The sequence below is a fragment of the Polypterus senegalus genome, chromosome 2, assembly GCF_016835505.1.
Source record: "Polypterus senegalus isolate Bchr_013 chromosome 2, ASM1683550v1, whole genome shotgun sequence".
Lineage (NCBI taxonomy): Eukaryota > Metazoa > Chordata > Cladistia > Polypteriformes > Polypteridae > Polypterus > Polypterus senegalus.
In genome coordinates, this window is record NC_053155.1 from 261,159,028 (window position 1) to 261,303,206 (window position 144,179).

Below are 144,179 nucleotides of genomic sequence, written 5' to 3' on the forward strand. Positions count from 1 at the left end.
AGTGGAAGCACTGACATTGTTCACTTATATGGTTGTGCCAGTGTTACTGGGCTGCTACTATCATGGAATGTGATGCTCCATACAATACAATAAAATACAATGCAATGTATTTTTGTATAGCCCAAAATCAGACAAGAAGTGCCGCAATGGACTTTAACAAGCCCTGCCTTTTGACAGCCCCCCAGCTTTGACTCTGAAAGAAGACAAGGAAAAAACCCTTGCAGGGAAAACATGGAAGAATCCTTGGGAAAGGCAGTTCAAAAAGAGACCCCTTTTCAGGTAGGTTGGGAGTGTAGTGGGTGTCAAAAAAGGGGATCAATGCAATACAATACAAAGAAAAGAACACAAGCAATCCTCAATATAATAGTGATATAGGAAGCCAAGGAAGACCTGGAAGCTGGGGATCACAATATAAAGAAGGACAGCAGGAATGACAAATGGTCTGACAGCAGTCCAACAAATTGTTGCAGGAAAGCCTGGTACCCATTGTAGTCTGGGGGTTACATGACCCTTTAAATAGAAAGTGATGGTACTTAGGGCCACTATGGGCTAGGATTAAATTCCAGAATTTTTAAAAGTCATGTCTGACCCAGAAGATAATTTAGGGGTGTCCCCAAAAGTAAATAGATAGATAGATAGATAGATAGATAGATAGATAGATAGATAGATAGATAGATAGATAGATAGATAGATAGATAGATAGATACTTTATTAATCCCAAGGGGAAATTCACAATTCACATTGTCCTGGCTGTGCTTGAAATTCCCTTCTGGTTAGTTGAATGATGAGTATGAAACTAGAAAGAGAGAAAGAACAAGGTTGGGTGCCACAAAGCAGAAAGGAAGGTAAACAGGGGCATTGCAGTTGGCACCCCTCTTGTTAGATGAGGTGTCTAGACCTGTTTAAGAAGGCCCAGGCACTCCTCAGGGTTCTGCTTCTATTCTGCTTGTTTGTGTATGTTTTGTCCATGTGTTTACTTTTAAAATAAAATGCTACCTTACCCAAATTTCGGAATGAGTTCGGAGTGCCCCTATTGTCCAGAACTGATTATAGCAATAAAACCAGAGGAATAATGTCTTGAAGAAAATGCAAATGGTGTCTCACATCTTCTACAGTACCTGGAATAAATCAAATTAACCATAGAACTTGGAATAAATCCATGTGGGTATAGAGAAAAATACACAGAGCCAGAGATAGTGACCTGGTCAAGAAAAGAAGCCAGTTCTCTGTTTCTTTGAGGCAGTAGTGCTAACCTCAGCACCACTGTGCCAGCATTAGCCCATGGGGCATATAAGAATTACTTAACTCACTCGCCATAGCATTAGCCTAAATACAAAGCAATCTTGTAAGTAAATATTAAATGTTGACATAATGTTCTAGCACTGTAGGTCTTTTAAAATACCCAAGTTCCATAAATAAGCCTGAGCTGCAAATCAGTGTCCATCCATTTTCTGGTGTGTTTCAGGTCTTTTTAATGGTGTGCAAGCTGTCTATACATTAGTGGACTATATATATATATATATATATGTGTCAAACATTCGTGTCTGATGACCACCATAGCAGCTCTGATCAGGTGTGCGGCTCCTCCCTGAAGCAAAAGAGGGCACTGTAGCTAACTGTCTTGTCTCTTCCCTGCAAAGCTCAGAGAAGAATCTCCAGTAGGCCGACTGACCATGCCGCCAGGACTTCCAAAAGACCCACCCGTTCCAGTCCAAAGCACATAAAAATGGCTCTCCAAATGAAGGAGGTGTCTCACCTCTGACCTGAGCCCCCAGCTGGATGGAGCTCCCAGTTAGAAATGATAGGACAATGCTGATTATGTGATTAATTTATATTCTAGCACCCACTGTGTCTCTTTCTTCTTTGAAACTTCACTCTTATTTGAGTTGCCATGCAATTAAACAGGGTAGACAAGCTGGCACCCTAACTATTTTTGAGACTCTGCAAATCACTCTGTTCCACTATAAAAAAAAAAAAAATATATATATATATATATATATATATATATATATATATATATATATATATATATATATATATATATATATAGTGGCGGACGGCGGGACCCATGCCCATTTATTTAATGCTGGATCCGGGGAGCAGCCATGGGGTGCACACTACATCCCCCAGAACATTTGGTGGCAGCCACCCTGGGTTGCATCGGGGCCACAATGGTGGAACACTGGAGCTCATCCCTGTTGGGCACCATGGTCACTGCCAGGGGGAGCTGCATGGCTTAACGAGCCCATGTGGGCTGGACTGCAGCCACACCCGGAAGTGCAGCCTGAAGCAGGTCAACGAGCAGCTGGAGCACTTCCAGGGAGGAGCCTACAGTCACTAATCTAGGTGCCAGAGTCGGGAGGAGAAGGGTAAAGCTGCCTGGGAGGAGTAGTGGAGCAAGAAGAGTGTGGTTTGGGGTGATTTACTTTGTGTGTTGTTTTGGGACTGTGTTGGGCCTGTGGGACACAGGGAAGATGTGCCCCACGGCTGAAGAAAAATAATATATATATATATATATATATATATATATATATATATATATATATATATATATACTATTTATACACATGCAGGATTGTTGACTAAATGAGGGTGTCCTTAAAAAGCACTCCTGGCTGTAAGGAGAATGTTCAAACTACACACAGACGGTGACCAGGCCAGGAATTGAACCTGAAAAGCAGCAGGTCTACCCACCGCAGTACAGTATCTTAAAGGCAAAAAAAAATTAACATATTCTATTATGACTGGTTTTTGCTGTGCAGCTCTGCTGGTATTTCCCCTCTAGGATCCAAAGCCAAGATTTCACACTCTCTATTACACCACATGAAACATAAAAGCAAACAAACGGCCTGCTGTGCTATTGGAGCTTTGCCTTTAGCCCAGGAGAATTCTGTTTTCATTTTAGCTTTGGAAAGGTGGCATCATCACACTCCTTGTCCGTCTATCCTAGCTACTTTTGGCAGAAAGTGTGATTCACTCCCAGGGAGGGTGTTGATCCATTGTAGTGACTCATATGGTGTCAATTTAGTGTCCCCAATTATTAGGCTCTGTTTCACTATAAAGTAACCCATAGACTGTCATATGCAGGAGAATACTGTGAGCCTTACGGGGACTGATTTATAGGCAACTCCGAGTAAGGATTTGGTTTTCCATTTATTCAATCAGAGATTGCCCTGCAGGTCTCCATACTTCAAGCACTTAACAGTTCCAACCAGCATTTGAAGATGGATCACTGGTGTGGAACTGGAACAGTTGCTTTCTTGTTAATGACAGAGTTTGTATTTTTTCTTTTGCTGATTTTTCCATCTTTGCTACTCTGCAATTAACTGGAGATTTACATTGCAAACCCCATGTTTTGACAAGACTCACACTAATTCCCCTTTGCCACAGCTATACCAAACAACTTTTATTAATAAAGACTTGTAAATCACAATAAATACAATATCATGAAGCTTTCCAATGCTGTTTCACTCACTATCTTGCTTTAGTCCTCCAGTCCAAGCTGATTCTTACCTTTCTACACTCTGTAGTCTTTCAATAAGCACTTTAGGTAGCACAAAAGAGTGAGACAGAATTATATGCAAAGGGTTAATTGGGGTGAAGAGCACCAAGAACAATTACATTACACCAGCAAGCCATGGCTTTCCAAACCATGTAGTTTCAGGAAGCAGAATACACTTTATGAAACGTCTGCTTTCAGAGTAATCCGTCCCTGTGAAAGGAAGGTACTGGTTAAATAACTGATGCGTGTGAGGGAGAATTTTGGGAAACATTCTCACATTTTAATACCCGAAGAACATCTTGGTTGATGATTACAAATGACCAAAAAGTATGATCTAAAATAATGATCATATAGCACTGAGGTACACAATTACTCAAAACAATGGTGTAAATTATGAAATAAGAATTTCTGTGGGGTTTCTCTGCCTTCAAATTTTAATAAAAACATCCTAACTGTATTTACGAGAAGGGTCTAGCTGCAGCCTACAATACCTATGATATAGGTCAGGTAATGCCCTCAACGTCAGTCACAAAATGCCCTTTGAGTCAGATAACCCTCCCGCAACCCTAATGTTAACTATAGTGTAACGGGGCCCTAATGTTAACCATAGTCTAATGCGATGGTTGTTACATGACTGACGTTGAGGGCGTTTTGTGATGTTGGGGCATTGCATGACTGACCTCATAGGTACTGCGGTCTGCAATTACACTCTGTTGGTATTTTCTCTGGTTTTCCACTGATGAAACACAGAGAAGAAAATTCAAATCAATTCAATTCAGTTTATTTTTCTATAGCACTGTTCACTGGGTGCAGGCACAGAGTGCAGTGACAAGTCCTCGCATAAAATGCAAGTATACATTTCACAAAATATTAAATTCAGAAATATACAGATTTGTTCAGACATTCAGGAAAAGAAAGCACTTTAAAACTGATGACCAAACATAGAAAACAACGTCTGTCTATTATCAGAAGCAGAATCAGAATATTTTTATTGTCATTGTAACAAATACAACGAAATTAGGTGCAGTCCATGCGGTGTCAAAATATAAATAAATATAATTACAAAAGGGAAGGAAAGGATAAGAAGAAATGACGTAGAACACCAACATTCACCATAAGACCTTAATTGCTCATGAAACACTATTGCACAAGATGTCATCTATTGCACTGCTGCATTGGAGGTGATTAGGTTGCATTCAGTGCCCTAATAGTAACAGGGTAGAAACTGTTATTTAGTCTATTTAGCTTTGTTTTGATGTTCCTATATCTTTTGCCTGATGGCAACAGTTGGAATATGTCATTAGTGGAGTGTGAGGTGTTTAATAAGATGTTTTCCGCTTTCCTGAGGCAGCGAGAGCTGTGCAGTTCATTCAGAGAGGGTAAAAGACAGCCGATGATCTGCTGGGTAGTCTTTACGAACTATGGTCAGTTGACAATAGTGGAGAGGAAAGCAAACACTCCAGTCAGTAGCATCAAAACCCTCTGGGTGGGGTCCACATTAAATTGTACAACCCCAATTCAAAAATAGTTGTTACAGTATGGAAAATGATAATAAAAACAAAAAGAAGTGATTTGTTAATTTACTTTGACTTGTATCCAAACAAAAACAGGACAAAGATAAGCTATTTTATGTTGAACCTAATCAAGTGCATTGTGTTTAAAAGATATGAAAACTATTTAAGAAAAGCACAAACTTTGATTCGCTCTTTCCGGGGCTGGCATTTTTCTTTCTCAGAGTGCTGTCGGTATAAGTTGTAAACTGTATGACAATCAAATGGATGAATAGATTAGATTATGGATGGAAAGATGAAATTTTAGTGACAAGTCTTTACGTAAGCACAGACACAAACAGTTCAATATTTTGCTCATTTCTGGCTGATGAGGTGAACTGTCCACCATAAAAATTACTTTTAGTCACCTTTTTGCATACTTCCTAAATGCTCCCTTTGTCTGTAGATTGATCTGACCTTCACACCAGCGAGGAAGATCATCTTAGAATAGAGGCCTTTTCACTCCTTCTATGGCTACAGTGGTAACTCCCCGACCTGATCCAAATATCATTAACAGAAGATATGTGCCATCAGTGATAGCATCTCTAAAGCAGGACACTGCTAACATTTCATAGCATTTCTGCTTACTTTGGTTAAAGAAGACAATTGAAGCTGGAACGGCAAGAATTACTAAAAATGAAGAAAGTGTAAATAGAAAAGTACAGCAATAAAGAAAAAATGTCTCTTTTTCGTTGAGATATACCCCAGGTTGTGTTAAATCAGGAATTCCTGCAAATATCTTCCTCATTGTAAACCTCATGTGTTTAGTCCATGACATCGAGATTTCCATCTCCACATGTATTTTAAGCTTAAAAGTTCTAAAAGTGTTTTTTTGCATTTTTCTACAATTTGTTATTGTGCGTATGATCCATCCAACTACCTACAAAATCTTCTTAATCTAGTTAACCGTCACGGGGAGCCAGAGGCTTATAAAACCTGTTGAATATAAAATGAGGGACATTATATAAAGCACTGGTGAGACTGCATCTAGGCTACTGTGTGTAGTTCTGGTCACCACGCTACAACAAAGACAAAAGAAGCACTTAAAGCTGTGCAGTGGAGAACAAGCAAGTGCATCCCAGGATTTAAGGACATGTCTTACATTGACAGACTCGGAGAATTAAACCTCTTTAGTCTCGAGCAGAGGAGACTGCATGGTGACCTAATCCTGATCTTCAAAATTCTCAAAGGCATTGATAAAGTAGAATTCTTGACTAAATACTGTACCAAATCCCATACCCATGGACAGCAGTGGAAGTTAAAGGGAAGTGCATTTAAGTCTGAAGCTACGCAAAGAGTTGTGGGAGTGTGAAACACATTATCAAAACAAAAAACCTTCACAACCTTTAAGAAGTATCTGGATGAGAAATTGGAACAACTTAGTTATTAGTTAAACAAACAAGCTTGATGGACTGAATAGTCTTCTCTCTCGTGTCAGATTTCTTTTGTACTTATCACTACGGCATAGAGGACAAGGCAGGAACCAATCCTGGATGGGGCACCAGTCCAAAGAAAGACACAGCCAAAGACAGTAGGATATCTTCAATTTGCACATGTTTAGACTGTGAGAGAATATATAGAGTACATGGAGAAAAAGCCATGCAAATATACAGAGAACATTCATGCTCTACACAGGAAACGCCTAGGCTGGGATTTGAAAGTAGGTCCAAATAATGCTATTTCAAACTTACTTAAAATTGCTTTTTGTAAAGTTCTACAGAAATTAAACTTGGAAATACTTAGTTGTACAAGCGGCACGGTGGCGCAGTGGTAGCGCTGCTGCCTCGCAGTTAGGAGACCCGGGTTCGCTTCCCGGGTCCTCCCTGCGTGGAGTTTGCATGTTCTCCCCGTGTCTGCGTGGGTTTCCTCCGGGCGCTCCGGTTTCCTCCTGCAATCCAAAGACATGCAGGTTAGGTGGATTGGCGATTCTACATTGGCCCTAGTGTGTGCTTGGTGTGTGGATGTGTTTGTGTGTGTCCTGCGGTGGGTTGGCACCCTGCCCAGGATTGGTTCCTGCCTTGTGCCCTGTGTTGGCTGGGATTGGCTCCAGCAGACCCCTGTGACCCTATTCGGATTCAGCGGGTTAGGACATGGATGGATGGATGGATACTTAGTTGTACATTCACATGTCCTCAAGGTTAATTGGTTATGTTTGGAGAAGTATTATCTTAAATGAGCAACATTTTTGAGCAGATGTTTCTGAAAAAAAATGTAATTGTGACCTTTTACATAGCCACAAACTGCCTTTTATCTTTTAAGGGAAAAAAAAATTGTCGGTTCTTAAACGACCTTGGAGAAAAGGGACATGTCACTCTGAAACATGATAAATGGAGAAGCACCTCCTAGAACACACTATGTGGAATCACAAATGCATGGAGCCTACAGCTTTCCTCATTCTCAGGAAACAGACATGAGAAGTACAAGTCTAAATGGAGTGGACATCTAATTGCTTATTTTTGCCATCTCTGGGATTTTTCATCTATCTATACAGTTTGTGCCACATTACCAAACCCTCCCCAAAAATGCAAGCACAAAATCTAAAAGTACTCAGCACTCACGTTTTCATTATTTCATCTCAGTTTCTAAAATCAGTTTGCACTTCCTGATCCCCATGTACTGGCACTGTTTTTCCACCTCGGTTATTTCTGACAATCTGCTGAATCACTGTAGGATGCTTTAGCAGCCACATGAATTGCTGATCAGGCTTCATTTTAAGGAGCCATGCATTTTTAATGAGAAGTGTATAAATAAATTCAATATATTTGTGTTGGAATTTTAAGGTGGTCTGTGGAGCATATCCAGATTTAGGTCCTAACTGAAGTCAAAGACAAAGGTACACATTCCAGGTCATTTCTTTCATTCATTCACACAGACGTATGTAACAGAAGGCAGGCATGGCACAGATTTTGAATTTAAAAACCACAAGTGTTTTTATTTGCCTAGACTTGCCAGTGCAGCAAAAATGAGATTCCAGATACACAACCGAAAAAATTTCCATTTTAACAAAGGGAATCTTATAAACTAGCAAAAGAAAAAGAATTCTTGGCCAGCCTGGCACCCTTGTTTTATTAACTTCTTCCCACATTCCAAATGCCAAAACAATTTATTTTCTCTTTGAGATTATCAGTCTGTTACATCATACTGGAGGAATTTTGGCCCACTGCTTTTTGTAACACTATTTCATTTTATTGATATTTGACGGTATTTGTTTGTACACAGCCCTATTAAGATTCCACTAAAGCATTTCAATGATTTTTTTCTTTTTTAGGCTTTCAGGTGTGGATATGCTTAGAATCACTGTTCAGTTACATGATTAGTTTTGGATAAGGCTTAGCTGTCCCCACACATTCACCTCTAGAATATCCCAGTATACAGAACTGTTGATTAGTTATATGCTGTGCATTACATTTTCAGTATATTCCTTGTTGGTTGCAGGTGGATCACCCTGATGTCACTGCTGAAATACCATCTTCAGAAGTTTTATATGAGGCTGAGGAGTTGGTCCTTCAGTGGTTCATTGACGTCTGGAAAGTGTACGTTTGTGGTTTTGATTTATTACTTCTCTTTTTGTGATTACTGATTTCTGGATTACATATTGGACTTGATTTCTTTTCTACCTCTGTTTTTGCTCATTTTCTTATTTTTCCTTCTTTTTTGTTTATTTAATAAATTCTTCACTTATAAAGATTATTTGATTTGTGCTGCCTTATCAGACTAAAGGTTTGCCAGTTACTCTCCCTTAAAAGACATTTTGTTATATTTTGGGACATTAAAAGTATTTTTTTGAACTTTGACATCAAGGGCCCTATTTTAGACTGCATGTGATGGCTGGGGACTGGATGCATGGGGTGAGGCCATGAATGACTAAGCTAGTGAAAGTCCTAGACTGTATTTTTTGAAAACCTTATTCCCTTTTGCCATGTTTATGTATTTCTCCTGGCTACACTTCCATGAAAGTCAATCATGGTATATTAATTAACTTTTATGTTTAACCCATAAATAGAAGTCAGAAGATTCCTTTACATAGATTTTTTTTTTCTCTGTGATCTTTAGGTGAATGTGCTGGAATTTCTACTCCTGGAAGATTAACAACTTTCTTGAATGTTCTTGAATGTTCTGTGCACCTAAATAATCTTTCTCACGGTTTAATTAAAGAGTTTTAAGATGTTGAGATGGCCTTACAACCCAGCAACAATTGCTTCTCTGAGCTCATTGAGGACTCTGTGACATAACATTATAACAAACTTGATAGTTTCAAAGTTAACTATCAAAGATTTCCTTTTTATACTGACATGGTAGCACTTGTCTGTACAGATATCAGCAACTGAAAAGTCTCTGTGACAGAAAGATGAGCTTTCATCTCTCAAAAGGAGAAGGCAAATTATCAGCACAAAAATCTACACTCTCTGATTAAAGAACCTAAAGGCACTTGTTCCCCAAGGCTCACGCTGTAGAATCTAACATCTCAGAACAAGAGGTGATATTACTGCGACAGAAATTGTTAGGGAGCCTTTGTGACACAATTCATTGTGGATTGTACTTAGCAACATCGATGGGCACTATAGCAATGCATTAACAGAATCCTGAGAATGGAAACTGGAGTTGCGATGTACTTCAAATGTAGAGAATTTTTTGTTATCTGTACAGCCTCACAACTCTGTTGTTCTCAGTTCCCTATCAGTATTGAGTTGCATGTTATCCATTGTGTCTATATGGTTTCCTTGGACATCCCAAATTTGTGTACATTAGGTTATTTAGTGAATTTAAATTGCATTATTTTTTTTCAGCATGCCATGTGAAGAACTAGTCCCCACACTCAGTATTTGTTCCTACCTTGTTTCCAACTCCGCCAGGACAGACACCAACTCCCCATGACCTTGTAATAGAAAAGCTAGTTAGAATATTTAAAGTATAGGTGAGTATTATTATTTTAATATGATTACTCTTTGACTTTTTTATTTGAGTTTTGATGCAGAGTAGATTAACTTATCAATGAACAGACAAATGGAATTTTACAACATTCTGAGCTCGCACAGCACAGTAATGCAATATTGATGGGTTCTGAATGTAGTGAAATGTTGAGGAGATGGCGTAGGCAGAGACGGGAGAGGAAGCAGAAGCTGGGTAAGAGAGCCGACATCCATGCTAGACTAAAGAACTCCCCGAACAAACCTGCTCTATCCAGTCTGTTTGACGCAAACACCCAGTCTATGAGGTGAGACACAAAAATAACCGGACTGGTATGGTATCATAGAATTATATCCCCTCCTGCATGCTCTTTCAAACCGACGACCGGCTAGGTATATCCTATGAATAGCCCAGTCAGTATTTGCACAACAATCACTACATGAGTTTCTGCTATAATGTCGAACACAAGAAATGAATGAAATGATAAAAACAGTGTACAGTGATAACAGTTTGTCTTGCACACAAGTTATTAAGAGGCACCAACATTTCAAGGACGGAGAAGAAAATGTGGAAATCGTTCAATGTCCAGGTTGCCCACGCTTGTCTCGGATGGATGAAAACATCAAAACTGTGAATCAGATTGTTCGAAAAAATTGTACTGCTTTTTCTGTACAGCAATTTTTGACTGACAAAAACATTGCTGTCCTCAATGATCCTCCTGATTCTCCTGATTTAGCTCCCTGTGAATTTTACTTGTTCCTGAAAATCAAAAGTGACTTGAAGGGAACACATTTTTCTTCAATGGATGAAGTGAAGACAGCAATAGCAAGCCTGTTGAAGAGCCTCAATCAGGAAGACTTTCAGCACTGTTTCAATCAATGGAAGATACGTATGGAGCGGTGTAGAGATCAGGAGGGGGAGTATATAGAAGGTAACAATGTTTAGAATGCTGTAATTTATCAATACATTTTTTTTTTACCAATCTGGTTATTTTTGTGTCTCACTTCATATAGTCAATAAAATTGACAAACTGAGAGGATTTCGTCCCACAGGAAGAAACAGCTGCAATTCCGTTTTTTATCAGAACCTGACTGAACACTAACATCCCAATTGTGGCTTTTGAGCTTGCAGACAGACCAGACTGTCCACTACTCGGATTAGACTGCTTACTCCGGTAAGGACAAAGGCAGTGGGGTGTGCATACAGTATATGTAATTAATGCTTGGTGCACCTCCATGGTCATTGCTGAACAATATTGTTCTCTGGACTTCATACCACTGAAGTGCAGACCTTTCTATCTGCTGATGAATTTGCAGTTGTATTCCTCAGTTTATATCCCTCCCCAACCTAATGTTAAGCTGGCGTTGGCTAAACTGCACAATACTATGAACGGTCTGTAAAATATTCATCCAGATGGCGTGTTTATCGTAGCGAGTGATTTTTATCACGCCAACCTTTAAACTGTGCTATAAATTAATGGCCATTTCTTTTGTGCTAAATTTGTCTTCAGATGCCACTGATATTGCTAGTTTATGACCCACTACCTTCCTTACAATTTAAATATTTACATTATTGTTATGCCAGTCATGAAATACTGAAAATGTTCCACAATTTGTGACAAGGGTGCTTATTATTGCTCTTTCACCACCCACCGAACATCCCAAATAGTCCGCTGTCAAAATGGTGATAGTAAGCAACAGCTAAGGTGTTATTAACAACAGACCAGGAGAACTGCATATCTTTTGCAAGGGGGACTGAAAAGAAGCCTTTTTTCAAAAGTCTGTGATCTGTTATGCTAACATTAGTACCATACAGTAGATATCTAATAGCACTTGTTCACTACTCAGATCTATCCAAGAAAATGAAGGCAAACTGCAACAAAACTAAACCTTGTAAATGCACTGCAACTGGGAGCTGTCACCATAAAAAAGAAATTCTTCACATACAGTAAACATTAGAGATCTTTGATCAGCCATAACAAAAATCAAAACTTGGAAATTCTCTGTGACTTGAAGATGAGCTTTAATCACTCAAATAAAAACACTGTCACAAGAAGGCAAACTGTTACCACAAAAATCTAAACTCAAAAATGTATACCTCTCTGAATCAAGAACCTAAAGGCACTCGTCCCTCAGGGCTCACGCTGAAGAATCTGACTACTGTTGCTGCACTAGAATTTATTAGTGAGCCTTTGTGATACGAGTGACTGAGGAAGATTTGTGGAAGAAATCAACATATTATTTAAAGAAAAAAACTTATCCTCTGCTAGGACAAATTTCATAAAACGTCTTTTAGTCAGAAACTAGTGAGCCTTTGTGATACAAGTGATTGAGGAAGATTTGTGGAAGAAATTGACATTTTATTTAAAGAAAGAAACCTATCCCCTACTAGGACAAATTTGATAAAACATCTTTTAATCAGAAACCAGAGAGAAGGAAACCTGATCATTCTGTCTTTAATAATCTCTTCAGCAAATGCTGAATAGCGAGTATTCAACACAGTAGTCTGTTAAAGAATGATCAGAATGGCCAAAGAAATAAGGACAGAGGTCCATTTTATAAACAACTGAATTTACATAACAGTGCTAATTAATGCATACGTTTACTCTGATGGATTCCTTTGCTTATACCCAAGTAACTTATCTAAATAAAAGTCTATTCTATCACACTCTTGTTCTTCTCTTATCTTTTGTCCAGTCTTGTGGTACCTGCTTGTGAGAAACAATGGCAAAAGTTTGTTCTTTAATAAAACTGCCAACATTACATTAAAGTTGGCCTGTGTGGTACAGGTGACAGCAGGACATTCTTAATGACCAGAATGACACTTTAAAGATAGAGACATCATTACTATGTAAAAAGACTGAAAATACAGTGTAGAAACAAATACTGAACACATCTAATTGCCAGTAAAAAGGCTGAGAAAAAAATGCAAAAAAATGTCAAAGTAGTCAGCTTGACAACATGAAAGAAACTTATTAAAATACAAAAAAAATTAAATGATACAAAACTATAAAAGCAAAAGCTGAAAGTTTACAGACAAAAAAATAAAACTATACACATAGTGCTGAAAGAAAAAATGATGACACATAGAACATTTGAAGGAAAGCAAAAGAGAAAATTGCGTCAGACCAACGTGCAAATTATTAGAAAATGTACGCATGACATAACATTCAGGTGTGTTTGAGGGCCCTCAATGGACTGTGTTCATTAAGTACTGTAGGTTCTAGAACCTTCTCAATCCATTTCAGGCTTCATGGGTCAAAGACTACTTCACTAGGATTGGGCAAATGGCTGCAAATTGGCCTGGACAGGACTCTACTTCATCACTGGGACCACTCTCACTCATTACATATTGTGAACCTGGCCCGGACACAGACAGGCGGACATGTTGTTTAAAACACCACACGTTTATTTACACTAATTATTTACAATAAAGGTCACTAAGACCCCAGCCAATGGTCACTCAGACCTCAGTCACGTGCACAATACCCTAAACAATCACAGTCCTGGCCACAAATGCCTGTCTTCGGGCCGCCTCCACTCTCTTCTGCCTCGTCCTTCTTCCATCCGACTCTAGCCTCGAATGAATGGAGACGGCCCCTTTTATATGGTACCCAGATGAGCACCAGGTGTTCCCGGCATTCCTCCTCTGGCCACGCCCCAGCGTGGCAGAAGTTCCGGCTGTCCTCCTGGCTGCTCTCCGGGCGCCGTCATAAATCTTCCCCCCAGCACTTCCTGGTGTGCCGGAAGTACTGGGGTAACAGGTCCCCAAGGCATTGGGGCGCCTCCTGGCAGTGACCACGGGCCCCTACAGGGTAGGGCTTCCATGCCCTGTACCCGTGGCCCCCAAAGCAACCCCGAAGGCAACCCCCACGTGATCCAGGGTGGGTGCAGACCCACATCCGGTCCTTCCCGTCGTCCCGGCCGGGTCATGGCCCCTGGCATCCCTGACAATATAAACACAGACAATTTGCAAATGGCAATTAATGTAACATAAAAAAAAAATCTTTGTAATGAATTCCTTCTTTGTTTGAGCAAGTTTGGCTAAAGTAATTTTAATGAAATTAGACGTTCAAAGCCATTAAGTTATGACAAATGTTAAGGAATAAAAAGTTCAAATTTACAGTGGTGGCTATTAAGCATATCAGGTGACTGTGGAACCCTAATGGTAAATTATAGGATGACCAGTATGTATGCCCACGCATAAAGCACATCCTCAATTGCTGAATGCCTGCTTTATCTCATCATCAATGCCAACGGTTCAGGATACAGGAAAAACCACACACACAAAAAAAACACTTTTACCAATGAACACTTATGATTCCACACATTGCTTGAAATGGAAACAAATAAATGGCAGTGCTCACTTTTTTCTGTTTCTTGGTCACCTTGTGATGGAGTTCAAATTTAACACAAGCTCTTAATCAAGCTTTCCCTATGTGATTTTGGACCACACTATTATACATATGTTATAATAGTGACCTGAAGCTTGCACTGTTATGGGAGACCCTTTGCAACCAACAATGAGGTCTGGGCAACCACTGCTATCTTATTCAATAGGGATGTTCCATGGCAGATCACCACAAATTAAAAAAAAATCAAATCTACATGTAGAGGTTTTAAAATCCACTTATCATACTGTATAATAGTTTTAAAACAACGTGGACTAATATTGCTTCTGGGGCCCTTCCTCGACTAGGGACCCTAAAACTTAAGCATAACAGTCTGTCTGATGTTACCGTAAATACGTTCTAAGAACAGACCAGCTTGGAATCATCCCCAGGTCTGAGTATGCTGAAACAGACCCCGTGTTTAGCAGAACAACTGTCAGGAGAAAAGCAAGTGAGAAACAAAATGAGAAAAGAAGAACTGTAAAAGAAAAGTTGAGTTGTTAAAGGCAGAAGAACTAAGAAAGAACATAGCATTTATGTGTTTCCTATGGAAGAGAAAGAAGAACACATCTAGAGTTTGGTGGGGGAAACATTGAAGAATCAGGTGTTTAGTATGAGGAAGAGCAAAGTTGCAATGTACAGTTTGCTGGAACAAAGGGCAAGAATGTTATCTGTATTAAGAATTTCAAGAGGCTGTCTTTGTTTGAAGAGGGTGTCACATTCAGGGGGCATAGAGGTAAGAAATGTGAGAATTTGAGTGCTTAAACCACAAAAACTCTAGAAACTCAGCTGGAGTGCTGAGCACCTCAGTACATAAGCTTAAAGAGACTTGAGCATTTAAAGTTCAAAGAAAATCAGGTGTTTGAAGCATGGAAATGCATGATTGGACGAAGAACAGATTTGTTTTAAATGTTTAGGAGATAATGAAGCTCAAGTGATGAAAGGGCAAAAATTTGGATGTCTAGAACAGAAGGAAGCTTGAGAGTTTAGAGCACAAAGAAAATGTAATATGGAGCGCAAAAAGCATTGATCTTTAAAGAACGAAGAATGCTTACTGTTTAGGGAACGAAGACCGCAGCCTGCTTACAGAACATAGTAAATGTAGTGTGTGGAAGGGATAAGAAAGAAACATCTTGTGTTTAAAAATGAACAAGAATTTTTCTAACATACTGTATGCATGTTTAATCTCTTCTGCTATCAACTGGCCATATGTACATTAATTAATTAATAGACAGTGTCGCAAAAACCAGACATAAGAGTCATAAAAAGGTTTGGGGCAGCCACCCAAAATGAATAATAGCACTGATGTGCACAAAACTGAGTTCAAAACAGAACTGAGGGAATAGGGAAAAGGTGGAGGCTTTTAAAGGGGAAGACAGGAAGTGAAGTCAGATAGGTCGGACTCATAAGGGTCTTCCTTCATAGGCTCAGACCCAGAAGTGACATCAACAGGGCCAGGTGGGATCTCCTGTGGATGGTCTGCAGGAAAGCAAGAAAAAGAATCAATGCACTCTGCCACATCGTGGTCTGACTTGGAAGTGCTCTTACTCAAGCCCTTTAGCTGTGTCCCATGCGCACGTGTGTGACAACAGATATTGTTGGTTTCCATTTATGTTTAATCAGTTTCTACCTTGTTCTCTGCGTGTTTGAACAAATCCAGGTCTGTATTTAATAATTAGTAAAATCTGTACTTGCATTTTAAATGAGAATTGTTCACAGAGCTCTGCGCCTCCACTCAGTGAAGAACACTATACAAAAATAAGTTATAATAGTGTAATATGTAGGGAAAGCATTGTAATGAGGTCAGAATTTTCAAAGGATTTACAAATCGTAGGCATTCTGGAACAGCACTTGATGACTTTGGCAAGGATTGATGTGCATGTAAATTTGGGTATGCATCATCTTAAAAACTAAACAGCCAAGTCATTGAGTATTATATACATGCCAAAGTTATACATGCATAAAGTAGCAAAGTAAGTGGTGACTTTTTTCCTTCATTTTGCATGTTTGTAATTGATGTAATTTTGAATTACTTGCATACTCATTGCTCGATGGAGACAAAAGCTGCCGTGGTTTGAAGCACTCAGTGAACTCAGATCTAATACATTTAAAAAAGGCAACAATTGGTTAGTTGATGGTAGATGAATTTTATTTTGCAATTTTGTTACGAGGCCAATACCCCAAGCCGCCAGGTGGAGCCCTCCTTGCAGCATGGAGGTCCCCAGAAGACCAAACGATGAGCTGAGTTGGGAGGCAGGGTGGCTAAGCGTCTGGGAGTGGAGGATTGTTCATTGTTATTGGAGAATTGTGGAGAGGGCGTGCTTTGTGCACAATTATTATTATAATAAATAATTATTGGACTTTTATCTGGTGTCTGACGTGGTGTCTGAGGGTTGCGAGCAAGCATCTTATTCTGTTACATAGTCGGCAGGATTCTCTGGCCGTCAGTTTGGCAGAGGACCTGTATTTAAAAATTTTATTGTGGACAGAATACCCGGGAAGACAGCGTCACGACACACATAGGAAAAATCGCCAGAAACCTCACCTTTATCAAGTCCATCATGGGAAGAAGAAGACAAAGCAGGCGCCAGCAACAGCGGAGGTCTAGCGCTCGACATTGCTTACGCTCAAGGCGAGCCATGGAGCAGCTACGAGTTTGGGAGAGATTTCCGGAGGAAGGCGTCTATACAGGAAGGTGACGTTCCATGTTCAGCTGTTTGTGGCTTCACCCAAGAAAAGACGGACTTGGTTTTCCGAAGGGAAAAGGGAGATGAGCAAGCACCGCTCTCCCTACAAAAAGAACAAATTGATGCAGACTGATTGCAGTCAGCCAAAAGCGCACCGCGTCCTCCAAAAGAAGAAGCGTGCCTCCGGTTGCATTATAAATCCATAGCGGGTGCCAAATGGATGCGTGCCCTGGCTAATCGATCCGGGGCAGCTACACAGTGCTGACTCGGGCGAGACATGCAGGGGTGCAGACAGTAAAGGGTCTCTCTTCAATTCTTACAAGGCTCCATAAATCTTTATCCCAAATCTACAATATATGGTTAAGTCAAACTGGAATAATATTCCCCTAGGTTCTCCAAGGACCAAGACTTACACAGTCATTGCAATTTTGTTACGTAACATAAACAAGTCAGCTACAAAGGAGACTGGGGAAATTGCAATAGACTGGAATAAGGACTTGTGGACTGTTGGGAAGGAAATGTCTAAAAAAATTAAAAAGGTCACTGGACCATATGGAAGAAAAATGACTGAAAGCAAAAAATTAAAAAGGTCACTGGACCATATGGAAGAAAAAAAGACAGACAAAAACGGCCAACTGGGGCTTAGAGGGGTGAGATCATGTTTCATTATTATGTTAGAATTTAATGAGAAAGCAACAAATGCACTTGATCATAGCAGTGCATACAATATCATTTATCATGATTTTCAAAATGCTTCTAAAAAGGTATCGGATTACAAAGGTAAACACAAATGGACAATAAAGGCACAGTATATACATGGGTGCAAATTTAGCTTAAGCAAAAAATACAAAGAGTTATGGTGCAAGGACATTTTTTCAAAAGAGGTGATGGTAAATGTGGGGACCTAGATGGATCAGTGGTAGGTTCTCATTTTAAAATTGTTAAATTTATATCATTCATTCTTGCCTTTAGTATGAAGCTGTCAGCACACATTTTCTAGAACAGGGGTCCTGGAGGGTCATTGTGGCTGCAGGTTTTCATTCTTACCCTTTTCTTAATTAGTTAATCAACTTCTTTTGAATTAATTTTAATTGAATTGTTCTTTAAGATTTGTTCCCCTGAATTTCTTCATCATTCCTATGAATTGCTTTATTTCTTTCCTTAAATGGCACCCAAACAGAAGTGAAATGTGAAGTGAGTGAGCCAACAGAAGACCAACTAAGTCAGGGCCTCAAATGCCAAACAATTTCACTCCAACCAGCTGCTTAATTAGGCACCGAGTCTTGTGGTTAATTAAACCAGTTCTTCAATTCCATGGCTTGTTGCTGCTCTCATTGTGCAATAACATACATTTCTGAGATTTTCTCTTTTCTAAGAGCACCGTTTAAAGTGTTTTGGGGACCTGAGCAGATCAACATTCCTGAGACCATCACCTTTCTTTATTTTCAGATCTTGTATGATGGACACATTTTGCTGGTCGTGTTTTGGTTCATTTTGTATCTCATTATGGAAAAAGAAAAAATTAAGGGGTCTAAGTCTTCAAGAGCAAGTCAAATAAAATTAATTAAAAAGAAGTTAATTAGGAGCAAAAACAGGTCACTACTAAGAAAAAGGTTAGAATGAAAACCTGCAGCCACTGGTGTCCTCCATGACCAGAATTGGGGACCCCGGCTCTAGAAGAACACATGCTTTTACACAAAAACATTTCTGTAAAGAATAGGAAAAAAATTTGATGGTGTCTGTCACTCTGGAAAGGGTTATAAAGCCAATTCTGAAGCTGTGGTGCTGCTCTGACGCAAAATCAAAGCCGATGTTCCCAAGAGGAGAGAGTTTAGTATGATGGTCAACCTTTCCAAAGAGAGCTTATGGTACTGAATAAAATTCTGCATGAAGTCACTAAGTACCCTTCAGCTTTATCTGGTGATCTGCGGGCCTTTCTTTAGTAAGTTAAAGACAGTGTTTATGATTGACCAATCAAAAAGACACAGGGGAAATTGGGAAGGCTTATCATTAATAAGAAAACAAGAGCCAAAATGCACTTAGAAGATCCTCAAGAGTTCTAATAGATGAGTGGAACTTTCTGATCAACATGAACCAACATGAAACGTGGAATATGCCTGTTATGTTTGGAGAAAAGCTAATATTGAATTTCGTGTCAAAAGTGCTTTACACGGTATGTGAGATATTACATGTTTTTCCTGAATAAAATATAATATTAGAGCTTGGTTAAAGATATAAAAGAATTCTCAAGGACAAATACAGAATATAAGACAGGGGCCCACACTTTTTTCACAGCACTTTAAGTTAACAGTATCATATATAATTATCTGTCTTCAACCACTGAACAGCTCAGGTAGACTCCCGTTGGATACTGAAACACTCCAAAAAATCACAGCACCCACCAACATGAAAGCTTTGAATTAAGAAATGAAATCAATTACATAAACTGAAAATCTGAATGCAAAGTAGTTTATTCGATATTACAATGTCCAAGCATAGTGAAGAATTATACTTTGAAAAATGATAAAATTAAGAAATGGCAGTGTGGAAATTAATTTTATACACCCCTGAAATCTGTTTAAACTAACAACATCCCTGAGAACCAGCCGAAACACAAGCTGTTATTTATACCTTAGAGCACTGTTGCATTAATATACTGTACATATTTATTCTGGGATGAATCCTTTCATATTAGTATTAGCAGTTCAAAGGTTTTCTCTGGAATCCAATTCTAATAATACAAATCCTTCTTTAGCTTATTATCCATATGTCTGATAAATTCTAATACGGTAATGAAACTGAGATTGAACTGCTGGCAAAGTACTCTTCACATTCCTGTGATGTTCTTGTTCAGATTTACTCCTGTCTGGTGTTTTCTTGGCTTACAAATGATAGAGAAAAAAGACAAACAAGGTTTTTCAGCTTAGTTCCAGGATAAAGAAGCTGTCCAGACAAAGAGAAAAAAATGAATATAAAAAAACGTCCAATAAACATCTTTTAACTTTAAAAAAAAAAAACGGATTATACTGATACCAGCATTCAAGTGAATGGTGCCACCACCTCTTGTGTTCTTCCTTCAACTGATATTATAGTACAAGGAACTTACGTGGGATGCTATATATTACTTACAAAACTACAGAGCCATTTTAATTTCTTTTCCAAAACCTATGTGGACAGACAGACCATTGTAACGAGTCACTCTTCTTAGGGTTAAGTAAGTCTGTCTACAGCAGCTGTTCATGACACAATGACACTATATGAACAAAATTTTTAATGTTCAAAAGAGTTGACCTTGACATAAACATGACAAGTAAGACACATGTGGTTTTGAAATTTGTTGAAAGTTTTGAAGTTTTGTATCTCCTGTGTATCGTATTGCTATACGTCAGTTGTTACCGTATCCTTAATGAACAGTAAAACTCAGTTTCAACTTCGATACACAAATCCCTCAAACAAATTGCCCATGCAGTCCTTAGGCAATATGAATTATAACCTAACAGTCAAGGCCAGTCCCTGTGCTGGTCTGCTGTATAATTTTCCATGGCTTCTCCTCAAAACAGTGTAAACAGTCTTTTATCCTTCTGATGAGTGGTATTCAGACATTTTTCATCAACTTTTTATCTTTTTAGCGTAATCTGCTAAAAGGCTAAGACAGGATCTGAATTTACAGCAGTGGGGAGCAAACTCCGGTTTCCGGAGGAATTACCAAAGGCTCTAGGCCTTTAAAAAGACAAGTCAAGGACAGATTTGTTCTGCTGAATAAGTCTCCCAAAAGCAGCCATAATTGTTTTCCAGGCTACAGGTCTACTGTCATCTGGGGGAAGATTCTGTTTTACTTTTTTACAGATTTAACAGATGTTTTTGCAGTAAATGTGATAATCTGGCCTCTTAATTATACTTAAATTGAAAATCATTTGTCAATAGACTTTTGAAAGCCTTGGGACTAACAAATTGAATTTACTTTCAAAGTATTTTTACATTCTGATGAATATCAGACAATGCACGCACATTAACTGAGTATTTTAAAATCGACGTTTCAAAGCTTAAACTGTTTCATGAGTAAAAAAGTTAAACGTTGGGGAAAAACTAATAGAAATGTCTACATTTGAAATACGTAGTAATTGCATAATCACGTCTGAATACAAAGTCTTGGGTCATGAAATAAGCTCCTGTTTGATCAAACACTGAATTTACACTTAAAATGAACGTTTTTTTTTTCCTTTTTTATATTAGCTTACATAAACAGGATTCATTTTCACAGCACCTGCTATCAACAGTCTGCTTTGAAAACAGATGCTGTTGGCAGGTTGCTTTCTGGGTGATGGTCTATTCCTGATACACTTATGGCAGTGCTGTTTGCGAACACAAGCTGGGTTGCTGTTTCTTCTATGTACGCATGCCTAATGTCTGGCACTTAGTTTATTTACTGTGGCCCATTAACCCTCTGAACTGCACACACGTCATCTGTTGGTACAGTCTGAATATTATGCTGAATATGAATATGATTACTGTACATGGCAGAAGCAGGTTCGTGTAATAAAGATGCCATTCAGTAGTTCGCATAGTATAAGTGAAATTCAGACAGCAATGAAATAAAAACAAATGGCTGCATACAACGCTTCAATAAGCCAGTTTGGAATATGGAGAGTGGAATGGTTTGGTCAAGGAGTTGACAAGTGGCTAACAACATGATAAGGCAGCAAGTCAAGGTGGTCACTGTGTAGGAGAAATACTGATGTAAGAAGGACAACTGGGATCGCAGACCTTAGAGTTGATGATGGCAAGTTGAGAGAAAGTGGAGAAATAGTATTGGGATGTGTGTCAGTGTAGCCTTCAGCAACAGTCTAATAGGCATAATGGTAGGTAGATGAAGTTGAGTATTTTATATCCCAAAGGGTTTTGGTTCCTCTTTCATAGTCTGGCTGTTCTGGATTGGAAAGAAATAAAACAGATATGTGACCTACTATGTACTACTCAAACCCTTCATCTTGTGCTACCCCAGTAACTCGGTCCCTGTAGGTCTTCCAGAAAGATCACATTCAGGACAATGGATAAATCATCTTTCATATTGTGAGGAGTAACAGTGAATCTTCTTGACTATCGCAGTAACTGGATCCAGAGGAAGCAGTTGATAAAAAAGATTATATAATGGAATGGTTGACACTGGGTAAATACCTAAATGATCAAACTCAGTAAATAAACAATTTATTCACGACGTCTAATGGAACATTATAGGATATGACAGGTAGGTGGTGAAATGTGACTGGCCTCTGTATCTCTCTGTGGGTGAAATCCAAGCACAGTGTTTTTAAATTTTGTCTGAAGACCTGTTCCATAATTTATTCACTGAAAAATCATTACCTTCTCGGTCTGCACATGCATCACACCTTGTGTGGATGATTTTTTGAATTAAATATCCACTGGTGTTCTGCAGAATTTTGATAAAATGTAATCTTCTTGTTTATTAACTACATCTCACATATCAGGATGTCCAAATGTTTTTTTTTTAAATATATACCATTCTTCTTGCATAGTGACAAATAATAACTCAGTCTTTGGCAATATAGCTGCCTTAAAAACAAATTAACTATGGGTTCTGAATCAACCCACAAAGATATGCTCCTCCACATCAGCTATTCAGGAATACTTACTAGCTAACGGGACCTTCATCCACTATGATTATGCAGCCAATACATAACCCATGTGTTCTCCTATGCCTGTTGCACCCAGCCACTCAACACCCTTAAAGAAGGTTCACTTCCCGTACCAACCTATCATCCGTTATGGATCTATCATGTATCCCAAAAAGGAACTACTGGAGCAACTTCACTGAAAACAAACCGGTACAAAACACACACTGTTTACAATTAACCGACAGTAAACTCTCAGAAGATAAAGTAAATACTTTGAACCAAACCAAAACTGAAATCAACCAATAAAGAACTGAGTCTGTCTGCCTGGGTTTCTGTCTCTCTGCACTTGGGCATGGCCAGGGTGCAGCTTCTAAATTACAAGCAGGTCTCATATGCTCATATATGTGAGGTACATGCCTGACACTGACAATGGAAATGAAAACTCACAAAAAAATACTTTACGGTAAGTCCACTACATTTTATATACTTTTATCCCAATGTAAAACTGTGTCAAAGACTTTATAAACCGGCATGTACTTGTGCACTCATGGCATATTGTCTCTCTACTGCTCTGTCCATTCACACTAGCAACCCAGTGAGGCTGTCACATTACTAAGTACTGTCAATTATTTTACCCATTAAAGGCCACACTCCTACCCATTCTGAGGCAGGAAATATGTTAAAGGAATATTCCACCCAAAAATTATTTTTTTTATGTATTACTAGTGCCATTTTTGACAGGAAATTCTGGTTAGGTTACATGGACCTGTGCTGTGAAAGAGAAGCTGTTAGAAGCTGGTTATGGAAGGAGCCAGTGGAGAGGGCATGTTTATATGGAGAGAGACACAGAAAAAAAATGAGATGAATAAGCACTTAAAGAGCAGCACTTACAAAACCCCATCCTCTGCTTAAAACCTTTGTCCTGGATAAGTTGTCACCTGCGAGTCTTGAGGAAGGTCTGTGTTGTAGCTGGGCCACAGCTCAGATTGAAAAGGCCAGTTTTTTTAAATAGATAATCACCACACTTGCGGTTTAAAGAGGGGGTGTGGTAGTGTGGCCGGAGCAGCTCCCAGGCGCTTCGTGATTGCGGGAGGTCCTCGCTTAAGTGCACAGGTGAGGAGTCGTCCACATCCGTAATTGATGGTGGGAGCTACTAATCACCACACCTGATCCACATCCCCATCTACAGTATATATATAATTCACTAAGGCAAGACAACCATGAAAAGCACGCCGGAAGGGGTGTGGATTCACTAAGCCGCTGACAAGTGAGACACCTATGGCGCAAGCAGGAAGGAGCCACGCCTACCAACTCCAAAACCATTGGATACGACGACAACTCGCAGGGCCACGCCCACCAACTCGGACGCGACGACACAGAAAAAATGGCGTCATTTATGTTCGTCTGTCGTAGAGGCCACATGCAGTGCAGGTCAGGTTAATGTCATATACCTCCGAGCTACGTTGACTGTTCATAGAGGCATGTTTCTCGCGGAGGTGAATCGCCATATGCAGCGTGTGAAACGGTTTTGCGAGGGTATCCCATGGGATCCTTAAAACAATCCTTTAAAACTGAGGTTAAAGCACAATGAAGGAATCAGTCTTTAAAAACCAATAAGCCCCGTGCCTCTGTTTCATTACCGTCTCACCTGCTTCACCAATGCAGGCCCTGCAACAGTCGAGACGCTCTGTCAGCAGCTGGCCTTCTCTGTGCCTGACCGGTTCACACAGAGGCAGCGCAAGAGAAAGCTGCGCCAGAGACAGACAGAGGCACACACACAGGCAGCTGGTGGGCGGCTCTCCGTGAGTTTCTCTTGCGAGAACACATGACCAGGCGGTGTGTATGCGGTGTTTATGCTTCGTGAACAAGGCTGGACGCGGCTTGCGACCGGGCACATGAGCAGGCAGTGTGTATGCTTCGAGTGCGAGGGTGGACGCGACAGGACCATCTAGGAAAAATCATGTCGCGGATGTGACTCGCTGTATGCAGTGTGTAAAACAGTTTGTTTGTCGCAGATGTGAATCGCTGTATGCGGCGTGTAGAACAGTTTGAGAGGGGTGTCCCTGTGTCTTTCCAGAAGTGTTCAACCATCAATAAATAATTATGCGGCGTTTGTTATGCCGCGGGTTCACTATTGTGTTGTATTTTGCTCTCTCCAGAGTTCCATCTTTTCATTCACTTACTGTTGTATTCTCACACTAACCTGTTTTAGACAACCATGTCTTTCCAGAAGTGTTTACCAATCAATAAATAATTATGCATGAGATTGAGCGTGTGTCTAGGCGTGACCGCACAAATGCATAATTTTGGAGATGCATCAGAAAACGGGTACGGCACTGTTTCCTACCTCCTTTTGACTAACAACGAAAACGAGAGACATTGTTCATTTCTAATGGGGAAATCAAGAGTGGCACCACTAAAATCTGTCACTATACCAAGATTGGAACTTACAGCAGCAGTGATTGCAGTCAAAATGGACAAAATGTTAAAATGAGAACTGCAGATTCCCCTACAAGAGTCAATCTTTTGGACTGATAGCACCACAGTACTAAGGTACACAGCAAATGAAAGTGCACGCTACAAAACCTTTGTTGCCAACAGAATCGCAGTGATAAGAGAGCACACGCAACCTTCGAAATGGAGATACGTTGCATCTGCGCAAAATCCCGCAGATCAGGCATCAAGAGGTTTGACAATAGAAAGCTTCATCAAAAGTAAAACTTGGATACAAAGCCCGAATTTCCTATTACAGCCAGAGTACGAATGGCCTAAGAGACCGGATGAGGTGGACTTATCTACTAGCGACAATCCGGAAATCAAAAGTGTATTGAGGCTCAGCATTCGGGCTGCAAACCGTGGAATTGCCATTAAGTGCGACTAATACGCTCCCACTGTTTTCGTCCCTACCCTTTGTATACACCCCCGTCCTACACGTTGACTGTTAATAGAGGCATGTTTCTCGCGGAGGTGAATCGCCATATGCAGCGTGTAAAACTGTTTGCGAGGGGTATCCCATGGGATCATTAAAACATTCCTTTACAACTGAGGTTAAAACACAATGAAGTGAGCAGTCTTTAAAAAACGAGTTTTCGGTTACGATGCACGACCGCGTGCAGCATAGCAAAGTGTTGTACACGCTACATACAGCAATTCGCATCCGCGACAAACATGCGTCTTCTTAGATGCTCCCGCACTTTGTACACACCTCCCTCCCACCTCGCTACGCCGCACGTGCGATTGTGTGTTGGTTCGTTTCGTGCATTGTTACAATGTTGCTTTTCTTGCTGTTTATTACATTACCGATTTTGCAAATGTTAAATTTTCTCCCTGTGCTTAAAAATTATTAAAAAACCGGCCTGATTATGCGGCGTATGGTACACCGCGGGTTGGCTAGTTATATATAATAGGAGCATGAGTGTGGAGGAAAGGGGGAAAAGAAAAAAATGAATGGAGGTTAAGGGAGAAGAAGGCAGCTGGAAGCAAGGGAGCCAGTGTGTACAAGAGAGCGAGCGAGCACAGACTTGTTTATGTTTGCAGACAGCTGGGAGAGGCCAGCCCAAGCGGGGTGGTCGCTTCTGCTGAGCGCTGGTGGGGAGCAGGAGGGACAGGTAAGAAGGTTGGCTCGCCGAAGCGAAGGCAGAGGGAGTCGGAGATTTGGAGTGGAATCCCAGCGTGAGCATCCTGGCCTTTGGGGGAAGGCAAGTTTCGGTCTGGCAGAGGGCTGAACCAGCTAAGACCAGCTAAGCGGAGAAGGTCCGCTGTAGGTAGGGTGACTCTCCTGGTGCATACCCTGGATGGGAGAAGCAGGGGAGTCGCCAGCAGAAAGAAGGCACCGGGATTTGTTTTTAAAAGGACTGCTTCCAGCCATTGTTTTGACCTTGTTTTTTTAAAGGATTTATTTATTGTATTTTTAACCTACACATTTTTCACTGGTTATAATGGAATATTTATTTAATAACATTATGAACACTGCCCTATTTATTTGAACACTTTTGGTTTTGGTTTGTTTTTTCAATAAAAGCACTTTTGTACTTTTTTGCATCATACCCTTGCTTCATTGTTTCTTCACTGTCCAGCTCATCCGATGACATTACCAACGGTGTTGTGTTCAAGAGATCCAAAAATGGAGATGGGAGCCTCGAGCTGAACCCAAATCATGACAGGGTCCTGGTTTGGTTTGGCTCACAGAGTTGTGGAAAGTGAATCCAGATGCAGAATACCTCTTTCGGTCAGGGATGGTCATGGGTGCTACATCCTCATTCTTTCACATTAATTATTCATTTCATTATTATTGTTTGTCCTGGCTGTCTAACTCGGCTTGAGCAGTATCACTTGTGGCTGAAGAGGCCAATGCAAAAGTGACAGACCCTGTCACGAATTTTGCACCTGTGGGCAGACTCTGGTCTGTTGGAGTTCTTATGCTCCTTTCTACGGGCCCTCTTCTTGTTAAATAAATCACTTCCAAAAATCTTCTTGCTGACAAAAGTGGAGTGTGTTTAAACAAGAACAAGCTTTTCAATTCAACCCCCCTTTCCAATTCATTGGTCAAGAGTCCTGCCCAATAATGCCCAATTCATATTATGTTCCATTCAGTGTACCTTCCATTGCTGATGTTCAAATTCTTTCTTTATGTTCATATTTAATTAATTTGTTGATGTTAATATTGTTGGTCATTTATTATCTATGTGTCTATGTATCTTTTATTAAGTTTCATGTGTTTTTTGGGTGGCTCCTTAAGAGGTGGGGCCACCTGCCCATCATTATCAAGGGACTGCCTTAATCCTATAAAGGCAGAGAAAAACCCATAGTCACTTGAGGTACATTGCATGCTCTGACATTGGTGAGTTCTAGTGTTTATTATTATCCTTGTGGTTGTGGATTTTATGGATTATTTATCTGTTTTGCAACCTGACTGAATTTGTGCAATGGGACTGGTTTGCCACTGAATTAACTGTTTGTCTTGAAGGCAACTTCTGTGCTTTTTGTGATTATCCTTTCTTTATTTTATTGTACAGTAGAACTTCTATGATAAATATTTTATTTATAAAAATTCTTTGTTAACTTTTTGTTTTAAAAAGCCAAAATTGTACATATCCTTCCACTTTGGGGCTGTTTAACTACTGCTGTTCAGATCTTATGATAAGGTGCTCCCAAGGTCATGACAGTTCATTGGCTACATTGGCACTAGTATTAACATTGCAGGCTCTAGTCTGAGAGAGGTATAAAATTAAAGATTCAAAAATAAAGAAGTTGGAAGATGTGCCTCATATCTGAGCAGATTCCAAGTGCTTTCAACAAATAGAAGGTCAATTCACCTGTGCAGTTTCACATATCACCAATAAAAAATTGGGACGATTGCGAGGCGGCTCACAAATTGTTCATGAAAGGATTTTCTAGAAGGGGTCTATTTAACGTATAACTGGATACCTGACATGTGGATTATGTGACCTGAGTAACCTGAGCTTTTTTAATGCATATTTTGATATTGTCTGGGGTTGTTCCCTGTTGGAGTCCATTGTATCCGGAACATTATCATCTTTGTTTTACACCAAAACATGAGATTAAATATTTTTCTCTGCCATTACTACAAACGATATGGGGTAAGTAACATAAAAAAAATAATAATTTTACATGGAGTATTCTTTTCAGTTAAGGTAGCTAATCTTATATGAGATAAAACTGAAATTCTCATGGGTGCACTCATGCTTAAACCTGTTGTAAATTTGAACACACTTTAAAGTTCCCACATGTTTCCTTGCCATTCTGACTCAATTAAGAAAGTGGATCAGTTACTTTGCACAGAACATGCAGAACGGCAAATTGAGGAAAGCTGGCTAATTCTTGCCTACATGCCGAGGAATTCACCTGAGTAGTCAGTGAAGGGTAACCTTAATATTAACTGATAATTACATTTCTCTTTTTGTCAATGAAAACAAAATGCTTCATTTCCATCACAGAGAACATACGTGTATACATTCCCACTGTGCATACTGTAAATGTGCTGGCAAGTATCACATTCCTCTGGTGCAATTTGTGTTTTCTTAACAGTATTTAAAGAGAACAAAATCAACCTTTATGTGTAAGTAAAAACATATATTCATATAATCTCAACTGTGAAGTTGGAAATTCAAATATCCTTCTTGAAATGTCTAGATCTAAAGCACTTAGCCTTGGCAGGCTTTTTTATGTTCAACCAATAAATTGAACTTAAGGCACTTAGATTCCAAGAAAGAATGCTTTTTCTTATCCTAAGTGCTTATCATTCTCATATGTTTGTCTGAAATTTATACATTCCAGAGATGGTGCCCCTCGCAGAATAGAGAAAGACAAAGATTGTATACATGGTTACTGTGGGAACCATAGCTTAATGCGCTTTATATCAAACTTACAGGAGGAGTTCTTACATAATTCACTCTGGCAAAGTACAAACCAATACATCGTTAAAAACATTTTAATCTCTATTTATGCAGAGGCAAGTAGACCATCAGAAAACATTTGTCTGGACGCTGCATGTCTGACAGCACCCAAAGTATTACACTCCAAGCTTCATTTTCCTGTCTTTATTTTAACAAGAAGCATGAAATGCTGTTGTAATATTTATGATAAATTATTTTTTTCCAAGACATTGAATGCTTTTTTTCCCAAACATGTTTTTATTAAGGCTGCACGCATTTTCAATGACATCACCCTTTAATCTTCCACTTGATTAATTATCTGATTTGCAAGGGAGTTGTGCCACAGAATGTGTTGATTAAAGCATCCACAGTTTATTTTTTAAATCGCTGCTTAGCTTACAGATAACTGTGGGTTTCACCGTCATTCCATCTTATGGATATAATTACTATCATGCCCTCTGAAGTAAGTGCATTCCATTAATGCAGAGTCTGGCCTTCAGACAACAGGGCTTTGCTACCAGCACATTCTGGATTAGCAGGAGTGACACTCATACAGTTACTGCACAGAATAGAAATGTTTCTCAGGTAACCTTTTGGGATCTGTTTTAAGATTATAGTTTTTAGTTAATGAATATTCATCCATCAATTTTCAGAACCCACTTCACTGATTACAGAGTTGTTGGAGCTGTCAGGCCACATTGCTAACCAGTGGGCTCAGTGAAAACTAACTGGGCAGGGGTTCAACCCTGTGATGCCATGCTTATGTCCCACTATGGGTAGGGATCAAGTTCAGATTTGGTTACTGCCTTGCACCCAATGCTTCAAGATTAGGGTCAAGGCTTCTGTGAACTTATGAAGGAGTTAAGCAGGGATGAAAACTGATAGATGGATAAAAAAAACCCTTGTATGTTTTCGTTTGCAGACATAGAAATAGAAATTTAAGTCAATTCATCTTTTTATTTGGAACTCTATTGGAATTAAGTTTTCTATTATTTTCCACTTTATGGTGTCAAGTTAGTAATTCATATGATAGTATACATTATAGATAGATAGATAAATAAAACTGTAGCGTGGCTACATAATAGTATATTCTATGTTTGTGATGAGTATGTTTTGTTTTCATCGTCCAGTTTACTGTCCGTTATGTGTGCGTCAGTCAATGTTGTCCCCGTAAGTGCAGAGGGGAAGGATGATGGAGAGAGACTGCAGCCCCGAGATGGAAATCACCTGTTTACACACCAGATACATTCGGGATATTTTACATTTAAAAAAGAGGAGTGAAGGTGAAAGAGAGAGAAAGGAAATGAAGACAATTTAACCATCCATCTACAAAGTCATCACTGATATTTATTTCTTTATTCCATCGCCTGCTTTTTCAACCACCGATCCTACATCACGACAGCCAGAGCTGAGAAACCCCGGGTTTCGAATTCATTCCAACCATTGCCAGGACTTTTTACGGTGAGGTCATTTTGTTGTCGGGAGGAAGCACAATATCACTACACTACACTACGACACATTTTTCACCACATTTCCAACTGTGTTTATTCAATCCATGTTTGTATTTGTGTTGAGTACTTTTGTTTATTGTTTAGGGGCAAGGGAGGGTTTAATGTAAATATTTGCATTTTTATATGTAGTATTTAGTCACTGGTGTTTTTGGGATAAGTGGTGATTTGCGCGCACATATATATTTATTATTGAATATTTGTCAGTCTTTTCATTTTCCAATATATCAGTGTTTAATTTTACATATCTGTTTACTGTTTCTGGTTATTTAGTTATGTCGGGAATAATAAGACAACTTGTAAGGAGTACTCCTTGTTATTAGAGCAAGAAACCTTAGGTAGTTCAAGGAATAAGTCTTGGTAGTGTAGTGGCCGGTCTGGGTAAGGGGTCGGCCGTTACAAAACATTTTATTGTCCCTTGAAGAAGATTTGGCTTTTTGCAAAATATCAACAAATAAATAAATATTATGACAGACAACAGACTCCTCGCCCATATACAGTTCACCTGAATGACTAAAAAGAAACAAAAGTTCTGACTTGGCTGTCAAAATAACAGTGAGGCAAATAAGCAGGCCTGTTGCTGTTGCTGTTGATATAGAGGAGCCCAGTAGCGTTTCTTGATGCCCTTTGGCTAAATAATTCATTGGCTTAAAGTACTCCGTGTATGTTTTCCTGACTGGTGAGAACTATATTTTGCTTTTCCTTTATGGACAACTCAAAGAACTGAGAGATAAGTTAGCCTTTTAAGAGTTTAACGAGGGCAGACAAAATTTTCAGGACAAAACTAAATAGGTAGTTGAAGACCAGAGCAAGATCAAAATCTAACTTTTTTTTTTTCTTAAACTAAACTTTTGATGGAGTTGTACAATAATTTTTTTTTCTGATCTAATTCTTGATAAAGATAAAAGGATATCAGTATGCCATAATCAGGAATAATCAATCTAGAAAATAAACTGCCATACTTCTTTGATATACATGGGAGCATGGCTTACTTTCTGCCGCTGTGAGTATGGTTTATTTTTATTTCTTTTTGTCATTTACATATGCATTTTGTGTTAGAATTTTTATTATTTTCCTGTGAAGAATCCGATTTGTTGTTTATTTTATTCTCTGTTATTTTAAGAACAACGTTAATATTTTTTAACATTATGCTATTTTGCATTAATGCGACACTATTGAGAAGTCACATGACACGGTATGTAACAGCCATTATGTATAAATTTGCCACTACTGGCTCACAGAGTTATCCTTTGATGAATAAAGAAACACATTCTTGCAGTTCTCATTAGCTTAGCTGTTAAAAAAAAGTACAGAGATTCGTTTCGGTTTTTGGCTTAAACTTCAAGACAAGTTCTTTTTGATTTTCTCTTTAAATTTTCTCTTTAAATTTTCCATTTTGCCTATCTGACTTTGTTGAGTTTGCCATTCATCTCTTGGTCCCTTCAGCTCTTGTGATTACCGAAGAGTGCACATAACATCTGCTTTCTGAAGCCTATGAACAACTGCTTAGTCTTGCTGATAGAAATGGAAGATTGTTGTATTGTTGCCACTGAGTCAGAAGGCTAATTTCTCCTCCTTGTTATCATTGTCGATGATCAGGCCTGTGATGGTGGTGTTATCAACAATGATGGAGTTAGAACTGTGTCAACAAAGTTACATATAAGCAAGAGGGGTAACAGGAGGTTTGGCACACCACCATGTTGGGTGCCTTTGTTGAAGATTGGTTTAAAGAAAGTAATGCTGCCAAACCATACATGTTCAAAATCTAATATCCAGTTTTTGAGTGGAACTAATTCCAAAGTCTAGGAATTTACTGATCAGTGTTGATAGTATAACAGCATCAGATGCTGAACTCCAGATGCTCTTAAATAGACAATGTCATATTGGATATCTTTTCCAACTCAAGTGCAAACATACATTAGCCAGAAAAACCCTGCATGCTGAAAGTCATTGGCATGAGAAATTACTGCATGAACAGTGCCACTTTTTAAAATGCTCAAGCCCATGCATTAGCTGGAGCTGAGCACCGTCATTTAGCAAAGTGATTCACTTTATTGCAATTTCTGCAGTGTTTACCTCTCACAGGCCTATCAGTCAATTTTGACGCAAAGCTTGCTAACCCACAGCTTCTGTCATTTTCTGCCCACGGCCACTCCCATTACTCCCTATTACACATAGAGATATTTATTTGTCAGCCGTCATCTCAGGATTGTTTTAACTAATTTGCTTTATTACTTCAGGTGACTCTTAAATCTTCATCCACCATCAAGTCATTTTATTGTTTCTTCCTATAATATTTGTTTTCATTTTTATTAATTTTAGGCTTGCTTGTACTTAGACAGTGATATTTCTTAGCTTTTTTGCTATTGATAGTGTTGTGATTCTTGCCTGAAAAATCCCAAAAATGAGATGTTGCCTCAAAATCTATCTCCAGGCTACATGTAAAATGCTTATTTTTGCCTAAACTATAAATAGACTTTGGATAACACACTTACAAATAAAGGGGACACCAAATTTTAAAGCACTCCTTAACCTCCTTAGAGTTAGACCCAGGTATCACTCGGGCTGTGAAAACAGTGATAAAAGCATTAGACCCGAGCATCACTCGGGCAACTGTATAGACACTTCTTATGTAAGCATTAGATCTGAGCATTACTCAGGCTGTAAAAATGCCAACAACATTAGGACCAAGCATCACGGTACAGGCGTGTCTTTCTTAAGAGACAGTCCTGAGTGTTAACCAGGCAACAGTGCAGACACATCTTCTCTTTGACTCATAATGTTGTCTTGTAAGAAATGTTTTTCAGCAGCCCATGTGTTGCACACTCTTGACAGTGATACAAGCAGTGAAGATGAAGTGAATCTGTCTTCAGACAGTGAAATTGAAGGAGATTCTGATAAATCCGAAGCGACGTTTGTGTCAGTCGCACATGTGCTGTTCAAACGCTGATCAGTCTGGAAAGAAAATCTACAAGGAATCATGCTACTTTTTTCCCTGACTTTGATGTTGGATTGCGTATTTCACCGTACTTTAAAATATATCACACAAATTACACATTTTCACAGTATATACCATATTAGCATTATTTATTATTATTAATTATTGTTATTACTTGTATCATTATTATACTTTCTACACTTCTGACTATGTACTTCTAGAGGTTTGCATATTTTACAGTAGAAAAGTCAAATTTAATAAATATGTAATTTTTTAAGCCAAAAAATGCAATGCTTTTTACGTTTTTTTTTAGACAAAATGTTGTGTAAAGGAGGTTAATAATCTTCAGACAATAAAAATGAATAATTTTGAAAACCCTGGCTCTTTAAAAATATGAAGATTATTGACAAAATTATATATTTTAACATAAAATTAAAAACTAAGCAGAGCCATGAAAACACAAGGGTTTGCCTAAAAATCTTCCCAAAGAAAACAAATTCAATCCATAGTCCAAATTTAGAAAAAACACAAAAAAGGAGAAAGAATCAGAAAAAAACCAAAATCTCATTTATACAAGAATAAACTTGAGTGCACAATGATCACTTCTACCCAGAAGGACCTTGTCCCTCAGCAAGAATATATAGGGTGAGGGCAATCATTGAGTAATGACATAATGGTGGACCCGCCTCCTGAGGTTTCATCCATAGAACACAAAGCAAATATCAAAAGAACTTTACAGAAGACATAAATAGTAAATACATATTAAGAACCACAGCATAAACAAATTCATAAAATTACAAATGAAAAAGATAAACAATAAAAGGCAAAGCGTTTGCCGTGTGAGAGTAGTTCAATAGACAGCATGGCTGAGGTGGTGTGTGCTTGATGCTATATACCGATAATTCTCTTTCTGATCAGCTGCTGTAGAGCTGTGATTCCACACTCAGATACAGTGATAGAAATACTCTGAGTGGTGCAGTGAGAGTAATATGGAAAAAGATGATCCCCTGTGGCAACCCCTAATGGGAGCAGGTGAAAGAAGAAGAAGAAGGTGCAGTGAGAGTAACAACACTAAAGCAGCTATGGTATTTGGAATAGTTTGGCCATTCCATGGACCATTATATTGTTACAGGTTAATTACAATCAGATGCCTTAAACTAATGAGCAATATGCAGTTAATTTCAGTGTATTCGATAAAGCTGCATCAGGGATGTGTATCTAAAAAGACAGGGAAACCACACTGGAACAGTAGCACCGCTTTGACGCTGGGTGCCGTCAGTTTGCAAAACCGAGCACAGAACTTGCATATGCCAAGCATTTAGCTGGCATGAAAATGTGCGTGGCTTTATGCCAAGTTTAGGCTTTATACATCATGATGTGAGTGTGGAAACAAGAGTACACAACATTTTTGTGCGTACGCACCGTTTATACATGAAGCCCCAGAAGATGACAGCCAAAGGGACAAACAAGAAGTTGCAGTCAAAAGTGAAACATGGAGTCAAAGCAAAATTAACATGTACTAAAACTCTTTAAAAAATCATTTTTCACACCCAGCTTTACTATCTGGTTTCTTCAGTCCAACAGAAGGACAAATACCCTTGTGGTCCTTATATACCAAAAACCTCAAATAATGTCATTTTCCACAGAGGTGCAGCATATATTTTAGTTACCAGTACACTTTAAGATTGAGGTAAAGAACTTAGGGGTAACTGTTGACTGTAACCTGAATTTTAAAACGCATATTAATCAGACCACTAGGAGAGCACTTTTTCACTTAAGAAACATAGCAAAAGTTAGACCTCTTATATCATTGAAAGATACTGAGAAATTAGTTCATGCTTTTGTTTTCAGTCGACTAGATTACTGTAACGCACTCCTCTCAGGACTACCTAAAAAAGACATAAATCATTTGCAACAAGTGCAGAATGCAGCTGCTAGAATCCTAACTGGGAAAAGAAAATCTGAGCACATTTCTCCAGTTTTGATGTCACTACACTGGTTACCTGTGTCATTCAGAATTGACTTTAAAATACTGCTTATGGTTTACAAAGCCTTAAATAATCTCGCTCCATCTTATATATCAGAGTGTCTGACACCTTATATTCCAAATAGTAACCTTAAATCTTCAAATGAGTGTCTAGTTAGAATTCCAAGAGCAAAACTTAAAAGAAGTGGTGAGATGGCCTTCTGCTGTTATGCACCTAAAATCTGGAATTCGCCAGGCTAATACAGTGGAGCACTTTAAAACACTGCTGAAAACACATTACTTTAATATGGCCTTCTCATAACTTCACTTTAATTTAATCCTGATACTCTGTATATTCAATTCATTATAATAACTATTCATGGTGTCTCTAAAATCTGTACTAACCCCTACTCTCTCTTCTGTTTCTTTTCCCAGTTTCCTGTGGTGGCGACCTGCGCTACCACCACCTAATCAAAGCATCATAATGTTCCTGCATTGATGGATTAAAAGCCAGAAGTCTACGTGACCATCATCATCAAGTCCTTCCATGAGAACCCTAAATACAAAGAGGACTGTTTCTTTTATGTTAGGTAGAATGCCCAGAGGGGACTGGGCGGTCTCATGGTCTCAGTTCTTACTTTATCTTTTTTCTCTTTTCTTCATCATGTAAAGCACTTTGAGCTACATTATTTGTATGAAAATGTGCTATATAAATTGTGATCTTTGGCTGGTTTGTCATCCCGGCCAATACCCCCTGGTTGCCAGATGGAGCCTTCCCTGCAGTATGGAGGTGCCCCGAAGACCAGCAGGGCATCATGGACAATGTAGTTTTCACCCACAGCTCTGCTGGATACCATAGGGGCCGCAAGAGGGAGCTGCAGGGGGGAGTAAAGAGTCATATGTGCCCTATAACCCGGAAGTGACATACTTTCAGGGTGAAGAAAAGGACTTGTACCTCACCCGCAAGTGATAAAGAATCACATGGACTGGGGATTGGGAACACTTCCGAGTCAGGGTGTATAAAAGGACTGTGGGAGCTCCCAGACGTCGAGCTGAGCTGGGTGGAAGGGTGGCAACGCGTCTGGGAGTGTGGAGGATTGTTTATTAGTGATTATTGATTTGTATATGAGTATAGTGGAGGAGAGGGTGCTTTGTGCACTGTGGCATTTAAATAAAGTCAACATTTGGACTTTTTCCTGGTGTCTGGAGTCTTGGACAGGGGTTCAAGGGAGCGATAGTGCCCCCATCTGTCTAAAATAAATGTTGTTGTCGTTGTAAAAGAGTGACACCCATGACAGTAATAGAAAAATAATGTTAACTCTAAACAAAAAAAAACTACATTAATGTTCAAAATAAAAGTAATCCGTGAGTTCAAAAAAGCTTAAACAATTCCTCATTGGTTATGTCACAACTCAGAAAATTCAGGTAGTTTTGTTTTCTCCTTGTTATTCTAGTTGTAGCTGCAAGCGTAAAGTGAATTTACATGGTAATTCTGACTCGGAAATTCTTATTTACCGTTAATCTGATAACACATCAGAAAATTAAAATTAAAATAAAACAAAAAAGGAAAAAAAGTTAGAGTCAGGGATGAAACATTCTAGAGATGCATGACTAGAACATACATGATCTGTGTGTGTTGGAAGGAACCAAAGGAAGGGGAGCTGTCGTGTTCACTTTAAAAAAAAGAGCTCTAATCAACTTTAGTGATTTTGGGGGAAGGAACAAATTAAATGTTAGTATATGTGAAATTTTTGAGGAAAAAACAAAAATGGAATGTGGAAACTTGGATGCAGAGAGGGGCCTAAATGAGCGAAGCACACTGACACCTTTGGTGTGTATAGCATGTAGTTTTCAAAGTCGTGCTAAACAGCAAAGAGTTGTGACATGAAGAACAACACTGTTTGGTTTAGGGAACAGACGAGGAAACTGTGCTCCAGTTTGGCCTTGCAGCCTTTAAAAAATAGTATATATTTTTTCTGGCTAGGCAGATCTTGACTAGCTGCAACATGACAATGTTTAAGAAAGTTATAAATAAAAGGGAAAATTATTTGTGTTGCAAACTGGCAAGAAATATTTTGAACCAAATGCACAATGTTAAGTGTGCATTTCTAGGACAGGTTTCATTAATAATAACAGTGAACTTTTTCAGGTTTGAATTAAAGTTTTTCTAACTCTTCTAAATCACATATCATCTTAAATTATAAGTCTCGTCGTCTTTTTGTAGATAATCAAGTTGACATTAATTGCAAAACAAATCATCTCTGTTTTAGAAGCAATATCTAAATATGATATTCTCTATGTAAAAATGGCAAAAAACTGTATAGAAAAACAAACCTGCTGAGTGAGGAAGCAGGATATGCAATGATGTCTCATTGATATCTTCTAAATTAAAAGACAGTAGGAACATTTCAAATTAGACTTGGGAAAGCAGGCAAAGACTGAGATGAAAAACTCTTTGCTGCCATTTTTTGTAAAACATCCACATTAATCAAACTGTGAAATGCTCAGTTTTTCCTTTCCACATATCCTGGGTGTCATCTGACCTCCTACAAATCCCCAACTACAGCACATGCACTCAGAACACCACAAGTTCATTTCTTGCATTATGAGGCAGTCAGTTCACGCTAACCTCAAAGGTCTTGCACAATCAGACTGTGAAGTTTTCTTGTGATTGAAACTTTGTTTGGCTTTTTTCTGTTAGTACAAAGATGAATGTTTGTTGAATAATGCACCATTAACAACAAAGAGAAACCATAGATGCAAAAGTAGATGTTTCAGCACTTCTTCAGAAGACTTGTCATAATAAGCTACTCTAAAGCAGTTGTCAATATTTTCGTTTTCTTTGTAGTGGGTGAGGGTTTGCAGTGATTCAACAGCACAGTGTCCAATGTAGCAGTCTGAGCACCAAGGCTCAGTCCTGCAGTGGATGCTCTCTGTGCACCAATACACACGTCATGCATGTCCTCATGATTTATTTTCAGATATGGTGTTTTCCACTACAGTCCCATATATTTTTATTTTGGGAAAAATTCATAATTTTATTTTGTCTTTAAGCAATTGGGAATAGTAGAAGCAAATGTACCCTACTATTTGCAATCCTGTAATAGAAATGCAATTCAGAAAATGGATGGACAGATGCACAATACAGGACTGTCTCTCATAATAGCTATGTTAGACGCTCCACTGATCTCATTATTCAGGTAAGAATGCACACCTCTTCGATATTTATTAAAACTTGACAAAAACTGCTCACATGAATGAAACAGCCCCAAGAACATACAATACATATCCATAATATGTCTGGTGAGAAATAAGCTCAAGGGGATGCAGGTAGATGCTCCACAGTGTCCGAGATCATAGACTAGCTAACTAATAGGAAACAACTTGCAATTCTCTAGGACTATGTGTTGGAGATGATGGGCAGCAACACAGCTTCACCCCAGGAGAACTATCCTGGCTCCCTTTCACTTCTCCAACTATACCACACCAGTATTTTAGGTGTAATTTGCTGTATTTAATCTGCATAAGGGGTTATTCTGCCTGAAGATTGAAATGTGAAGGAATGAAGAAGAATAATGGACCAGGAGATTAAACATACAGTGCCAGAAACAGGTACAATGCCAATAAGACATGAATTTAAATACAAAAGCCAAAACAAAATAAAATGTAAATTATAGTCATAGTGGAAAGCTAGAGAGTTTAAAACCCAGAATTCCAAAAGAAACATGCAAAGTTATTTGTGTTTATGTTTGATTACAGATACTAAATGACCCATCGAGCTGGTGTTTAATACGTTGCGTCGATGTTGTTAGAAGCATCAACCTTGTCCCTGTCACCCAGGAGCTGCATCCTGACAATAGGACACATAACATGGTGGTGTCCATTAGCAAAACAAAATGGCATCAAGGTAATATGAAAATAATTAATACAAATTTCCAGAGGTAATAATTAATTCAAATGAGTTACCAGAATTGTTTCTAGGTATTAAAAAACATTTGAAAAACATTTGAATGAATTTATACATTTTGCAAGAAAAATGTATTATACTCATAATACATTTTTAAAATGTAAAGGTCCTAATAAGAGTCAGATGATTCCTCCACTGCTGAAAAATAGGCTGAATAGGATTTTGGAGACATGTTGTATTGAAAAGGCCAGGGAAACAATCTAATAATTTATTTTTAGTGTTATTGAAGGTATTTGTGCATAATAGATGTTGACAAAATTAATTTAAACGAGTCCAAAGCTTAAGAAGTTGTACTCATGCTATACATCGTGCAAAACTATGCTGAGGTAATTCTGGGAGCACACGGCATTGTAATACTTGCCGCTTCCTATTGAAAAGTAAAGAACTCTTACCTAATTACATTTTTATATAATATTCTGGATGGTTGCTGTATTTTATTTTTAATTATCTCAAAACCAGGGAAAATTTCTCCAAGCCTGTTTCTAAACAATTGCAATGTTTTGTCATTGCCAACTTTTTTTGGGTGTTATAGAATTTTTCCCATTGACTGTAGATTGGTTAGTGTTCTCGGTTGAGGACTGCCACTGTTCTAGTTGTTTTATCTTATTGCTGTTACTACAGTTAATCCCTGCATGCATATTGACTTTTTGTTGAAAGTTTTATGCTTTTAAGGTTACTGTTTCTTTGACTGGTAGCGGAAGAAGCTTTTCTAGTAAATCTGTAGCCAAGGAGGAGGAGAGGAGTTGTTGGGAGCATGCGCTGATTACAGCACCTTACCGCATCCACCACATGGTGAACCACCCAGATTGAGATCTGAGTGTAGCTGTGAAATGCGGCCAAGGTGAGACCTTTTTTTTTTTACCTGATGTTTTTGGAACTGAAACTCTTGTCTTTAAGGTGAAATCGTAATCACGATCATCGAAAAAACAAATTCCTACTTTTTAATGATTATATTTGTGATGTAAAACCTGGCATTGCAATGGTGAATATTCCACCAGGATACAATCATTTTGAATGTGCACGGACTTCTGGGTGAGATGGAGGGCTCACAATACTTTATAAAGCAGATTTAAACTTGACTGTACTGCCTTTGTCAATCCTTTTATCTTTTGAATGTGTGTCTTTAAAATGGCAACTTTCATAGCTATTAATTATTCTACTTAATTTTCACCCTCCTTAATATAACACTTTAATTTTGACGAAAGTTTTTAGTTTTCTGTGTCCAACTTTTACAAATGTAATTATTTTTGGTGATTTTATCATGCATGTTGATAATCCTGAATGCCCACTTGCATTTGGATTTGTAAGGATCTATGTGTGCCATCCACTAGCTCAGTTTATGAATTCCTCTTCTCATACTGTAGATATGTCATCACGAGTAATCCTTTTCTTGGTAATATCTATGTAGTGAATATTGGTGTTTCAGACCACAGCATGATGCTGCAGGGTGTCTCAATTACTTCTTCTCCCTTTATCAGTCAGCACACTGTGTCTTTTGGGAATCTGAAAGCTGTGGGTGCTGTATGTTTTACATTTGCTGTATCTAAGACTCGTTCTATGCATCCCACTGCATTATCATTAGAGGAATGTCTGGTTCTGTATAACTCTTTTACACAAAAGGTGACATGTGTTTGCTCCGGGAAAGACGTGTAAAGAGTCTTTCCAGTATTGTTCACCATGGTATACTGACAACCTTCATGCTCCTAAAAGAGTCGGTCGTAGGTTAGAGTGTAGGTGGAGAAAAGATATTTTCACGTTCTCAACAATCTTTTAGGGAGCATCAGCAGTGATAGTTACACTTTGAGAGACCAGATCTAGCTATTGTTCCACACTTATTACGACAACAGTGAGAATCCATAACATCTCATCTCTGTAACCTGACCACATAAGTCTATATATATTAAATGACCTTCACTTCTGTTAGCATGAACAGTAAAAAAATCTTTCTTAGCCATTTGGTATTGAAACCAATGTAGAATTCAAGAAAATCATGTAATAATTCATGGAAGCTATAGTAAGAGCATCATATTTAATTTTGCAAGCCTGGCGATATAATATTTAAAGTAGTATAGTGCAGCACTGTCTATCATGGTACACAATGAAAATCTATATTTTTTGCCACCTTCTGCATATCTGGCCACATTCCAAAAAGCACTAAACATTTAGCAGGCCATTAGTTAAGAAGTCGTTTATTATCTGCACTACAAAGGCGTGAATATTAATGAAGTTAGGACCACTTTAGACTAAAACTAATAATTTAAGAAAATATATCTTATCATGGCTCATATATTTCAATTCATTTTTTTACCTCAACTCTGAAAACAAGGAAGCTAATTTGGGGCACAATACAGCAACCACTACTAATGCTAATATTTATAATTATATTTTGCAACATTCAAAACACTAAAGTTGTTTTAAAACAGTAATCACCATTCAGTTGTTAACTTTAGAAATTGATATTTTGAAATCCATTCCCTGATATATACTTAGAAAAGAGAGAATATTTCCTTTTTATTTCTCTTTCTGTAATATAACTGCTCCATTTGGAAAGAATACAACAATGTATGGAGCTCAGGGTTTGCTTATCAACTTACTCTGGCTGGGAACAACCCAAAATAACAGCCTTCGTCCCCGAGATGTGCAGGTGTTATTTCTTGAAGCTATCAATCATTGGCACTGCTGGCTCTGTTTGTAACCTTTTTAACAGCTGAAGGTGTATGGAGGTAAAACTAAATTGCCACTTTATTGCTCAAGGGGTATTCATTTACTCAAGTTTTGTTTTTATTTTCAAACCTTGCCTGTTCCCTTGAGCTGATCATTATGATGCAGCTCAATACTTCATTTTGTTTCCACTGGAATCCCAGTTCTGCTTTTTAACCCAAAAAGCTTATGACTTGCATGAGACAAATTGTTGTTAGTTTTCAGATTACATCACTATCAAACAGTTGGGGAAAAAAAAAAATTCTGTAGTTATGTATTTTCTACAACAGTTATCTTTAAGACCAGGGCTGATTCAACAACCCCATTGAGGGCATTAGCTGGACTTCATGGAGATGCATCACCAATTGATACCAGATGTTTCACACTCTTTCTTAACTGATATTGCTTCATGTCTTTTAGGTTTTGAATCATTTTAGTCTAAATTGTAATAATTTAATTTTCACTTTTACGCTTTTTAAAAAAGTTTTTGGCCCTGACAAAGTGCCTAAGGACGTACCATCATGGTTTAATCAAGTCCTTCCCAAGAATCTAGCAATCTGACACGGACCTTCCCACATAAAATACTGAATATTTGTTTATACAACAGTGCGGCATTACCTCATCATTGTTATCAACATCTTAAATCCTTAAGCCCATCAACCAAGCCCTAGGCACATTTTTAGAGATCAAAGTACATTTGTTTTGTTGAAATCAAGTCAAATGTTGAAAGATTCTGTGACAGTGAGAAAACTTGACTTTTGCATACGTTTAAACACAATCAGCAGTGCAAGTGTTAAACTGTATTATGGCTCAACTGTTTCCAGGAAAAAAAATCTCTGAGCTCTATATTTTTTATATCAGGAGATCATATTTAAAATATGTTATCCACTGATTGGAAAAGATTTTCCAAGCATGTATATGAGCTTATATAGAATTAAAGTTTTTCTAAACCTGCTTAATTCAGTTCAGGGTTGTGACTACTCAGAGCCTGTAATGGCAGTATGGTGTATAAGGATGAAACCTAATATGGACAGAATGGCAGTTTCTCACAGGACACTCTGTTGGTGACATTTTAGAGTTGCCAGTCAACCTAACCTGCACTCCTTATGTGATATGAGTAGAATGACTTAGACAAGAGGAGGGTGGGCTGGCGGCAATCACATGAAACAAAACCTCTTTGTGCTATGACACAGCAATGGTAATGTCAGATTGACACACATACATTATTTTATCTTTAGCATTAAACAGTATTTTCTGCGGGATTTCGTCTGATAGAATAATTGAGGTATCCCCACATAGGAATTAATATCAGTAATGTGAACACCTCAAAAGGAGATGTATTTATGTTCTTTCCTGTTTTCCAGCATAAACTACTAATTGCATGAATCAGTACAGAGAATTTCACTGAAGGTATTGACCTGAATAATTGTAAGGTTTGCTTTCTTAAAAGTTAGGATTCACTGTGATATGTGTGTACACTAAATTTGCTTTGGCCTATTAATCGATATTTCTGACATAACAGGTGTCTATGGTGATCAACTCCGAACAACAGCAAGCAATATCAAATATATCTGTGAAAAAAGTTTACTTCAGTTATGTTTCATAATTTACATGTCAGGTCATCGAGTTGCATGCTCACAATGACCCAAGCAAATATATTTTTACTAAAATCTTTTATAATGGACCATCTGTTATGAATGGAAAGAGGATTGTGCCTAGATACAACAAAACATCTGAATAGTTAGATAATACCAAAAAAATATAAAAAAATGCACTGTATGTTTATAGTGGTAAGCCTCAACCGGAATACCTTGGGATTATTTAGCAGCAGTCCATGAATCTGCACGGGTAATTGACCTTCTGCTTGTGAAAGCATCTCAGATATGCACACGTCCAAGGCGTATTCTCTTCCTGATAATGTGTTCACTTGCTTTACTTTAACTTTTAATGTTCAGTTGCCCTCATCACTCAGCACATGCGTTTTGTTGATTTCATATGAAGTGCAATAATTAGCTAATGAATAAGTTGTTACTGGGATGGACCTCTGACATGACCAGTGAATGAAGCAGGGAAATGTTGTGGTGGGTCTTAATACGTTCCATTTTCACATTAGCTTTTTATGGGAGTGGTTTGTTCAACAATATACTAGCAAAAATGCATGTGTTTGGGATGTGTTGAGCATACAACTGGATGATTTGATATGTGGATCATTTAACATGAGTATTGAGAGATTTTCTTCACGGACATTTTGATATTAATTGCTGTTGTCCAGCGCAGGTCTAATAAACCCTTAGTAAATTGGAAAATCTGTTATCTAAATCAATAGATTACATTTTTTTCCCAGTCATTGGACCAAAAGCAACATGGGGAATACTTCCTATTTACATCATTGTACATTTTGTTTTCATAATTGTTGTTCCTACTTTGTCTTCTTTCTCTTATAATAATGAAAATACTCTCACTGTTGACTTTGCATGTTGGCATTGCTGTTTGTTGTTTCTAGCTTTCAGTTTAACTGTTATAACTGTTCATTTAATGTAGGTGAGTGTGTGTGAAGGCTGAGAATATAAATATCTTAGAATGCTCTCTCCACTAGTTTAAACAATGTACTGTCTGTCACTGTGTTTATATCAAAGCAGAAGAGCCATTACTATAACAGAGCATATATTTGAAAGGGCTTCCAAATGATCTATTTATACTGGAAATATGATTATCCCACAGTGCTACACTTTAGTACAGGCCTCATGATATTGTAGGATACCCAATATGGGGTAGATGGCAGGTTGGCCTAGGTCATCAGTTTTTAAGTTTGCCAATTTTAAGAGAAACCAAAAAGGTTTATTTACTCCTGGACTGAGTGCTGTCATCTTGAGTTTTTTACTTTGTTTTTAACTAATGCCATCTTGTCTTATCTTCTTTATACTTGATTTCTATTATACTTATGTACTGTATGCAGATCCATTTAGTATGCTGGTAATGTGAATTCAGATAGATATATGTAATTATTAATTTTTAAGTTGTCTACCACTTGATGGAAAAGACTACTAATTGATTACTAATATATCTATACTGGGGACAAGCAGCAGCTATAAGAATCAACAGTGTATTTGGAGAATGGGAGTTGTTAAGAAGAAGAATATGACAAGGTATGTTCTTTTGCCAAATATTGGCTTGTTGTACAGCCAAATAATTCTTAGAGGTGTTGAAGAAATGAAAGGAATAAGTTCAGGAGTTATCAATGTGTGATTTTCAGATGATACTGTATTTATTGAAGAAAGTGTTGATAAATTACAGAAAATCTTTAAAATGTGGGTGTTGAAGACAGTGAAGAGAAGTAATTAACACTGAATTGCAAGAAAACAGTTAGTATGTTTTGTTACCAAATACAAAATAGTACCTGAATGTCAGTTAAAAGTAATTTCTTTCTAAAAATAAAGTAAGTGAATCACTTTTGTTGCCTAGGTGGCATGTTAACACAAGGTGGAAAAAGTGATCAGGAAATCAAGAGGAAGACTTCTATGGCTTCTCTGCAATTAAAACACATACTTATTAGTCCAAATATAGCAATAAAAACAATGATCAACATTCTAAGGTGTTAGATTTTACATTCTAAGGTGTTACATTTTATATTATGACGTCTGTCATAATGTACACTTGTGAAACATGGACAGTGAGCAAAACAATGGGAGGTAGAGTAAAGAGCTCTGAAAGTTCATGGACAGATAAAGTAACTAATGAAGGAATATTAAGTAGAGTGAAGACAACTACTAAGTGAGATAAAGAACAGACAACTAAAATATTTGGGACACACCACAGAGCTGAAGGCATTGAAATTGTATATCATTGCTGGCAAAAATCAATGGGAGCCAAGCAAGAAGAAGGCAGAGAACACTGTCAGTGGAAATGCTGTGAGATTGTTTGGGAACAGCAATGTGATTTTTTAGTATGGCAAGGGAAAGAGGCAGGTGGAGGAAGACCACGATCACCAACATCTGTATCAGACATGGCACTTACAGAGGGAGAAATGTGTGATTATGTCTGAAAATTATGGCATAGTCTTGTGTTTTTTGTTACTGTAGGGAGTTGTGTAAGTCACCTTAGCTCTTTACAGGAAAGAAATTTAGGGGAAAATAAGGGAAGGATTTGCAAGATTGTGCTTCAATTCTTTGTTTCCAGATAAGAAGAACCCAACCTTTAAGGAGAGTCTGAATTCTCCCTGTTTGGTCCCACATGTTTTACACTGTTTTATGTCTGTGGATCTATGAAAGTACTGACTCAATATTCAGAGATGAGCTAAATGTAAGAATAAATTAACCTGAATTAAAAGGACATTTTTGACGTGTCAGCTGATTGGACATACAGAACTCCCAAAATCAATAACTAGTGATGTGAAACTGCTTTCCTTTAAACTAATCACCAATCACCACCGTAATTATGTGCACCACTTTGCAATCCGCTATTTTTTTTGGTTCTGTTTTGAATGTTTGGGGGATACGCACAATGTTTTAAAAAGTTTAGAAAATGTTTAAATCTCATATGCAAACATTTCTATTACTGTCTTGTTTATTGTTACTTTTTCTTTTTTTTTTACCATTGTGGCTCTTGTTGTGTGTTGTCAATCCTTGTCTTTTTGTATTTAGGCAATGTGTCCTTATGTTATTACAAGATTTATACACACACTTCTTGTTCAGTTACTTTATGGACTTGTTAGAATGTACATGGACACTATCAAATTTAATTTACAAGCAACTGTAGTGAATTTAATGTGATCATTACGTTAATTTGATTAATTTGGGCAAAACTTTCCAAAATTCAAGAAAGAACCAGTTTTTTCATACTTGTGTATCACCTACAAAAAAAAATCACCTGCAATCCCATTATTATCATTTCAAGCTGCATTATCATTCACCCCGCATTCCTACAGAGTAATACTTAACATACAAATTGAAATCTAAAATGAGCTGTAATGATAGATTATTTGTGCTATTCAGACACTGTGAGACTCATTCAAAGATGATTGCCACTGTTTAATATTGTAAAAAAATAAATAGAAAAACATAAGGATTTGGGGCACCTGTAGGCAAACCCTGTATGAAGGAAATGAAAATAAACGTGGTTGACAAACGTTGTTGAGGAAAAAATAGTCTTTTGAGATGGTGGATCTTCTGTCTTTAAGGACTCTGGGCAGGAAGAGGCGGGTCCAGGTAGACAGGCACTAGAAATGATGTCATTGGTGTTAAGGTCGTCAATCTCCTGGATTACAGAGGAAGGAAGAGAAAAGGTATTAGTATGCAGCAGCAGAGAATTACCATCAGTAGAGCCCTTAAACTGTCCCTGTGCACACGTGTGTCACAATATTAACTAAAATCTTTTCAGCTTTTACATAATTTTTACAGATTTTTTTTCCAGTTTTAATATTTGCTATTTGGGGGACCTTCTCACTTTTTTCATCAAGGAAGGGGGTTTCAATATAACTTTTCTTTTATATACATATGTGAAATATATTTTATACTATTTTTATATTTATTTATAGTTTTATATATATATATATATATATATATATATATATATTGTCGCAGGCAGCTGGGGGTGGAGCCCAGCCGGGACGCCCAGGAGGACCGGAGGAGGGCTTGTACCGGTGCCTGAAGAAACCTGGAGCCCCGCACTTACGCCACACCAGGAAGTGTCGGGGGGAAGAAGACAGGGGACACCCAGAGGGCTTCTGGGTGCACAGCCGGCACTTCCGCCATACTGGGGCATGTCTGCGGAGGAATGCCGTGAAGCAGCTGGAGCCCATCCGGGTTCCTATATAAGGGGCTGCCTCCCTTCATTCAGAAGCGGAAGTCGGGTGGAAGAAGGATGGAGCTGGAGAGAGGACTGGAGGTGGCCAGAAAGGCATCTAGACTGTGAGGCCTAGACTTTGGGGGATCGGTGCTGGAGACACTGGGACGTGCACTTATTGAACTTGTAAATACAGTAATCCCTCGCTATATCGCGCTTCGACTTTCGCGGCTTCACTCTATCGCGGATTTTAAATGTAAGCACATCTAAATATATATCACGGATTTTTCGCTGGTTTGTGACAATGGGTCTTTTAATTTATGCTACACGCTTCCTCAGTTTGTTTGCCCTGTTGATTTCATACAAGGGATGCTATTGGCGGATGGCTTAGAAGCTGCCCAATCAGAGCATGTATTACATATTAACTAAAACTCCTCAATGCTATAAGATATGCATCCCGCGCGGAGCTTGATTGTTTGCTAGTCTCTGCCTCTATCTCACCCTCTCTGACATTCTCTGCCTGACGGAGGGGCTGTGAGCAGAGGTGCTGTTTGCACAGAAGCTGTCTGCCTAGTGGATATGGACGCACCTCTAAGAAATGCCACATTATCGCGGTGCTTCCAAAAGCACACTTATTGATGTTTTGATGGTTTGCTTTAATCTCGCTCTCTCTCTCTCTCTGACGTTCTCTGCACCTGACAGAGGAGATGTGAGCAGAGGGCTGTTTGCTTAGAAGATACTGCGCTCCTCTAAAAATGCCGCGCAAACTTAAAAGCACACGTGTTGATTTTTTGATTGTTTGCTTTTCTTTGCGAGCGCTCCCTCTCTCTGAAATTCTCTGCTCCTGAAGAGAAGAAGATCTATTTGCATTCTTTTAATTGTGAGAAAGAACTGTCATCTCTGTCTTGTCATGGAGCACAGTTTAAACTTTTGACTAAAGGGTGTTATTTCATGTCTAGAGGGCTCTAATAATGTTAACAGTGTGGGAGAGTTTATAAGGGCTTAAAATATATAAAAATAACTACACAAACATATGGTTTCTACTTTGCGGATTTTCATCAATCACGGGGGGTTCTGGAACGCAACCCCCGTGATCGAGGAGGGATTACTGTATATTATAAATAAACATGTGTTGGGTGCAACAAACGATGTCCGTCTGTCTGTGTCGGGGTCAAGGTTCACAGTGGCGTAGTCGGCAGGATGCTCCATCTGGTGCAAGACGGGGGACCTGCAGTGAAAAAACATTTTTCTGTGGACGGCCTGGCGCAGCAGTGGGCCCCACACACTCGCCACGCGACCGGCACGTGCACAACCCCACGGGAGCGGTTCACCCTACAGACTGCCGCCGGTCCGCAGAATGGCTATGTTCCCCGGGTGTGGAGGAACAAGAACGGGCGTTGCCAGAGTGCAGTGGGCTCCGAGAGTCACGCTGTTGCGAAGGACTGCCAGGCCGGCGTTGCGACGCAGAAGGCCACACCGAGGCAGGTCTGTCTCCCTGTTCTCGCCGGTGGCTCTGCGCGAGCCGGAGGAGTCCCTTCGGCCCGCAGAGTCACCTTTCTTACAGGTGCTACGTGCTCTCTCCGTCGAGTTGGAGAGGCTGAAGGGGAAGGCAGTCGCGTCATCGGAGATGCCGTGTGGTACGGAGGAATGGCGCGACGCTGGAACCTTTGGCTGGGAGAATACGGCGGGGAAGGTGAGTGTTGCCCTCCCTGTACAACATGAGGGAGGATTCGCCGAAAACGGCCGTGACAGTAATAAGAATGACTGGCAACAAGTAGGCAATCTCTAACAGCGGATGCGGCGGTGCAGGCTGTACGCGAAGCGAGGAGAGCGAGATCACATGGGCTGGCAGGACAGGGGCTGATGAATGCCCTGGGTCCTAGCGCCCTGCGCTCCAAGCCCGCGGCAGTCTCCTGTCGCTCTGCAGGGACAAAGACGGGGCTGGATTTGAGCTTTCACCATGCTCAGACCCAGACCGTCAGAGCGTCCAAGAGGAAAAGGAGGAACCGAGGGGTGAATGCTGGTTCCTCCAATAAGATGGGACGTGTCGCTGGGTGCGCGCGCTGGGTGGAGCCCAGCCGGGACGCCCAGGAGGACCGGAGGAGGGCTTGTACCTCCTCCAGACCGTGAGGGGGCGACCGCCCTGGTTGTATTTGGGGCCACGGGTAGAGGGCTTGGAAGCCCAACCCTGTAGGGGCCCGTGGCCTCTGCCAGGCGGCGTCCCGGTGCCTGAAGAAACCTGGAGCCCAGCACTTCCGCCACACCAGTAAGCGTCGGGGGAATGAAGAAAGGGGACACCCGGAGGGTTCCTTTTAAAGGGGCCGCCTCCCTTCATTCAGAAGCGGAAGTCAGGTGGAAGAAGGATGGAGCTGGAGAGAGGACTGGAGGCGGCCAGAAAGGCATCTAGACTGTGAGGTCTGGACTTTGGGGGATCGGTGCTGGAGGCACTGGGACGTGCACTAATTGAACTTGTAAATATAGTATAAATAAACGTGTGTTGGGTGCAAAAAAAAGATGTCCGTCTGTCTGTGTCCGGGTCAAGGTTCACAATATATACAATATATATGATCACAAAGTATACTGTAGAATTAACATTCAGAAATATTGATTTAAATTATTGGACAGTCTGACAGGCAAATAGTAGCCTTTCAGTCACCAAGGCTGTAATTTTAAACAAATTCGGTGCCCAGTGTTGGAGCTGTCACTGTTCAGGGAGAAGCCAATTTTTTTTCAGCTTTTTTTCACTTTCATTTTATTTTTTAATAGAAGGTCAATAGAAACTGAATCTGAAGAACAGAAAAAATAGACTAGACAGTTTTGAGAAAACAAACAAGAATGCACTTTTTGTTTTTCTTAATTCTCATAACTCTATGACTGTAAACTGTGCACTGCTTCCTCACAGCTTCACAGTCGAGTCCTGTATCTGGTTGCTGCTTGTGTCTGGTTTTCATGTTCGTCTTGTGTTTTAATTAGTCTTTCTTTGAGTACCCATAATCCATCCACATCCACAAAGATAATGAATTAGATTAAGTGGCAGCTCTAAAATGGTCCTGTATAAATGAATGTGAATGTGAGTGTGAGCGTGAGGGTATGTGCACCCTATAATGGAGAGGTGGTTCCTGCCAAAATAGACTATAGTCCCCAGGACCTACAGCTGGATTTAAGTTGACCTTATCCGTCAAATTCACGGTTAAAACAATAACCTCCATTTACTCAGTTGACCTAACCAGCCATTCATTTTCTGAACCGACATGTTACATTACAGGGTCTTTGGAAGCTAAGCGCCACCCTAGCAACACTGGTTACAATAGGGTAGGAACTCTGGCTGAAATTTAGTAGCTAAATAAGATTAATTAAAACCGCAACAACAACAACATTTATTTATATGCATTTTTTCATGCACGGGATATAGCTCAAAGTGCTTTACAAGATCTAAAGTAATAGTTACAAAGAAAATCAAATTAAAATTAGACAAGAATAATAATGAAAAAATAAAATGATATACACTTACATAAGATAGATATATAATTAATAAAAAAAGTTGAGTTCCAATATATAGACTTGGTCTTTAAGTCTCTAAGGATGAGTCAGACGATAAGGTCAGATGGCTGGAAAGACAGAAAAAAAAAACTTCAGTTAGGTTGAAGAAAAAACGAAAACAAAATCTGCAAGGGTCTCAATGCCAAAAGACCTCCCACCTCACTGTAGGTGTTCTACCTAAGATGAATGTTATTAAGTCATTCCTTATTGTTTTTTTTAGGCTTTGCTTTAGAGGATTCAATACAGTGGGTCTTGTGGCAGGTTGGGGTATCGACTTTCATTTAAACATCACAGGTGCCTGCACAGGCCTTTGATCAGGTGGTGGAAAGAACTGGAAAAGAAAAGAGAGGATAAAAATTGCAGATGCATTAAAGAATATGGTAATTCTGTGTCTATCTAGTTTTATTAAGAGTAGAACAAAAAAGTAGTTATGAAAAGCACAATTCAAAATGTTGTTTTTTAGGAGTTTTTTTTTTTAATGTTCCACAGTATTAGCTTACCGTGACTCCATCAGTAAAGTATTCCCTATTTTTGGTGCATAACAGCAAAAGGCCACTTAATCACTTCTTTTATGCTTGGCTCTTATAAAAATAAAAACCAAACTGCTAATAGAAGATCTACAGTAAGGTTAAGGCACACTAAAACATATAAAAGAGCAAGATTATCTGAGGCTTTAAATACCATTGGTAATATTTTAAAGTCAATTCTGAATGACAGGGGTAACCATTGTAGCAACACTAAGACTGGTGAGATGTGCTCAGATTATCTTTTTCTAGTTAAGATTCTGGCTGTTGCATCCTGAACTAGCTGATATCTTTCTTAAGCTGTCCAGTTAGGAGTTAGAAGTTGACTAAAAACACAAGTGAGAATTAATTTGTCAGCATCTTGCATTGTTACAAGAGGTCTAACTTTCTAAGTTCCTTAAATGAAAAAAATGCAGTATTAGTAATGTGGTCAATATGTGATTTAAAGTTTAGGTCAGAGTCCATGATTCTATAATATTTTTTAATTCTGCCTTGACATTTAATACTAAGGGATCAAGTTTATTTATATTACTCTTATTATTATTGTTATTTCCATTATTAGCAATAACTAAGATTTCAGTTACTGATACAGTGGAACCTCGGTCCACGACCATAATTCATTCCAAAACTCTGGTCGTGAACCGAGTTGGTCGTGAACCGAAGCAATTTCCCCCATAGGATTGTATGTAAATACAATTAATCCGTTCCAGACCGTACGGACTGTATGTAAATATGTAAATATATGTAAAGATTAAGCACAAATATAGTTAATTACACCATAGAATGCACAGTGTAATAGTAAACTAATGTAAAAACATTGAATAACACTGACACAAAACACCCAGGCTTGCTCACTCTCTCTCTCTCCCTAAACCCACCCTTCCCCCCCGTCAGCAGGACGCTTGCTGTCTCTCTTTGAACAGAGGGGAACATTTGAACAAATTCGAACTTTAATTTAAAAACCAACCACAAGCAACCAAAAAACATTGCAGGAGTTCATGCTAAACACTTTTTTTAAAATGAGTTTTAAGCACAGCAGGAAAAAAGGAACATTTGAAAAAAAAGAAAAGTAACATTGCAACAAATCACGCTATGAACTGAAAAATTAACTTTTGAAAAATCCGTAATACAAAAACCACCAAGAAAACTAACCTTGCATGAGTCGAGTTCTGGCATGAAGAGGAGGAAGAGTCTGGCTCCGCAATAGAGGGATGTTTTCCTTCAGGTGTTTTCTCTCTTGTGATTTCTTGGGTTTCTGGTGTTTTTAGCTGTTTAGCTGGTGGGAGCGAAAGCCTCATGCAGCCATTCCAAAAACAAAGTCCTTGTGACCCAACCCTTCGTGTTTGCCCTCCACATTACTGGCAGTCTGGCTTTGTTTACATTGTACTGCTTGAAAGCACGAGGGTTCTCAAATTGGTAAATGAGTAAACTGGTAAACAGTTTTTCCACCTCTTCCAGCACTTGAAGCCTCTGCCTGGTTAACGATGTAACTCCTTTTGCAACATCAGCTGCTTTAATAGATTATTTCTGCTTTAGAATAGTCGAAATCGTAGATTTTGACCTCTTGTACTCGGTGGCAAGATCAATAACACGAATGCCACGCTCAAACTTTTCAATAATTTCTTTCTTACTTCGATTTCAATTTTCTTCAAAACTTTCTTCTCACCACTCTTCACTTGCTTAGAAGCCATAGTTAACTGCAAAAGCACACAAAATACTGTAGAGCACAAAGAGGGCGCAGGTAAAGCACGCACGTCTGACTGAGAACAATGAACAGGGAGCTGCTCTGCTTAAATGAACCAGCCAGGCAGGCACGCGGCTCGCTCTCTCTTTCGCTCTCAGCTGTACCCACCTCAGCAGAAGGCAGGCACGTACATGCACGTGAACCATCCATCCCCCAAGCAGGCAGGCAGACAGACAGACAGACAGACAGACAGTCAAACACGTGCAGCAATTTATACCCCCCCAGCAGACAGGTGGACAGGCACATAGCTCGCTAGCTCTCTCTCTCAGCAGCAGGCAGGCACGTCTGACCGAGAACAATGCAACACGTGCGGAAATCATCGGTGCACACAAACTGAAAGGGAAACTGGCTTGTTCGCATACTGAGTGTGTGGTCGTGAACCGAGGCAAAAGTTTGGCAAATTTTTTGGTCGTGAACCGAGTTGTACGTGAGCTGAGACGTTCGTGAACCGAGGTTCCACTGTACTGATTTTTACTATATTATATGTCAACTAGCAACTTGGTGCGCACTACGCTGCGCGTTGGATGACCACAGTTGAAGGACTCGATCGTAAGGACCTCTCGTCAGGTGTCTCATTGGCACGCTTTTGCCTCTTTCTTTCGCGATCACGGCGTAATCTGTCTTCTCTCTCTGTAGGGGTTTCAGTTGCCTTTCGTTGTGTGGCAGAGACGCGTCGTTGAGCTAATCTGTGTGAATGCTGAGTGTCTGTTTCTTGCGAGCGACTGTCACGCCTTTGCCTCTTTGCTTCGTGATCACGCTGTAATGTGTCCTCTCTCGCAGCAGCAGGTTTAGTTGCGTTTCGTTTCAGCATTGTTCCGTGAGGTCTCCTCTGTACAAGTGCACATGGGTAGCTGAAGATGGATAGGCATAGTGGGCATAGTGAAACACACGAATTGGTGACCAGGGGAACCATCTGACTCAGACGCGGGGCTCGAAATACTCAAGTGCACATGTTATTTATAATTTAATTTTTTTTTGTTATGAACTTCCCCAAAAGAGTTGATCCCTATAAATAGTTAATAGTATATGAACAATATAATCTGTTGTAGTACGGGCGTTAATTAGCGTCACACCTCATAACCTGCATACACCACGTGTTTGGCTGTAACGCCAGAAGCGCGGTGGACGCTGTAAGGGTAGGTTATGGTTTCTGTTTCTTTCGTGATTTTTTTATTTCATTTTATTGATTATTTAATAGGCAGAGGGGAGAGGACGTTAATGTGATGCTCTGTCTGTTTCTTTACTTTTGTTTTGAAAACATTTTCGGGAATGGGAAAAATAAAAGCAAAGGGGAAAGAACGGAGGGGGGAAAGCAGGAATTCTGAGAGGGGACAGACTATGGCTTTTCTACGGGGCGGCCATACAGCCAAAAGGAACGCGGACACGGACACGGACACCGCGCTGGGCTTTTATTATATACTGTACATGAGAGCACTTTTTGCTGTCAAGTGATGGCACAACACAGTAACCCATAATAAATATCAAAGTAATTGTTCTTTAGCTTGGCTCATAACTTGGGTCCAGTCCAAACCACAGCTGAAGGCCAAAAGTGGAAAATCAAATGTCTGAGACATTGATGGTAAACCTGATCTCTGTTAGAATAACGTTAGGTTGAGAGTATTCCATCTGGATGTCGACCTTCTGTTGATAATGAATCATATTAAGTATGTTAGGTCCATTTTGCTAAAACATGTTAGGTCCATGTCAGTGCTAGGATTTTATTTATTATATATTTTGTTGACACCTTTGTCCAATGTGACTAAAACGTCAGGATCCTGTACAATTGTTTACAGGTTTTTTTTATATATATATATGGAACATAGGCAGTTTATATATATATATATGGAACATAGGCAGTTTAAATGACTTACTAAGGGTCACTCTCTGAGTTGGAGGCAAGAACTGAACATGAGCCTTTGCCTCTATACTACAACACACTCAGAAATGCATGTGGGCAACACTGGCCTACCACAAGAAACAGTCTTGCCTACTCATCTGTTTATTCTGTGTACCTTGGACTATAAATATAACATCAGGACATCTCACTTGCAGAAACACTCTAATGATTCACTTCTGATGGGGTGTATTGACAAGGGGTCGAGTTCAGGGGGTTTTGGTGAGACAGAGGATGGGAGTCAGGTAGAAAAGTTTGTTGGTGCAAGAGAATTGTTTGCATCTTAACATCAGCAAAACCAAGGAACTGGGTATTGACTTTTGCCACACCAAAGACCCTCAACATCCAGTCACTATTTAAGAGTTGATGTGGAGGTGGCTTATTGCTAATGGAATCTTGTATTGTTTTAATGATGTGTTTGGCAACGACAAGCTTCAATAGCTTTAATGCAAAAGTACTTCCAAGGGAAATTCCATCATGTTGTATTTTAATGGTGGTGAAAAAAATGCTGTCTCTGGCACAGACTGACTAGAAGCTTGATTGTCTGTTAGACTATAGCTGCAGTAGGAGTAATGCATCATGATATTTCACATTCAATCGAAACATTCAAACAAAAAAATGTTTCATGTCATGTAATTCACGTTCTATACTTTTGGAGTGCTTCTGTGAGTGAGAGCAGTCGAGTGTTTTGTTCATTGCCTCACATTGCTTATTTGGGTCAGAAATAACAGCTCACTTCTCCAACTCCATGAGCCAATCCAACTCGCCGGCAGCTGCATACTCAGGCCAGTGGGATTTAGCAAACACAGTGGGGTCTGTCGCTGGACGTCTGCAGCCGAACCTTTCTCATTTTAGTAGTGATGAAGTGCTTGTAGGTACATGCTCTCTACCTGCCCTCCCTACTTTCCATATTCTGCATGATGATATAAACTGTGCTATGCTTTTGCACACAAAGAAAATGGCTGAAGAAGAGATGAAAAAAGTTGTGCCATTGACATGAATTTCCCTTGAGGCAAAATGCCATTTGTTTAGAAAATTGTTTAGCGAAGATTTTTTCAAACAAAATATCTTTTTTTGTCTGTGTTGGTATTCTTCTCTATTAGTACATGTAAAAAATGCAAACAAGACAGCACAACATTTTGTTCGCATTGGGTTCAAGCAATGGAAGTTTATTCACTATATTTTCCCTTTTGAAATACTAGGGGGCTGTGCCCCCTGCTCACTTCGCTCCCCAACCCCCCTGGCCTGCACTATTTGGATTTCACTTTCACCAAACAACAAATTTTTAATTTTCGTGGATAGGCCTTTTCATTGGGAAGAAATACTGTTTTTCCCTGATGGCAACACAAATTTGACGATCTACAAGTCTCTGACTAAAAATTTAAATCCAATCAAAATATTCAATCTCTTTTCGCTGTTCCATTATTTCACTGAGTAATAATTTCATTTTGTTTGCGCTAATGCAATTTTTACTATCATTTTTTTGAGACTTTCGAATTTTAGTACTTTCATTATCTCTAACCTGCTCTACATGTGCATAGTGCCAATGTTTTTGAACCTTTTTACGATGTTCTACTTTGTCATTTACTCTTTGTATTTTATTTCCGGCCCCGAGTGTGGTTAAATCTCTTGGCACAAAGTCTCGTCTCGTGGGACATGAAAGTATCTCTCTGAAAAAGTTTTGTCTTGTCCCAGGATTTTTTTTTAATAGAGAGATGTGTCAAGTTCAATGTTTTTAAGCCCAAACCTAAATGTATTTTGCTGCATCTTGATATACACAAACCACATACATTCACAGGTAATACTGTAGAATGGGTGCTACTTAAGGTTAAATCTATTAGTGTTTTATTAATGTGCTTAAAGACCTTGTCAAACACTGTTTGGTTTTATTAAGGTGTAATGGCACTTTATTAAGATGTACAATAGAGGTTACCTGTAAAGCATCTATTAGTTATTTACTAAAATGCCAAAAGACTTTTGTTTGTGTTATATAGCAATAATTGGATAATAAATGCAGAAAGAACCAAACCTTCTATTCTCAAGAGCTTCTACTTCAGCTTCTCAAGAGTTTCATTCATTTTTTGCACTTGAGAATCATGAAATATGTAATAGATATTATGGATGTTGTAGCTATGTGATAGAATATGGATTAATAGATGGATGTATATTATGGACATATATTATGCTTTTTCATCAAGCCATTCAGTTTAAGGTATGAAATAATAAATGATCCAATTTGGGGGTACTGGACATTTTGGGGAGAAATTCACTGTGAGTGGGATGTCAGTTCATCACAAAATTAATTGATCAAGCACTTGTGAAAACCAGAGGCAATTTACTGTTGCAAAACAATCTAAGGACTTGTCTAGACCACTCACCTTTGATTCAGAACTACCATATTCAAAATCACTGTTTACTGGAGCTGTTAGTCATATTCCTGGCATGCTGATGTCAACTGCTGTTTGTTTCCCGTTAGTGATACATCTACTGTCAAAATGCAGAAATATTGTATATACCAGGGCCTTATAATTTTTTTTTCCTGTGTTGGTTTTGACAAGCTAGCAGAGCTCCACATATCCTAATGCCATTTCTCTTAAGTCACATGTTAGCAAGAATCATCTATTCTTTAATTATAACTTTCTTATTGTTAAACATAACTTGCACTTAAAGAAAGCTCAAAAACTTTTTTCTTTTTAACTGATATATTTCATTTTAATATTCACATCCATTCATGCTCCACAACTTGTTTTTCCATATGAAAAATTTGTAAAGTTCAGGTAATGAGTGCAGCAGAATTGATTCATGCATTTATAAAGAGAAGAACTGATTAGAGTGATGCTTTATATTCACACAGTTCAACTTGTCTGTGGCCTATTCCACATTAATATCAAATGCACTACCCTGCAGAGTAACAACAACTTGCAAAAATCTCTTCCTTTTAAAATTTGCTTCCTTTTAAGTTTAGTATTCAATTTAAAACTGTGAAATCTCAGGATTTATAAGGCATGAAGTGGTGTTATTTCAGAATTGTTTATACCAGCTTGAAGTACTTGCATGATATTCAATCATTTCTTATATATTTGAACATCAAGTTACCATTATTGCATATTCAACTGGATGCCAATTCATACACTGGTTAAGAAACATGGGCTAAGAGCACAATGGAATATGCTTCTTTAGTGTTTGGACCCTGCCCTTGTCCCCTCCTTCCATGTACTGTTTGTCTCAAACCCAACACTTTCTATTGCTTACAAACATTAAGCATGGTGTAGTTATCTGGTAGCCATAGCATTTTAATTATTCTTGAGAGGTCCTTAAATGTTACAGGCTTGAATAACCTCATTACTTTAGTCTAACATACCCTGCTTAGAGCTGCCTGTTCAATGTTCTTATTGCATCACTGTGTGTTAGTAATTTCTATAAAAATATAAGTACAGTGATCCCTCGCTATATCGCGCTTCAACTTTCGCGGCTTCACTCCATCACGGATTTTAAATGTAAGCATATCTAAATATATATCACGGATTTTTCGCTGGTTCGTGGATTTCTGTGGACAATGGGTCTTTTAATTTAAATTACATGCTTCCTCAGTTTGTTTGCCCAGTTGATTTCATACAAGGGACGCTATTGGCGGATGGCTTAGAAGCTACCCAATCAGAGCATGTATTACATATTAACTAAAACTCCTCAATGATATACAATGTGCTTCCTGAGCGGATTGTTTGCTTTTGTCGGTCTTTCTCTGATGTTCTCTGCGCCTGACGGAGGGGGTGTGAGCAGAGGGGCTGTTTGCACAGAAGCTGTTTGTTTGGAAGATACGGAGGCTACTCTAAAAAATGCTGAAAGACTACCTTCACATTGCTCCCTTCTTTGCGGCTGCTTTATCGCAGTGCTCATACTTAAAAGCCCAACAGCACGTATTGATTTTTTGATTGTTTGCTTTTCTGTCATGCTTTCTCTCTGACATTCTCTGCTCCTGACGGCGCTCGTTTGAAGAGAAGATATGTTTGCATTCTTTTAATTGTGAGAAAGAACTGTCATCTCTGTCTTGTCATGGAGCACAGTTTAAACTTTTGACTAAAGGGTGTTATTTCATGTCTAGAGGGCTCTAATAATGTTAACAATGTGGGAGAGTTTATAAGGGCTTAAAATATATAAAAATAACCATACAAACATATGGTTTCTACTTCGCGGATTTTCACCTATCGCGGGGGGTTCTGGAACGCAACCCCCGCCATCGAGGAGGGATTACTGTATTATAATAATTATTAATAGTTACTAAGCCATCTTCACTCTGCTTCTCTTCTCAGTGTCCTCACTTATTACCACTGCTCTAAGTAAAAGCGGATTTCCTGCCCATGGAAAGGCATCCGAAATACTGAGAGTCTTGGAATTGATGGATGAAAGGATCTTGTCAACTTGCTAGACTGCTCAGCAGGAAATGTATGCAATACTGTAGAATGTCCAGGAGGGGATTGCTGTGCAGTTGGCCTAGGTCTCCAGAATTGCATCTGCGTCTGACATTGCTTTATAACTGACTTAAAAACCTCTAGAAGTTTATTTTATCCAGGGGTACTGCTGATGGGGGTATGTATTTTCATCTCCTCTGCTGTTGACTGGAAATATCTCAACATTTGCGGTCCTTTTTGTGCTAATAAAATTAAAGTTGCTATGTTTACGGTATGTTTAAAGTATTCTGTTTTTTATGTGTGTGTATTTTGTAATTGGTTGTTTTGAATAACAGTACACAAGATAGTGGAAAGGGGGCAAAGGCCACAAAATACATAAAAAGACCAACTCAGGACCTCATTAGTCTTACCAAAAATAGGCCTTACCCCAGGCAGCCAGAATCCAGATCCTGATTCAGATGCCTACACAGGACCAAGATTGGGCACTAGCTTTAAAAGTGTAAAAATAATTTGTACTTTTGCTAAACCACTCCAACTATAAATATAACATCAGGTCATGTCACTTGCAGAAATTCTTAATGATTCTCCACTTATGAGGTATATTGATAATGGGGGATGAGACAGTATAAGAGTGAGGCGGAGAACTTTGTCACGTGGGGCAAAGAAAATTGTCTGCAACTAAACATCAGCAGCATCAGTTGGGCCTCATGTATAACGCCGTGCGTAGAATTCGCACTATAACATGGCATAAGCACAAAAGCCGAAATGTGCTTACGCACAGAAAAATCCAGATGCAGGAATCTGTGCGTACTCCAACTTCCACTTTCTTCCGCTACATAAATCCCGGTCAGCGTGAAAAGTAACGCTCGTGCACGCACTTTATGTAACGCCCCAACTCCTCCCAGAATTACGCCTCTTTGAATATGCAAATCAATATAAATTGCCCTTAAGCTCAGCCTTCTGTAAAAAGACAATGGGAAAAGCACGGGGAAAATATAAGAATTTCAGCGAATACCAAGTGGAGGCAAAGGAAAAACATACTATTTGTTTAATTAAACTGTGGTATAATCAACAAAAGGAAGTTGATCGAGTGACATAGCGTGTTGGAGAAACTTGAAAGCTCACGTTCACTAAGTCGCGCAGTGCCGGAAATAAAAAAGAAGTCACATATCAATGTCGCCGTGAAAAGGAGAGTTGTAGCCCACTGTCTGAGTGTCATATGAAAGCTTATTAGGGTACAGAGAAAAAAAGGCGCACAGTGTGGAAAAAGCAAGAAATATCAACTTCAATCTCGAAATTTCCACTTTAATCATGTAGTTTATTTTGTCATTAAAGTAGAACATCATAAACTTCATCTTAAAATCATTTAATTAACCAGTTTCTCAAAACACATCGTAATTAATGTAGCACGTTAAATGCTTTGTTTTGTATGTGATCTTCTATGTGCTCTGTGTGTGTGAATCACTACTTGCTTTTTAAACCGGCTCTCTTCCTCCGACTGGACACAGAATCCATTACATTCGTGATATTACAGCTCTCTGAATAACTAAAATACTGAGATGTATACGTGATATCATTTTCATGATGATAGGTGTTAAAGCACGTTATTAAACATGGGTTTCACGGCGCAGTGATTGTGCGCGACCTTCGATGAAATAATTTATTGCAGCAGTACTCAGGGGCGGCTCTAGGCTTGTGGCGGCCAAGGGCAGAGAAAGAATTGGTGGCCCTTTCACCCGCCAATGTCAATATAGTATCTGATGGCCACGTCCATTGCGGACACTGCATAGCCACCTCATGCTCATGACACAAACATTTAACTTTTGTCAAAATTTGCCGCTGCGTTTTTAGCTGTGTCATTATTTTCTCTTTATGTTTTATATGCAATATATATTGGCGTGGCCGCCCCTGTAGTCCTTGCTTTTCTTTCTCCAAGTAACCGATCGCCACACAATCAGCTCTGTAATAGACGTTAAGCCATCTGTAAGCTTAGAGCACCAATTCTTCAAATCGTTTAAGGAACATTGAAATATCTTCGTAGTACATGTTTAATTATTCTATCCTTCATGCCAGTCCCAGTGAAGAATATAGATTATTTAAATGAAGTTAGTTTTATCTCTATAATATAATAAACATATTTTGCTGCATTTCATCTTAAAAATGATATCGTCATCATATGTAAATACGCGCTTTATAAAGTGGGGCAGGTTGTGTAATATTATAACTGTAGTGCAAGTTTACAGTGGGGTGATTGTACTTATAAGTACAAACAGTTCTACAAGGAGCAATTGATTGAGTGCGTTTAAAGCTCTTGGGGTGAAACTGTTTCTGAACCGCGATGTCCGTACAGGAAAGGCTTTGAAACGTTTTGCCGTGGCTGAGGTAACGTGTGCTTGAAGCTGTATACCGATAATTCTCTTTCCGATCAGCTGCTGCTGTGATTCACACTCAGATACAGTGATATAAATACTCCAAGTGGTGCAGTGAGAGTAATATGGGAGAAGATGATCTGCTGTGATAACTCCTAATGGGAGCAGCTGAAAGAAGAAGAAGAAGAAGGTGCAGTTAGAGTAACAACGCTAAAGCAGTTATGGTATTTGGAATACTATGGCTATTCCCTGGACCATTATATTGTTACAAGTTAATTACAATCAGATGCATTACACTAATAAACAATATGCGGTTAATTTCAGTGTATTTATAAAGCCGCGTCAGGAAAATAAGGAGTAACCACACAGGAACAGTAGCACTGCTTTGACGCTGGATGCCGCCAGTCTGCAAAACCGAGCGGAGAACTTGCGTACGACAAGGTATAAGGTACCGTGGAAAAGTGCATGGCTTTACGGCAAGTTTAGGTTTTATACATCGCGATTTGAACGTGGAAAAGTTCTTACGCAACATTTCTGTGCGTACACACCGTTTATACATGAGGCCCCTGGTTATTGACCTTTACCACATCAAAAAGCCTCTATGTACAGTCACTATTCAGGGAGTGGATGTGGAGGTGGTGCACTGCTACAAGTATGTGGGAGTCTACATCACCGACAGGCTGGACTGGTCTTATAACTCAGAGGAACTATACAAGAAAGGGCAGGGAAGGGTCTTTTTTATTAGGAAAATGTGCTCCTTTAACATGAGTAGTGGCATCCTTCACATCTTCTATAACTGTGATTTTCTACACTGTGGTGTGTTGGGCTGGTATCATCACTTCAGGAGAGGCCCACCGAATCAACATGCTAGTTAAAATGATAGCCTCAGTTATTGGATGCTCTCTAGACCCTCTGGAGGTAGTAGTAAATGAGACAATGAAACCAAAACTATGGGCTATTATGAAAAATGCTACACATACTCCCTCTGACGCACTAACACTGAGAACTTTCAGCCAACGAATCATTCAACAGAAAAGTGTCAAAAAAATGCTACTGGGGCTCATTTATAGCAAAGGTAATTTTACTTTTTAATGCCTTACTATGAGTGGGACTGCCAAGGCAGAAGTTTCCTTTCTTTCTTTTTAAATTTTTATTCCTTTTTAGTCATTCTGGTGTGTGTTTAGACTACATTGTGTGTGTGTCTATCTATTTATGTATTTATTTATTTAAAGAATTTCTGTAAAAAATAAAATTTCTCCATGGGGACAAATAAAGTTCTAATACTTTTATATGTCCCAACTCCCTTCAAAGGAGTGGAAATCGTAAAACATCTGGGTTAAAGGGAAAGGCTAAAGGAGACACTTTATAAATTACAGATTTCACAGAAATCAAAACAAGGAGACTAAAAATGGAAAAGGGCATAATAAGGGCAAAAGGTTTTGAGTAAAAAAGCAATCCAAAGCAAACAAGTTCAAAACCCAAAGCCAAAAGCAAACATATCTACAGTAGCAAAACTTTTACAAACCAGAAAATCCAATAAAATACCCACAAAAAGATCTTTAGTCAACAAACTTCAATGACACTCTAATGGGGACTATCTTTTCTGCACCTGAATGTGAAGGCAGAAGGTCGTCCTTTAGCAGTGAATCAGTGTAGAGCAGCTTGTTGGGGTTCCAAACACAGAACACAAGGAAATTAGATTCGGACAACTTAAATACAAAATATAATAATACTAAAAACAAATAAGATCAATAACAAAAATGAAATAAAATTACAGAAAAATAATAATTAAAAAACAAAATAGAAAATAAACATAAGCCAGGACGCAAACCCTGGCAGTAACATAACGCTGGTAAAGTTTATAATTGTGTTTCACCTGTGAACTTGTGAATGTGCAGAGCGCTATACAAAAGAAAAGTTGGGTACACTTGTTTGGATATCATTACATGTTTTGTATTGTCTGCCTTATGTTGAAGAGCTCTGATTGATTTTTTGCCCTTGGTCTGTGATAAAAAAATTAAATATAGAATATATTTTTACCTATACCTATAATTCCCATGCACAGTAAATGCCTTTTTGTTCATGTCTGCCTATACCCTAATGGAGCATCATTCTGCTCTTCAGACTTACACTTAATGATAAATTATGTGGGGAGGTTGTGCTTAGCAAGTGACAGCCTCTGTAGATATTATGGATCAGTTCACACCAGATCCTGAGTTAGATTCCAGGTTTCCATCTGCTCCATCACTTTGTAGTCTTGAATAATTACCGTGACAATTGTAGTTAGAATGCCATCTATGCAGATCGTCCAAATGCTGTAATTTTGACACCCTCAAATTAATTTATAGATTTGTTAAGCTTGTTTTTCTTTTTATTTCTATTACTTTTATTATTGTGGCGGCAACAATTTTGTTTTGATCTTTGCATGGATACAGTCATATGGTTTATAGTTGCTACAGTACATCCCATCAGGCAGCGCATTATGTGATCGAATTCCAACTATATAAGATGGAGTCACATCTGTTCTTGCAACCAAATATTCAGATTTTCTTCTAAACCAAATGACAACGATTAGAATTAGTTACTGGCATATAAAAGAAAATACTGTGGGAGGGAGTTCTTGTCCGTTGTGAGAAATGGACATCTATGAGGGAGCTTCTATCCTAGTGTTATTTTGCTTTTTTACTATCATTCCGAGATATCTTGTATTTAGCCAGCCCGAGGATTTATTTACAAGTAAATTAAACGCATGAGCAGGAGACCAACTCAGAAATGGAAGGAAAATGTGCCGAAAGGTTCATAGAAGTCTAAACCAATCTCAAGTTCATGATACGACTTTTCAGAGACAGACTTGGAAGAGAAGGGTGAAGGATTGAATCAGCCAGGACCTTATGCTGCAGCACTGGCTCCAGCTGAGAACGAATGTGGGACCCAAACTACGTGTGAGGTTGGCAATAAAAATTTGCTGATCTCAAGCATGTTATTGAAACTGAGCATGGTCTCTCAACCTCTGCTGTCAAATACTACCAATTCCCCCAGTGAATCAACAGCATCAACTCAAACCAGACTTGCAAGTTACCTTTGGAGAGCAGAGATGTTAGAAATAAAGTGTCTGAGCTGAAGGTAATAATTACCACAATCTGGGGGGTGGGGAGGGGATATAAATGATATAAAGCGTGACATAAAGAAGGATATAAAATATATAAAGAAGAATATACACAAGAGAAATGACAAGCTGCTTCAGGATATAAAAGACCAGGGGGAACATTTAAGCAATAACTTTGCTGTAAGCTTTAAAACCATTCTAACAAGAATTGATGAAGAAAATAAAAGAAAATTTCAGAATAAAGTTGTGTAGATTCTGAATACAAAGTACTCTGTGCTGTTTTCTTCATATAAAATCGATAAAATTATAATAATAAAAAAGTTAGTGTGAGAATATTTTTATTAAAAAATTTATTTTTTGACTTTGGTTTTGTATCTTGACTTTTGGTTTTCTGGGCCCTGCTTGGGCTTTCTTTTTTCCTAGTCATTTTCTTTCATTCCACTCATAACGGGCCTCATGTATAAATGGTGCGTACACACAAAAATCTTCTGTATGCCCGTTTCCACACTCATATTGAGATGTATGAAAACAAACTTGGTGTAAAGTTACACATATTTTCACGGCACCAACACACACTTCCTATGCACGTTTCAGCTCGGTTTTGTAAACAGGTGGCACTCAGTGTTAAAGCAGTGCTACTGTTTCTGTGCGGTTTCCTTTTCTGTTTCATATTTGCATCTATGACATGGGCTTTATCAAATACATTGAAATTAATTGCATATCATATCCAAATTTAAGGCACTTGATTGTAATCGAAATGTAGCAATATAATGGTGCAAATGGCCAAACTATTCCAACTACCATGGTTGGTTTAGCATTGTTAGAAAACATTGCAAATGGAAGAATTAGAAGAGAGTGGAAACACTGATGTCTTGCAGTAAGGGGTTCACTTCTCAGGCGTCCCCTGCCTGAAGTTTGAATATTTTCCTGGTGGGTTTGCTATATTTGCTTTGATTTCCTTCCAGAGGCATACAGGATTGGGTATTTAGTGATGCTAAATTGATGCTACTAGTGTACATGAGTGCTCATATTCACCTTGTGATGAGCTGATGTCCCATCCTGAGATTGTTTCTGCCTTGCTCTTGATGTTTGCTGAGACTGGCACAGTGGCGCTACCATGCCCCCACATGCTTTAATGCATTTCATCATGAAAATGATATCAAGTATACAACTTAGTATTCTAATTTAGGAAACACGTGGCAAATAAAGAAAGGGTCGGGGAACACTTACAATACGAAGCATTTAATGTACTACTGTAGTTACGATGAGGTTTGAGAAACTCTAGTAAATTAAACATTGATTTTAAGATGACGTTTATGACGTTCCACTTTAATGACAAAAATAAACAACAAGATTAAAGTCAAAGATCAATGAGATCATTGTTGACATTTTGACTTTAATCTCGACTTATACCTTTTTTTCTTCACTGTGGCCCTAATACGCTTCCATCTGACACTCAGATGGTGGGCTGAAACAAGCCTTTTCACATCAGCGTTGATGTCTGACCACTTCTTTCTTATTTTGGGCACTGTGAATCTTTCTGAATTTGAACTTTTGAGTGTCTCTGCCACGCTGTGCCACTCCATCAATCTCCTTTTGCAGCTTATACCACCGCTTAAGCCACCAAATAGTTTTCCCTGCCTCCACTTCACTAAGCAGGACCTCCATTTTGAAATCACTGAAACTCTTTTTCACAGATGCTGTTGCCATTGTCTTTTAACAAAACACTAAATGTAAAGGGCTTTTTATATTGATTTGCTTTTTCAAATAGGCAAAATTCTTCAAAGAGTTGGGGTTGGGCTGTAGGCTCGTGCATGTATGTTAAAATTTACGTCAGCTGGGATTTATAAAAGGAAAGTACATAGAAATTTGCTTATGCACAGTTTTATGCATTTATTTTTATTTGTGCTTGTGTGCATTTGTAATTTTGTCTGTTTACCATGTTTTACAACAACAACAACAACATTTATTTATATAGCACATTTTCCTACAAAAAGTAGCTCAAAGTGCTTTACATAATAAAGAATAGAAAAATAAAAGACACAGTAAGAAAATAAAATAAGTTAACATTAATTAACATAGAATAAGAGTAAGGTTCAATGGGCAGGGTGGACAGAAAAAAAAAAAAAAAACCTCCAGACAGCTGGAGAAAAAAATAAAATCTGTAGGAATTCCAGACCATGAGACCGCCCAGTCCCCTCTGGGCATTCCACCTAACATAAGTGAAACAGTCCTCTTTGGATTTAGGGTTCTCATGGAAGGACTTGATGATGATGGTCATGTAGACTTCTTGCTTTTAATCCATCCATTATTGTTGGAGCATCATGATGCTTTGAGTAGAAAGAAACTGGAAAAAGAAACAGAAGAGAGAGTAGGGGTCAGTACGGATTTTAGAGCCACCATGAATAGTTATTATGATGAATTGAACATACAGAGTATCAGGATTAAGTTAAAGTGAAGTTATGAGAAGGCCATGTTAAAGTAATATGTTTTCAGCTCTACTTTTTTTGCTCCACTGTATCAGCCTGGCGAATTCCTATTGGCAGGCTATTCCAGATTTTAGGTGCATAACAGCAAAAGGCCGCCTCACCACTTCTTTTAAGTTTTGTTCTTGGAATTCTAAGGAGACACTCATTTGAGGATCTGAGGTTACGATTTGGAATATAAGGTGTCAGACATTCTGATATATAAGATGGAGTGAGATTATTTAAGGCTTTATAAACCATAAGTAGAATTTTAAAGTCAATCCTGAATGACACAGGTAACCAGTGTAGTGACATTAAAACTAGAGAAATGTGTTCGGATTTTCTTTTCCTAGTTAGGATTCTAGCAGCTGCATTCTGCACTCGTTGCAAAAGATTTATGTCTTTTTTGGGTAGTCCTGAGAGCAGTGCATTACAGTAATCTAGTCGACTGAAAACAAAAGCGTGAATTAATTTCTCAGCATCTTTCAGTGATATAAGAGGTCTAACTTTTGCTATGTTTCTTAAGTGAAAAAATGCTGTCCTAGTGATCTGATTAATATGCAATTTAAAATTCAGATTACAGTCAACAATTACCCCTAAGCTTTTTACCTCCGTCTTGACTTTTAATCCTAATGTATCCAGTTTATTTCTAATAGCCTCATTGTATCCATTATTGCCAATCACTAAGATTTCAGTTTTCTTTTTATTTAACTTGAGAAAGTTACTATTCATCCATTCTGAGATACCAGTAAGACATTGTGTTAGTGAATCAATAGAATCGGGGTCATCAGGTGCTATTGATAAGTACAGCTGTGTGTCATTAGCATAGCTGTGGTAGCTCACGTTGTGCCCTAAGATAATCTGACCTAACGGAAGCATGTAGATTGAGAAGAGCAGCGGACCCAGGATAGAGCATTGTGGAACACCATATCGGATATCATGTGTCTTTGAGATGTGATTACCACAACTAACAAAGGATTTTCTCCCTGTCAGGCAGTATTCAAACCAATTTAAGACACTGCCAGAGAGGCCCACCCATTGACTAAGGCGCTTTCTAAGAATATTATGATCAATGGTGTCAAATGCAGCACTCAGATCTAAGAGGATGAGAACAGATAAATGGCCTCTGTCTGCATTCACTCGCAAATCATTTACTACTTTAACGAGTGCAGTTTCTGTGCTGTGATTTGTTCTAAAACCTGACTGAAATTTATCAAGAATAGTATGTTTATTGAGGTGGTCATTTAACTGCATAATGACTGCCTTCTCCAGAACTTTACTTAAGAAAGGCAGGTTAGAGATGGGTCTACATTCTGCACATGGCTTTGTATATGAGGCCCAAGGTGTTCTTTGCAAATGCTTGCTTTACTGAGGATCTTTTAGCTTTTAGAATTTCTACACAATTTGTATTATGCCATGTTTCTATTGTGTCCATTGTAACAACTCCTTTGCCGCTTTGTATATGTTTCTTGTTAGTAATGAGTGAAACTTTCTGCATACAGTTTTCTCACATTGACACAAAAATTCATTATGTAATTTCCAAATTTCAATATATGAAACTCACTAAAAAGGGTTTTTTTGGGAGCAAGGAATATTAAGTGATGCTTAAATTTTGAAATTCTTTGTCTGCTCTTAACTGTAGAATAATAATAATAATAATACATTTTATTTATTCTCATGTTCCCCTTACAGCTTGTCTACTCTTTTGCTTTGGACCACTCTGCTTTGTACTCTAGCAGTATTTGCAAAAAGCACAAACCAGCAATGAACGGGGAGACCAGTCCATCATGAAGCACACTCACACACACTGAGCCATTTTTGACTTGTCAATTGTCATAACACACACACATCTTTTGGGATGCTGAAGAAAAAACTCAACATAGGCGGCGCTCAGGCAGAGATTGAAACCCTTTGGAGCTGTTTCTAGTATAGATCTGCCCCTTCTAAAAAATGCACAATATTAGATGCCATACTCCTGGGTGTATGCTGCTTATGGAAAACAAATAAATTCTTATACTAGCTTTACTCTAAATGAACGACCCATATACTGTAGTCAAGAAATGTAAGACAAGGTCTTTTATGTTTGTGTCAGGGCATGTGAGATTTGTTTCTGAATCATATTAAGTGGGATTGCTGAGACACAAATGAATCTTAATGACTCCAAATGATCAACCATTTACCTTAGCAGGCATCTTAAAACCTTCCGTCCCTCCTAAGCACTGCATTTTATATACCCTTTATTGGTCTCCCATTTTCATTAATAATTTGCTGCTTGATGAGTCATTATTTATCTTTCCAAAATTGTCAGCCTTTAACGGGAACTCTAAACCTTCTACAGGAATCTCTTTAAAGAAGTGTCAGAGTGTCCCACTATACCACTTGCATCATCTGCACAGTCTCAACATATTCCTTTTCTTTGCAGAATATGAGCAAAATTGGTTTTTTTTGTTCTATGCAAACTGCCAACAGATTGATTCTTCTAAATGTAAGCAGTTCTTTTTTCATTTTAAAGATTTAAAAGTAGAGGCCATTTACTTTTAATGCTGTCCCTTTTCAATTATTGATGTCATTTACTTGTTTAGGCCTGTTTCCCTAAATTTATGTAATCATTTCATTCAGCGGTTTACTAGTGGCAGCCACTAAGTGTTTTATGTATACTGTAAATGTATAGGTTATTATCCAGATGAAACCGTATGATGACTTACCGTAACTCTTCATGTGTGTTTGTTTGTTTTTTGTGTAGCATTTATGATAAAATCTTTTCACTTTTCCTGGTGAAGATTGTAGTAGAAAATTGTTCACCCTGTGAAGCTCCTTTAGCACATTTCCCAGATCCCTGCAGGCCAGCCAAGAGATCCCTCTATATTGTCCAGGGTCGTAAGGAGTACCTGGTACCCCATTTGTAAGCACTCATGCCCGAAAACACATCAAGTGACCTTTTTTGACCCAGAAAGCAGTGTTTTTTTCTTCAAGGTCCCACTATATTGCTGAGCTCCCTGCCCTGTGACAGACAGTGATCCCAGAAACCTTGCATATGACCCTCATTTCAGCCAGATGTCCCCACAATCTAATTCTTTCAGTCATTACTTAGAGTTCTTGACCATAAGTGAACACGAGAATATAGAGTAATAAATCAAGCTTTATCCAAGGATCTTTAGACCTGCTTCACTACCACATTCTGACATTACTGAGAAAGCTGATCTAATTCATTGGTCCGGCTAATGATCACTTTCTACTCTCAGTCAGCCTAAGGTAATTAGAACTTATGGAAGCTTTTCCCCCTGTTACCAAGGAAGAGGATCATGAACTTAGAAGTGGAGGTGCTAATTCCGAACTGTGTTACAGATCATAGTCCAATGAGGCTAAGAGGACACCATCGTTTGCAAAGAGTAAAGATGCAACTCCAAGACAATATACTCACCATGCCTCAGCAGTACTTTATTATCCTGTCTATGAAATTTGAAACCCTTCCATAGAAAAGCATTGGCAAAGTTGTCCATCATAAAAAGAGAAACATTCTTCAGTTATGGATTAGTTTACTGTTTCTGACTTACCTTGAAAGGGTTTACTTTAACTTGAATAGTTTTCAACAAAACAGGGAAACACCAGCAGAGTTGTGCATGCTGCATCAGCTTCTGCATTTTTTCACTTAAGAAATACAGTATAGCAAAAATTAGACCTTTTCATAAGATGCTGAAAAATTAGTTCACGCTTTTGTTTTTAGTCGACTAGATTACTGCAGTGCACTCTTCTCAGGACTACCCAAGAAAGACATCAATAGATTGCAACTAGTGCAGAATGGAGCTGCCAGACTCTTAACTAGGAAAAGAAAATCCGAGCACATCTCTCCAGTTTTGATGTCACTACATTGGTTACCTGTGTCATTTAGAATTGACTTTAAAATACTGCTTATGGTTTACAAAGCCTTAAATAATCTGCTTCATCTTATATCTCAGAATGCCTTTCAACTTACACTCCAAATTGTAACCTTAGATCCTCATATGAGTGTCTGCTTATAATTCCAAGAACTAAAATTAAAAGAAGTGGTGAGGCAGCCTTCTGCTGTTATGCACCTAAAATCTGGAATAGTTTACAGAAATAAATTCGCCAGGCCAATACGGTGGAGCACTTTAAAAAACTGCTAAAAACACATTACTTTAACATGGCTTTCTCATAGCTTCATTTCTTGATATTCTGTATATGCATTTAATTATCATTTTTTTCATGGCTCCAAAATCCATACTAATCCCTGCTTTCTCTGCTGTTCTCTTTCTGGTTTTCTGTGGCGGCGAATCTGCGCCACCACCACCTGATCAAAACACTGTGATGTCCCTACGTTGATGGATTGAAGGCCAGAGGTCCACATGACCATCTTTTTCTAATTCTTCCACGTGAAGCCTGAAAACCATGAGGACTGATTGAGATCATTGATGTTAGGTAGAATGTCCAGTGGGAGCTGGGTGGTCTCATGTCCTTGGAACCCCTGCAGATCTTTGTTTTTTTCTCCAGCCATCAGGAGTTTTTTTTCCCTTTTTGTGCCCTCCCTAGCCATTGGACCTTACTTTATTCTTTGTTAATTAGTTTTGCCTAATTTTAATTTATTTTTTCTTTATTTTGTAAAGCACTTTGAATTTGAAAACATGCAAATAAACATTGTTGTTGCTGATATGCTGCTTGCAGAAGTGGATCCCATGGCTGCGCAGTTTCTTACATGAACTGCAATCACAACAAATCAAGGCCCCTGCTCCTTCAGATTGCAAGAGGCAAGTGACATTTTGTGAGCATACAATTAAATATAGCAAACAACTTATCTTATGTAGATATTATTGAAAGAGTAAACAAGCTCTCTGCCTAACCATGGCTTGGTGTGCTCACAATAAATAAACAAAAGACAACTTCGGGGCTTGTCTAAAGGTAATTACACTCTGAGCCAGGGGCTGGCGCTGTTGCCTAATGACTTTTCTCTTTCTCCCTTTGCAGAAGCAGTGATTGACAGTCGAACCACCAATGATTTCACTTCCATTTCCCAACCTTCTGGAGCTTCCTCTTCTTGCTTTTCAGTGTGAAAACTCTCATCTGAAAACAACACCAACAGCAACATTTATTTATATAGCACATTTTCATACAAATAGTGTAGCTCAAAATGCTTTACAAGATAAAGAAAGGAATGTTTACATGAATCCAAAATAAGATTATGAACATGCTAAGTAACAAAGAATAAAGTAAGGTCAGATGGCTGGGAGGACAGAAAAAAAAAATCTAGATGGGCCAAAGAAACAAAACAAAATCTGCAGGGGTTCCAGGGCCAAGAGACCACCCAGACCGCACTGGACATTCTATCTAACATAAATCATCTAAATCCTCCTTATGGCTTTTAGGGTTCACATGAAAGAATTTATTTTTGCTGTGTTCTTTCTTTTTCTGGCTTATTTTCAGTTATACAGGGATCACCACTGTGCTCCAATTGTTTATCACCTTCCCTGTCACTGTTTAAAACCTATATTCAGGATTTCTATTGCACTAAAAACATCCTCTGGGCTGCTTCATTTCTACATTATAATGATCGAATATTTCTCAGTCATTAATATATCAGCAAAGCACCACGATGATCTGCTATCCATCACGGTTGGATTCAGCCAGCAACTTCAGCTTGAGACTTCAAAAGAAATCTTCATTGGAAACTTCAGTGAAAATATCTGTGTTTAAAAAATCAAAACTAACATTAGGCATAGACCCTCCACGGCGAGCAACTAACAGCAGCACAGTCGATGCACTCAATGAAGTTTGTTCATTTGCTGTCTATGGAAGCTATTTTAGCCACAGTTTTCTGCTACATGATATTGTAAAATGGCATTTAAAAAAACATGCTCTTTACTAATCCATGTAACTACACCCACTGTTATTTCTTTTCAGTATTAGTCATTGTTACAAAACTATTTAATAAAAAAAATGACGATAACTAGATCTTTGATGAAGTAACTGGAAAATTTAAAATGTTCTAGTTCTCAAAACAGTTCATAAAGTCTCCAAATGCACCTAAATGTTACACAATGCATACATTCTCACACTTATATTTTGAGTTATCATATCCCAATAATTATAAGTGTAGCTGCAGGAGTGTAAGGCGAGTTCAAGCACAGGTAAAACATGTGCAGAAAGAAATTTCTCAGTCCAAAAGTTTGTTTTAAAATATTTATAGTGAAAATTCAAAGCAAACAATCCACACAAGAATAAAGAAAAACGTTACACACGCAGAATAAAAGGCCAAAAATTAGAAAAAAATGTATCTTCTCTAAACTTACCTTTTCTTGTAAAACTTTAGTTGTTTCTATACTTAAAGATTCTTTACTTCTTCTTCTGTACGCCTTAAACGTACGGCGCAGCACATACAATTAAGTGCTTTGTCTTTCATATTACTTGGCACACAAAACATGCACGCAGGGCACGGTTTAAAACCATGTGCCCTCTACACCTTACACATGGCAAGGCTGATCACTAACTGAGAATAATGTTTAGTCAGAGAGGCTACAAATAGTTAGAATTTAGAATAGAATTCAATTTAACTTATGGGAGTTATAGGAACCTCCCATAGATTAAGCACTAATATTTAGTAAAACATTTATATAACTTAAGTAAGTAGCACATGGGTCTGCCAATAAGGTTACTGGGTCTTGCAGAGAACAAAATACTGTAGTAGGCATCACTAGAAGTGTGCCTGTTGTGATTTACTCTATACGCACAATTCCCAGTGCAGGTTCTGTGACAGAAAAGGATCTGTTTTTGAAGCCATGTGTCAATTTCAAGGAGCTCTGCTTGTCCCTGCAAGTGCCAGGAGGACAATTCAGGCCAATAAACAATACTAACATTTTTAGAAGTATTTCTCAGAAGTATGGCTCAGGCTTTCACACTATGCAGATGAAAATGCAAAACCATATGGCTAGTGAACTTGCTGACCTGTGTCTTATGAGCTGTTGATGATGAAATATATAAAATCATCCTTTATAAGGTGTAACGATAGTTTATTATGGTGCTAGAGAGTGGCGATGTGTTGCATGTTGGTCAGGCATGCACGTAACAATTTCACTCTGCTCTACAATGTTACTACTACAACATCCTGCCATGTAAATACACACACAAACAAACATCACTCTGAAAGTGGGCAAGTCATACTTCAGGGATGCCTAAACCATGTAAATCTGTTAAAAATGGGAAGTTGGAATGGTCACCATGTCACAAGACTTCCTCCTCTTTGTATATCTACTGTATATGTAGAGAAATCAGAGGTGGAGTTGAGAAAGGGCCGATTAAAGACATGCAGAGAATAGACTCCTGCATGAATTTAATGTCAGTAATTGCAAGGATAGTAGCACAGCACAGAAAGAAATGAACCCTCTTGTCTCATATGGAACAAGGATGATTTTTTATCCTTTTTATAGTGGCTGTAATTTATAAACAGTTAGAATGGTGGTGCTGTAGTTAGCTGCCTCATGGATCTAGCAACCGTCTTCAGAATGCCAGTCCCTGATTGTTGTCCATTTGATATTTGCACAGGTTCTCAGCACTATGAAATTGAATACTTGTGTTTGTACTTTTCTGTGTACTCCGGCTTTTCTTCCACATTTCCAAAGACATGTAGGTTAGACTATTTGGCTCGATATGAGTGTGAGTGACACCCTGTTTAGGATCGTTTCCTACTCCTAATTATTTGAAAATGTTACAGTATGGTATGTTATGTGTTATGTATTGAAATAAATGTAATAATGGGTTACTTGTAAACTAAACGGACGGACGGCATGACAAATGAAAACAGAAGTGTTTTGAGGAATTCATAACATATTTATTGGGATAAAAAAAATATAGAGAAATTTACAGAAATTGGAATATTATAGAAATACATATGTACAATCGGAACTTATTATTACTCTTTTCCTGCTCATGTTGAGCTCCTCATGACAGAATTTTTGGGGTTGGAAGGTTTGCACCTACCCATTCTAGTGGTGGGCTCCATGGGGGAGGTTTCACTGCCATCCGTTTAGTACACCAGTTTGGTCAGTATTCCTAGGCAGCAGGGGGCACCGCAGTGGGGTTTAGAGATATCTTTGTACAAGTGGTTGCAGAAACTCTTAGTAAAAAGACTATGGTGCAGTTAACATAATCTCTGGCCTCAGTGTCTATCATTGAATGTCTGCCCGTCATCAACCTCAAATTGCTGGACATAATATGATGTAATTTATACTACTAGCTCTCAAGGAAAAAAGTACAAACAATGGCAGTTGAGCATGAATAGAAATGAATAGCTACCTCAACCTTTAATTTTTATGTTTTACAACCCTTTAAGGGGGAGGATGATTATGTTGAGCATATCAAAACAGCAATGAAACATTTAACAAACGATATTTTAAGCAATCCTTATTAAATGAAAAAAATGAAAATCAAATGTACAAATATAGTGTCACTTTTAATTATAGCAGTCACAGAAATACAGTATAGCCATTTTAACCTAAAAGATCTTAGGGAGAAAACCCATTTAATGCAAAAACATTGCCTACCTTAAAAATATCCCTGAATTAAAAATAAAAATGAAATCCCAATAGCAGGGAACACGGAATTTCATTTAATTAATTGCATCACTACTGCCAACTCTGTGTTGCTCAATTTCTGATGTTACCTGTTGTTTCCCGTCTTCCAGTCTTCCCAATTATTTTACAGAAAATGATGACTCAGATTCATGTAAAAATTCTAGGCTAATGACTAATCTTTAATCAAGGGTATAAGTAAGAGTTGAAAACTAGACATCACCATTAACGCCAAGTCTTGGGGCTTTTTCAAAAACATAATTCAATTTATGCTGTTTTACTATACAGTACACTAATTAACACATTAATTGCCTTTATTTTTAATGTCTTGCAAAAAAAAAAAATCTTGCAGGAAGTCAGCAATTTCTTCTTGTAAGGCTCTCACTAGAAAGTTGTAGTAAAGATACTTTAAGCAATCCGGGGCTCATTAACAGTTGTTTGTAATATTAGACTTGTGAACTGAATCCATAGCCCAGTGTATGAAAAACACCCTTCCAGAATGGACAGGAACTCATACTGAGCAGTGTTATCAACTAGGCATTATCAGGGAAATCTCACTAACCATTTAGGTATTGTAGATGTGACATTTTAACCATTTGAGCCAGCTCGCCACAAACTGCTGCTCACTTGTCTGAGCATTTACAAAACAGAGAGCCTCAGATCTAATGACATGAATTAAAGTATATCATTAACAATTAATAATGCATCACTCAGGTTTTGATTGGCCAAGCCATTACTGCCAATCACACTCCTCCAGATATCCCCATCATTTCCTAAAGACTCAGTAAAAATAAATGTCAGTAAAAGTAAACTTTTCAATACTGATTGAACTCCCTAGGTGAATGCCAATCACTCTGAACATTCTTAGGTACTTTTTCTCTTCCACATGTCTATAGGAATAGAGACACTCACCCACTCAGTCAATTTATAATGATGTAACCTTAGTGTATTCATTCAGCTAAGCACAATCTGACTGTGTTTCAGCAACATATTGAAGGCAACTACATTAGATTTGTCAAAAATTGCTCTGTCTACTTGATAGGCGAGGGGTCAGAAGGACGGGGAGAGCCATTAGGAGGACCCAGGGGAAACTGCAGAAGCTTCAGTACATGTTCTTATTTTTTTTTTTACACAGGAGGACCAGACGTCAGAAGAAAGAGATTCTCTGCTTGGAGAAGTGTACCAGGAGAAGTCATGTCCCATAAAGTTGGCAAAATATTGAACATTCCAGTCACACGATCCAGGGATTGGTTAAAAAGAAAGCATTTCTCTTCAGGGGCTTCAATGTAGATGTCAACAAATCACTCTGTGGTGTAAGAGCAGCCTGGAACCTAGACATGGACTATGCTGCTAAAAGGAGACCAACTCTGTTAATTGAATTGAGACTGGGCAATTTACATATTTGGTTGAATTGAAACAAATCCACTGTTGTGCTTAGGGATGGGTGCTGCAGATGTTCTACCAGATGGTTGTGGCGAGTGCCCTCTTCTATGCGGTGGTGTGCTGGGGAGGCAGCATAAAGAAGAAGGACGTCTCACACCTGGACAGACTTGATAAGAAGGCAGGCTCTATTGTAGGAATAAAGCTGGACAGTTTAACATCTGTAGCAGAGCAACGGGCCCTGAGCAAACTACTGTCAATCATGGAGAATCCACTGTGTCCACTGAACAGTGTCATCTCCAGGCAGAGGAGTAGCTTCAGTGACAGACTTTTGTCACTGTCTTGCTCCACTGACAGACTGAGTAGATCATTCCCCCCCACAGTATGCGACTCTTCAATTCCACCCGGGGGAGTAAATGCTAACATTATTCAAAGTTATTGTCTGTTTTTTACATGCATTTTATTACTCTTTAATTTAATATTGTTTTTTGTATCAGTATACTGCTGCTGGATTATGTGAATTTCCCCTTGGGATTAATAAAGTATCTATCTATCTATCTATCTATCTATCTATCTATCTATCTATCTATCTATCTATCTATCTATCTATCTATCTGTCTGTCTATCTTAGCCCATGTATGAGTGACTGTCTCAGCATCTCAACATGTTCCATTAATCACAGACTGAACATTGGCAAGGAATACTACAAAGAAGGCAGCAGATGGACAATTATGCTCCACAGAAGTTCATCAGCAAAGTAAAAACAGACATCCAGTGAAGGATTGCACCTCTTGCAGGTTTGGTCTAATCCTGGATAGATTTTATATTGAGTACCTGTGGAAAAAAACAGTACTCTGTATTTTTTCTGTGAAAATCATCTATGTTTCATTTTTATATCTCCCATTATGTGCCAAGAGAAACCCTGCAAAGGGGCTCAGGTCATCTGACAATTTAGCTATACGGATCCCTGGGGCATGCAAAAAAACTGAAAGCAAAAGTATCAATCCTGAAAATAGTATATAATTTATAGTGACATGACAATAATATTCATTAGAAAATGTTTGCAAACAATAGCTACCTGTTTACAGCACTACTTCCCTTTTAAACCTCTCCTTTTATGTGCCATAATAATCAGAAAGTAAGCTGTCTGGAGACCATGTGTACAATAGCACAGCCATTTCAGATCTGAGGGTACAAAAACAAGTCTCTGACAGTGGAATTAACTGACTTTTGTGGTGGGAAATGTGCATATTTCTACTCCCACACTGTAAATATTGTCATGCTCCTGGTAAACTTTGGTCTAATGTTAGAAATATAAAAGTACGGCAGTTGCTTCAAGTTTATTTTATTCTGAAGAGAATAATTATACCTAAATGGCAACTCTCTGCAATCTTGCAGTTTGCAATTAACTCTAATGCACATTGAATGCTACAATTACTGCACTCTATTTCTGGAATAAATTTAATATCATTACAAATAGGTTTTGTGTGCAATTTTTTACATCAATAAAGTGAAAATCGTGTTAAATTTTTAATTTAGCTTTCACAAGTGACTTTGGTGCACAGACACCACTTTTAAATAAAACTCACATTTCAAACATTTTCAATTAATAAATAAAAATGCAATAAATGATATGAACCCAAATAGAAACTTATACTATTAAAAATGTTAATGTGCTTTGAATTATTAAGATACCAGCCATAGTATCTGTCAAAGACAAGTAATGGAATAATTAAAAATACTTGCCCTTTCAGTGTCTTTCCTCTGTACAGTGGAACCTCAAGATACGAGTTTAATTCGTTCCAGCACTGAGCTCGTATATTTCTCATATCTAGAACAAACTTCCCCTTTGAAAATAATGGAAATCCAGTTAATCCGTTCCGCACCCCCAAAAATATCAACATAAAAATCAATTTTCCTAACAAATAACACTGATAAATAATATATACTGTAGTTTAACTTTAATAAATAACACTGATAAATAACATAACTGTACTTTACCTTTATGAAGTGTCCTGGCTGGCTTGAGGGAGACGATAGGGAGGTGGGGAGGAGGAAACGGGTTACTGTGGGGAAGGAGAGTCCCCCTCTGATTCAGGATGGCTCTCTCGTGGAATAATTATTTTCACGTTAAATGCAAAAAAAAACAATGAAATCACAAGCGCACAAACGTGTAGATCCTCACACTACGGGAGAACAAGGAACACTGAGTGAGCTGACGGGCGGGCAGCATCCTCTTGGGTGAATCCCCGAGTCGAGGCGGATCGGGAAACACGTCACGCATACCCACAGCCTGGCTCGTGGCTTGTTACGAGCCAATGCTCGTATTTAGATCCAAGTTTTTCGCTCATACTTTCCTTGTATCTTGAATTTCTCGCATACAGAGCTGTTCGTATCTCAAACTTCCAGTGCATTTGCGTCTGAACTGCTCTTCTCCGGCACTCCCTCTTTTGAATGCATTTCCCTAAGGCCTGCTTATCAGACTCTGTAATTATTTTTGAGGCGCCTTTCTCATCTGCGGTCCTATTTTTTACTTACTTTCTTTGAAAACGACTCTTTTGGTGTGCACCCTTACTCTTCCTCATGCGTCTCATACTGCCCTTTTTATTGCATCACCACAGCCAAACTGACCAATCACATCAAAGTCAAACTGACCTACCAGATGGCTCTGAGGGACTCGACACACAGACCTTACTGTTTTATCTTATAGTAGATAAGTGTTTCAGCCGTATAGTCCAACTTACAATTTGTAAGAATTTTTATCTAATTTTTATAGCAATTCCCCATTGCCCCTAAACCAAAAAACTCTCAAATTATTGCTTTGTTTTATTTTGGCTAAGGTGTTAAAGTGGTTAGTGTGAGTGTTCTTGGCTTCAGAGTCTTGGGATTAAATCCTGCTCCAATCACTTCATGGACTGCTCCAGTTTCTACACACATACCAAACCTAAGGAGTGAGAGAATGAGTTATTCCTGTATGCATAATGCTACTGGAATAGGCTCTGACCCCAACGATTCTGGATCAGAATAACAGAACTCAAAATATAAATGAATGAATATGAATAAAGAAAATGTGATCCAAACTTGGAACTTTTTTGCAAAAATAATGAATCAAGATTTCGAGGTCTTTAAAGTGTTTGCCCTATATTATAATTCCAGCAGTAATCATTTTTAGGCCCATAACATACAAATGAGTTCCATTCTGAGAGCATGTTCAAAACTCCACTTTGTTCGTAAGTCCACCAAAGTTAGCCTAGTCTTCCAACAAACACAATATAACCCCCAACCCTCAACTCCTACAGGAAACATGTACATGTTACAGATTTCTTGTGTATTTTAATAATAAACATCAGAAAGTACATTTTTGTTTCCATTGTTTACCATCAGCTGATATCGCTGTTTATGCTATCAGTTAGCCTATATATGCTGACCTAACCTACCTCTCCTCAGCTCCTATCGAAAACATATTTGTACATTACACAAGAAAGTGCTCTTAAAAGTTAATATTTTTATTTTTTGTTATAGATTTCTAGTTAATTTTAACAACAAACAACTGAAAGTGATTTGTTATTCCATTTTGTTTTTGCATCAGCTGATCTCGGTATAGTAGACTTGCTTACCACTAGTGAATGAGCCTACGTGATTGCCTTCAAATCCACTCCCGGCCACCACACACAAAATGAGCAATTGGCTCATTCGAGATCTACTGTCCAACACTTAATATTGTTTGTTGTGAAAATTCATGGAAGGTTTGGAAGCAAGGACAAAAAAAAAGGTATCACAAAAAAAAAAGTACTGCTGACGCTAACTCCACTTTGAGTGTATCAAAATAAAAGCCCTTCCTAAGGCCGCAGTAATCCTGATGGGATGCTCATATCTCAAAAGCTTACAAGTTGATTAGGACAAGTCGAAAAGAACACGCTGCTCATAAGATCCGACCAAAGGTACCTATTGTGCCTGCCCTCCATCACATTACTTGGTTTTGTATTGCATGTTAATGTGGTTCTCTGAGTGAAGAAGAACTTACCCTTAACATGTTTCCAACTGTGTCCCCATGTTCTTGTTGAACGTACTTAATTCTGGACATCTTGGGCTTGAAATAAAACACATTAACTGAACATAAACAGAGATACAGCCAAAAGCACAAAGAGTTGTAAAGAATGTATGCATGTGACTGAGAATGTAAACAATAAGGCTCTCATTCAGAAAGTGGACGCCACTTGGTTGTTTCACAGTAATTAAGATTAGATATATAAGTAGGTTTCACATTTCTGTTATCATTTTACCCCTAAAATAGTGATTTAACATCAGGGACCTATTTTATTGACCTTAAGGTTAGTGTCTGGGCGAGGGGAAGGCCGTTTCAAGTGGTGTCCACTTTCTGAACGAGACCCAACAATAATATCATGGGTTTTGTGCTCTGCCTAGCGCTGGACATGTAAATTTATGCACTGCTGTCAAATCTGAAGTTACACTACAATTTTTAATTTTTCACTTGTTTAAACAATTTTTTCTAATTATCGAACTTAACCTCAATAGGTTCATAACTTAAAGGTTCATATGTATATCGAGCTTCAGCTCTGAGCGCAGTTTTCTACTAAACATGATTCAAGAAAACAAACATAAAAAAACCACATAAAAAGATCAGAAAACACAAAAATTGTATTGGTCAAAACAAATAAAATTTTTGTCGATCAAGGGAACACAAATGTCCACTTAACAAATGTTGGAGCACCAACCGGGTCGCCAAGTTTAATAACTGACAGTCCCAAAAGAAATAGGTGCTCAGTTGTGCTTAATAACAAAAAGGTAAGGCAATAGTGCCTGAAAGGTGCTGCTTCAGTGCTCAAGCTTAGGTCGCACACATCTGGTTAGAGCTTTGTCCAGTGGTCTGCTTGTCCTGTAATGAAATGATTCTAGCCAGGAGTGCCTCAGTTTTATAGTTGCTGGACCGGAATGGGTGGAGTCAGTTGTCCTGACTGGGCAGTTTCTCTGGGCCATGGATGGAAAAAGAGACAACATCGTCAGCGACAGCACACCCTCGTGTCCCAGGGTGGTTGTGATTGCCTCCCAGAAGGTAACCATCTGATGCGTATGTGCGACAAATGCAAAGCGCAAGAAAGGAAGAATGCAAACTTTGTTGGTGTTTTTCTACTCCTGTATATATGGAACCCAAGAAACCACTTAAATCTAAATTACAAGAAAAATATTGTGGTGAGTTAGGAACAATGCTGCCTTTTACAACTAATGCATTACATTCAAATCCTGGCTAAAGTTATTCTGTGTAGTTTTTAGACGTTCTTTACATGTCTTAGTGGGTTTTCTTTCAAATAAGACATGCTGTGAAGTGGATTGAGCAGGAATCACACTACACAACCTTTTATATGACTTTCAGTCCTGTCCTTCATTTATATAATAGCAAAATGTAGAGAGTCATGGGGAGTCGCACTATATGCCATGTAATGTGACATCTTCAGCAACTCAGTCATAGTGGAGTTAACAATAAACTCTTAAGTCATAGGTGCAGGCTCCTTTTTGGTTTATGACAATGTCCCAAAGACTAACTAAATGAACCAAATTTGTTTTAATCCTACAAATTGCTCCCTCAATTAGTAAAGACTCTGATTCCACTGTAAACTCATTTTGAAAATATCTTTTTCATTCTAACATTTGAATTCTGTTTTATTATTTATTCTTTGTGTGCTTCTCATTTTTGAATTTGTTTTTGTATTAGTCAGCTCAATGCAGATTATATTTGCAACATTTTTCCCACTGAGTACAAGATTAGCATGCTTACACAAGTTTCTACCTCTTTGTAATGGCAAATAATCAAACCATACATAATTTAAATTCAATAACACACAAAATTAATTGAAAAACAGATCTACCTCAATGTAATTAACATAAACAAATAACAACTTAAGTCCATTAAAATTATAATGGAGATCTGGCCTTGACAACAGAGGAAAAGAAAGAAAACCTTCTTTGAGAAAATTAACCTATGGGGAGCAAGTGAAAATTTGATAAAGTAAAGTCACAGTTCTGGCCACTTAACCCTGGGATTTCTACAATATTATAAGTCTGTACTGAGCTAATAATAAGAATAATAAATCCTTCCATACTTAGATTCAAAGGCTCCCACTACAGCTTTGTCAATTCTCATGTCTCACAGCAGAATTTGGATAACTGAACCAAATAAAGGATGAATATTAACAGTTGCTAATGATTGGTTTGCTAATATTTTTGAGATAATGACCAACGTGCAGAGTTCCAATATGAGCGGCTATTCTGCAGTTACAATGAGGGTATGCTGTTCTAAAACAGAATACAGCTTGACTTAATGTAGGTGCCAACACTGATAAAGATCTATTTATAGGGCATATTTGGACAAATAGATAGATAGATAATACTTTATCTATCTATCTATCTATCTATCTATCTATCTATCTATCTATCTATCTATCTATCTATCTATCTATCTATCTATCTATCACTCCACAGCTTTGGTGCTCCATAGCTAAAAGCATGATCACACACTGTTTTAACATTTTAGATGGTAGCAGGAGATGGCACACACTCAATGTTCTCGGTGAAGAACCCAAATGGACAGATTGGACAACAGAACAGGGACACGTTGCTTCACTGGAATGTGCCTAGGGAATCCAATGACAGAGGAATTCAGAACCCTAAAATTCAGTCATGGCATATAATAATAAAATGATAGGACCTAAAACTTCTCTAACAGTTTAAGCTTTGCTAACAGGACAAAGAAACCCATAGAAAGAGTAATCAAACATGATGACTACATACAGTATTTACCTTCTGACTTGAAACTTCTATGTGAATAAGTTTATTACTCCCTAAAAAGGTGCTTCTAACATAAAACAACTGAGGGCAGAGCTGATTACCTCAAAGTTGCAATCGTCTCCAAGTGACCCCATGAGGTAGCCTTCATGTCAGTGAAGCACAGCAGAACAGTATACATCGGATAAGAAGAATCACCATAAACAACTATGGTTTTATGTAGATAGCTAATTCATTTTAGTGAGAGTTAGTTGGGGGCAAATAAAAATGTCAGTGTACAAATCACTCCAGGAGCAATAACAAGAAGGACAAATACAGACTGTCTTCAAAAGATACTAGCAAATGGGTAAAATATGAGAAGTACTGGAATTTTGAGAAAATTTAATCAGCAAAGTTCACCTCCAGATCTGAGCGCTTGAGTTTCCTAATAGGCCTTGTAAATCACCAATAACCCACACCATTAAACCCACAGAAAGGTGAAATGAATAAGATTGATTATCTTTTTACAATGGCACCAGTTATGGGGTGGGATATGTTAAGCAGCAAGTGAATAGTCAGTTCTTGAAGGTGATAGGTTGTAAGCAGAAAAAATGGACAAGTGTAGGGATCTGACTGACTTTGACAAGGTCCAGCTTGTGGTGGCTAGACAACTAGGTCAGAGCATCTCCAAAACGGCAGGTCTTGTGTGGTGTTTCCAGTATGCAATGGTTAGTACCTACCAAAAATGTTTCAAGAAAAGACAACTGATGAACCAGTGACAGGGCTATAAGTGCCCATGGCTCATTGAGGCGTGTGATGGAGGGAAAGCTTATTCCACAGAAGAGCTACTGTGGCACAAATTACTGAAAAACATAATTCTTCCCATGAGAGAAAGGTGTCAGAACACACAGTATATTGTAGCTTGCTCTGTATGGGGGCTGCAGACGAGGCAGAGTGTCCATGCTGACTCTTGTCCACCTTTGAAAGCAGCTGCAAATGGCAGGTGAGCATCAGAACTGGACCATGTAGCGATGATCGAAGGTGGCTTGGTCTGATAAATCACTTTTTCTTTAAGATCAAGCGGACAGCCAGATGTGTGTGTGTCATTTAACTAGGGAAGAGATGGCAACAGCCTGCACTATTGGATGGAGGCTGGCAGAGGTGGTGTGATTCTCTGGGCAATGTTCTGCTGGGAAATCTTGAGTCCAGGCATTCATATAGTTGTTACTTTGACATGTACCACCTACCTAAACATTTTTGCAGACCACCCACACCCCATCATGGCAACAGTATATCATGATATCAGTGGTCTCTTTCAGAAGAAATTATTCAGGTATGGTTTGAGGAATATGACAAAGAGTTTAAGGTGTTGATTTGGCCACCAAATTCCAGGACTTACAGGACTTAAAAGATCTGCTGCTAATGTCTTGTTGCCAGATAACCCAGGACACCTTTAGAAGTCTTCTATAGTTCATGCCTCAAAGGGTCAGAACTATTTTGGCAACACAAGGGGGGCCTGCACAATATTAGGAAGCTGGTTTAAAAGTTGTGGCTGGTTGGTGAATGTTGCACTTAGACACACAAAAATGCACCATCGTCTCTTGTTTTTTGTCTAACAACTGCTCTTTTCTGTTTTCTGTCTCCTGCATATGAGGCATGACCAGAAATTCACTAGTAGACTTTTTTAAACGCAAAATGACACAAAAAAGCAATAGAAGTCAGTGCATGAATATGCCTAAACATATGTGCATTAATGTATGTTAGAAACACGCATCAATACACAAAATACAATGGAAAAGACATGTGGGTCTCCATATATGCATAGGTATACATCAGGCCTGTGACATAACTTAGACAACTGCCACAGGAACTAATTGATCTTTTATAATTATTTGAAGATGATCTTTTGCTCATAATTTAATTTTTCACATGGATTTAAAAATCAGATTTGTTTTTGCATACTTTATTCATGCATTTGGTTGCAGGGGGCCAAAGCCTACTCCAGCAGCACTGACTCCAAGGTTGAGATCCATCCTGAACTGTATGCCAGTCCATCACAGGCTACACAGGCTTACACTAATGCTCATAAAGACCCAAATTAATGTTAACTATGTGGGGATACCCGAACAAAACCCCACAGAGACACAGGAAGAACATTCAAACAGCGAACAGCCATTAAGTTAGGAGTTGACCTGAAGATTCTGAAACTGTAAGCCAACACCATTATGGGTTTTATAAACTAGTGAATTTTGAAGGCTATTGTTATTTTGACATAAATTATAATCGTTGAGCATAAAAGCAACAAAAACATGCCTGCAATTAAAAAATAAATTTAGAATCACATTTTCACATGGTGTATTCAGTAAACCAGCCATCTAATAAACAGCCATTCTCCTGGGTAATGAGTCTTGTGTTGTATGTTGTGATCTGCTTTCAGCAAAAGAACTAAAACCACTGTAAACAACTTAAAAACACTTAGGATCTCCAGCTCCCTCAAGTTTCTACAATGTGGTGGTTACAGCAATTGGGTAATGTGCAAACTGAGGAGGAGCTGTGGTAAAAACCACAGCTCACAGTCAAAGACCTGCTCAAGCTAATCATTTTCTGACACATTATGTTACTTAAAGAATGGAGGAATAATTAGAAAACATATCATGGAGAATGCTACAAATGCAGAGCAGCAAAACATGCCGAGACAGATTCAAAATAATATTTTAGTACTTAAATTTAAATAAAAAAAATAATACATTGACACAGTAAATTTTAATTTAAAAATATATGTTGTGCCTTTTTAAAATCTACTTTCCAAAATGAATATAAAGACATTACATACAGTCCTATCAGAAAAAAAAAAATCAGTAAAGTCGCCAGGATGGAATATCAAAGAGACAAGGATAAGTAAAAGAGATAAAGAAGATGTCACAGACAGGATATAGAAATGTCAGTTGTTAAACATGTTTACAAAGAAAACTTGCCTCTTCTTTATTTATATATTTTACATCTGACAAATACAGAACAAAAATTACCTGTTATTCTAACATAAATGATATCTCTTTCCTATGCCTCAGCTAAAAATGTATTTTATTTTGCATCTCGCATATCAAAAAAGGGGTCTCTCCAAAACTGTCAATGCAAGACAGAGAAAAAGTTATTTGGCAAAGTGGACTACACAATTCATAACTCTGATTCATTATGGCCTTTACAATGTATTAGTATTATTCAAAAAATGCTGAACAAAATCTTTTTGTCTATCAACAATAAGAAAAAAAGAATGCAATGTCCTCTTCCCGTGTCCTTTTTAAACTAATTCAAGCTGAGCCCTTGAGGAAGAAGTCAATGACAGAAGCGGCATCTGACTGGCAGATTAAGGTGCTAACTGCAGACTCATCTTTGTCTGTGCCAAACATTTCCATCAAGTCCTGAAGTCTGCGACTGATTCTGCAATGAGTCAGCCGGCAGCCTTGGCTGAGGATCATATTATAGCCTTAAGAGTACTCAACACTTCCAAATAGTGCTGATGCTAATATAGCAAACATTTTGAACTGAACTAGCCCATACATAAATATTGTTTTATCAATTTAGTGCATCATTTGGAGCACAAAGCTAAATGCTTTTAATAGTATTTGGATACATATTCCTGAATAAAGATTTTAATAACATTGTTAATGTATAAACATTACTATGCTCCACAGTGCTTTTTATAAGCTGTTGCATAAAACCACAACCTTATTTTTTTTACACTTAGAAACAGTGCATAATATACAGTATTCATAGTATATACCTGCCCAAACCCCGACATGATCAGAGAAGCACAGTTCCAAATCCAAATAAATGAAGGTTTTATTTAAAATCCCTCCAAAAGTATTACAAAAAGCAAAAAACACTGGTCTCTCTTTCTCTCTTCACAATATACTCTTTCATCACCGCACTGCCCTCCTTCAGTCAAGTGTTGCCTCTCCTACCACCCAGCTCCGACTTGCCTGAATAAGGGAGCGTGATCCCTTTTATTACAGACCTGGGAGTACTTCTGGTGCCAGAGCGATTGTCCTATGGAAGTACCTCCGGGTCACACAGAAGTCCATTATTTAAGTAGGAAGCTTGTTTCCCTGCAACGCCCTCCTATGGCACCCTGTGCACATTTCCCGGCATGCCCTGCTGGTTTCCCACAGGGTGTGGATATCTGGAACTGTTGCCATCTAGCGCGTAGGGGAACTAACAATTCCCTAGTAACATTTTTACTTTTATAGGGGCTGTCCATCTATCTCTTACTTCCAAGTCTGCATCCTTTCTTTACATAAGTACATGTATGCATGTAAATTGGCCTGGACACCTCCTTAATGGAGGAACAGGAGAAAATGGCTTATGAAGGGCGTTATCTCCCTTGGACTGCTTTGTGGCAGCCTTCTAAAAAGAAAACAGATAGCTTTCTTGCACAAGAGAGGAGACAGAAGTGAGCACAAGGTCAGGTCAGTGACCAGTTTTAAATGTTCCCCATATCAACCGTTGGGTGACAGACACATTAAAAGGTAATCCTGCGGACTTGCAGTTGCACTGGCATTGGGTAACCATCCCATGCCTGTGTAAACAGAATTATGGCATACAACGCAATTGGGGATTTGTTGGCGTCTCAAAAATCTCACTATCTATATCTATATATATATATATATATATATATATATATATATATATATATATATATATATACACTCACCTAAAGGATTATTAGGAACACCTGTTCAATTTCTCATTAATGCAATTATCTAATCAACCAATCACATGGCAGTTGCTTCAATGCATTTAGGGGTGTGGTCCTGGTCAAGACAATCTCCTGAACTCCACACTGAATGTCAGAATGGGAAAGAAAGGTGATTTAAGCAATTTTGAGCGTGGCATGGTTGTTGGTGCCAGACGGGCCAGTCTGAGTATTTCACAATCTGCTCAGTTACTGGGATTTTCACGCACAACCATTTCTAGGGTTTACAAAGAATGGTGTGAAAAGGGAAAAACATCCAGTATGCGGCAGTCTCTTGGGCGAAAATGCCTTGTTGATGCTAGAGGTCAGAGGAGAATGGGCCGACTGATTCAAGCTGATAGAAGAGCAACTTTGACTGAAATAACCACTTGTTACAACCGAGGTATGCAGCAAAGCATTTGTGAAGCCACAACACGCACAACCTTGAGGCGGATGGGCTACAACAGCAGAAGACCCCACCGGGTACCACTCATCTCCAATACAAATAGGAAAAAAAGAGACTACAATTTGCACGAGCTCACCAAAATTGGACAGTTGAAGACTGGAAAAATGTTGCCTGGTCTGATGAGTCTCGATTTCTGTTGAGACATTCAAATGGTAGAGTCAGAATTTGGCGTAAACAGAATGAGAACATGGATCCATCATACCTTGTTACCACTGTGCAGGCTGGTGGTGGTGGTGTAATGGATGGATGGATGGATGTTTTCTTGGTACACTTTAGGCCCCTTAGTGCCAATTGGGCATCGTTTAAATGCCACGGGCTACCTGAGCATTGTTTCTGACCATGTCCATCCCTTCATGACCACCATGTACCCATCCTCTGATGGCTACTTCCAGCAGGATAATGCACCATGTCACAAAGCTCGAATCATTTCAAATTGGTTTCTTGAACATGACAATAAGTTCACTGTACTAAAATGGCCCCCACAGTCACCAGATCTCAACCCAATAGAGCATCTTTGGGATGTGGTGGAACGGGAGCTTCATGCCCTGGATGTGCATCCCACAAATCTCCATCAACTGCAAGATGCTATCCTATCAATATGGGCCAACATTTCTAAAGAATGCTTTCAGCACCTTGTTGAATCAATGCCACATAGAATTAAGGCAGTTCTGAAGGCGAAAGGGGGTCAAACACCGTATTAGTATGGTGTTCCTAATAATCCTTTAGGTGAGTGTATATATACACACTCAATATTTCAGTATGTCAGGACCTTATAGCTGTTTGTCTTGGTCATGGTCATATCTGGATTTTTGGAACTTGACATGAGTGCTTTTTTGGATTTTGCTAATATTTCTTTATTTCAGCTTTATACTTTAACTATTTTCCTCATGGATGACAAGAACAACAACAATTTATTTCTTGTATAGCACACTATGAATGCTTCAATGGGCTTTAACAGCCGCTGTTTTTTGATAGACTCACAGCCTTAACACCCTAAGAAGACAAGAAAAAGACTCACAAAGAAAAAAACTATGTAGGGAAAAATATGGAAGAAATCTTGGGAAAGGCAATTCAGTGAGAGACCCCTTACAGGTAGGTTGGGAGTGCAATCAGTGTCAAAAAATGGAGTAAATACAACACACGTAACAGAACATAAGTAATCCTCTTCACAGGGCTAGATGGCCAATCTATCACTGCCACCTCAGAAATACAATACAATGGTACAAACTACAAGGAAAAATGGAAGAATAGATTATAGCACCCATTAAGTGCTATACAGAACTTTCACATATGAGATTACAGATTTATTCAAATACATCAAAAATAAGGTAGAAAGTAATTAACAAAACTAACCACGGCCAAACTGTAGTAAAGGAGTCAAAGAAGCCAGATAGTCCTGGAGAACTCAGCCAACTAGATGCCTCCCCCCATTGACCATTCTACATCTGAGTCAGTGCTTGGCCGGCTAATGTGATGACAGGACCCCCTCTACCTGATGATTCCAGTGCTCCTTTATCAGAGATGACTTTACCATAGGCAGGCAAATGTTTGGAAGTAGAGGAGTGGCACCAAGTGAAGGGAAATGGAATAGGGGAGGGTTAGTAACAGTTTATAAATATGGTTTTAGTTATATTTTACTACTAATAACTAACAACAGAGTATGCACAGCTAATCAGCAGCTCTTAGGTTAGGCTAAACTGCAGTAGTGGGTCTTCAGCCTGGATTTAAAAGCTGAGACAGGAGGTTCACCTGTTATGGTAGTAGGCAGACAATTCCACTGCTTTGGGGCCCTGTAACTAAAGGCTAAACACCCCCAAGTTATTTTATTAATCCTTGGAATTGTAAGCAGGCCAGCGTCTCGAGATCTTAATGTTTGTGAATAATGATACGTTCAGATATACGTAGGTACAACGGAAGATATTGAAATCAGCCCTAAATTACCCGGAAGCCAGTGTAAGGACTCTTGAATTATGTGTCCATACTTTTTTGTTCTTGTAATAGTTCTTGCAGTAGCCTTTTGAATTAATCAAAAGCTGAATGATTTAAGCAGCCTGTGAACAAAGTATTGTAGTAGTCAGTCCTAATAGAAATAAATACATTAATTTCTCAGTAGACGATACATCTTCTAGTTCCCAACTTGCTTGCTCCGATCCAGGACATCTGTGTTAGTGCACTTTCTGACAAATCCACCCATGCACACTGGTCATTAACTTTTGTGAAAGTTTGCAAGTTTTAAATCTTTCATGATGACTATCTGCTTTCCATGCTCGCAACACCCTTCCAGGCAATTTTCAATGTAGATGTGATAGCAATAACTTTGTTAAATATTTTATTATATCAGCATAGGTTAGAGAAAAGAAATTTGACATGTACATTTTTAAGGCTGAGAATTCCAAGTTCAGTAAGAGAGCACTTAAGATAACATGCAAGCATTGTACGTGAAATAGTCAATTTTTCGTGAAGGCTATTTAACTAATTGATTTACAGAGGAAAATGTACTGCAGGAGCTTTTAAAGAAAGCTGGACTCAGAATGACAGCATGTAGGCTAAAGTGCTGGAATTTGAGTAAAATATAGTTGCGACAGCTTTAAAAAATCTTGTGAAACGTGTGATGCATTCTTTGTCAAAACTATATGAATTACATTCAAAGTGACATGCGACTGCTGTTATACCGTATATTCATTTTACTTTACAATGTTGTTACTAGATTTCATTTTAATAATTTCCTTGGCATTCTGATTAAGCTGTATAGTACACACTGCATATGGTTGTGTAAGTATTTAGTTTTTAGACATTGGTTTTGTTCCTTGTCTTTCATTTTTTCCATCAGCTTGTCTATATCTGATCTTCCTAATTTTATATTGTATTAAGCACACTAATGACCAAGTAAATACATATTCTTTGTATGATTTAAAATCTGCTCATATTGTCTGTTAATAGTAATCCCACTAACATGATGCCTAATGTGTAAATTGGCCCTGGAATTCATTATGTGAGACAACTGTGGAGTTGAAATGTTCAGTGTGTGCTGACTAATGTGTTCTACTAGGCAGCTGTATAATGGTATGTGTGTGCAGCTTAACGTGCTACAGTCTACTTTTAAAGTAATCCAAATAAGAAGAATGGACCTCTTTTTGAATCCCTGATGTCAGCTGGGTTATACTGTACAAACATACGTATTGTAATAATAGCATTCTGTTTTTAAATGCTAGGGACATAACTTAAATGAATATATTACCACAGTGAACTCTGCAAAATTCAATCTAACATTAAATTGGCACAATTGTTTTGTTAAGAAGTTAAAGCATATCGTAATGATGATGACTACAAGTGTGAGAGAATAAAATAGGGCAGAAACCCTAAAACAACAAGGTAGAAAACTTGGCTAGAAACAGACATAAGACACACATACTGTGTTGGAAGAAGGGAAAATGTCAAGTCATGACTCATAGGCCAGTACATAAGGTTTCACTAACAAAGCACATCACTGTACAGGCAGAAAATGGTGGGACTCCATTAGAAATGGAGTTACAAACTGATGCAGAAATTCCTGTGTGTACAACATGCATTATTTGGAGAACATGGAGTTGGTCATTTGCAAGTGTGAATGAATAATCAAACTGCTGTTGTACCATAGTATATTATAAAAGGTAATCAACCAACACTGTTCGGCAGATATTTTTGTGTAAAATAAAATTAAACCGGTAAAAGATAAAGACTATAAGCTAGAATGCACTGGAACCTAAATTGCAGAAACATGTTGTGGTCTTTTCTATGGATGATTTCTATGAAATTTGTGAGACATATGTCACTGAAGCCTGAGCACAACATAAGTCCTGCCTTGCCCTAAGCTGCTCTTTATGTGCTGAGGCTGAATTAACCCATTTTTGCTACAATCATCTTCACAAAAGAGTATCAAAAGGCAACTCACTCTGCAAATGCAGTTGGCCTTTTTCAGCTTCTTTTATGTGTGAAATATGATGGCAAACTAGATACAGGAGAAGTGTTCCATCTCCAGCCAGTATAAGCACTGCGAGTCAACATCACTACAATTAAACATTGGATGCAAGCTGATCCTGTTATGTTAATTACTCTTGAAATAGTGACTAAAGGAGACGAGGCAACAGGCATTGCTAATAATGATAAGTTATCTTCCATTCTTAACAGGAACATTGAAATGACTGTACAGCATTGAATCATATGTGATATGAAGTTTAATGTTGAACCTAAGATATGAAATAGAGTAAGCCTGCTGTTGTATGAATAAACGCCAATCTCCACAGATACTGTAGGTGTAGATGCCTGAAATTGATTGTGACATTGAATGACAGCTAAAGAGTTACCAGTCCTCTCAAGAAGTGCAGATAATTCTGTGCAATAGATTCTTGTAGATTTTTTCTGAGTCAAATGAGGGACAGCTGTTTATGGTCGTAGTTATCGTACACATAAAATAGCCAGGCGTGCAGATTATGGACTTTACAACAACAGACAAGACAATTCAAGTACTTGCTTGAACACCTTGAAAACCTTAAGTCTCTTGTAAGGAGCATAGAACTCCCAAATGCATCTTAATGTAGACATGCACCACCTACCATGGGTCATTCTGTACTTTCTTGTGAATATAGTAGGGCAGAGAGAGAGAGAGACACCAGGAGTAGTGACTTCTGAAACTAGACCTGCCTTCCCCACAATAACAAAGGAATCTTTCTGCCTTATTAGATCCAGGTGGATTCTCAACAACTAATTGAACTGAACCAGCATTGTCATCTGACATATCCAGTGTCAGCTACAATTCAAAGAGCTGTGAGTATTGCTACCTTCATGCCTAAAGAACCCTAACAACACACCTCTAGTAGTACTCCTATATGGTTCTCCAAAACCCAAAAGTCATTGAATGCCTTGTCATGAAGGGCTGAAGAAGGCATTACCCTGTTTATGTGAGAAGTCCCAGATTGCACTAAAAAGGTGTAATCGATTGTAACTGGTCATAACAATACTTTTACTGTTACAGTGAAGAATAATCTCCTAAACAACTTGATGGGAAAATATGTAACTTGTTATATGAAGCAACGGTTATATAGCAGTATTCAGTTTGCATGTGACTAATGTTTTCTTTTAGGCTACTATATATAAACTAGGGGGTTCCCCTGTGCTTGCTTCGCTCGCTAAACCCCAAGAGCTGTGCTACGCGCCAGCCACTTCACATCTCTTCCGCTTGCGTTGTGAAGAGGGGGGCTGAACGCATCCCAAGGATATGCAGTTGCTCCTCCAAAACCCCCTCTTAAACGATGATACAATGGGAAACAAATACAGTGGTACCTCTTGTCACGACTATAATTCATTCCAAAACTCTGGACATGACCTGATTTGGTCGGGACTCAAATGTAATTTTCCCATAAGATTGTATGTAAATACGATTAATCCATTCCAGACCGTACGAACTGTATGTGCATTTTTTTGTAAGATTTTTAAGCACAACAATAGCTAATTATACCATAGAATGTACAGTATAATAGTAAACTAAATGTAAAAGCATTGAATAACATTGAGAAAACCTTCAACAACAGAGAAACTAACATTGCAAGAGTCTGTGTTAGACCAAGTTCGCGCTAGACCCTTATGAACTGTTCGTACAAGACCCTTAGGAACCGCTTGCTGTAAACACTTTTTTTTATGAGTTTTAAGCCCAAGGAAAAAAATTTAAGTTTGAAAAATTCTTAATTTATACAAAAACTAACCCTAAACAACCAATAAAACTAACCTTGCATGAGGCATGTTCTGGCGTGAAGGAAGTGAGGAGGAAACTGCGTGGAAAGGAGTTTACAGTTTTGAGGGAGAGTCCGGCTTTGCGACCGATGGACGTTCTCCTTCAGGTGTTTTCTCTCTTCTGATTTCTTCTATTTCAGAGATTTTCACTTGCTTAGAGGCCATGGTTAATTGCAAAATGAATGCAAAAGCACATGAAACAGAGCACAAAGAGTTCACAGCGAAGGAACGCACATCTGACCGAGAACGATGTACAGGGAGAGACTGAACACATGTGTTGTCTATGTTAGGCCCTGTATACGCAAACAAAAGAAAATGGGAAACAGAGAATGGGAAATCATTGGCGCGTACAAATCAGAAGGGAAACTGGCTGCCAGTGTTTTTGTTCGCCACCAGAGTGTGTGGTTGTGAACAGATATGACATTTTGGGAAAAATTTTGATCGTAACCCAATTTGTATGTGTTTGGAAACGTTCGTGACCAGAGGTTCTACTGTATAATTTTTTTTTACCTCCTCTTTGCTCGATCCGCTGCTGGCTTGCTGCTGCAGCCATGCCTCGTGATCTACATCTCGCGTGGCACTTCGAACATTTAAAAGCCTTTACAGCAGCTTTCCTACTCTTTGTCTTTTATTTCCTCCCCTGGGCATGGTTAAATCTTTTGGCACAAAGTCTCGTCTCGCGGGACATGTGTTCTTGATATTTTTTAGTTTAGAATTTAAAAATGGAATAAGAATCTGAAAATCTAACATCACATTAAAGTTTGATAAATTCTGAAAAGAATGATACCAAACATATATATATGTAGGTTTTAAAATAAGCCCCATTTAAAACATGACAAAAAATCACATAAAATCATTGCACATTTAGGCTTGGGATTTTATATATATAGAGTAGATTTAAGTTTTCTGGTTAACTTGGTAGTGTGCATTGTCAGGTAATCCAACAATGAAGAAAAAACTCTTTTGCATTCGCTGTTGTCAGTTTTGTTATTGGACATACAGTAGATACTCTAATAATATTATTCTCTTTGTAAATGTTATAATACTTGCAACATCACAGTAGCTCAATGTAAACTGGCTCCAAGCAACCCTGCACTGGATTAAACAGATCTGAGAATTGCACTCTATCTTAGTATTTAATCTAATGTAAAATTCATCTATTCATTATATACTGTAGTTGTAATTACAGAGTGAAGCCACACTGTATACTAGAGACATGATATGCAGTATAATTAAATTTGTGAAACACTAGTAAAAATGCAATAAACACTCTCTTTTTTTAAATATATGAGCTTTTAGAGTACCATGCCTGGACACTTTCCATGAAAGAAGGAAGGGCACTCTGGTAAGCCTCGAAAACAGTTAAAAGTGTCTACATGTTAAGTCTTTTTGCCTCATGACAAACATAAAAGATAGGTATTTTAATTATTCCTGTGATGTTCAGAAGGTACTTGCCTAAACATATTTGTACCTTTATTTTGGCCAAGAGCTTCCTTCCAAAAATAACAAAGGAAACTCAACCCGCCCATATTTATTTTACTGTTAAGATATTTCAGCACTGAAGTTTCAAAATAAGAAGATAGCACTGGTTGATAGAAAAATGTGCAAACACAAGAAAACAACTAGGTGCTACTTAAGGAGGTACAATAAATAGACAGATATGGCTTGCTTTGGTTAATATAAAAATGATTTAATATCGGTATGTGTGGGTTCATGCACTTCAATTTTCAAAACATGTTTATTTATCTGCGGTGGACTGGCACCCTGCCCAGGGTTTGTTTCCTGCCTTGGGCCCTGTGTTGGCTGGGATTGGCTCCAGCAAACCCCCGTGACCCTGTAGTTAGGATATAGCGGGTTGGATAATGGATGGATGGATGTTTATTTATGTTAGAGACATTTCAAATCCATTGCTTTTTAGTGCAGCTTTCCAACTTCTCAGTATATTTGAAGCAGCAGTTTACAAGCTTCTTAAATCATTTAGAAAACAAGAGTTTTGGTTGTATCTGAAGTCAGTTATATATTTCTTTCATCATCACCTGCAAATGAATAACATCTTTAGGTGTAATTCAGTCTCCAGTATCTTTCCTTTTCTTCTTCCCACTTCACGTTGATGGAGATGGTTATCCTGAGTTCTCTGCATGCACCATGCAGTTGATACACCACCTCTGTCCCCTAATAAGTAATAAGTAGTGATGTAAAGCATTGTCAAACACTCTGACAGCAAACTCAACAGCAGCAGGGTGCCAGCTCAACAGACTATCAGTTACAGTGTTGTAAAATTTTACCAGACCACCCAGCAAAAGTTACTTGGTAGCAGAAAAGTGTGGAAGCATTCCATAGAGCACATATATATTTATTGCAAGAATTTAGACAAGCACCAAAAGCTAGTGTCAGAGTAAAGAACTTGAAACAATGTTTTGTCTGATAGTATGTCAAATTTAATGACTGCAGTTGCTCGATCTCATTGCCTCTAAAGATGTCAAATTACATGACCAGGAATCATAGTGGGTGACTGATTAAGTAATTCCCACACGATTTTTCATTTTTATTGCAGTTCAGATCAGATCAGATTTTGTGCAGTGAAAGAACTGCAGTGTCACCTCATTTTGATAGCCAAACAACGTACGCAGGAATAATCCACAATCTCTGCCATCTTGTTTTTTCTATACACTGTCATTGTATTACCAACATGAAACGCTGAACAAACATCTGTGTTGACTATAAAGTTCAAAGAGCCTTTCCTCCATCTGTACAATCTAAAAAACTATCCTTCCACCTTTCCTTATCAATGTTTCCAGTTATCAACGTTCTTTATTACAACTGACCATTGTATGCTGTTTAGTTCTGGTTGAGCACCTCCCCATTAGCTTTTAGCTTTTGCAGACCCAAGACGACTAATATTTTGCTGCAATAAAGAGAAAGCAGTTTGGTTTTGTTATAATAAGAGCGCAATGACTGTGGATTGTCATGAGTGATTAGGCCCAGATAAAAATACTGATTTTCCAATTAATCATTATTTTTTTGTTTAAAAGGTTCAATATTGATTCTTAAAGTCTCAAGATTGGTCTACTGTATCTTTTTCCTGCTCTATTAAAATATTTAGATTTTTGCTTATCTTCATTTTTGGCATCTGATCCATTAGATGTTACTATTGTGCCTGTTAAGGTTTTCTATGGAAGAAGCACCTTACTACCTCGCACAAAATGGTGTGTCTTCCTTGGGTGAAATCAGCGCCTTCGTTCACTTAAATTAAATGCGTGAACTTACTATGGATTCAAACAGTGTGTTTGTAAAGAACAAGTAGATAAAAGCAAAGCCATATGTAAGCCGTGCAGCTCAAAAGTTAAGTATTGTAACAAATTTGAGAAGTCGCTTATCCTGACATAACCCAGAAAAGCTATACTCGTCGACATCCAAATGGCTAGAGCCTAAACAGTTTACACTGGACGTGACATTTAACTCCAAGCTTCCAATTAATTCACTTCATGCCCATAAAATAACATTCTGTAGCAGTTTTTACCTATAAATAAGTGCAAGACTGTTATATGAGACTACACTGTTGTTGAAAATGAGGGCTTTCAACAAATGTTACAGATTTTGGAACTGCAGCATGTTATACCAACCAGAAAACAAATTAGTGAAGTTATTGTACCCAGGCTTTATGAAGATCTTAAGCAAAAGCATCAGCGTGTCTCTCGGGTCAAGGGAGATAATTGCCCTAACTTGCGACAGCTAAACATGCAGGGCAGCAGATTTCTATGTGACAATCACATGTCACTACATTAGAAACAATATGGCACCTGTTGCACACAAGAGAACTGCATGTCAGTCACAACAGCAACAACATTTATTTATAGAGCACAGTTTTAATACAAATGATGTAGCTCAAAATGCTTTACAAGAAGAAAAAAGAAAAAAGAAAAAATATAAAAATAAAATTATGCAATACTAATTAACAAACAATGAAGTAGGGTCTGATGACCAGGGAGGACAGAAAGAAAACAAAAAAAAAACTCTAGAGAGCTGGATTAAAAAAACAAAATCCACTGGGCATTCTACCTAACATCAGTGATCTCAATCAGTCAACATGGTTTTCAGGCTTCACTTGGAAGAATCAGATGATGATGGTCATGTGGACCTCTGACTTCAAGCCATCAATGTAAGGACTGCACGGTGCTATGATCGGGTGGTGGTGGCACAGATCGCCACCACAGAAAACCGGAAAAAGAACAGCAGAGAAAGTAGGAGTTAGTATAGATTTCGGAGCCATGAAAAAAAAAAGATAATTAAACGCATATACAGAATATCAGGGTTACACTAAAATTAGGGTATGAGAGAGCCATGTTAAAATATGGGGTTTTATCAGTTTTTTAAAGTGCTCCACCATATTAACCTGGCAAATTTCTATCGGTAATAACGGGATCAAACTTGCTGCCTATATTCAGAGCTGCTGAGATGAGAGGCAGTTGTCCCAAAAACTTGTCTAGCTTATCCAGCCAGTTATGGATAAAAAGTCCATATCACTGCATGATGCTTAACTATGATCAGCCATAAGCAAGTCATCCAATCCATCATACCAGATATAGCCAACATGTTTCAAAACTGCTCAGTTTTTAAGATTGTGACTTAAATGAAACCATGTTAACAGGAACAGACCCTCCAGGTGCTGGCCTGCTATAGTGATAGCAAACCAGTTTCTTTATTTTGAGTGAGTACCTGCAGTTAAAGAGACGTCTTGTTTAATTATACGCCTTGCCAGAGCTATCAACTGATGGTATTAGTTTTGATTTCTCTATTACTGTTTTGTCAGGTTTTAGTGTGCTGAAATAAATTCATTGAATAACATTCATTGCTTCATTTACTCTTTCTCTTATGTTAAGTTTCTGACATCTTTATACTTCATTTTTTCTTTAACCAGAAGCCAATTTAGAGCAGGCTAAAAACATTAGCCTACAGCTATTCAGCTGTACAATTTGGATCTGTGAGCAAATCTGTTTAAAAGAATTTAGAAAAAAATAAGTGAAGAAAAAATTGGGAAATAGCCACTTACTTGTATCAGAGAACAACATGTTGATTTTGTCACTGAAATGAAACACACACAGAGTGAACAACTGGATGAAGCCTGCATTTTAACAATAAGAACTAGATTCTTAGAAATCTGAACACAAAATTTACAGCCACTACAGCACTATGGAACCAAGGTTGCTAAACAAAATAAATAACATGTTATGTTATATGAAACAAATTTCAGATAAAATGCAAATAAAACTATATGAAGATAAACAAATCACACAAAAGGACACCTCAAGGGAGAAACAATGAATTTGTAAGCTATAACAATTTTCAGTTAGACAGTTTCAAGGAGTACACATCTGGGAAAAGCCCAGGAGCTGGCATTTTATACAGTATGTGATAATAATTTATATTAGTGATGTTCCATTACTTTAATTGTCACAACAAAGATGTTGTCATTATTCAAGGCAAGTGAGTGGAAAATAAAGTTTCCATCTATCCAATTTCCTAACCTGCTTTTTCCATTAAAAGTTTACAGGGAACCTATCCCAGTAACATTGGTCATAGCACAGGAATTAGCCTTGGATGAGATGCCAGGGGCACACAGATGCATTTACCCACATTTTTTCCATGCCTGTTCAAATTTGCCATTCAACCTAACTTGAATGTTTTTGATTACAGAAGGAAATCAAAGTACTTGTAGAAAACCCATGAAGACAGAAGCAATGAAGTATAAACTACATAGAAATGCAGAATGGGTTGGTAATCAGGGCTAGGTCTATGGTCCACTGAGGAAACAGCATTAAACTCTGTTCATCCATTAGCAGAACCTAATTTATCGATATCATTGGTTTGTGAGAATTGGGGCCTACCATGCCAGTGTCTGGCACTAGGCACAAAGCAATCAAAGAACAAGAGATCAAGGCAGGTCACATCCACACCCTCTCATAGTGGGCCTCAACATGCTTGTCTTTGCAGTCCAAACCCCACACTGACAATGACCAAAAATTAAACTTATGTGTATCCTAGATGTGTAAGAGATTAACAATTATGCTGTAGTCCCACACCCTCTAACAAATTCCTTTCAGTTAAAATGAAAATTTTCCTGCAATGAATTCAAGTAATCATTTTGCCCACATTCAAATTTATACTGAAAGTCTGTATATGGACTTCAGTTTATATTTTGACAACTGGTCTTTTTGGATGAGAAGAACATGCTCATAAATCTGGTGTCTCCAGGAGTAAAGCCACAGAAGAGTGAACTAATGGAGTGTTGGAAAAAGATCACCAGGACTATTGACTGTGAAGGACACACATATGCAAGCACAGGTTGCCACTTCAGGGACAGAACATTAAAGAACAAGCTATAAGCCAGAGACAGCACACGGTCCATGTCTAGTTATAGGACTGGACAGTGAGGAAGCTGCCTCAATGAAGTATTATCTTTCAAATGCTACTGAAGCCTCAGGAGTGTCGAGACAATAGAGGTCATTAGATGCAGCTTTAATCTGTTGTCCCTGTAACCAAAGAGGACTACACCTCACTTTTGAATTGAGTCAGAGTTGAGTTTTAATGTCACCTCGGGCTAAATCTAGTCTGGAATTGGAAGAAGTTAGGGTGCAGGCTCATTGGTGGGAGAATGATGGGCTAATGTCATTAAAAACTGCTTTGGCAGGTTGGTTTGGACATCATCATGTGGGCAAGCCATTGCAACTGATAGACAGGGTCAATCTGGAAGAGAAGATCCAGAATGTAAGCAGGGTTTTGTTCATGTTCACTAGTCCTAAAATCTGACTTTAGCATTGTTCATGGTTCCACCTTATTCTTTTTTGGGGGTGTTGCTCCTTCTCTTTTTAGCTAGTTGTGTGTTTGTGCTCAGCCCATCTTTATTATTTTCAGAATTAGCTGGTTAAGTAAATGTCAAATAGATAGATAGATAGATAGATAGATAGATAGATACTTTATTAATCCAAAGGGGAAATTCATATAATCCAGCAGCAGTATACTGATACAAAAAAAAAAATTAAATTAAATAGTAATAAAAATGAAAAATGAAAAAAAATAAAAATAAAAAAGCAGACAATAACTTTGAGTAATGTTAGCATAGCGCTCCTTGTCAGGTGTTTGTGATTAACATAATGATGGTGCAGTACCCACCACGTGTTTTGCAATGGGTTCATCCTTGGGGAATTAAGTAGTCATACCAAGGATAAACAGGTGAGTGAGAGAAACACAGACATAGTGGTAAAAAATGAAACAGTTCTTTACTAAAATAGGTCTCTAAAAAGGATCGTTATAACCTATGAAAACCAAAGTTCATGTCTATGTACATATATATATATAAATTAAAATAAAACATTCCTAAAACAGACAATACCTCTGTTACTCTATAACCCCAATTTTACCAGGCTACATGAAGGGACCACCAAGGAATTTTGGAGCCACGCTGTGAATTTGAAAACAAAACAAACCAACACTCTACACCCCAGTCCTCTTTCAATTCACCATCATTTCAGGTTGTTTCAGGAACAAAAGACTTCTTTAAAACTCAAACAAATGTCCAGCTCACCACATGTATCTCTGCTCCTGCTCTTGTAATGGTCACTCAGGAGTTCTGCCTTGCCCTCTCCACTAAACCAGACTTGACTGCCAATGAAGACGACCTCTGCTGTTCATCCTCTCTTTCTAATACACCCCCAGGATTCCTTTCACCAATCCCTCACCAGACGTCCTCCAATTACCTCTACATGCCTCTACATAGTCTGTTCTACATGCCATAACCTGTTAGGAAGCCTATAAATCTGTGCACATGTTCACATGCATGTGTAGTACTATGGATACTCCAACTATTGATTACCCTCTAGAAAGTAATCATTTTCATCTTTCTCTATCAGGCCCTTCTTTCACACCAAAATGGCTTCTAACTTGTCCTTTTTTTCGTAGCTCATTACCTTATATCAGGATGCCTTGTCACATCACTGTTTCTCACCACCGGAGTTCTCATGAAACCTCCTTCCATTGCTAGAAAGTAAGCATTACATTGTATAACTATTTAAACTTGAATTAAAATCTATAAATTGTTCTACTTTCACATTATGCACACAGGTAAATACCATCACTAAAGCAAGACTTACCACTGGCACTTTGTCAGGTGTTAGTGACTAGCATAATGATGGGTGCAGTCACTTGAAGGGCACAGTCTGGGTAACTAGAAATATGAGTAATTCAGAAAAGTGTTACCCTTCGCCCTTCTTATTCTGTGTTAGTTTTGTTATGTAGTGTTTGTGTTTCATTGCATCTCTATCATCTCATCTTTCTATCTACTTTTTCTGGTGAGGGTTGCTGTGGCAGCAGGCCAAGTAGATCAACCCAGACTCTCCTGTCCCCAGCAACAGATTCCAGGTGTTCCTAGGGAATTCCCAGGTGTTCCCAAACCAGCTGAGAGATATAATTCCTTCAGCGTACCTTAGGTCTTCCGCAGGGCCTCTGTCTAGGACAGCTATAGGAAGAATCATCACCACCTGGGGGACATTCTTGCAACATGCAGAAACCACCACAACTGGTTTAAACTTGCAATCTCATTCTTTTGGTCGTTACCCACAGATGATGACCATACGTGAGGACAGAGATGTAGATCGACTGATATACCAAGAGCTTTGTCCTTAGACTCGGCTCCAGATTCACCACCACAGACCAGTACAGCTCCTGCAAAACAACAGACTCCAATCTGCTTTTTGACTGGTGCGGTGGTCTCCCTATTTAAGAAAGAGGACCAAAGATTGTGTTTCAAATACAGAGGGCTCACACTCAGCCTCCCAGATAAAGAATATGTAAGGGTGATGGAGGAAAGAATTTGTTATGACCCCAATCTTTTTGGATTCAGTTTTGCGGCGAACTACTACAGCGCGCAGGGAGGCTGCAGTTGCTTCAGGATCCTTTTCCGTGTGTCGTCCCACTGAGGGGAATCCCAAAAGAGTTTAGAAACCTTAAAGTGCGCAAAGCGGTTTTTTGTTTTGTGTCCAAGTGTAGTGACTCTTCAAGCAAAAGCAACTGCCATTGGATAGATTCATTGTTAAAGTCGCAAAAAAAGAAAAAGACTCCAGTGAGCCAACAGATAGCAGGGTTGATTCCGTTAGTTATAGTGAAAGTCGACCTACACAATAACCCTCCTCCGCCTTTCCTCTTTCTTGTCTCCCTCACACCAGCCATGGTTCTTTTCAAAAGTAAAGTGCTGGTTAATTTGTTTTATGTATTTTTACTTTATATTTTGCATTAATCATTTTTATATGAATATTTTTGGGTTGTAGAACAAATCATTTGAGTTTACATTATTTATTATTGGGAAATTTGCTTTGATATACGAGTGCTTTGGATTTTCAAGCACTTTTCCAGAATGAATTATGTTCGCAAACCAAGGCACCACTGTACATGTAATGGTGTATTGTGGAAAAAGTGAAATCCACCCTTGGCCTGGTATGCCCACTGTCACACATATGCATATGGGAGACAGCTTGAGAACTTAAATAATAGTAGTACCATGCCAGACTATGGGGTGGCAAGCTGCACTAACTTTCTCTCTCCGTCCTCTGCAGACTATCCTTGGGAAATCCCACTAGGTACCAGTGCCATTGATGACATCAGTTCCAGTACTGGTGCCATTTGTAATGTCACTGCCAGTTCCGGTGCCATGATTGATGTCACTTTCGGTCACCGCCTTTAAAGCCGCCATTTTACCAAACTCAAATCAGTTCTGTTTTGAACCATTACCATTTACCATTCACAGCTCATGGAAATACCCATTTTGCAGCCATTGATATTATACAGGTGGCTGCCCCAAACCTTTGATGTTTCTTGTATCTAATTGTGACACCACTTTTAGCAGAAATGACTTCTTGTAGTCATTTGGTATAGCTGCCCAGCAGTCGCTAACATTGACTTGTGAAAATGTTTGATCACTGTGCTATGCTAAACTCCATCATTTGCAAGAAAACCCACAAACATCTTGTATACACTGCCTGTTTCAAATCCTCCCAGATTTCATTGCTATTCAAATCAGGGCTTTCAAATCAGGGCTTTGACTAGACCTGTCTATAACCCTCTTTGTATTCTTTATCAGCCATTCCTTGGCGGATTTGCTAGTGGCTCACTTCATTATTCATCCATCCATCCATTATCCAACCGCTATATCCTAACTACAGGGTCACGGTGGTCTGCTGGAGCCATTCCCAGCCAACACACAGCATCAGCCCACCGCAGTGCTTCTTTAACATTATCATATTGAAAAAATATTAATCAAATTAATTTCCTGTTCAACTTCAACTTTTGGACAGATAGCCTCACATTCTCCTCAAGCACACTTTGATATGATGCAGAATTCATAGCTGACTGAATGGCTTCAAGTTGACCAGACCCTGAGGCAGTACAGCAGCCACAAACTATAACATATACATGGTTCACAGGTAGTATGAGGTTTTTTGCCTGAAATGCTTTCTTTAGTTTGTGCCAAACATATCTACTATAGCTGCAGCCAACTGCCTTTGATTGATCTTCTGGAAAACAATGATCCAGAAGGCCTGGGCTTTGCCTACATATTCAATGACAAACTGTAGTCTTTCTCTTATGTTCTTTTTGTAGCACAATAGCTTTTTCCTAGCACATCTTGCATGCAGGTCAAATTTGTGAAATATTTTTCTGATTGTAGATACATGAACTTTGGCATGAACCTCTGCAACACTAACTTGTAGATCTGTTGATGAAATTTTGGATTTTCAGAGACTTCTTTTAGTAACAAACAGTCAGCTCTTGGTCTAAATTTATTGGAGCAGCCAGTCCTGGACAAATTGCTAGTTGTGCTAATTTTGTGAAAAAACAATTTCAGACAATTTATCTTACTGTGAAATGATTAATTTCAAGTAATTTGGTGATCCTTTTAAATCCTAGGCATCCACAACCTTCTTTCAGAGGGCCATTGAGAACTCTTTGGATCTTGGCATCATTATACCACACAAGTCAATAGCAAACAGAACACCAGACCCTGGATGTCTGCAGTTTAAATAAGACAGTGTCCACCTGCATACTCTCTAAGGTGGCACCTAATCTAGAACACCAGATTCTACTTTTATGGATTTGAAGTAGTGATAAATGTAGGGGTGGATTTATCTTATCCACATAAAAAAGCTGCGTTTTTGTTAATTAGATTATGAAAATGAATACACTATGTTAATTTTATGTGTCATTTGTTCAAGTATATCACCCTTATCTGTAGACTCAGATTGCATGAAGATCTAATGTTTGCCTGTTCAGATATGTTGAAAAGATCAAATGAATGTATTAACTAAAGGATAATTTTTTGTTTTTTAATCAGTTATCTATCTCAATGGCTTTTCCGTTTTGTTTTTCGCTTTTGTTTATTTGTTGTTTATTGTTTACAGATCCTTTATTTATGTAAGAAAAATCTTCCATTAAAATCATGGCCTCGACATAATTATTCTATTTTTGTTTTGGAGGGCTCCTGTTCATTCTACCTATTTCTGAACCTTAGCTCTTGACAAGTCCTTAATGCTCCATATTCATGTTAAACATTTCTGGGCCCTTTTCCACTTAAGGCAAGGCTCCATTTGATCTGCAATAGTGCAAGAAAATGTTTTGCTTACCATTTAGTGCGATTTCATTACTGTTCGTGGAGTGTTTAACTGTAATGGAAACTGAGGTGAATGTAAGATAATGTGAAACACATAAATATTTCAAATAATTTACGCGAGCATGTATCCCAGTGTGCTTTACTTGTACAAATGTAGTTTGCACACTCCGTTAATCCTTTTGATTGAGGGAGCTGTCAGTTGTTCAGGATGTTCAGGCACTAAAAATAACCAGAGGAGGCATTCTGCCTCTTTGGTCCACAGAATGGCCCTTATCTATATTTATATTCTGTAATCCTGGAAACAAGGTCTGAGGGAAGCCTGTGCTGCTTATGACGCACGCATCTAGTTTTAGTTGTGACTCTCTGAATGTGCTGTAAATGGATCGAGGCAGCTAAACAATAAGCGTTTACAAAAGCAGCAGGAAAACCTGCACTTTGCAATAAGGAAATGGAGGGGAGGCCAAATGCTGACTTTACCGTATGTCGTGCTCTGCAGACAAGTCTTTTGTGGGTCTTCATTCCAGACCACTTCTATCATTGTCTTTAAAAAGTCATGGGATATCTTTTAATGCTTCTGTATTTCCGCTGAAATTCAATACTATGTAGATGAAGACAGAAGTTCATTTTTCTACTTTCGTCATTAATATGTTTGCAAATGAAGCACTGATTATAAGATGATGCACAAAATTTGAAAGATTTGTTGCAATTTATTCAATGATCCACCAGTTTATAAACAAGGTCATGAGGGCAAGACCCCATCCCAGCAATATTAGGATCAAATTCATTTTTTGTTGCTTTACTATGTGTTTTTAACATTAATAAAAAATAGTAATAAAAATAAAAATTTGAAAATAAAAAATAGAATCAAGGTGGAATTCTTATTGTGATAAAAGAAACTGAAAATACATTTTAGCTTTCAATTTATTTTCATTAAAAAACCTTCTACAAGTATGTTGAGCATTATATTCGCAAGCTGCAAATACAGCACTTTCAAAATACCCTATAACAGAAAAAAAACATCCATCCATCATCCAACCTAACACAGGGTCACGGGGGTCTGCTGGAGCCAATCCCAGCCAACACAGGGTGCAAGGCAGGAAACAAACCCCAGGCAGGGCGCCAGCCCACCGCAATGAACACACACACACCAAGCACAATTTAGGATTGCAAATGCACCTAACCGGCATGTCTTTGGACTGTGGGGGCAAACCCATGCAGACACAGGGAGAACATGCAAACTCCACGCAGAGAGGACCTGGGAAGTGAACCCGGGTCTCTTTACTGCGAGGCAGCAGTGCTACCACTGCACCACCATGCCACCCAGAAAAAAAAAACATAAAAGAAAAGCATCATAAAATATACACAATGTTATAAGAACAACATAACATCGCAGAGTACTGCAACTTCACAGAATAGTTTGTTTTTTATGTCTACATCAATACCATCAGTTTGTACCTTTGGCTCATCTCCCAGCTTTTATGTGCCCATTTGTCATTGGAATTCAATGCATTTTGTGAACATTTAATTGGATGACGGAATGGTTATTCGACTTGAACATTTCAAACAGAAATTGCTTGGAGGATCTCAGTTTGCCACCTGGCTAATCACCTCAGCATATTGTAATCAGCTTAATTTGTACACTACAAAGATGAAATTTCTATCAAATATGGTTTGTCTGTGTGCCTTCTGAATTTAGAAATAGACTTCACTTCAATAAATAAATGTAACAAATGGCAGGGATTATAAGACCCTGCAATCCACCATAATGGTTACAAGTGCTCATTCTGTTTAATAAATTAGAAGTGCTTTCATGTCAAAAAAATAAGTGAGCTGCAAATTCACTAGCTAACTGACCAAATAAGAAGCAGCAGGTTCAAGTGGATACACTAATAGCTCTTTTTTTTCACTCTACGGTTGTTTTAAAGGTAATCAACTGTCAAAAAAAACCTCAGCAGTGGCATTCATGTCTCTTGTGACTCTTCCTATGAAGTCAGTAGATGAATTGGGAGAGCATGGGGGGTCATGAGGTCACTGGAAAGGAGTCCTAGCGCTTCCTATCTTGCTATATGGTTGCGGGACAAGGATGCTATCCAGTGACCTGAAACGAAGACTGGACTCCTTTAGTACTGTGTCTCTTCAGAGAATCCTTGGGTACTGCTGGTTTGATTTTGTTTCGAATAAGCAGTTGCTCACAGAGTCCTGAGAATGAGGCACATTACTTGCATTGTGAGAGAGTGTCAGTTACAGCACCACAGTCATGTGGAGCAAATCTGCGAGGGTGTTCAGGTTTGCAGGATCCTCATTGTTCATGTAACACCTGGCTGTAGTAGAAAAATGGTCATTTCCAGAGTGTGGGACTGGACTGCATATCTACTTGGAGGGTTGCCAACCAGGATCATGAACTGTTTCGTCGTGTGGTGGGGAAGACAACACGCTGTACCAGTACATCCTCCCCAACCTGACCTGACCTGTCAAAACTCTCAAAACCACCATTCATTTTCTTAACCTTCTTCCTGCAATGCAGGGTCATAGGGCATGGTAACCCATTTTAGGTAGCACTGGGTGACTCTGGCCTGTTCAGTGGTCCATCAGAGTGCATATTCACTCATTTGTTTTTATTATTTTTTACAGCCATTTCCTTGACTTCTTAAAATAATGGAGGTGTCATTTTGGGTGTTTCAGAGGTCAAGGAATTTAACGTTCTGGTGTGCTATTTGATAATGGATGTTTTTTAAGATGTTAAGATTACATCTTCCTGAGGTGCCATTTTGTTGTTCTGCAATTGCTTGTTGTTTGTAATGCAGAGATGTCAGGCTGTTGCTAGGGAAGAGTGTGTGGCGCATGATGTAATTTCTGTGACGGTATAAAGGTAGGCATCATATGCTCCTTTACAGTCTGGGTTTGTGACTAATCCAGTACTTGAAGTTATTTTCTTTAATTGTTTTTTGTAATCTATTTTTTATTGATGTCAAACAAATAGTAAAGCAACAAAAAAAGGGAAGACATTTTCATATTCAAATTTTGAAGAAAAAACCCACCAAAAACCCACTCCACCACGGAGCTATTTAAGAAAGTGGATACTAAATTTGTACTGATGGTACATGTGGTCACTGAAAGAAGTCTAATAGAAAAGTGTTAGATTGAAATCAAGGGTTTGCAATCAGCCATGACTTGATAAGGGAGATAGTGTTTTCCCATTTACTAATTGTATGCGCAATTGCCCTGTTAATCTGTGCGGCTGACAGTTCTAATAATTTTACAACTAAGTTGTAAAAAGAGGACTTCCAGAGAGAGAAAGTGATAAGATACAGGATTTTTTTTTTGTTTTTAGATACATTTTATTGAATTTAATTTGCAGCAAATAACATTCCATACAATCAAGTTAAACTTAATAAACCAAAATTCATCTCCCTCCCAAGAGAAAGAGAGGAGAGTCAACAACCAGAGCAAATGCTTCAAAAGCAGCAAGGAAGGAAGAGTATCCTTTTCTCGATATAGAAGCTTATTCTAATGTGTTATTGATTAGATCCTGCCATATTTTAAAAAGGTTTTGAACAGATTATCTAAATGGGAATATATTTTTTTCCAATTTCTATTGATATAGAACATCAGTTACCCATTTACATAAAAAGGGTAGTGTGGGATTCTTCCACTTGAGCAAGATAAGTCTATATGCTAGAAGTGAGGTAAAGGCTCAAAACATGTGGCCCAGTGAGACTGGAGCTTGATTGCAACGTTCACAGGTTATATCTTACCCTGGATACATTTTGGACAATTTTAATCCAGATAAATGCAATAAAACATTTTAAGGTGAATGACTGAGTGTTTTGAGCATATGATGCTAGAGTGTATTCTATGTACGGCTGCCTTCCACTTCTTTTCTGAAATATTAAGTGACAGATCCTTTCCACAATATACTCTGGGATCTTTGAAAGGAAGGTACTTAAAAATGTTTTTATATATTGTAGAGATGCTATCTGAATCTTCAAGACTGATATTTCTTTTGGAATAGAAATAGGTAGGAGGTTAGGAACATTGGGCAGCATTCTGTTTAGCAAAGCTTCTACTTTGAAAGTAGTGGAAAAATTGAGTTGATGAGAAGTTAAATGTAAAGTGTAATTGTTAGTAGGTTGGAAAGACATTATCTATGTTAATCCCGGAAATTTCCGAAACATTAAATACTGTCTATGTTTAAGGTGGTGGAAAAAGGTGCAACAGATTAAAGCTTCTCTGTCTTAAAGTGCTTCTTACAATGGTTCCATATTCTGAGTGATGGAAGGGCAATTGGATTATTAGTGTATTGAGTATAATTTGTATTACCTTGAGCACAGAGCAGAGAATATAAAAAAGTACTGCAAGATTTTAATTCTATTACGGACCAGGCTTGAGTATGTTCATTGATTTGTGTCAATGTCCAAAGACATTTAAAGCACACAGTGCCTCAGGAAAGCCACTAGCATCTGCATGGATTCCACTCACCCACATTACAATCTATCTGAACTTTTTCCATCCGGCAAACACTTCAGAGCGTTTCCTGCATGGACCTCGGGGCTCAGAAGTAGTTTCATCCCAAGAGCTATAAGAATTAGAATTAGAATTAGAACAATCTAGACGAGAACAGGCCATTCAGCCCAACAAAGCTCGCCAGTCCTATCCACTTGCTTCCTCCAAGAAAACATCAAGTCGAGTTTTGAAAGTCCCTAACGTCTTACTGTCTACCACACTACTTGGTAACTTATTCCAAGTGTCTATCGTTCTTTGTGTAAATGCACTCAATCAGTCCATCAAGTGCTCCCAGCAGAACTGTTTGCACATTATAAGTACAATTACCTCACTGTAAACTTGCACTACAACTGTAACATTGTGCAACCTGAGCCAGTTAATGTTCATATTGTATATTGTTCATTGTTTTTTTTACCATATTATTATTTATTTATCTATTTTTTATAATTTTATAGGAAAATAAGTGTATTAAGGAGTTGCATATTGAATCTCATTATATAATATAATGACAATAAAGGAATTAAATTCAATTCAATACTGTGTATTTACAGATGATTATGACTGGCTTCTAAGTCGATTTAGATTTCCAAGAGCTATCCTATTGGAGCTGTGTGCTGTTAGAATACTAGGATGTATACTTGATATCATATTTATGATGTAATGCAATAAAGTGTGTACTGTATATTACATTTTACAAATAAATTGTTAATTTTATTTAAATAATGAATACTGCTAATAAGCAATATTAGTAACTAGTAACAGCGATAGTGATGAGCTAGCGCCTCGTCCAGGGATTATTCCTGCCTTGCGCTGTATGCTTGCTGGGATTGGTGTGACCCTGGAGGGATGGATGGAATAACTAAACAAGTTTAACAAAGATTTTTCATTGTTCCTCAAAAATTCTGAAGACTCTGCATTCTAAGCTTCCAGCTGGTTTTTCATTTATCATAGATGTTTATAGTGCAGTGATTGGTTATGTGGAGAAAGAAAACAGCACAGGAATTGGGGATTGGTACATTTGACAGACACAGTACTGCTGCAATAAATTATCATCCAGGGTTGTACGCATCATAGCAAGCATCTTGCGGGAGTCAGGAACAATTCCCTGGACAGGGTGCCAGCTCATCACTACTTCTGCGCCACCATGCCCCCACATGCTTTAATACATGCTTTAATGCATTTCTTTGTGAAAATAATATCAAGCATACTGTAATATCACAAATGTAATGTATTCTGTATAGCGATCACTGTCTGCACCCTAATGTCGGTATAAGAGAAAGCCTGTTTGGGTAAGGGAACGCATAGAATACGAAGCATTTAATGTGCTACTTTAGTTACAGTGGGATTTATAGAAACTATAGTAAATTAAACATTGATTTTAAGATGTTCTACTATAATAACAAAATAAACTACAAGATTAAAGTGGAAATTTCAATAGAAAAGTTGACTTTTATCTTCACATAGACCTTTTTTCTTCACTGTGACCCTATTTTTTTTTCTCTGTCGCCCTAATATGCTTCCATATGACATGTAGACATTTCATGCCGACTTTCACATCTGACAATTTCTTTTTTGAAATTCTTTTTTATACGTGCTTTTACCATTGTCTTTTAACAAAACACTGAATGGAAGGGGCGATTTATACTGATTTGCATTTTCAAATATGAGTCAAGGTGGTGCTGTAGGAATGTGCATGTTTGTTAAAATTCATGTGGATTGGGATTTATAAAGGGAAAGTACATAGAACTTTGCTTACGCACAGTTTTATGCATCTTATTTTTTTTTGTGTGAATGCATATTTCCATTTTTTTTATCCGTACGTCATGTTTTAGTGTGAATTCTACACACACCGTTATACATGGGGCCCCAGGTCTTTATGCCCTGTATATTTGCCGCCTAGTAATATAAGCGTAAGTTGGTAGCGCCAAGCCCCCTTCTGCTTTAGGTCATTGTAGAGTGGCCCTTTGGATGCATGAATGCTTCGAATTCCAAATAAATGAGGTTATGACTGAATCTAATTTCTTAAAAAAAGATTCCTTGAAACAGAAAAAGAAGTTTGGGAGGAATGTTCATCTTGACAGTGTTGATTCTAACTGATTTTATGAGATGGAAGGTAGACCATATATTCACGTCTTATTTAATTTTTTTAATGTTATTATTCAGGAGTGAGATTGGTCTGTATGATACACATTGTAGTAAGTCCTTATTTTTCTTAGGAAAGATAATTAATGCCTGGTGAAAAGTCAAAGTAGAATTTTATTTTCTCTAGCTTCTATAAATGTTTCTAATAATAGTGGAGCTAACTTATTTAAATTTTTTTATAAAATTCCACTGGGTAGCCGTCAGGGCCAGCTGCTTTCCCAATTTGAAGTGAGCTTATGGCATCTAGTAATTCTGAGAGTGTCAGAGGTTTATCCAGTTTCACTGCACTAAGATTATCTAGCTGTGGTATCTGTAATGAATCAAGAAACTCATTAGATTATGTCATATCTACTTTAAATTGAGTAGAATATAAGGACTTATAGTACTCTATAAATTTGTGGGTTATATTTTTATTGGTCAATGATTTTATCTCTGTCTGTGTTGATAATTACTATTATTGCATCACAGACTTCCTGCTTGACAATTTGTTGAGCTAAGATCTTAATAGCCTTCTCTTCGTGTTCATAATAATAATGTTGCAATTTAAAGATGAGCTGTTTCGTTTTTGTCTAATTGCAAGTCCTGTCTTTTCCTATAAAGTGCCTCATTTGGAGACCTGGCATATTCTAGATCTATTCTAGTAATTTCACTGATTAATTTGAATGCCTTCTTGGTTTCCAATTTAATAATCTGTCCTCTTAAAAATGCTTTCAGAGTTTCCCAGAGTATTCCTGCAGAGACCTCTGAGGATAAATTTGCCTCAAGAAAATAATTAAATTGCTTGGATATGAATTCTGTACAGTTCTCATCAGCTAATGACATGAAGTTAAGATGCCAGCTACAAGATGAGTATGTAGGGCAATAGTGATTTAAGCTACATTATCATAGGGGTGTGGCCGGAGATAACAATAGCATTTTACTTACAAGTTTTGATAGTGGGGGCGGCACGGTGGCACAGTGGGCAGTGCTGCTGTCTCGCAGTTAGGAGACCCGGGTTTGCTTCCTGGGTCCTCCCTGCGTGGAGTTTGCATGTTCTCCCCGTGTCTGCATGGGTTTCCTCCGGGTACTCCGGTTTACTCTCACAGTCCAAAGACATGCAGGTTAGGTGCATTGGCGATTCTAACTTGTCCCTGGTGTGTGGGTGTGTATGTGTGTGTGTGTGTGTGCCCTGCGGTGAGCTGGCGCCCTGTCCGGATATAGCAGGTTGGATAATGGATGGATGGATGGATTTGATAGTGGACAAAAAATCATTAAAGAAATAATCAGTTCTTGAGTAACAATGATGCTCTGGTGAGTAGAAGGAATATGCTCTAAGGTTTGGAATTAAAAATCTCCATAGGTCTCCATGAAGCTTTAGTATCGTTGTTTAAAAAAGTCTCTCTGGCTATGAATTGCTTTCTGTACTTTGATTTTGAACTATATCTTGCATTTTGTGTGATATACATGTGATATTCTGGTATTTGACTCACTCACGATGATTTTGTCTTATTTGCATTAATTTCCTGTGACTTTGACCTATTACTATTATGTTACATCTCCTGATTCCATACTACTTAAAACTGTTGCCACCCTCTGCAATCATCACAGACATGGAAAAAGAGAGAAGTGGGAACTCATATTCATGTTACTGATAAGTCGAGAAAGTGGGTGAGTCACATATTTTAGGCAGTATTCAAGACTCATGTTCATCCCTTGTACTTTATGTTTAACAGACATTCTATTTTTTCCACAATTTTCCACCTTTACATTATTTGGAGAAGGAGAGTTTCTGTGAGAGTGCTTGGTCCTGTTTACAATATGAATTCCGTAAAGGAGTGAAATTCTAGAATTCCAGTTTGCTGTCTTCAGAGTTAGTTGGGGAAGTAGGCAGCATTATTTCTGAACTTCTTTGCAACTTTGTATTTTCAATGTAAAGTCTTCCTTGTAGATAACGACAAGAGCAACACACACTTCTTGTAGTAGCTATAAACAGCTATTCTTAAATATTGTGAACCTGAAAAAAGACACAAGCTATAATAGCCACAGAATGTTAGCATGTAGTAAAGTGATTTCATCATTCCTAACAGCATGGTTTGCCTCATTTATCTAAAGAATCTTGAAGAAAGTTGCATTTGTTTTATGAACTATATTCTTTGGAATGACAGTGGATGAGCACATATATAATTACTATATAATTAATGTGGTTAAAACAAATATTACCTAATATTTAATTTTTAATACTTTGTACTAATTGCTGGCTCTATTTGTTATCACACTCTATTGTGTATTTAATTAATCCGAAATATTAATCTTAGTTTATTTCCAGCAGCACAAGAGGTGACGAAACAAGCTGAGACAGCTGTGCAGATTCACACATTGCAAAGACAAAACATAAAATATTGTACCTACTCTCTAACACTCAGATTGTGATCAAGGACATCTACTTGCTTGATGTTTATTTTCTTTATTTTAGAGCAGCCTTCAGTGTAAAACATATTTATGAAACTTAATTTCACTGTGATAGGCCCATGGTGGCACAGAACGGGGCATGCCCCAGCAAGAGAGTGGGGGAAAAAGGAACTGGCATTTGGATGTAAACTAATATAAAATTGTGGGAAAAGGATACTGTTAGAGCATGGAAAAATCACAAAATGATACTTGGATCCATTTTTACCCTGGTGAACCAGAGTGAGTGGTGAGAGAGAGAGAGAGAGGGCAATGGTGGGTGAGGGGGGTTGAAATTTGGGCCAAAGGTTGGCATGTCTTCTGGTTGACAAGATTCCTCAAATAATCTCTTAACATGTTTAAAAGTCGGACATGTGTGGTCTATCAGGAGGCCAGCCATACACCCTAGCTTATAAGGTGGCAGCACATGGTAACCATTTAGTAAAATTGTTCATTTAAGTCAAGTGGGTCAGAAGCTACTTTTAAGCCCCAACCCTTGTTAGTCTACCAATGACTTAGGGGTTCAACAGCATCCCTGGGTTACTGAGGAAATTCTCACCTGATGTCCTGTAAACCAAAGAAAAGCCAACACTTACTGTGGAAGTGACATCATGCCACCTTAGATCTGAGACAGAAATTAATCCAAAGTTTACAGGAGAATCTAGAACAAGCTATTACTAAACCTATTATACAAATTATAAGAAAAGGTAAGGGTTGTGAGATACAGAAAGAAAGAGAGAGAGAGAGACGAACAGTTAAAAGTTCGAAAATAGAATGTCTAGGACATGTAGCCACTGGTAACAGATGGACATATAATAGAAAACAACTGATTTTGTCATTTTCTTTTTTACATTGTGCCTCCTTTCTCCATTTCTTTTTTGCATTGCACATTGTGCCTCTTTTCACATATTCTTTCCTTGTGTGTTTAAAATAATAAAAACACATTTGTAAATATTTTGGACTGACCTGATTCCCATATATTATTTGTCTATTTATTATTTTCATTATCTTTTGAATTTTATTTGTCTTATGTTATTAATTCTGTTTTTGATTTTGTTCTTTCTATGTTTTATTGTGTAAAATTAACTTTTTATGTAAGAGATTTCTTTGTTCATTGCCCTGTCCCCTTTATGTACAGCCTCAAGATCTGGGACCACCTAATGTTGCCACTGGGGGACCAGCCTCAACAGTGATTAAGCTAATAAGGGAACAGCAGCTTGAGCATTGCATTCTTTCCCCTTGTCCCAGTGATTTTTAATTTTGTGCATTTGTAATGAGATTCCTGGCTTTTCAACTTATTGCTTTCATTATAAGGTATTGTAGTTTGGTTTCTGCATTGAATTTGGTTACTTTTGGCTTTTGCCTGTCTGGCAAACTTTTTCAGTTTCCTTATTCTTTTCTATTTTGCTGACTTTGCTCTCCTTGTATATTTTGGATATTTTAAATAAGTCTTCAAAAACGGCAAAGGAACTTTTTTTCTAAACAGAGATTTTTCATGGGTTTGCTCAAAAAGAGCAAAAGAAAGACCAAAATGAGAAGTGAAAAACTGGCTTAAAGAATTGATTAAGATGAAACTTGTGAATAACCTAAAACCTAACCCAAAACACAAAGCAAAAGATGAAATCAAAGTAATGTCGAGTTCAAAAATATATTTGAGACAGCCAGGAAGGTCTCTAGACAAAAGAGTTATTAGTTATTTATAACAGAATAAATGAGTAATTGATATTAATTCTATCTGTCTTCTGTTAAATATTGAGAAACGTGTAATTCTCCAAAATATTGTGCACACTCCCTACATTTGTTGTTTTCAGAAAGAAAAGCATTTTCTGTAACTGTGAGTCACATAGACCCATCTCTCTTTTAAATGCTAGTTATCAAAGTTCAGAAGTACTTATCTTTTTGGTACAAAAAAATCATTTGATAGAGGTGATGCAGACTATTTATTGGCAACGCTCCACTAATTCACATTCAATCATTACAGCATAGTTTAAATTAGTACATTTTAGTCATGACACATCAGCTTCTAAAGTAATATAAACTTCAACATGTTTGCTCTTGGTTGTGCTGAGGTTCTGGAACTTCAAAGAGAAGGCTCCAAGAAAATACTGTAAATGTGTTTATATATATGAGACTAAACTCTACATGTCTTTGTAAATTTGAGTAGAAGTATACTGTGTGAACATTCTTACTCAAATATTAATTTGTGAAATTATTATTTATTATCTCACATAAATACATCTATCTATTACTTAAATACAAGCTTCATATAACTAAAATGATTACAATATTGTCTAGGAAGCTCTGGGCACTTGGGCATTCCTGGACAGCCTGGTTCAATATAAATTTCAGCAAGAAGCCACACCAAAAATAAATAAATAAATTGGAAGAATCCCTAGTAAAGAATCTAAAGAATTTCACAAATGTCGTAATTTTTATTTGAAGGTATGGGCGAGTTTGCCATATTTAATAATGTTCTAATTAATAAATAAATATATATTCATAGCTCAATAGCAGCTGCAGCACTCATCAGAAATTAAGAGCAATTTACTTTGATCACAAAGCATGCATCTAATAATTTACTTCTTGCATAGTCCAAAATCAAGCAAGCAATGTCTCAATGGGCTTTAACAGACCCAGTTATCTGACAGCCTTGATTCCCAGAGAAGAAAAGTCTTGGGAAAAAAAGTTTTATGGAAAATAATGAAAGAAATCTTAGAAAATGCAATTCAGAGAGAGACCCCCTTCCATGGGGTAAATACAACACACAAAACAGAATACAAGTAATTCTCTTCACAGAGCTAGATGGCCAATCTATCACAGCCACCTCAAAAATAAAATACCAAAGTACAGACTACAAGACAAAATGCAGGAATAGATTATACCTCTCACTGAATACAAAACTATCATATTTGCAAAAATAAAAATTCAATGGTAAAGATGGAAAACTGGCAACATTTAGCAATATGAGAACAGAACATTTTTAAACAAAACATTTTCTCAACATAGGCTGCAGAAAGCTTAAGAAACATGGATAATATATCCCTGTGGCATGACTGTTTTTACAGATTTACAGTTATCTTTTATACCAGCCTCTTTTAAATACAGTTCCATCTGTTTTTGATTTTGAAGATGTAAAGTATCTATATGTCAGACATTGTGCTAAATTAGCCATATTTTCAAGAGCAACCATTCACTTTCAAACTGTATTTAGATTTTTTGATTGTAACTTTAACCAAATTGCAAATTCTGCACAAAAATGTTTGTTAAGACTGTAATATTTTCATACAAAAACATTTATTATAATCTCTGCCTTCCTCTAATGTGCATGGGTAATTTACTTGATTTTGAAATGTTACTAATTTTATGTTAATGATTAAAAATGTCACATGAAGCATGTGTTCAAAAAGCTCATTTCCAGTAATAATACCGGTTTAGTATTACCGATCTCATTTAGCTCATTAAAATTACACTTAATTAATGCATGGTATTTTTATGTCATTAACATGTAATTCAAGAAGATAAAAATGGATCGGGAAAACAACTAATGAGTAAAATTTTTTTTTTGTGTATAATACTTCAACAACTCCATCTTTACTCCTTCATATTTAATGATTTCAAACGGAGCTTCCGGCTGAATTTGTCATTGTTTTTCCCTTGCTGTACACTTACTTTGAGTGAGAAGTAGTTAAAAAAAGGAATGCTCAGAAAAATAAATTTCACTTAATATTACATACCTACTGTATTACATACAAACTGAATAATATTTTAGACAGAGCTAATGTGAAATCACAAAAGTAATGCATAATCTGTCTATTGTATGATAAAACACTAAGGTCTGTAGGTCCAGTTCCTCAGAACAATCTGATTGGTCAGTTTGGCTTTGGTATTACGACGAAATAGGAAATGGGAGTGCGAAATGCACGAGGAGGAATTAAGGACAGAGTTAAGACAGAAAATATAAAGCTGTACAGGAGGTGAGAAAGGTGTCTCGAAAATAATGACAGTCTGAAAAGCCTGTTTTGCTGGGCCATGCTTGACACAGGAGGAGCCGGTGAACAGATGTTAGTAAAGGCATAAATGGTACGCTGAGAAAATCACCTTCAAAGATGAAAAGTATTAAAACCTCCAAAGCAATTTGATAAGCAAGCTTTACGGGAACACATTTGAGGAAGTGAGTGCCGGTGAAGTGTGGTTCAGACACACATGAAAACAGAGGAAAGGCACTAAAATGACTCATAAGGCAAAAGATAGCAAATATTTTGTCTTTGACAGGTGCTGTGGCTAGTTATTAATAAGCGACTTCCCAAGAATTGCTTTTTATCAAAACATATTAGTGCAAGTTCTGTAGAAATTTTCATCCAAGCACAAATGCAAAACGAGATACTGAAGGCCAAGGTAATGACTATAATAAAAATGTGTTTGGTGGTGCCTTTTATATCAAAGAGCGTAATATCTGTATCTCTGGGAAAGGTTTAATTGGTCATACTCAGACAGCAGATTCATAATTTCTTCTTTATCTTAAGCATAACTTGTGTTTATTAATAATTTTATTATGTAAAGGTGACTTACAGTTTTCAGAATGTTCCTTTTTGAGACCTGTCCATTATAAATTGTATTGTTACCTTGTATTGAAACATGCATGTCATATTTAACATTTATTATTGAGAGACAAAATATTTTATTGTTATTGGTTAACACAAATGTGGGAACAGCTAACAGTGTAAGAGTTCTTTTTCCTATAAAAAGGCGATCATGAAAGTACATTTTTAATCTTTGTATTATGATAATGGGCATGTCATTAATGAGGATCCCCTCTGAGGACACAACAAAGTATGTTTGCCTGGTCACCTTTGTATTAGTACACTGACATTGTTCTCCTGAGTAAATGGCTTGAATAAACTTGCCTGGTGCTACAGTAGACTGGATCCCAAGGGGCATCAGTCTTTCTCTTGGCTATTTGTGGAGCTTTTTTGTTCCTGATTATTATTTTTTAATTTATGTATACCTGCTTTGGGCCACCTCCCACATACATATATTCTGAAAACCCTAACAAATATATTAAAGACTGTTCTGTTATTGACATAAAATCTAACAAGATGAGCTCAGCAGTTTAATCAGAAGTCAGCTAAGCACTTTAATATGCAAAGAATCTAGCTGGATGTCTGTAAATTTAAATTCTGCTAAAGTCGGTGCAGTTTATTTTAAAAGCAGAGCACCACCCATGAGATGTGGAGGTTATTCTTATCCATAAAAGAGGTCCATATCTGATTGCTGGGATAACTGTTCTGTGGCACTTGTCTGCTGTGCTGGAACTGAATCAGCAACCAGGAAGGTTTTATTATGAATTTGCCAAACCACTTAGTCTTTCAGCCCCTATTTTTTTGTTTTGCTAAAGTAAGTGTTGACAGCTATGTGAAAACTCCACTAGCTGCTGCTGACCTGAAAAATCTAAGGGGAGTGGAGGGGAATGTGTGGTTTAAGTTTCTGACATGTCAGTCAGTCCCTGTGTCTAATACAGTTTTCTTGACGAGGCATATTGGACCACCTTTAACACTTAACATCCACATGTTTCCAAGTCATCACCATGATCTGTTATTGTTCAAGACTGTGTTTCCCATGTTTTTATTTCTAGCAAATGGTCCTGGTGTCAGCTTATTTCTTAAATTAGAAATGCCCAATTTGCACTTCACCACACCACCACATTCCTAGTGGGCCATGCCAATGAAAGATAACAAACTTCTGTATTTCTTACATACCAACGCCATTTTCTGTCTGGTGCATCTCAGACACCCAATAAGATGCACATGGTGCTTTTAAATGTGGTGGATAAAGTAATTACCATCTCCTCCCCTTGGTAACACTCAGTTATTTGACACCACTTTTTTAGCATCTATAATACAAGGGTTCTCCTCTGTGCATAACCCATTCCACATTGATAAGCATGCTTGACAGACCATGAATACTGATAGCAAAATCCTTAAATATATAACATGGAATGGGGAAGTGTAAGCACGTTGTGTTTATGTTGACCTCTTTGTATTTTACCTATTGACTTGAACTATCTCCCCAATCTAAACTGAAACAAAACAGACAGCATTGCATTGTAACCTTTTATATATTAGAGAAAGTGACTGGCGTTAACTTTGTTTGAAAGGTGTGAGAAAGACTTCCAGAACTGCACATCCTATTCTGATGTCGTCTCATCTGTGTGCTCAGTGAAAAGTCTTTTTAGAGATAAAGTAAAGTGGCTATCATTTATGAAATGTTTTTGAGGTCCACAGGCTTTTGGAATTCTTTGATTGCAGAGTCTAACCAATACAACAGGTATAACTTTTGTTTCCTTTAAACTGACTTACTTTTTTGTGCTGAGCACATTATAATCACCAGTCAAAATATTTAGGGGAAATCACAGACTTAGATTTAATTCGCCTTTGTTTTAAAGGATAACTTTATCAGCTCGAAGTACACTTAAAAACTTTCAAAAACTTAATTTAAGTTCCACTTTTAGCACTTCCAAGTCTGTAGTAAAGGCGGCACAGTGGTGCAGTGGGTAGTGCTGCTGCCTCGCAGTTAGGAGATCAGGGTTTGCTCCCTGTTCTCCCTGTGTCTGCGTGGGTTTCCTCCGGGTACTCTGGTTTCCTCCCACAGTCCAAAGACATGCAGGTTAGGTGCATTGGCAATTCTAAATTTTGCCTTGTGTGTGTGTGTGTTGGTGTGCGCCCTGCGGTGGGCTGGCACCCTGCCTGGGGTTTGTTTCCTGCCTTGCACCCTGTGTTGGCTGGGATTGGCTCCAAAAGACCCCCGTGACCCTGTAGTTAGGATATAGCGGGTTGGATAATGGATGGATGGATGGATGGATATTTAAATATTATAATAATAAAAAATAACAGTCACCTTCACCTACACGCCAGAAGTGCTGTACTTTATTCCATTTGAAAAGTGCGGTGGGGGGACACAAGTCAATCTTTCAAAAGTTCACCATGCCCTACAAGGAAGCTACTCTCCTGGCTACAGTATAAATTGGGCTTAGTTGTTTACCCCATTTCATTTCTCGGAGTTCCTTTTTTTTGCAATTTTAGAAGAAAATAGAATCTCTCTGAAGGTAAATTACTATTAATTACTGAAACATTTTTTATAATCCGCAAAAAATATATGGTTATTTTTATTTTTCTTTCTTAATGGCTTACAGCAGAATGTGAACTATTCTCAAGGGCAATGATTTGCAAAAGAATATGCTGTAGTGTAATGCCAATATTTACAAATGTACGCCATCTGTATTGTATTAATGCATTTCTCCAGCTCAAACATCATCGATAAAAAATGATCCTGATATTGTTTCACTATGCTTAGAATTGATACAGTATCTCATGAAGGTGTGTTTCCAGGTTTTATGGCCCAGGAAATGCCAGGTGTCTTCTGAGTTTTTGTTCTATGATCCGCTCAGGTGTATTTATCTCCAATGACTTTTATTTAAACAAAAAACTACTTTTTAGGTTACTCAGAGAAACCAACTTGCCCCAATGTATGAAAATATGTGTTTGTTAATAGAAATGGAGCCAACTAATTTGGCCAGGGCATCTAATTAGGATGCTTCCTGGATACCTCTATGTGGCAGTGTTTCAGGTACTGTATGTCCAACCAGGAAGAGACCACAAGGCAGATCCAGGACATGCTGGATAGATTGTATCTCTCAGCTGACCTGGAAATGCCTCAGTATCTAACCCTAACCCTAACCCTAACCCTAACCCTAACCCTAATCTGTCCCTGCGACCCAGATCTAGATAAGCAGCAGAAAATGGATGGGATTGATGGTTTGTAGAAATCCTGGAATGTGCAATTTAGGGAATCCGGTTTGAAAACAGATCGTATTATAAATTACACTGCACTCTTGTTTCTATAAAACTTTCAATTGAGTATATTCCTGTTTTAAATATCCTTGCCCATTAATTGTAAATTTTGGCAAAACATTCTGTTAAGCAGTGCCAGAATAATTAGATGAGGGAATTCCAATTTTGCATCCAGCAAAATTGGAACAAATGTAAATGTAAACTTGTATGCAAGTTAATACAGTAAGTCAAAACTTTACTTGATTATGAAAAAGACTAAAAAGTATAATGTTGACTTTCACAACTCATTATATTAATTGACCTGATATTGACTAGCGCCTTCTTCTAGACTGTGTCCCTTCTCATATATGATGCTACTGTGATAGACTTCAGCATCTGTTACCCTAAATTGAATTAAGATAGGTTGATGATATTATGTTATTAATTTTTTTAAAATATAGTACAAAATAAAATTTATAGGATATCAATAAATATGTAACCTATCATACATTCTTGGGTAGCAATCTGATTATAGGCCAACATGGGACAACTGGTCCACAATGAGGATATCTAAGACCCAAGGTGAAACAAGTGGAGTTCTTAAAACCCTTATTGAGTTCTGCATCTTAATCCAGCAAGGAAATTACAGAAGACAGCTAGTCTGGCCCTCACCAGTGCCAGTCTGTGCTGAGGGGCAACTAAAAGGGCTAGTGATGTTATCTGGGGCCCCAGTAATGCTTACTTTGGGGCATTTAGAAATATGGCCCTGTTTTGCTTTATAAGGCCATCCTTCCGATGGGTATGAGGAATTTAGAATATGGAGGTAGCTGATTAAAATGCCCCCAATGACAGATCTGAAGAATGAGAGCCAGAGTTCTGGTAAATGTATTGGGAAGGTGAACAGCACTGAGAAATAGTAATGAAGAACTGCTATTGTTTAGGTAGTTCCTGCAGACAGAGTTGTTTGTTGTTCACTCCTTTGTTGTACTTTGTCATTCCCTTCTATGTGTGAGTAATAAAACTCTTTTTATTTAATATTCAGGCCCCCTATATCTTTGTTTAGGGTTTAGGTTCAGTTCTATAGTGCCACCTACACTCTACAGACTCTAAATTAATTCTTAATAAATTTAATTTGAAATTGAAAGATTGTTGAATGTAACTATAATTTAAAATGTACAGTATTTCTAGTTTCTCTTTTATTAATTAATATTTGTACTCTTTTGATTCTAATATTTAACATTGTGAAACTATGTGAAATATCACCAAATGCTTTTGATAATTTACAGTACATTAATACTTTCAAAAGATATCAAACATATTTTAAATATGATTCTTTCAGTTTCATGTAGTTGCATTGATGCTATGCATTTTTCAAGAATCTCATCATGCAGCTCTCCTGCAAGTTCCTTCAGTATAAGAATATCTGAAAAATATGATGCTTCCCAACATCCTGCCAGCTGGAGTTTTTATTTTCCTGTCTTCCATGGCCAACTGACCATAGTTTGTAATTAAGATGGACATTAAGATTCGCTACTGTTATAAATAACTTGTTTAGTTTAGACTTTCTTTTTGTAATTTTGTTTAGCTAAAAATATTGTAAAGGACTTCAAGCTACTTTCAAGTATAAACATGTGCTATATACAGTGAATAAATATTGTCATTGTTGTTTGTTAGTTGGAGTAAGCCTCATTCAGCCCATCCTTGAATAATGCAGACAGTGACACTAAGCATAGAAAAGCATATACAGAAAACTGGTGTATATTGGAAAACAGACTACGCATGCTGCATTCAGTCTCATGGTATTCTTCAGACTTGCTTACTTCTATCCAATGTTGAGAAATAGTCAGAGTCATGTCATGTCATTTTCTAACCTACTAAATACAGATCAGGGTCGTGGGTGAGGTTTTAGCTCATCTCAACTAGCATAGGGCACAAAGCAGGAATGCATCTTGGACAGGGTGCCAGTCCATCGCATGGCAAACACCCACTCACACACACACATATTAGCATCGCCAATCGCCCAGTTTGCATGTCTTTGGACAGTGGGACGAAACCTATGCAGACACAGGAAGAAGATGCAAACTGCATGCAGGAAGGACCTGGGATGTGAACCCTAGTCTCCATACTGCGAGGCAGCAGTACTGCCACTGCAACACTGTGCCATCCACGGTCAGCATGATTCTGTTAAAAGTCGGTTACAAGGCTTGAAGCAACCCTGGACAAGGTACTAGTTCTTCACACCCAGAAAAACAGAAGTATGGAGAGGAAAACCCAAGTAATGTGAAGAGAATGTGTAAACACCACATATGCAATGATCAGGCTCAGTGTTTCAACTTGGGAAATGGGATCTTTGATATAATATAATAATATAATAATATACAGTTAATGACTGTACTATTCTCCGTTAAGGAAACATTTAATATTATCTGTTAGTTAACCCTTTTCAATTCAATTCAGTTTGTTAACATAACAGCTTACATTACAATAAAATTATGGATGGTTCGGCTGGTGCAGAAACCTCACAAATGCTGCAACCAAACAATACGTAACACAATAACACAGTGTAGCTGGTACATTTTGTTGAACATGGCAATGGTAATAACTAATAGCAATAAATGTCATTATATAACTATATCAAGCAAAAACAAATAGATATATAGTATGTTAAAGGCAGATTCAGTGTTATAGAATGGTTAAATCCGTAGTGCTAAGTAATTTGTTGGACATTTGTTTACATAATGGAGCATTTGTAACAGGTCAAGGAGATGATTGTATGTGAGTTAATAGTTTAAGAGCCTACGGGTAAAAATGTTTTGTGAGTCTGCTGGTACCGCATCAATACAATGATATTGTTCATGAATAGAGAGTGAAACAAACAATGTTTTGCTGGAATGTGCTAGGTTGGAGAGAATGGAAAGTTTTTTTTTCCCCTCAGGCCATTCTTTTCAATAATGTCCTCTTTTAGATGAGGGTGTTTCGCCAATGATGAATTGGGCCTTTTTAACTTCCCGCTGCAGGTTCTTGTGATCTTGCATGGTTTATTTGCCTTAGGGTGCTGCTGGGTTCAAAGTGAGATGCTTAGATGTGCAGTACCAATGTTGGACAATTTGAGGTCTATACCAGTCAGGATGTTCTCAATCCAGTGATCAATTGAGCGGTAACTCAGCAAGCAAAAAATAGTGCGAAAATGGAGCATGATTTGCAGAATTACAATACATGCAGCCTTGGACTGATTAGGTAAATTTAAAACCAATGGATGTATTAAAGGTATGGTAGAAAATAAGTTTTGATTTTCCAAAAAGAGTGGGAACCATGGGCTCTAGGTCCCTCAGATAAGATTACTGCCTGCTTCAATGTGTTTCATTAAAAACACGCACATATTGTCTCTTTAAATAACTATTATTTATTTTGACTGTTAACATCACATTACCTTGCCATATATTCTGAAGAACTGCATGTGTAACTGGGCACATGTTACATGATGAGCATTTGTAGTCTAACAGCCTAAATAGTCAATAAAAGTAAATCCAGATCTCATCTGACTCCCCCGGCTAAGGCGACTGCACTGATGGCAGGACATAAGCTTGCTTTCTGGAGGCACAATGATTCACAAAAAGAACAGCAGGATTTTATATTGATGCTGGGGCTCCGATTAGATAAATTGGCAGTACAGAGAAAGCACTTCAAAGCAGAATGTAAAGTTCACTGAAGGAGAGTGTAATGGGGTCGAGTTGAAGTGAGCCTATTGTGAGATGAGGACTTGCAGTCCAAAAGCCAAAGTAGTCACTTAGGAAAAAGTCATTTTGCTTTGGCTTGAGTGGCTGAGAAATAAATTTAACATGAAATGTGTATTATGTAGGCTACAATTAATTAATTACTTTCATTACTTCATTACAGATAGTAAAGGGAAAAAACTATGCAGTTGTAGTGAAACCTATTGGCAAAAAAAAAAAATCATGTTTGAATATGTTCTACTTTACAATTTATTTTCATGCTTCACATTAATAATTCATAAATCCCAATGTGTGTAAAATTGATTTATAAATAAGGTACTAAATCCTGCCTCTTCTGGCTATCAAATGCATGCCTAAGAAATGCAGACATCTTTTCTTTAGTAAAGGATTTCCCTCTTGCATTATGTACTGTTGAGCTTACAGACACCGGTTAACGTAGTGCTGTTTTAAATGAATATGAATATGTTAAGTTCAGATTTAGTAATTCATTATACTCAGGTAGTCCATGATGTGTACTTGTTTTGAAAGAAGGTATATTTTTAGAGAGTTCCTAATAAAAGCATTAATTATTTGCCTATTAAAAATATCTCAACAATCTCAGGATTGCTGACAGTTTTATAGAAATGGAAGTACATCTTCTGTGCAAAACTATTTGATTTTTGTAGGATTTCTCCAAGTTGTAAAATGTCATTCAGTATTATAGTCGATATAATCATCCCTTGGAGTTTCCTGCCTAGTAATGTACAAATGCACATTATAGAACCTTATAGATAGCGCATGTACCTCTTGTCTTCCACGTTAGACTGAGTAGCATATTGATTGGATGACATCAGATCCTTTACAAACAACCCACTGTTGCCCTTTTCTTGTTGATTTGGTTGTTGTGGTTGTCTGTGGAGTTGGATTTATGGGTTAACAATCACAAAATTTGATTTTGTTCTTGTTGAAGATCTTCTTACTGATCTGGATCATTATGAGACTTTGGTCTCTGTGTTGATTTTGTGCCAGACGTGACACCTTCTTTCACATGAGTTGAAATTAATTTATTCATGAGTTTATTGTTTGCCTACTGTTGGCCAACATATGGCATTGTATATTATTAGTATCATTTTAATTTTCTCAAGCTAAATAAGGACAAAACAGAAATCTTAATGGTTGACAAAGTTGAAAAGATTAGGCATATTAGAAATAAACTTGATCCATTCGTATTAAAAGTCAAGGATGATGTAAAGAATTAACTGAAATCATGAATTCTGATCTGAATTACACATTAACCAGATTACTAGGACTCCATTTTTCCATTTAGGGAACAATACAAAAGTTAGACATCTTTTAACATTACAAAATGCTGAGAAATTAATTCATACCTTTGTTTTTAGTCAACTAGATTATTGCACTTCTAGCAGGCCTATCTAAATAAGACATCAATTGCAGTTAGTTCAAAATGCAGCAGCAAGAATCTTAGCTAGAAAATCTGAACACCAATCTTACGAACATTACATTGGTTATCCGTGTCCTTTACAATTATTTTAATATGCTACTAATGGAATATACGGCTTTAAACCATCTTACTCATTCCTTAATTTTCGAATGCCTATCCCCCTAAACTACAAGTCATAACCTTAAATCTTCTAATAGTGGTCAGCTCAGTGTTTCTCAACCTCTAAGTATTTGCGACCCAAGTTTTTATAACAGTTTTAATCGCCCCCCCCTAACATTTTTTTTAAATGTAGATGCATATTTTAATATACCCACTTAACGTTTATCGACATTTATGTAACTCTATATTTATTGTTCTAGTATCAGAATGTAGTTTAAGATAATTTGTTTTGGTTTCAACAGAATTTTTTTCATCCCATTCTTGTTTTCTTTTTTTCACATCTTCACCTTTTTGCTACTTCGCACCCCCTAGGGGGGCCCGCCCCACAGGTTGAGAACCACTGGGTCAGCTTATTATTCCAAGAGCTAAGCATAAAATATGTGGTGAGGTGGTCTTTTGTTGTTATGCACCAAAAACCTAGAATACATTATCAATAAGGATACACCAGGCTAACATTGTACATCGTTATAAACAATTCTTAAAAACACACTTTTTAAATTTGGCTTTTTCGTACCTATATTTTAGTTGTTCTCCTAATAGACTATACATGCATATAATTATCATATTCTTCAGGGATCTGCAATATTTTTTATAATCTTTACTAATCTCTACCTTTTTTCTGTTTTCTTGTTTTCTGTGGTGGCGTTCTGAACCACCACCATTAGATAAAGGAATTTTGCAACCACATGTGATCGAAAAAGGTGGGTACCTGAGCTATCCATGAGATCTACTATGTTAAATCATTTTAGACAAAGCCTTTAAACAATGAGGAATGATTTAAGCACATTTATAGTTAGGTATGCTCAATGGGAACTGGAAGTCTTTTTGGCCTTGGAGCCCCTGTAGGTTTTGTTTTTTCTCCAGCTTATCTAGAGTTTTATTATGTTTTTCTGTCCTCCTAGCCATATGACCTTATCATAAGACTGATCTTTAGAAACCTACAATATTATATATAGTAGCTCTATTTTTTTTTTTACTAATTCTAGATATGTTTTATGGGTTGGAGATGGTGGCACTGACCAGAAAGCAGGAGACAGAGCTGGAAGTAGCAGAGTTAAAGATGCTAAGATTTGCATTGGGTGTGACAAGGATGGATAGGATTAGAAATAAGGACATTAGAGGGTCAGCTCAAGTTGGACGGTTGGGAGACAAAGTCAGAGAGGCGAGATTAGTAGGAAGGCCTAAAAGAAGGTTTATGGATGTGGTGAGAGAGGACATGCAGATGATGGGTGTGACAGAGCAAGATGGCGAGGACAGTAAGATATGGAAGAAGATGATCCGCTGTTGACCCCTAACAGGAGCAGCAGAAAGAAGAAGAAGATAGATCTATGATATGCTAACTCACATTGATTTATTTTTATGACTTATTCATTACTATTATATTATTATTATTAAATTCATTTTTATTTTCTTTTAACTATTTCTTTGATATCTTGTAAAGCATTTTGTGCTACAGTACATCCTGTATATAAAAATGTGCTATAGAAATAAATTTTATTATTCTTACATTGTTTGCTTTATTCTTACTAAGTTTTTTTTAAATCACTTCTAATTACAAAAGCAAAATAACATCAGAGAAGAAACTCATTAGACTTACCGGCACAACAACAAACTGATAGAGAAGTTTACTGGTTCAAGCAAAAATAAATACTGTCCCATTTTTAGACTGCAACTAAAATGTACTTTTAGTATACAATAAATTAGTACCTTACATTGCAAAAACCTTTTTGTACAGTCAGGACTGTGAAAAATATAAGAATGCCATCAATAAAAACTTAAGCAAGAAGACATCTGAATGTGCAATATTGCATTTCATGATGCATTAGGGAGCTCTTGCTGAATTTTCAGTGAATGCATACTCTTCACTTGCAACTGTAATCAAGATTAATTTAATTAAAGAATGTCCAATTAAAAATCAATTTTTACAGAATTAGGTGAGAGCATTAAACGTCAAGATCTCTTCTTATAGAAGAATTTCCCCAGTATTAATGAGCTTTATTGAAGTTTAAAATAAAAGGAAGGGGTTTTTCTATATATATATCCAGATACTGTTAGAGCAAGGGACAGAAGAAATTTCAACCAAATCCTTTCATATCATTTTCAGTCTCTTCAATGACACCAGCATAGCACAAGACCTGAAGTGAAATATTCCTTAATGTAGAGATACAATTTGAATTTGTCCTGTTGAATGAGTGACCAGGAGCTGATTTTACTAAGAAAACAGTCAAATGGATTCATGTCCTCTTTGAAATATTCCTACTTTACTGCATACTTCCATCCATCCATTATCCAACCTGCTATATACTAACTACAGGGTCACGGGGGTCTGCTGGAGCCAATCCCAGCCAACACAGAGCGCAAGGCAGGGAACAAATCCCAGGCAGGGTGCCAGCCCACCGCAGGACACACACACACACACACCAAACATACACTAGGGACAATTTAGGATCACCAATGCACCTAACCTGCATGTCTTTGGACTGTGGGAGGAAACCGGAGCACCCGGAGGAAACCCAGACAGACAGGGAGGTCCTAGGAAGCGAACCTGGGTCTCCTAACTGTGAGGCAGCAGCGCTACCCACTTCACCACCATGCCGCCTTTACTACAGACTTGGAAGTGCTAAAAGTGGAACTTAAGTTAAGTTTTTGGAAGTTTTTAAGTGTACTTGGAGCTGTTAAAGTTATCCTTCATAACAAAGGAGAATGAAATCTAAGTCTGTATAAAAGAGATACAGCAGTTTCAAGAATACCATTGAAGACTTTTTGCATTTGACCAAGCACTAGGCAATGATTGTGGCACGTTACATCAAACATAATTTTTCTTTTTCCACAATCTACATGTGAGAAAATGCCTTAAGCAAGTGTGTAAGAATTAAAATATAAACACACCAGTCAGGCTGAAAGTTCACAATGACTTTATAACTGAAATCACCAACACCATACTAGGCATATCAGTCTTAACCAGAGAAATATAAGCTCAGTGATCCCCTTTCAACATATTGGAATTTCATGTGGCAATAAGTGAAAAAACATAACAGAAAAGAAAATAGAAACTAATCATATAAGGTAGAATATTTATTAGGACATCAGCTTAATAAAATGCTGACCAAATGTATACCACAGCAAGAAGACTACTATATATCATACCCTGAACAAACAACATTTTTATTTCTATTGCACATTTTCATACAAGGAACCTAACTCAAAATGCATCACACAATATAAAAGAAGAGTCACAAGAAAAAAACAGCCAGTTAGAAATAGATAGTTATATACTAACTAAATAAACAATATATAAAAATAATTTATAAAGAATCATTATGCACTTACATAACACAGATCTACAAGTGCTTTTTTTAAGTCTTTTAAAATAAGTCAGGGAGGACAGAAAAAACAACCTAACATAAGGCTGCTAAAGCCAGTGTTATTATTTTTAATCTTCATTGTAGACAATTTGATCCAGTTGGTCTCACAGACTGAGTATCTACTTTTATTTCATCGTCACAAGTGGCTGCATAATGTTGTGATATCGGAAAAGACAACAGAGAAAAGTGGGGATTAATAATGATAGCACATCTGTGAAGTATATGATATTGCAATAGAACAGAATTGAATGACAAAGAAATCAAACTGAAAAAGTCCTTTTTTAATATTTTTTTAACCCATAACTACTCGTGATGGTGTATTTTATACACCAATCTCAGTAATTTTTGTCCATCATTCTTTTACTTTTACATCTGCCATCTATCCTCAGCTTGATTCACTACAAGAACAGTGTCGCAGTGGTTTCCCACCAGTGTGCCCCCAGCCAGTTTTATGAGTGGATGCACAGTCACAAGTTCCATATGGTTCACCGTGCGGGTACTTACATATGTATGACAACGATGAGATGTTCTTCTTGCAATGACTTTGTTTGCAAAGAACATTCACAAACTGAAATGAAATGCGATATGTGTGGAAATCCTTTAGTGGATGAAAGTGTGACCAGTGACAAATGAGCACTGGAGAAGTGAATCAGGTTTATTTTCAGATAGTCCTCGACTGTGTCATACTATTCAGTAATATGGTATTAAATTACATTAAAAACATATACAAGTTTAAATTATTGCAATATTTTATATTATAACCTTAGAATGTACATATAAATAGCCATTTTAACACTGGTGCATAAAGTACACCACACAAGCACTTATGAGATGAGAAATGGTGTGAATAGTTAAGGGTTAAATTGATAAGTGGTATTAGTATTGCGTATTTCTATCACTAAAATATTCTACATTTTTGGTGCATAACAGCAAAAGGCCACTTCACCACTTCTTTTGTGCTTAGCTCTCGGTATAATAAGCAAGCCAGCGTTAGACGATCTGAGGTTATGACTGAGGATGTAAGGGGACAGGCATGCAAAATATACGAGTGAGCAAGATTATTCAGAGCTTTATATGAAATTAGCAGTATTTTAAAATATATTCTAAAGGACACAGGTAACCATTGTAATGATGTTAAAACTGATTTAATGATGCCGGTTAAGATTCTAGCTGCTGCATTTTGAACTAACTCCAACTGGTTGATGTCTTCCTTAGGCAGCTTTGTTAGAAGAGCATTATAGTATCTAGTTGACTAAAAACAAAAGCGTGAATTAATTTTTCAGCGTCTTGCAATGTTATAAGAAGACTAACTTTTGCAGTATTTCTTAAGTGAAAAAAGCAGTCCTGGTAATACAGTTAAAGTGTGATTTAAAGTTTACATCAGAGTCCATGATTACATCTACATTCTTAGCTTCCTCCTTTACATTTAATGATATGGAGTCAAATTTATTTCTAAAATCTTCACTATTTCTGTTTTTCTCAACCACTAAAATTTGTCTTTTCCTTATTTAGCATGAAAAAATTACTATTCATCCATTCAGAAATACAAGATAAATATTGGATCAAAGGGCACAGAGAGTCATCGGGCGCTATAGATAAGTACATCTGTTTGTTGTCTGCCTAACTGTGATAGCTCACCTTGTGTTTTGAGCTAATATGGCCTAACAGGAGCATGTAAATTGGAAATAATAGTGGGCTCAGAATAAATCCTTATGGTACCCTATATAAAATATCATGGATCTTTGTGCTACAATCACCATTTAAGTAACAAAAAAAAATCCTGTGTGTTAAATAAGACTAAAACCAATTTTAAACATTACTGGAGAGAAACCAACCCATTGGCTAAGATGTTCAATAAGAATGCTGTGGCGTATGTTGTTGAATGCAGCACTCAAATCTAAAAGAATGACCCGGAGGTCATTAACTACTTTAACTAATGCAGCCAAGGTCCTTCTCATGAGAGGCACCTCAATGTTTCAGACCTCCCATTTGCCATTCAAATCTAACATTTCGGCTTCCTATATGTAAAACCTTATGTTTATTTACATTACATTTATTTGCCACAAATACACCAAGTCTATATTCTGTCCAGGTCCCATTGTAATAATTAGACTGAGTTTAGATTATCTGCTATCCCACCTAGCTGTCTTTCATCTGTAATTTAACCAATTGTGGCTTATATTCCTATGCACATTGTTTGACTATATTAAATTACATTAGCATTGGCCATTGAGGGACACCAAACTTACTATCGCCCAATTCTGATAAGGTTCATTGCTCCATAATCATCTGCTTTCTATGTTTTAACCAGTTTTGCAGCCATCTACATACAATGTACTAATCTCCCCCCTCTTTCAGTTTTACTGTTAGCCTCTCAAATAGGATCTAATCAGATGCCTGAACCTCCCCCCGTCTGAACCCATGCTGACTTCTCACTAATACTCCTGTTCTTGACATGTTTTGTTTAATCTTTTGCTTAATAATACCTTCCTTTACATTACTTGTGATGCATGTTAAGCTTACTGGCCTGTAGTTACTTAGATCTGCCCAATCACCTTTTTATAGAATGGGATAATATTCACTTTTTTCTAGTCCTTAGAAATCTCCCCATTGTGCAGTGACTTTCAAAAAATGCGCTTCAAGGGTTTATATATGTACTCGCTAACCTCCTTAAGCACTCTGGGATACATGCTGTCTGGTCCTGGTAGTTTTTTAGATTTTAGTCTATTTAATCCAAGCAGGACTTCTCAGTCTACAATTCCCAAGTCCCTGTTATTTCTGAGAGGTTATCCACTTGTTCAAAATTGAAAACTTTTAAAATGTTTAGAGTATTTGCTGTTTCAATGTCTATATATTTTATATCACAGTTACAGTTAGTGTTTCTGATACACTTCACCTTTTCCTCAACTGATTTTTTAATACAAAAAAACTGAGAGAATCACTATGGGTCATCCTTTGCCTTTTCTGCAATAGTTCTAACTGCCTTTTAGCTTCCCTATTATCCTTCTTAATGGTTGTCCTTGCGCTAGCATACACCCTTCTATTCACACTGGAGTTACTAGTCTTGTATGCCATATACAGCTGTTTGTTTATTTGTAGTTTCTTTTGTATTTCCTTATTTACCCACTGCAGAGTGATTTTTAATTTCTTACTGCTTCCAAAATATGAGACGAACTTGACCTGCACTATGCATAAAACATTTTTAAACCTACTCCACTGCTCCTTGACTGTATTCACACTTAAAAACTTATTACAGTTTATACTTTTTAGACTTTGCTACATCGGCTCAAAATGTGCCCTACTAAAGTTAACCTTAACAGTTTTAGTCTTTGTATCTGTGCTCATCCAAACAATTGAAAATTGTATTATATTACGGTCATTTGACCCTACTGGTTCAATCACCTCTACACCCTGAATCAGTTGTGATTATTACAAAATACTAAATCTAGAAAGATTTCCCCCTCATTGATGTTTTTACATATTGTGTTAAAAAATAGTCACTGATTGCTTGTAAAAACGTCTGCACTCTGCTATTTGTAAGGTTAGCCCAGTTGATACTTGGGTAATTAAAGTACTTCATGATGATAGCATCTCCCTCTAAACTTGCCTTTTTAATAATATTAAAAATATACACATTTAAAGAACAATATTTCTGTAACACACTCCTAAGATAAGTCCTTTATCCCTAATGCTTTCCAGATGTCCTCACTAAGATGTGACATTCAGCTGAAGAAGATGACCGTGCCCCCCCTTCCCCTTTCTTTTACATTTATTCTTCCTAAAAATGTTGGTAACCATCTATATTATACTTATCCCCATCTTTGTTATTTAGCCAGGCTATTGCTATAATATTACACTTATGCTCAGCTATTCACAACACTTATTTTACTTCGGCATTTTAATTATGGGCTATAAATTGTTACAATATGTATTTGATATTACACTACCTTTCACTACTGCTCATCCCAATTATTATTAATTCTATGTAATTTCATATATTAGTTAAAGAATGGGAGATAATATTCACAAATTTTAAACTTGATTAATTCAGTTTGGGGTCACAGGAGCTGAGGACTATCCCACCAGTACTAGGACAATAAAAACCCTCCTGGCATCAGTCTTTCACAGAGCAAGGTCATCCTCAGACCCACACTGTGCCACACTGGCCTAATTTACTTTTAACATATCCATACTTCGGTTGTAAAAGGAAAATCAGAGTGCCCCTAGAAAAACCTTTGCAGACACGAATACTACAGACTATGGACCTGGACTTTAGGGTTAGGACCAGGACTATGGGTTAGAAGTGCTAACAACTGTATCACCCACAAGTATACTCTTTCTGGTGAATTGGCCCAATCTTTAAATACACGTTTTTCATCAATTTGTTGCCACAATAAAAAAAATACTGGAAGCTTTACGGAATTTATTGACTTAATATAAATGCAGTATCATAGCACGTTAAGTACTTTATGAAGCCCTCTTTATTTGACATTTAAACTTCATATTTTTGACTTTTATTTATTTTCAAGTTTTGATGATGTGTACTGAGCATTTTCCGAAAACCCTCAACATTTTACACTTAGCATACATAACAACATTCATATGCTTTATTATAATGTGGGAAAAAGAGGTTATTCAATTTTAATTATGGCCAGATGGCACTGAAGTTTTGTAAAAAAGAACATCAAACAAATTTTGAAAGGTGACATTAGGATGAAAATGAGCAAGTTCACAGGCAAAACATTCAAGAAATGTCAACGCAAACTTCCCAGCTGACACAGTGAGTTTTTTATGAACAGTAACATAAGGATGACGTATTGTTCAATGTTAAAAAAAAACACAGCTTACTCCCTGACATTCTGGACCATCTCCTAAACCTCAGTTTCCTAGGATTCAAATTCAAAAGGGTTGATCTCTCCACTTCACAAAGAGAAACTGTAGTTAGGTACAGTTTCCTCCTAAAGAAAAGAAAGATGAGGAAACCATGAGCTTCACGTTCTTCCCTAATGATGACCTAAAAAGTGAATCCTCCTTAGATGCCTACTAAAAAAAGGTTTTAACATTATAATAAGGCTGAGTGCCACCCTGTACTTTTCATCCTGCATTGCCACATTTTTAAATAAGATTCACCACCCTTCAAAGGCGTTTGCTGACAACCTCCTGCTTGTTGGAGGCGCATGCTGTGAGCTTAACCATTTAAAAGTATTTCCCATTCACAGTAATGGCCTTTTCCCATTATTTAATGTTATATGGTGACACTCTAGACTTTGCTGTGACATCAGTATGATTAGACTGGGTGTCATTCACTGAATATGCTGTCTAGCCCTTTTCAAAGCCCTGTGAAAACAGATTTACACAAGCCTGCACAGAAATGACAGGGTACGTTGTACAGCACATACTGTGATCAAAAAACACAGTGCGGCTGTATTGTCCAAATATAGAAAAGGCAGCAGACATTTCGCCTTAGGTCAAGCAATACACGGCGCTGCCAGAAATATAGTAATTTACACAGGGATGTGTGCATTTTCACTGTTGTTGCCAATATTTTTTAAAGGCTTCTCAAACTGCATGCTACTACTCCATCAAAAGGCGCTTTAACCCAATTTTATGGGAACTAAAGTCTTTGCTGACAAGGTAATTTGAGACAGCTGCCAAGTTGTCTAAGCTACCCAAAAAAGCCAGCAGTGAAAAAGTGAAAAAAGTAAATGAAAAATAAAGGAAATGTTTAAACCCCCTGATAAAAATAGCTACCGAGACCATCAGAACACATTCTAATTATTATTTACATATATTGTTATTTCTAAAGGATTTCATTTGCGACAGGCTGCCAGGGCCATCTTTAGGAAATGACAATGAAAACCAGCAATGAGAAGAACAGTTGCTCTGTAAGTGCTGGTTTAGATTTACTAGTTTCTGAAAGAAGGCTGATGGCAGACCTTTGTTCAAATAAATAACAGCACAGTGCCCTAAATGATTATTAAAATATGAGGTTTACCTTTTTTCACATGTTTATCACATTTTTCTTGTATTTCTTGATGGGCTTATCTCTGGGTTTTCTACTTTTCTTTTCACATCCCATGGATTACTATGGATGTGAATATCAGTGTGCCCTGAGGATGACTGCCACCCCCCCACTGGGAAGCAGTAATAGAACAGTGGATGGATAAGGGTGGGATTCTGTGTTCTTGAAGAGATGTATCCTGTTATTGCAAGTAATCCTAATCGAATACCTTTCGACTGTTAAAGCGAACAAAGAAACACCCATCCTTCTTTAGTTTTTCAGAAAATTTTAGTATTCTATTTTCTCCTTCATTTGGCATTTTGTACAATTGTCTAAAACAGCATCTAAACCTAGCAAACTAAGATGGAAACACAAGGCAGGGACACATTGAAGAGTCTGGCAGAAGGTAAGCAGCAAAGACCAAAGATAAGTCAGAAACTTTATCTTGACAAGTTGCCAAAAATCATAAAATAGATGGTTAATACATCAAGAACAAAAAGAAAAAATATATCAGAAGGGATTTGATGCACTTCAAATGCCACAAATTGACAACCACATAATTGAGGCTAACAGGCGATTCAAATTGATATGTGGGAACAAGGATATGTTGCATGCGAATGGCCTGCCCAAAAGTAGAACGAATGTGGAAGGTGTGGTCCAAGGTGGAAAAAGGGATTTTGGTTTGGGCGTAGCATGACACTCAATGAGAGGCAGCTGTGATTTTTCTACTTAACATGTGACCAAAATCTTTGGCTACTTACTAAATATAAAAAAACAACTATTTTTATGACATATTATACTACTGATAGAATGGTAGTAGTCACCTTTGTGAACAAAATGTCATTTTTTAACTTTAATCATATATGTGCCATTAATTTATACATTTGGGTGCACCATACTGTAGTGTTTTTAGTGCTACCTCACATCTCTAAGAATCTGCTGTTATTTCAGGGCAAGTCATATAAATTTACATAGCATCCTTGTATCTGGATGATTTTTCTCTACATATGCTTTTTTTTCCTGATTCCAAAGATATGCAGGTTAGATTATCCTGTAATTCTAATTTAAACCCACACCCTCTTGCATTCACGTAGTCAAGTTTGACCCGTAATGGTTGCTTACTGTTTTCAGCACAGGGCTAGTCTCCATCTCCCTATGAACCACTGACAGATTAGTTTCATACAGTCAAGCTATGTGCTTTGTGGGTGGAACTGGAAAAAACAGGTCCACCCTGATGTCACCTGAAAGACCGCCCTTGGGTTATATATTTGAGACTGAGGAGTAGGTGGTTCATTGACATTAGGAAGCTGCATTTCTAATGTAAGTATTGTTTTTCTTGATTCTGTTTAGTGATTTTTGATTACTGGATTTCAGAATGGGACTTATCTTACAGAATAAAACTCAACCTGGCAAAGACTAAGATAATAGTCATGAGAGTTAAAGGACATAGAAAAAACATTCAATATCGGATAAATACAACTACAAAGAGTGTAGTTATTTACTTCTCTGGGTTCTATGCTTAATGAAAGGGCACACACCACACTGCATTTAGGGATAAAACTTTGTAGCATGAGTCTGAACATAGGAATCTAGACAAGAATGCTGAGATGTAACATATTCTCAGTTCTATTTTATGAAATGGAAGATAATGTCTGTAAGTGGCCTACCAGAGGTGTGGTGCTGTTGCCGCATCTTAAGAGTATCTTAGACGCATCACATCAAATGATGTAATACTCTGAAGCATGAACAAGCCAAAAGAAGTCCTCCATCTTGTTAAAAAGACGAAACTGTTCCATTTTGGCCATATATTTCGCAACAACAAATACAGGTTGTTGCAGTTTGTTAGACAGGGGAAATTCACTGGAAGGAAGGGATGGAGTCACCGCAGAACAGCATAGCTGTGGAACCTGAGAGACTGGATGGGAATGACATGAATTAATTGCCTTTTTCTGAAAAATGGTGGACAAAATCTTGTGGACCAGAGTGGCTGCCAGCATCTATCGATGACACGGCACATAAAGAAGAAGACTGGGACTTGTTTTCTCTAGTTGGCCTTTTAGGCAAATCTTTTTTTTTCCGATTTTTTGATCTCTTTTTATTACAAATGATTTTATGTTGGACTTGTTTCCAAGCCAGATGTTTACACACTTACTTTTCCTTGTGTGGCCTTTTTTGATATTTTCTTGTAATAGTTATCTTTTAAACACCAGGCCCCATTTTACACTTGTGAAAGATGAAGCCTGCCTGTGTTAGTTGGTGGCTGGCTGCCTAATCTGAGGGTATAGTTGTGCAGGATTGTGAAAAAGCTGGTCCTGATTATGGGTCTTTTAGAGATCTTGCACCATTTTGCAAATTGAGAGCACTTGAATCATAACAGGATGGACAGTTAGTCAAGTCGTTATGTCCAACGTGTTTTATATACACACAAGAAGTTCCAGAGTCTTACATCAGACATTCCTGTCTCTATGTCTCTAGCATGTCCGAAGACCCTGCCTCAAACTTCTTGGCGCCTTCTGATATAATTGGTGTATTTGCTTGTAAATGTTACATGCAGCATTGATACAAAGCACCACCTGTTGGCCAGTACTGATTAAGATGACCACAGTAGCTGAATTTTGTTTTTTATAATTTTAAGTTAAGAAGATTCATTTTAGGTGTAATTTTGTTCTTTATGTTACTAATTGTTTGGATTCTTTTCTAGATTTTGTGGGAAATTTTGGTTGCCCAGAAATCACTGAGTCTCAAGTATTATGGGTGAACTGTGTATTACACAGTTATATGAAGTATGAGTGTTGACCTATTCATCCAGGGAGCGATCATTAGTAGAAAATACTTTTTGCAGTTAATGACAAATTAGCATAAGTTTGGATATAAGTCACCCTACACCACTATTATTGATTCACCATATACCATACACTGTTGAACCCAATGTCACTCATCCACACTTGAGGATCATGTGAAGGGCTCTTGTAATCACAGAGTTACTACCACTGGGCAGGATGGTGCACTGCCACTAACTATATCTCTGGTTTCCTCTACAGCATGGAGCCATTGCCAGGAGACAACGCCTGACTCCACCCACACCAGGCCCAGGCAGATATAAACGGGATAATTATAGATCATGGTCATCATTTGGAACCAGGAAAGACAGATGAAGCTTGTCTCATAGAAAAAAACATATTACACAAAAATGCTGGACTATTCAAGTTCGGTTGCCTTGCAAGATCCCTTTTTAATTAAGTCAGGAATTGCCAGGGTTGCACCCAAACAATTCTTATGCCTCAGCCATCCCTCAGTGCACACCACTTAGTGGTGTCAGGGGCATTACAGCTTATCTTAGAAGCATCAGGTACAAGGCAAGGAGACTGTGAACAGGGCTCCAGTCCATCACTAAACATCCTCACATTCAGTAATTTTGGTGTCTCTAAATAACCTGATATGCACATTTTTTTGTATATGTGAGGGAAAACTAGAGTAAACAGACAAAAAGAGAATCTCTCCACTAAGACAGTGGCCAGGCTGAAATTCAAACCCAAGACTTTGGAGCTGTGAGGCCACTGCTTCTACCTCATCCCATGTCACATTACAGCACATTAGTAAACTTAAGTATTAAAGATAACACCATTTTCTAAATTGAAACCTAACATATTTCCTTCACATTCTGTTTCATCTAGAAAACTGTTCTAATTATGGATGCATAGCCCATTCAGAACATGAAAATGTTTATTTAAGAGACTGTTCACTATTTAAATTGTTTAAACTTTATTAAATAAAAAGGATATATTACATGCCTATCATGCATGCTGTTGACTGTCAGAAACACATCTAATTATGTTGCGGCTTTGGGTCTGCCAGACCTGTTCTTGTCAGAGTTTCCACCACTTTCCAAGTTCATTTCATTAGTGTAGGACACTGTGCTCACTCACTCACACCTTGGCTTTCTTTGCATTTTCTCTAAAGAAAACTTCTACGTTTTAAGGTTTGTAATAGCCTGTCTGACTGTTGTCTTTTATTAAATGCTTTTTTATTACCTTTGCGATAGCAATATACAGTGCAATATATAGTGCGTTATATGTATGTGGCTGTATATTGGAACCTCTGAATTCTGGTATCTTCATGTGCATCTTGTAATATCTCCTACTATGCTGCTTCTGCTGCTTGCTATTGCTGCTCATCTGCGCCAACTTACCCCACATGTCTCACCTTCTCCGCTGTGCTGCTTCTCTGCTACTATCAGATAAGTTTTGCTCTGTACTATGCTAAAACACTCCTGTGACAAACTCCATATTAAACAGTTTGTCCAGAGCAAATGGTCAGACTAGAATGTCCTAAAAGACACTGGTATTGTGCAGAATCTGAAATATTTACATTGTGAGTCAGGTCACCGCAACTGCAGGGCTGCGAATGAAAATTTCAACACCAGCATTTGTTCAGGAATACACAATCTTATTCTTGGCTTTGGAAATAGGAGTGTCAGTGTGCCAAATTTTCAATTTGTTAATAAACACTGATCATGGATCTTATCTTAATGAACCCTTGTCAGCTAATATTGTATTGTTTAACTCAAGATCTCTGAATGGCAAAGCGCTGGTGCTATCAGAATTCATTACAGACTAAAAACTTGACATGCTATGCCTAACAGAAACCCTGGCAAATACCAAATGATTTTATGTCTCAAGCAGAGGCAACACCATCCAGATACATTTGCTTCACTGAGCCTCGCAACTCAAGACAAGGCGGAGGAGTCACAATAATTGCTAGAGCAGAGCTAAAAATCAAAAGAATGGCAACTGACTATCCATAATTTTTCGAATGTCTGGCTCTTAAGCTAATAATGAAATTAGGTCCTGTCTTACTCATTGTTCTTTATCGTTCCCCAAAATGTAATGCGTCTTTTTTGTCTGATCTGACTGAATTATTAACACACTTAAGTTCCCTTTCGCAGAGAGTCATTCTTCTTGGCAATTTCAACATCCATATTGACATTACTACATGTAAGCTGAGAAATTAATTCCTATCCTTACTGGACTGTATTGACTTGGTTGACATGTTGATTTTCCTCCTTACTCTGGTGGTCATATATTGGACCTGATCTGCACATCTGGCTTCTAGCAGTGATTTGGGACTCTCATTGTCTCTGTTCCCTTACCTGTAAATGTCAAATTTCTTTCAGAAACCTTAAAAATATCTGTCCCTCTATCCTTGCTAGTTCCATTTCTCATCTTTTTCTTCCTTCACCTATTCCATCAACACTA